The sequence below is a fragment of the Corvus moneduloides genome, chromosome 2 (genome assembly GCF_009650955.1).
Source record: "Corvus moneduloides isolate bCorMon1 chromosome 2, bCorMon1.pri, whole genome shotgun sequence".
Taxonomy (NCBI): domain Eukaryota; kingdom Metazoa; phylum Chordata; class Aves; order Passeriformes; family Corvidae; genus Corvus; species Corvus moneduloides.
This window is the reverse complement of record NC_045477.1, coordinates 41,456,028-41,600,206: the sequence shown is the minus strand read 5'-3', so window position 1 is coordinate 41,600,206 and position 144,179 is coordinate 41,456,028. Positions and strand designations below refer to the sequence as shown.

Sequence of the window (144,179 nt, the reverse complement as noted above, 5' to 3'; positions counted from 1 at the left end):
TCACAGGTACAAAATCTGGCTAATATCAGTTGTGAAACCCCACAATCTTCACTGGGAAAACATCCAGGCCAAATAAGGGTGTCACTGAAAAATGAGACCCTGCAGATACAAAAAGCTCTCACCCCTCAAGTACAAGTAATATAAATATATAAATACATAAATATATAAATATATGTATGAATATACAAATATAAAAATATAAAAAAATATATATAAAAATGATACATTGTGAAGCTAAGAATGTATATCATTAGAAAAATCCAGCTCATAACCAGACATGAAGGAGCATGTAACATCAAAGTTTCCTATAAATCTATTTTTTAAGATTAATTTTCTTTACAAATCTTTGGCAAAGTAAACTGCAGGCCTCTCTCAATACCACCATTGGGAATGTCTTGCTTCTGAACTATTGCTGCTGCTGCTGCTGCTGCAAATCCCACATAGCCCAGATATGCCCTTGACTCATGATGACACAAGACAGACATTCTCACTTGGGTGCTCAGGCAGGTATGATGCTTCATTTGGATGTTTTCCCTCTGTGTCAAATCTGGTAGTTACAATTGCTTTGATTTTTGCTGAATGGAACAGAATTGTTTTGCTTGATATCTTAATTGCAATGACTTTCTGAAATCAATATGATTCTGTAGAAAAGATCAGGAGTGAAGGTTCTTTTTGGGCTGTTACTCATCTTCATTTTAAAGTGGTATGCTGTCTTCAACTTATGTGACTGACACCGTTCATCAGTCATTGCCATTGGGTGCTAATGAAACTAAAAACCTGTTAGAGTTTAAAGAGCATTTAAGTGAAGTGTGGGGGAGATGGGGAGCCTGGGATCCCCCAGGTTGGAAGGGTGGGGCCTGGCACCAGACCTGGGCCTTTCTTAATCACTGCACAGCCATTAATTTCCTTCTCACAAGCAAAAGAGGTTACTTGAAGATTTCCTAAATAAGTTCATAGATTTCAAGTATTCCGGCCTAAGTGCTTGTGGTATTTCATTTTACACATAATGGGAAATTTGTGTTCCTGAGATCAGATGTTGAGAATTTGACCTTCATCTGCAGACAGAGTTTAGTTTCCATCTTCATTTTTTTTATATTTGTCCTTCTGTTGGTCACAGTCAATAAACAAAGCCTCAGCCTAAACCAAACAAAGTTGACAGTAATGTGGAAGATGATGACAAAATATAGAAATACATCTTTCATTTTATTGTTTTATGGATTCTTTTGTTTAATCTTAATGTGTAATTAATTCTTTAAGTATGCTTAATCAAGGTTATTGAAAATTGATTCCTAGTAATTTAAATTGACTACTATTAAATTTTATTGGAATTAATAAAGTAATTTCAATCCAGTATTTCACTTGAAGAAAAACTCAAAAGTCGATTTTCACAAAATATTTCTTATATTTTCTACTGGATGTACTTTAATTTTTATTTCAGAATTTAGCTCAAAAGAGTCATAAGGGTTCACAGAAGTACTGTAAGAACCTTCTAAAGTTTCTCTGATGCTCCCAATGAGGACTGGTACCAAATGGATTCAAAAGTCTTGAATCACTTGCTTAATCGCACAGAATTGATGGGTCAGTAAAATCCAGATATTGGTAAAATAATTACATTTTTATTCTGGACTAATGGATTTTTTAAATGTAACAAATTACATCTCTGTCAAACATGGGCTCAGTTAAAACAACTTAGTGATTTAGTAAAACATAAACTAAAATTAAATAGTAATGATTAATACAAGCTATAATTTCTTTTATTGTCCTTACACACTTTTGGAGTTGGTACTGACAGTTTATGGACATGTCTTTCCCCAGTTTCCATAACTCCTGGCTATCAGATGAAATGCACACATATAGACTGTGTCAGTGAAGTTCTTATTGCACATGATAGCATGCAGCCCTAGCAAGCCCCTTGCCCTCATTTTTCAGGAAGTCCCAGGACTGAAATATCTAAAAACCCAAGTGCAATTTCACAAGCTCCTCATAGCATGACATAGTTTGCTGCCAGCAGAACTGGTTCAAAAATTAGTAATTTTCCACTCTTTTTAGAGTAAATATTGAAGCATTTAAGCAAATTAGGCTATGGCTGTGGTCTATTAATATTTGATAGCCCTGGCCATGTGGGTAAACTTTAATGTGTCTGCTGAGAATGGCAGCTTGACTTGAACACACCTTCCTGTTCATCCTCCCTGCCCTGGCACTGCTTCTTTTCCAGCAGTGAGGGACCAATTCTCACCTCTTTGAGATGAGAACAGAAGGATATTTGATTATTTGAAGGCAGAGGTTTAGACTTTGAAAGATTTGTCCTCTGGGAAGTATAGGAAGATTTAATTACTGTTGCATGGAGACAATTTTATGGTAGTGAGTAGAAAGCGTGTCTTGGTGCATGTTTTTAGATGAAGTAATGAGGAAATAACTATGTTTTAAGCTGCTGCCCAGTGCATCTGCATCAGGGCACATAGGGTCTACTTAAAAAAACATTAAAAGTTTTTTTCTGCTAAATCCTGCTGCATGCCTTGAGTTGGTTTACTTTCTTCAGCAAGTTGTACAGCCAAGTCTGGGCCACTGTCAGGGAAATAATGCACTGCTCAGAGATGCTGGAGTTGCAGTATCTCCCCTAAATACTTTTCTTGTGTTCAATTTGGGAAACAAATACAAAAATCCACTCTCTCTTGGAGCCTCTAGGCACTGTTAGTGCCAGAATTGGAAATGTCAAATGTGGCTCTCTCCACAGTCACTGTTATGTATCTCCAAGGCTTTCAGACAACTGGCTAAATAAGAAGATGAATCACTGTCATCCATTTAAAAGGTAGAGAACAAAGAGCATGTCAAGGATGGTGTGAGAACCTCCCTAGCAGTTACCTTTGAGCTGAAACTATTATAGGCTCTATAACAAATTGCTTGCCTACAGGCAAGGTCACTCCTATTAATTTTTATGGATTGCCTTCACAGTTCCTTGAATCCATGAAATATGCAACCAAAGGCAAGCAATAAGCTTCACTAAATCAGTGTTTCAACCTTCAATAATATCCACAGCGTTTTGGAATCGGCTCAGTTTTAATTAAAGCTTATTGAAATTGATTCAGAACAAAACCTGGTGAGTATGTGTCAATAAATAACATCTTTAAAGGGCAAACTTACAGGAAGACTAAAGAGACAATGGATCACTGAATCTATTTCTGGTCATTCTTTGTGCCAGGAAAGACAGTTTATCATTTTTGGATTGCATCAGTGAGAACTCCACAGTCTCAGCCCCTCTAATTGTGGAATTTCAGGAAATTCAGTGGTTTCCTAAACTACTGTAATTTCTCTTCTGGTTATTTTGATCCTCTTTTCCTGTGTTTCTGTCACTCTCTTTGTGACTGCTCCTTCTGCAGACATGTCTGACCTAACCTTAAATTTTCTAGCATAATCTCAGCAAAGTATAGCTCACTGTAGACTGCAACACCTGGCCAGAGGTATCTGAGATGGCCTTCTACTTGACCTGCAGAAACCATGGGTGAGGAGTCTGTGGTCTGAAAGGCCTTGTGTAATACCAGCCTGCTCTGTAATGTTGTCTCAGAAAATTGTAGTGTCTCAAACAGCACAGAACTTGTGTTTAGGTAACTGAGCAGAGCTCAGACCATCAAGGTATCTGCTGTTGAGGAAAAACCTAGAAACTCAACTTTTTTCTGCTAACTGATCTGCCCATGGAAGCTTCTTTGCCCAAATGGAACTTTCAGTAAAATCCAAAGAATGGGTGACACAGGTATTAGGAAAAACTGCTATTTATGATTAAATAGGGCTCTATCACCTGTGATGACAGCAATCATTAGGGGTTAAAATCTGGTCATTTAATAGTTAGCTAATTTTTGTTTGAGCTCAGTTGTCACCTTCCTCACACTTAATAAAATAAAAGATTTTGAGTTACAATTTTTGCAAGGTAGCAGATGAAGTAATACACTAGCTCTTGCAGCATTTTGTCTTGGCTTAAAATGAATGTCATATAGATATAATATTCAGCCATGTTTGAAATTTTCCTTCTAAACTTCTTTTAAGGTATAGAACTCTGCTAGAAATAAATTTTATGGTTTATTTTGTATTTTCTAGTTTTTTTTTTTCATTGCGAAAAATCGTCTTTCAATCTCTGCATAATCTTTTACTCAATCTCAAAACATGAAGCCACCTCACAATCTTGTATTTTTTTCTTAAAAAGAATAAAGATACTTCTCATCAGTTATCTTCTTATTTGACATAACTGAGACCTACAGTTACCATGTTATCCTGCATTGGTGTATGAAATTGTAATAGCTCCCAAAGCCTGTTTGTCAAGAACTTTCTCGTTGAAAAGTAGTTTTCTAAGAAAGCAGCTACAATTAAATATTGTAAGTTACTGAGGTCATTTAGCAACTACTAAAACAATTGGATTAAACTATTAACTATTCAACAGTAAAAAAAGCTAGCGTATTTTCCATAGGAAATAATCACTTTTTCCTCACGATTTTCTGCTGTGCTATACCGATATAACTTTCATGAGAGAGAACACCATAACTTTATAAAACTTCCTGAGAAAAGTCCAAAATCCAAATCTTTATTTCATGTGAACTTTCAGAAGATTCTTACTGGTGTTTGAAGATGTCTGATAGAATTATATGGGAATGCAATACACATTTCATGATCTCAAGGGCTTTACAAAAAATGTACTACTTGGGGAGAACCTTGATTGTTAAGAAATGTCTTTTGAGTGCTGGTACACAATAAATCAGCGAGTGGCTGGAACCTAACAGGCATCAGAAGTTTTGTTTCTCACTTCCCAGCTTCCCCCTTCTCCTACATTCCCTCTGCCATGTGCCATCTTGCACCTGTGCTTGGTAACAACAGCAACATAAAGCTGTGCAATTTCCAGCAGAGAAGGCTGTGAGCTGGGAGGCTCAGCGACTTGCACCCTGAGCACAGCTGTAGACAGTCACACAAAGGTGCAGATGCAACCTCCTTGAGAGCCTGACTGCCAAAATTCCTAACTTTACACTAGCCCGTGAGGATATGCTGCCCAGCCTTGTAGTAAAAATGGCTCTTACTTTTCTTAAGGGTTTTCTTAAGGTTGGATTATATTTCTACATCACAGTCTTATCATTGCAGAACTGTAAAACTTTTTGCCTTACGAAATCAGGACTGGAGAAAGCACTCGGACAGCAAGCCTCCCATATAGTTATTGCCAGGCCCCTGGAAGTATAAAAGGTGGATTTTGGATTCTTCCCTTCATTTAGACATTTGTTTAATTTGCCTTAATATTTGTCAGCCATTACTAACGTTGAAGGATTTTTAATAAGGGATGTAACTGTGATTAATGGGTGATAAAACTATCTTTAAAATAAAAATTAATCAGTTAATGTCAGCTATTGACTTAATTTCCTAGTTATGTAGTGATGTTAATGCTTTAAGTGACAGAAAATTATTTTCTGGCTCTAGTAATTGCTCATCTTCATATGACAGAGATTTTCTGTACTTATACAAAGTTAGTGGATGCTCTGTTGAGATATTTACTTTCTGGCAAAGATAGCAGAAAAGCTAAGCCATATAACATAATATTGTAACTTGTCCCAGTATGATCAAGCTATATAAAGAAAAACCGGCTTCCCACTGACTTTAGTGGGAAACCCAAACAGCTCTTAAGCACCAAATTTGGTGGAATGATTGCATGATGTTTTGATACTAGGACCGTCTTCAGGATTGAAAACTGAGAGTTACTGTATTTGGAGTAGAGCTTGTCTTTACATTTTAAGTAGGTGCTGACATTATGGTTGAGAGTAAAGCTGGTCTAGAGATGATGAACGAACAAAACCTAGATTACACCTCTTCTGATGCAGCCTTACCTTGAGTAAGCAATTTTAGCTCAAGAAGAGAATTTACAGCCTGGATCTGCCAAAAGAGGCAGTCCTACTACTTTCCCCTTTCTTGGCCCTACTTCCCTTGCTTGGCACTGACACTCGACAGGTTCTGTGACGAGCTGATTCAGCTCCTTAAACTGGCAAAAATGATGCATTTGTTTCTGATGGGTTTGTTCTTTGCTGGTTTAGTGAGCAGAATTGGTTCACCCTGATGGCAACCAGAGTGGTTTCAAGGGAGGGGCTGGGATGTGAAATCAGGAAAGCTGAACTGGAAAGGGGGGAGGAGAAAGAAAAGGACGGGGAGGCAGGGTTTACATTTTGGTAATACATGTTAGAGCTGCTCAACACATTTGTAAATCTTTAAATCCAGTATAATGTCTCAGACCATTACCTTTCCATAATATATGAAGAGTAAGACATCCATTTGTCATCCCTTCTAATTGAGCTCCTGTTTGCCCGAAGTTTAGGCAGTAAGAAGGCAAAACATGTTATACAGGGCAAAATATGACTTTGAATAACGGGGCTAAAATATAAAAAAGATGTACAGGAAAGAAATTCCAAGGAAGAAGTAATTTGGAGAGTGACACAGGAGCAGCCCAGAAGGTAGCATGAACAAGGGAGTTAAAGTTAAGAGCACTTACAGATAGCTATGGGGACAGGCTCAAAAGACAAACCTGAGGCTGATGTTGAATTATTTTGTGTACAGGATGAAAGCCAAGCTCTAGCAAGTGCATATGTGAGCAGATGCAAGGCATGTAAGCCTAAGGCATGTGTCTGTTCAGTGGGAGACAGAACTGGGGCAGAGCATGTTTTGACTTTTTTTATTTTCTCACCAGTACATTGCACTTGACTTTAAACTCTGTCTCCATCTGCAGCTAACGAACTTAATTCCATTTAATTTTAAAGCATTTGAGGGAGGGGTTATAGAGTACTGTAAATTTAATTTTTTTAATCTTGTGGATGCAGTTGAATTTCTAGTATGTGTTGTTGAGGATTTTTAGGATCAGGTCTAGTAGCTGTATAGTATCAATTCTGCTATATCAGTTTGTTGAGAGCATTTGGGCTCTTCCCTATTTATTTTGTAAATTCATTATTTATATCTGAAGCAAAAGAAGATACTATAGAATATATAGAGGCCAGAGTGACAGTTCTGTAATCCCCCTGAGCTTACTGAAAGAAAATAGTCCTTTTGGTATCCTGCAGGTCTCACTGAGTAACAGCTCTAACGTATTCTGCAAAACTTTCTGTGGGCAAACAATATCTCTATCCCTTCTCAGACAATAACAGATATGGCGGCCATACTTGCAATCAAATATCTCACTTTCGTATACGGTTTGGCAACACAAGAGTGTCTGAGAAAAAGAAAAGAGAATGTCCTACACATCTGGGATATAAATGGAAGGATTTTTAACCAAGTAAGTCACTTAACAGCCAAAAGCTGTAATGTACTTGTAATGGGAAAATTAGTTAGGTGGGACTGTTTGCTCAATTCCTGCTTAGATTTGGCCTAATACCCAGCTCATGCTGAAGCTTGATGCGTGCTGGGAGCAGTGCCATTAGGTCAAAGCAAGGACAACACGTAGGCAGGACACCATGGCCAGAGTGGGCTAAAGGTCATCACGTAGCCACTGCCACCTGCAGCTTGCTGTCTCCTGCGAGACCAAATTCCAAGCTCAAAGTCAAGCATATGTCACCTTACCCAAAACGTTCTGGAAGCACATCCAACAGCAGCTGGACTGTTGAGCCTTTTGTGCTTGGTGTGATAAAGGGCATGACTGTGGTGTGGCAGAGGACAGAGAAAACTCTCTTCACTGTTGGCCAGTAAGTTGTGCGTAGGTGCACAAGGTACAAGTTGTAAGTTATGAATTAGAGAACTTGTGAGTTAGAAACCTCATGAACTAAGCAATGAATCAGTGAGTCACTTGTGAGACTAGTCTGTACAAAGGGGATCGAGCCCTTGTTTGTCATTTTTGTTTCTTTTTTTTCTTTTCCACTAATCTTATAAAAATGAATTAAATTTACAGTGGACACTGTCCTGTAAATTTGAGATCCAAACACACTGTGAAAGTCAGGCTCCAGGAGGGCTGTTTTTAAATACCACCACAAAAATCTAATTCCACCCCCTCAGTGTTCAGAGTGCACTGCAGTGATGCTGCTTATCATTACTTCAGCCTGGGCTTTGATCATAAGTAATATACAAAAACAGTGATGGATTTACTTCTTGGAACTTTGAGCTTCATAAATTAATAGATCTAGACCTTCTAAGATTTTTTCATGTTTATTAAAAAAAAAAAGAACAAAAAACCCCCCCCCCAAAACAAAACAAACCCCAAAACCCACAGAACAGAAAGAAAAACAAAGAAAGGAAAAAAAAAAGAAAAAAAGAATAGAGTGATCAGTCAAATTTCTGACTGAATCAAGCATGCGAACTTGGGTGGTAGAAACTCCTCAGCAGCCAGAGAGTTTTAAAACTTTAAAATGGTCTTGAAGCCATTGGGCAATATTGGTGAAACAGCTGCAAACATGTGGGTATGTGTTAGCTAAAACTTCTCTACCTCTGAAAAATGCAGCTTTGCTTTTGGCATGTCACTCCAATGACTATCATGTTTATTTTTTGGTGAAAGAGAGTGAAGGACTTCTAAGTGGTGCTTCTAATTCGGGAGGCTGTGTCCAGTTCCTGACACTTGGCTGGCAGATACAGCAGCTTACACATAAATTGTAGTTATGTTAGTAACTCTGCTAGACAGATGATCCTTGAAATGCCAGGTTTCATGTCAAGTGCCTGAATTTTGTATGCTTACATGCAGAGTGTGATTCCCCAAAAGACAAAACTAGATAGAGGGATACAGGAGAGGAATTCTGTAATCCATGCAGGCCTCAATACTGCTCTCTTTTGGAGCTAAAATTAAAAAAAAAAAAAAAAAAAAAAAAAAGAAATTTACCATTGGATTAGGATATAGAAAGACACATGCTAAGAAATTACATTTTTAGGAGATGGAAACTGAGTGTTAGCCTCTGCTCAACAATTTGATGTAATAAACACTCATTTTAGAGCATCTTCTTTCTCTATAAACATGTTTAAAATCAGTTCTTAGCTAAAGTGCTGCTTCTCACCTGATTCCAATTTAGCAGAGCTGATGGACATTCCCAGTCCCTGGGACAAGAGGCTGAATGAGCCCAGTTGTGCGCATAACAGCACACACAGCTGCAGAGGAAACGTCAGTGACTCAGGTGTGTGTTTTTAAAGGAGTTTTTAACAGCTGCTCATGGTGCTATAAAGAAATTCCTGAAATCTCAAGTAATGTGCAATTTCTGTTCTTCAGTAATAGAGCTAAGTTTAGCACCAGGCAAAAAGGAATACAGAAAATGCTGCCATAATGGCAGTGAAATTTATTTCGCATTGACAGAAAAATCATAAACTATTTCTAGAAATGCTACTTGCTGATTAAACTCCAAGCAAACACTTGAAAAACGAAGCTTTTAATCAGTGAAAAGTAAACTATCATAACTAATAATGAACAGTAAATAAACATAATCATAAAATGTCTAATTTGAAACTAATTTGCATGAAAGGTAAACAAATAAAGAATCAGTTGTATCTTATAGGATTTGATTTCAGATTTCAGAACATCTGAAATTCCTCGGTGTTTTCTCATAGAATATAAATTACATTTCAGGAGAAGGAGTAGTGTCAGAAAATTAGATTCTCAAGCTGGACTCCAGCTTTCTTGTGCTTCTCAGCTAGAAGTAGGCATCAACACAGTAAGCTGCAGTGTGGAAACACACAAGGAGAAGTTTCCCCTAGATAAATCTGCTAGCGCATAAAAGCAAAAATTTACAAAATCAATATATCTTTGAAGTGTTCAAGGTTGGATGGGGCTTCCAGCAGCCTTGTCTAGTGAAAGGTGTCCCTGCCCATGGCAGGGGAATTGAACTGGATGATCTTCAAGTATCTGTTTAAATGGACTAGGATAGAGGCTGTATTTGATGAGAGTAAATCACAGTAACGTCCTTAGTACATCTATTGCCTAAGCTACTATTTAATGTATGAGCTGTTAATCTTTTGCTTCTGGTGACTCTTCTCTGTGCCAGCTGCTGCAATTCAAAATGCACTTGCTGGTGAAGTGGTGAAAAAAGATGAGAGAACGCCCATGTGCAAGTTGTTCAGGGCTGTGAGGCTGTTTTCCAAGACAATTTCAGACTAGATAGTGCTTTCAGACAACTCTGAGACAAGGATGAAATGGAGGAGCCATAGGAGGGATTAAACCATATAAATAAAAGCTGAAGGGGTCCAATATTATGGTGCTTTTGTATGGATGAGAGAATTTATCCATCTTTCTTTACTGTGCGCCCAGTAACAGTAAAGGCTAGGAAACCACAGTGCTGAAAGCAGTATCGGATTTTTTTCCTGAACTTTTGTTACCAGAAGTAATTGGGTGAGAATTAATCATCTACCACTGCAGTATGAAAAAATCAGCTCCTACTTGACATCTTTGCAAAGAAATTGGCCTTAATTGCAGTGACTAGTATTTCTAGCACAGTGGTGCTCTGTCCATGCTTTTTGAAGAGGTGCTTCAAGGACTCCAGTGTTAACAACCAAATCTCCTTTGGGACACCATACAGGCATCCATGCTGGATATTGCTATGAAGGGTAGTCTTAATATTCCTAAAGCTTTATTTATGCCCCTAGTTTGTGTCTCAGAATATTTCTTGACATAGTTTGGAATAAAAAATCGGAAAACCTGGCTATCACACAGTAACATATTTAATAAAAAAATCACTGCTGGCTGAACAACCAATAAGTATGTTTGAAGCTAGAGAGTTTCCCAGGAGGACTGTTGTTCAATCTGACTTGAAGAGTATGTTTGAAGATAAATCTGTTTAATCACAAAAGCCACGGTTCATTATACCCTGTACAATGCTTCTGTCAGCACCTGACTAGAAGCAAAAAGGGACAAGTTTAGATATAAAGGAGTCAGTGCTAACATGCTTATTTGTGCCTCCCAGCAAAAGGGGAAATAGGAAAACTAAACTAACATTTTCATACTGAATGAGCTAGTTTTCTTCACTTATAAAGCCTAAAAATTGGCTTAAAAATAGGTTTTATTAGAGGGAAGAAAAGAAGTCTGAAGAGGTGGACAAATGAAGTAATTCTGATCTCACAGCTGATCTTGTAATACCAGTTGTGTGTTGGCTGTTGCTGGTGTATGGACCAAGAGAAAGCACACAAACTATAAAAGAAAAAGTCAGTAGAGAAAAGGAACATTTGATACTTAGAGATTTTTTTACACAGGAGCTCTAAGATTTGTGGGGAAATCAGTAGAAAATCATTTCATGTTTGTCGATGTGTTGTGTGAGTATGAAAGGAAAAATTCTCTCTTACATAGGAAACCTCCAGGAAAATGTGTCCTCCAAGGCACATGCTGCAAGGTGAGGGGGTAAGGTGAAAAGATATATGAAACCAGACAAGAATAAGGTGGTAATAACTAAATTTTGGCTAAAAATCCAAAGGCCTTTCTTAAACATGGCCACAAGAGTCATTCTGGAGCGGTGAGGTGAGGAATGAAATATGAACTTACTTTTAGGTGAAATTCAATAATAAATTTATGATGGGGATTATATGACATAGCACATTCTGTAGCCTAAATGATTCAGGAGGTCTTCTTCGAGTCTACTTCAAATGATTTGAAGTAAAAGTATTCCCTGAAAATTGTTTATAGACCAACTCCATAGTGTGTCATACATAATTTTCATTGACAGTGAGCAGTATGTAATTTGTGAAGCATCTCTATCATCATTTATACAGCAATAAATTAAAAATTGTCACAGAAAATGTGCCGTTCCAAATTAGCCATAAATACTTCAGTTTTGAAGAGATGCTATACCTTTTTCTTCTTAGATTGTTTTGAGGGGAAAAAAGAAGAGGAATTAAAAACAGCCCTTGTCCTTGAATTAATAAAAGTGCTTAGTGCTGAATATTTCAAAGAATGGAGCAAAGAACTGCTCATGCATGTGCTCTGAAGTCATCAACTATACACAGGAACATGGAAACGTTGTGAAGTGGGTTTGTATATGTGTGTATTTAAGTGTATATATGGCTCACCTCAGGGCGGAAAGGCATGCTTCAAATGCTGCCGTTATGGACCGAAATCAAACTTGAATGCTGAATAGGACTGTAGTAATTTTTTTCCCCATATTTGACTAAATTATTCTTTGAATGGTCCATAAAGCATGTGCAACAGATGCAAAGCAGTGCCTCCTGCAGATGTCTGAAGCACTAAGATGCTGCTCTCACACAGGAAACAGTAATTTTTCTTAAGAGCTGACTTCTAAAAAGCCCCAGAGAAGAACTAAAAGTCTTTTAATCTTTCAAATGGATACCGACCCTAAGGAAGCTGTTACCATGTCATATATGTCAGCTGGAAATGAAATCCATGTATGGACAAGAAAAACCTGAATTCCTGCAGTAAAGGAGAAAGGAAAAAATGTTGGGCTAAGGGTTGGGTAATGGGTGTTCATCACAGCCTCATTTATTGCTAAGAAACTATTAGAAAACAGCACAGCTGTGCCTAGAACATGATCTTCACAACATATATTTTTTAAAAAATACTCACTGATTTTTCTGGTTTGCTCTGGATTAATGTCTATAAAAATGTAAAATTTTCTGTAAATAACAGAGGAAGAAGGAAAAGAACAGAATTTGATGATGGTGAATTGCTTTTCTAACACTAATGTAGTTATCTTAGACCAGCATCATCTGCCCTAGACCAATTAAAGTACCCAAAGGCATTCTAAATATGATTTTTAATCCCTGTCACTATATTGTGTAATAAATATGAGAAACATATTTTAATGAGACTTCACTGTGGATTATCTCATGGTGAATTATCACCTCCTGTACTCCCTGCACAAACTGGCAACATGATGCCTCACCATGCAGGGGCTTCTTTCAAAGAGAGGGCTGCACCCCAGAGCTTGCATTCTAAATGGGGGACAAAAGGGAGTGGCACTTCCTCTACCATACCCTTGTCAGGGGATCAAAATCAGGAGTTTGGTGTATAGGCAGGGGAGAGTGGCAAGCACCTTTGCAGAAGCTAATCAGAAGACAGAATTAAATGGATAAATAGGTTAAAATCTTCTATTAACTGATATGTAGCCACTGGTAGGTGAGGTTCATCTCTTAAAATTGTATCAGCTTGAAAAAAATGTAATCAGGATGATACTTGTGCTTTACTTCACAAGGTAGGCAACCCTCCCACAATAAAATTTCTAAGCAATTCTGTCTGTACTTTGTGGAATCAACAGCACAAAATTTTTTTGCAACAAAATATCTTGAGATATGTACAGGATAAATTATTTTAGATGGAAATGAATCATGCTCCTGCAGTGAAATGCCTCTCTGAAATTGCTCAGTAAGAAGTAACATGGAGTCAGTTTTGCAGTGATGAAAACATCACCCTGAGAGAGAGACTGGTGAGGACAAAAGCTCTGCTTGCTTTGACACTCATGCAATGTGGAGATTTACTCACACATCACTGATTCTGCAACTGGTGGGTTGCAGCACAAAAGCACGAAGTCTGAGGGCAGCTATGCTTCTGGTGGTGGATTTTATGATTATTTTTTAACAGCACTCAGTGATCAGGACAGCTACACTGGTAAAATAATTAGATTTGTTTTGGATGCCAACAGAAGAGGCAGATGTGCAGACTTACACTAGGAAATAGAATTAACCCTTCAGAGTCATTAGGTTTTGCCAAGAAAATTAAGACACCCTCACGTCTCCATTCAGGCTGAAGGTGATTAGGAATGGAGAGGGCTCTGACACAGCAGCCATGACAGAGAGGCAACATGAAATAGAAGAAAAGTGATCCAAAGTGAAAAATGGCTCAGAGCCAGCATGTATTTGCCATATTTAGCTCAAGAACTAGCTTAGTGTTTTTTGGGTAGGGCGATGAGATTGGACAGGAGAGAAGGTAATATTAGCAATGAGTTATATTATTTGTCTGGGCTTTACAAATGACAGCAGTGTGCACAGCATGGACTGGAGGATTGAGGCAGTGATCCTAATTCAAAAGAATTAGGGCTGGACACAAAAGGTGACACTGCATCAAAAAATAAATTAGCAGCCCAAAAGCACACACAATATTTGCAAACTTTGGCTTGGATAAAGAAAGGTAAAGAGGCAAAACCTGTGCCAGAAACAATGATATTAGTACAACAAAGAAGTGAAACAGCTAAAAGCTGGGCTGTGTAGCACTGGTCTTACAATAGAGGGTGTGATTATACAATAGAGGATGTGATTATCCAGGTACATACCAGCTGGGAAAGAATCTGTTCTGTAACAATGCTGAGGAAAAAGGTGGGTAAGATGAAGGTAGAGTTCTCAGTTTTATTTACAGGAGAGCCACTGGAAAGGCAATAAACTGTCTGAGGACAGCCCAGTAGTCAGAATACAGACCTGTGCAGACTAAAGCTGAAAAGTTCAATAACCCAAGGTCAAAACTCAAGAAATGCTACCACGGCCCTAGAACAATCCAAGCCATGGAAGATGGGATTCAGGATGCAAATAAAATATCTCAATTTATAAATGTGTAAATGTTTGCTTATGCAGAAGTTTGTCCAAGCTTCTGAGCCCACAGAGATTCAAAATTGAAGTTGGTTGCTGATATGTAAGTATTTAGCCCTCCCCAGTTTCATGTTTCACAGGAATGTCTCCACTACCCAGAGGAGACACAGATTGGGCAGCATCTGTTTGCCAAATTGTGCATGTTTAATGCCGTTGTAGGTCAATGGCTGGTTTTGCTGAACTTCCTTTGGCTGTACCAGTGAAGTGTGGATTTCTAGTGGGCGCTGCATCAATTTGCCAGTCCATTGTGGAACTTATTTGATATCACTAGAGCACCTCAGAGGGTATTAGGTATCCATGATGAGGAAAATTAATTCTGCCGCTAGCATTAGATCACGGTGTTGGGGAAAGGACTTGGGGCAAAATGTGAGCTCTCGTTTCCCTAGCTACCTCATAGAAAAATTCTGGTACCTAGTATTGATGCCTTTTCCTGGTCTTAAGAGTCAGACACGGTAAGAAGGCAAAAAGGGATTTTACCTTGGTGTTTGTTTTAAGGATCCTTAGGTGCACCATGCCCAAGTTGAATGCCCCTCAATGCCCACTGCAATGCACACCACACCAAAGACCTGGTATCACATTATAGGTCTTACTAATTAGCATATCTATCAAAAATTCCCCAATGAGAGGCTCAAATGAGCCTCCCTCCCCAAGGAACCTTCCCCTGGATGGCTCTATCTAAGTTTACAGAATGTGTTCTGGAGAGGACCTTGGTGTCATCTTGGGGGCATTTTGATGCCTACCTACGAAGCTTCTAACATGTTTAGTCTCCTAGCTGAACAAACAAGTCCAAGAATGTAGGCAAAAAGCACTAAGAATACGGAAGTTGTAAAAAAGAATAAAAGGGTATAAAAGAAAAGGCAAAAAATCATCATGTCATCAGTATGACCTAATAAAATATTTGATCTTGGTATGTCAGCCAATACTGGTATTCTCTTTAAGAGCTACAGGACAGAGACATTTAATACTTTTCTCTAATATCTTGAAAAGAATATGTAAATGTCATGTGCACATTTTAAAAATTCTGGGAAGAAAGTCCATGTTTTAGTCTTGCCTTAGATAAAGAACTGTGTTATGGAACTGGTCAAGAGTCTTTAATATCTCAGAAGCTGGATGACTGGCGCAAAACAGGCTGGGAAGAAATTTGTAAGAATGGTAGCCCTCTCCCAAAAATAAAATTAAAAAATTAATCTAGATTCATGCTTCCTGGTGCAGCCATACCATAAAACATGCCAGCTGGACAGAGCCCTGTCTGTGAAGGAACATGCAAGACATGTTACGTACCTCTGTTCACCTCATGCTGCCTCTGCATTTCTCTTTGCCCCAAGCCCTAACAAAGCACCTGGTCTCTGTTGGAGTGAGGCAGAAGGGAGTCAGTGCAGAGGAGGAAAGCGGTGCCTGCAGAGGTGTCCCCAGTGAGAGGTTTGTCCTGGCTTCCCCTGAGGCCCAGCTGGACACTGGCTGGCATGGAGGGAACGACTGTCCCTCACTGATGTTACAGCTCTGTCCTCCTCAGCAGAGGGAATGGGCTGACACTGCAGCTCATTGTACAAAATCCCATTAATGCCAGCTGAAGGATTTCTCCTGCATCATGAACGGGCTCTTGCTGAAGTCACAGCAGAACTTAAATGCCACTCTGCTGATGACTGCAGTTTCATCAGGATGATTAAGTAATGAGGCAAGTGAAGCTTAACATATTAAAAACATAATTTCATGTGTGGTAAAAATGTTTTGCATTGCTTGGGTAGCAATACCTGTAGATATTTCAGGAAAAATCCAAGTGTTAACAAATTATCAGCTTAGAGAATTTGGCACAGTGAAAGAATGACATTCATTCTTAATTAAACTAATCTTTCTACTAAAGAGCTAATATTCGTTTGTCAGACAATGGATTCAATTTCAATTATAAATGATAAACTACTAGGCATTGTTTTAATGTAGCAAGTATGAAACAATATGAAACAATATCAATAAAAGTCCTGGAAAAGAGAAAGTCTGGGAAAAATACTAAATTAAAAAAGTACTGTCATGACCCAGAAAATATTTTTGAACCCAGACATACACCTTGCTGATGCAGGTGACTACACAGGAGTCAAGGCACCGGGAGTAGAGATGATGTAACAGAATCTCATGGACCTCGATTCCCTGAGTATTAAATACTATAAATATTTCCAATCCAGGAAGTCCCATTTTCAGCTGAGCTACCTGGGCCTCTTGGCAGTCTTGCCTGTGTTTATTTAAAAAAGATTCTCTTAATCTCAAAAGCAAGACCCAGTGACGTGAGTCCACAACTACGCAAAAACTAAGCAAAACATCTGTGCTTTCATTTTAAGTCATGAAAATTACTCAGATCTTCATGTAAGAAGATTGAACTTATGGAAAAATTAAATTCAAGCAATTTAATGGGGGAAGAATAATTTTTACAATTTTTTTAAACATATTTTTCTTTATGGTTCTGTCTCGTTATGAAAACTGCAGCTCAGATCTAAATCTTTTTCTTTTGTTCTCAAAATGCCAATTAGACTTTTGCCAATAGTGTCTGGCATAGTGGCAATAATTCTCCTGTTGTGAAATCTGTATATTGCTCTCTGGTACATCAGAATTTATTGTAAGCTACACTGCTGCTACTCTTACAGCTAAAGCACTCTTCCATACCATGACACGATTTTTTGCATTTAATGGGGCCACTCATGAATCTGTCATGTCACTTCACTATACTTTGAGTTTTTGATAGCAAATCTGTGTGTTTCCAATGCTCTTCTTTTCAGACAGCTGAAATGAACAGCTTTTGGCTAATTCCTGTAATTCAGTCTGTAAACTAGTCTTAGTTAAAATTTGCTATAAGTAATGACCAAGATGGGAATGAACTGAATTTGTCAGTTATAGTGAATTTAGGTAGTTATGAAATACAGTTATCCAAATATGTACTTTACAAGTCTAAAAAGAGCTGTCATAAAAGGTTTTTATAATAGAACAGCAACTGGTAAGATTATCACATACTTATTTACAATTGCAAATATATTAAAAAGCAGATTTCTCCAGGTATTAGTGCCATCTGATTATAAATAGTTTAAATATTTTTATTTTCTTCAAAATTGACAATATATTTCATGGAAGTGTGTAAAGAGGTACTGCTCCATATCGTAAATCAGTTATTCCAACCCAATTTCCCAGGCAGTGTAGAGATCTAGAGCCATATTATTAGCAGTTTTCCTACTATCTAACACAAATCTTTCCAGCCTAGCAGGAAATGTTCTAGCCTGTTACTACTGGAATCATAGGCATGAACATGGAAAGCAATTTTTTTCATTCCTTTTATATAAACCATTTATCAATTTCTTCTCTGAACTATCCCTAGCATTCAGTGGTTTTCCTTGGAGCGCAGTTTCCAAAGCTGAGTGCAGTATTAGGGCAAAATATTTACCAGTGTGGTGCAGAGAGTAAGGACTGCTTCTTGTGTCTTGCAGGCCATATTCTATATAAACACACACATTTTTAACAATTAAGATGTTCGTAACTGATTTTGAGCTTGTGATGTCCCTAGAGTTTCTAGGAAAATATTTCTAATGAATTGTTTCCCTAGACACTTGTAAACTTCAATATCCTGAAATAAATACCTTCTACTTATTCCTGTTGAATTTTGTCCTTTTTTTCCAGAACCCTCCACAGGAGCTCATTTTGTATTGCAGTTCTGTTTCCAAGGCAGTCTTTTCTCAGCCTCTTGTTACCTGCAAATTTAATAGCATATACTTTCTGTTCAGTTTTTCAGGTGCTACAGGAGGTTATTGAATAGTACTGAATCCAGTGCATGTCATAGAATCCCAGAATGGTTTGGGGTGGAGTAGACCTTAAAGGTCATCCAGCTCCAACCCTCCTGCCATGGGCAGGGAAACCCTCCATGAAATCAGGTTGCTCAAAGCTCCATCTTAACTTGGCCTTGAACACTTTCAGGGATAGGGCATCCACAGCTTCTCTGGGCAACATGTGCCAGTGCCTCACCACCGTCACAGTAGAGAATTTCTTCCTATTATCTAAACCTACTCTCTCCTTGTTTACAGCCATTACCCCTTGTCCTACCACTACATCCCTACTGAATAGTACAACCTTCCATTTTGATGTTCAACAAAAAATAACTACTATCTGAATGAGATTTTCTAACTAATACTATATCCAGCCTACAGTAGTTGTATCATGTTTTAGAAAAGTGAAACCTAATCCATTGTTTTGCCTGTGAAATTCTATGCCATACTTGACAAGCACACCAATGGCTTCTGCCAAAACAAGGGCTTCTGCCTGTCATGCAGTGATGGAAAAAGCTATTCTGGTTTGACAGCATTTGTTCATAACAAGTTTGTGTTAGTATATCTTCATTTAAGATCTTAGCTAATTATTTTTAGGAGAATTTCTATGGTAAAATAATTGGATCAGTTTGTAAATGCTTGATTCCCTTTTTGAAGGAAAGGCGCTGTGTTTGCTTCTTTTCTCTATTCTCCACAACTTCTCAAACAGGGCAGGCACTCCTCTGATGCTGCTTTAGCCAGTTCTAAGTATCTTAAGCTGACATTTATCAGGCATGCACCCCCTCTACTCAATCCATTTTAAGCTGTAGTTTTAGAATGAAAAACGAATGTGTGAAAACATTACTTGCATTTCACTACACCTAGTCTGTCTGTAGGTTTTGTCAGGACATGGAGCATGTACAGCTACAGTGATAGCCAGTGGTATAGAAACAAATGGGTTCTGCTTTAAGTTACTTTTTCGCCGTGTTCTGTGGGTTGAAACATGCACTGCGATGTACTGCTCTAGGATCTAACACTTCCTTCCAAAGGTTATTATTCTTAAAAAAAAAAAAAAAAAAGAGAAGAAAAAAGAAGGCTAAAGGAAACCAGGAGAATGCTGCACTTTGCACTGCAAGAACAGTATTGCTTTTCAAGTGCCAGCTGGATTCTTTTCTGAATTGGGAAGTCTTTACTGTAATTGCCTGAAACACCCTAATCTAACTGTGAATTCCTTACTGAGATTGTAAGAAGGTAATTAGAAAGTAGTTTGATTTTATTTATTTAATGTGGTAAATTCACTATTCCCTGTTCCAATAAGATTATGTCCAATTAAAATGCAATTACTTCTAGGCTTCCTCAAACAAGTAACTACACAAGGGAGACGTTTTCAGGCTTGGGGAATCCTTTCTTGTCCCCATTCACACTCTTCTACCAGAGTGTGGTAAAATTTTGTTGATTTTTGTGGGTTTTTTTTGATGGTTTGGGGTTTTTTTGTTTTGTTTTGTTGGTTTTTTTGGGGTTTTTTTTGTTTTTTTTTGGTGGAGGGATGGGTTGTTTTTTGGGGGGTTTTTTGGGGTAGGTGGTTTTCTTTTTTTGTTTTTAATTGGGGTTTTGTCTGATTGGGCATCTACAGTGAAAACATATCAGTGAGTAATATCAGCTGGTAGAAGTAGATGTGAGCATTACCAAAGAAGTCTTTAAACATTCCAAGGATTTTCTGCAGTGAGAGGTAGATGCCCCTTTCCCTCTCAGCACCTCTGTCCTCAGCCTCCCTTCTGTTCACCTTCTCGATTTCAGCATCCTTTCACCGCCTTCTAGGCTTTCTTTTTGTAAAGTTTCTACCACAGTAAACTTTAATTCTGGTTGCTGTAAGGTATGAGCACAAAGCCGAGGTCACTGATAATAAGTGAAAAACTGTGGCAACTCAGATTGAATCAGTAAGAGCCAACACCAGTGCATGAAGATCTGTGAACTTTGTGGAAAGAATTGTAGTGCTTTTTCTCTCCCCAGACTGTGCATCTCTTCTTCTGGAAGTCCTTCAGTTAAAGCACTAGAGGTTTATGGTAGCTCTGTAATATTCGTGGTGGCCAAATTTCATTGTTAATTTGGGCCGTTAGGTTAATATTGCAAACAATAGTTTCACAGGCTTTTTTTACTGTAATCAATATTTTCCATTTTCAACATTCTCAAAATTATAAAGTGATCCTTACGGTGAGGAATGTGTTCTCCAGAACTAGAGTCATATATAGATTTGGGCTATCTCTGGAAAAAAAATAGGGAAAAATCTGGAGAGGAATTACTTATACATTGGAAGAAAGAATGTAATTTTCACAGGCTAACTGTAGCCAGGTGACCTTTAGCAGGATGGTGCTCTAGTAGGTTTGAAAACAAGGAGGGAGTGTAGCAGCTGATCCAAAGCAAACATTCAAATATATGAAACAATATGTTCACTGAATATGGGCACTGTCTTTTCCTTCCACACCACTGGCCTTATGTACAGCAAGCATGAGGGTCTCTGGCAATGAAAAATATTTCTGACCTTGGAAGATGTGTCATCAAAGGCCTAAAATAGCCAAACCAGGCTGGTCTTCCTCTGGAAGACACCTAAATAAGGCTGATTTGGAATGCCAAACATCAGAGTATATCTAAGTGTAAAACAGTCTATACTGTGGATTTTTTAAAAAAATCTCCTTCCAAGAAATGCTATTAGAAACATAACCACATAAATTCATCATGTTTTGTATTTTGTATGTGAAAAGACTTGACAAAGGGAAACACAGATATCCTGATGAGACCAGTCTTCATATAGGTGTGCAAATGAACAGTCGGTTCGTGTTGGATGAGTGTGTGTAGTGCACATTACTGGCATTTGTAAAATTAAGTTTTGGGAAAGCTTAGGAGATTTGTATTCTCTTTCACATGCTCTTGCAAAACTCTGTGTGAAGATTTCAGTGTATCTATAACCAGCTCATGAAGCACCATGTATACATCAGTTAATCCTGGCTTATCTCCATCTGTTAAAAGACACATCAAAGCAGAATTCATGAGCTTTAAGTGCTTTCACTTCCTAATGGCATGGGGAGTGCCACTGAGAAGTTGTAGTTTCATTTAAGTACAGCCAAAAATGTTTTATTTCTTCACTTTTAGAGGAAAGTTTTCTTTTGAGGAAAGTAAAATTTCTTGTTGCATGGGAATGAAATGGAGTTCTTGGAAAGTTGTGGACCTAAAGGAGCAGTTTAACAGCTCCTTAAATGTCAAGTTGAAGAAACATGTTCTTCTCTTGGGCTCCATTCTCTCCCTTTCCATTATTGATCGATGAACCTAAACAGGTACAAATCCCAAGGAGCACTTCAGGGGCCCAAACATCTGTGACAAGTGCAATATGAAAAGATGTTTTATTTAGCTTCCCATTGCCACTTGTAGGTCAGGCATGGTTGATTATCAAGTACATCTTCCTCATACAGATGTCTCAGATACATCAGCTTATTGCCCACAGTGACTCAATTATCAGTATTTCTGTTTCTCTGAGGAAACACTTTGACTGCTACAGTCTAGAACTGTATTTTTGCTGTCATGGTTATAAAGACCAGTGACTCACTTTCCACCCTTATTTGATTTAGACAATCAGATCTCTCTCCTGGTTGTCAAGTTTCATCTCAGTTCCGCTGCTGCAGTAAAGACCACATTTATTAATAGTTCTATTCATGATTTGGATGCTATAGAGCAATACTTGTTCCAAGATAACCATTTCCTTATAGTGAAATATTATTGCTGTATGATTTTAATAATTTCCACACATAAAAAGTAATAAGTGCTTTTATAGTAAGGAAGGAAGAAATATCAAGAAGTATATTCAACAGTTCCTATGTTTTTGGTATATTTTCATGGATATCATCTGAGCCTACATCCTTTGAAAAGGACATCAATATAAACATGAATCCTTGCAACCACTGTATTTTTTTTTTCCTTCTCTTGCAATTTTTGTGATGGAGATGATTACCGTAACATCCCACAGGAAATTTAATAACTGAGCTTTCTATACAACTATAACAACTATTAGGCTGTGTTAGGTTAATAGTCTTGAAGTAAGTTAATAAAAAATCTCCAGTGAAAAGAACTTCTATAGAAAAGTGAAGAGAGAAGTAGGCAGTAGCCTTGTCCAATAAATAGAACCAAGAAATGCATTTGCTCAAAACATGTAATTCAGATCCATAGATGATGCATAAAGTTCATGTGAAAGTTTAGAATATGTTTTCATTTATGCATGCTTGAGGTCTGAGACTAAATTATCCAGAAAAGATGTCTCACATGTTATCCAGCCCAGTTAATAGTCCAATAAGAGAATTACTTCATCTGATAACATTTAAAAACTTTTAGATGATATCTAACTTTTAAAAGATAAAATGGCTGCCTCTCTTGTTGTTAGCTTGCAGCCCAAAAGAACAGTTCATAACCCAAAAGATTATAGTAATAACCACTTTCAAGTACTGTAAGTTAATGAATAACTCAAACATAAATGCGCTATGATGAAAACAATTGAGGTTGCTAAGAGACAAAAATACCATGAAAAGTAAATCACTACTTTTAACATCAGTTTATTCAAGCAATGAAGTCGTATGTATTCTTGTATCACTATCTCACATATGCATACCCAAGTCTGAGATTACACCCTGAGAATTTACAATTCAAGTGCATATATTCATAATAACAGTGTTCTTTCATAAAAGCATTTCACAGCTCAAAAAAAGGCCAGGGTTTCAGTAATAGAAATTCATGTTCTCCATAGATCCCCAGTATATTTCTGACTATGCATCAAATGTTGGACACTTAACTCCAATGAAAAAGTTAATAGGTCTCTGTGCCTTATGCCTGAGAAGTAATTGTCAGTTACACGACACCATTTTTTCCCAAACAGGGAAGCATTTGCTTTCAGTCTGTAACACTGCCATGACACAGAATCATATTTGGAAGGCTGTAAATGAAACTAAGACCTAGAAAAAAACAATTGATGAATTTTAAAAAATCAGTCATAAGTTTTTGGGTAACATGTACATGTATTAAAAAATATTAAACATCTAGGAGAAGAAAACTGCCATGGTATTCTGTAATGTGAATTCCTGTGTGCTAAGCATTGACACAGAAAATCACTGCTACAGTAACTTCAGGCAGAGACCAGTTCAGATGCTCCTAAATCAAGGGGGCTGCAACTGAGCATACCTTGGTGCTCTTCTACAGCCCTCATTTCATTATGGTTTCTGAGCATCTCACAGTGTTTAATGCTCTGTCTCTCTCACAGTGGTGTTCCCCCTCACGAGATGGGGAAATAGTAGGACATTCAATTTTTTCTGGTGCTGGTACAATCAGATGTTTGGGGGCTTCACTGCTGCACTGAAATGCCCCATCCCTGCCTATATGCTTGATGTCTCCATGAAGTGCCTGGGAAGGAAAAGTGATGCCCCAAAGCAGGGAGTGCCCAAAGATGAGAGCAGCTAAAGCAGAGCACTGGCTGGGAAGCCATCTAAGGTCAGCCTGTGGAGAAACACTGAAAATAGGCTATATAATAAATGCCATTTCTGTCCAGGGATGAGATGCCTCATGCAGGGTGGCAGATAAGTGCTTCTCTCCACTTGAGACTACCACCACTGAGTTCTACAGCAGGGATGGCACCTCTTCTTTCTTTCTAAAGCAGAAGCAGGAACAGTTGCTGTTAAAACTGAATTTTTAGTCGTATGCTGCTGGTTTTGTGCAGTATCTTAGCACTTGCTCAGAATGTGGCATCCTCACATTCAATTCCCTCTTGCACCCAAGTGAATTTAGGCCTCTTTTTTCCCTGGAAACATCCTAGCTTTAAGTTATTCTTGGGTTATGATATTCTCCACCTCTCTGGGTTTTGTACTTGCTGAGCAGCAATTCCCAATGGGAGATGGAGTAAGTTTCAGTTTCTGCCCTGCTCAATGGGGTGTGAGGAGTGGAGTTGCAACTACTCCATGGCTCAGAGCCTACAGGATTAAATGGCAGAAAGAGCAGGCCCTATAATTCTACAAACTGCAATTCACCTACACAATTCTTCAGCTTTGGTATATCGTTAATTACAATCCTCCACAAACTGAATTATATGTCATTATAGGTCATTATATTTTACCAAGGCAGCAGAATTTTCCGTGAGTGACTGTTTTGAACACCTTTGTGTGGGGTGGTTCTGATCACAGTGTCCCAAGCAGCCTGGCCATGTGAAATGCAGGAAAATTGGCTATAACAGAGCCAGGAGATAATTTTAGACCTTTGGCTTGGATGCTTGTGCTGGGCCCTAAGAACCCCTTTGCAGTAACGGCAGCCTTTAGAGAGCGACTGAGAACAGCTGTGCTGGGAGCCTCCTCCACTCCCACAGGGGCTCCCACCTTAGGCACAAAGTTAAATGCCTCAAGAAAGGAGGGTGAATATTGCCGTTTTCATTAAGCTTATTAGAAATGACAAAAAGGCCAAATCGTCATGTGCTGATGCCCTAGCAATCTTTTAATGTAGTGCCCTTGCTGTAACAGCAGAGAATGTCATCCCATAAGATTCCTCCCACTGTTTGATGAGAGAAAGGTTAGGAATAGATGAGAACAAATATCCTGAGATAACAAAATCTTTAGGATTTTGCGATGGATTACTCCTCAAATAGTGAAAAGCTACATGGAAATCCTGAAGTTAAATATCTTGAATCTCCATTTTGATGGTAGAAATTAACCCCTTCATGAAAAGCACAACCCAGGATTCACTTCAGCTCCTCAATGTGTGTGTCAGCCACAGGGCTCATCACCCCAGCAGCAACTTAGCTGCTTTTTGAGACACAAGGTGTCTTTACAAAGTATTGAGTGGCTGCTGATGCCACTCATAGTCCCAGGGCTATTAACTTCTCTCAGTAACTCACTCAAGAGCTGGAGTGTTTCAACCACCTTCACTTGCAATGGCTGTGGACAAAGGAGCACACGAACCACTTTTTAATTCTATAGTTTTGTGTTAATACAACTGAATGCAAAAATACATGGACATTTACTGGGGCTTTAGAATGGGGCTTTTGAAACTTTGTGTACAGTGGTGCCACAAGGGAACTTGAGCTAACATCAAATGTGTTAGTGGGAAACTGGAAGCTATGTGTCCATCCTGTCAGGGTCTCTTTGGACCCAGAAAGAATTCAGCTTGGCTCAACTGATGAGTAGGTGATTTTCCTATGGAAAGTCCAAGTGGGATTTGAGATCCTCATTCACATTGGTGTCCTAAATGATCTTGTAATTTATGGGATATTTTTGCTATGCAGTTTCTGTTAAAGGTACTATAGATTATGTTCTATCATCAAGATGCATTTTCTGGTTGTTCTTCAGCCAGGTTTTTGAAATAGAGCTGTGGAAATGCAGAGGTTTGTTCAGAATATCTTATCTGAGAAGCTGTAACACTTCTTTAGTTTATAGCAGCAATTTTGGTAAATATTCTTGTTTTGAGGAGAGCAAGGCTACAGCAAATATGCAACCAGTATAGGAAAAGCATGCATAGGTAAGAATCAAAAAGAAACACTTCACATCTATTGTTAAAAAAGTATGTAATACCTTTCCTCACATGGAATTAAGACATTAAATTAATGAGTGCATAAGGAAGAACAAGTACCATTGTAATATATTCACAATTGCTTTGGCTAAACATTTGCATGACTTCCAGTTTCATATGACTTTAAAATATTACAGTTGTCTCATGCTCACAATTGGATTTATCCCTTTGGTTGTTTGCATTGGAACAAGAAAATCCAGACATGTTTCAAAACTGCTGTAAACGTTCAATGGTGTCCAGTGACCTGGCAGATCCTGCAAAGCAGACTTCTGGCTCAGCTCTGAAGAATGGCAGAAATTACAATTGTTTAATTTGATTTTGCTAAAAATCAAGAAAGCATTAATTATTAAATTCTGAATAGTCACCAATTCCTGTCATCATATTATCCTGTTTCAGGCCTGAAGTATTTTTTTTTCTGTGCAACTATTTCCTTAGGCCTTTGCCAGAATGTTTTAATGAAATATTCCTGCCAGAGGCACAAGGTGGGTATTCCCAGCTCCCTCAGCTCAGCTCGCCCTCTCTGGTAGAGTGGGACTTGCCATACTCTCTGTAGAACATAAATGGAATATAAATCACATGTTCTTGGAAGAATGAAACATTTGTGTTTAATCTGAAATTAAGTTTCCCATAGTTTTTAAATAGTGCTTAAATATTCCCACTTCATTCCAACTTTCTTTTAGCTGTTGTTTTTTTTTGCTTTGTTTTTCTTCTCTTCATTTGGACATGAACTAAAGAGGCATTTTTCATACAGCTGTACATTTTAAGTGACTTGTACATTTTACAGTACACATACCAATGCAGAGGATAGAGACTTCTGTCTCTAATCCTTTCTAAGCATTATATAATACTCTGTTTATAAAATCCAAGTCAAGGAAAATAATCCAGAATTGGGGTATTACATTGCCAGGATAAATTATTACAAATACCTCTGGATATGAAGGTGGAATTCCTGAAATCCTTGGAAATTAAGACGCCCACTCTGGGCCACACAAATAGCCCAAGTGGGATTCTGAATTATTTTTCTGGGGTTAGGCATAGCACAGAGTCATTTGTGTTTCCTTTGCTGTAGGAAGCATAATTACAGAAATTTATGCAGATAAAACTTCAAGTGCACTTCATCAAATTTGTTTTGCTGAGGTATGGCTCTAGGAAATCAACCAAAACAAACAGCAAATAGCAATTGATTTACACCAAATTTTTACTAATGCCCTCCTTATTTTTTATATTATAAATCTTCCTTTTTCCATGGTACTCTGCAATGTCATAGTTTGGATAGGAGCACATGCCTGGTTAGTTTGGCTCATAAAATGCACAAAGCAACAGCCTTTCATCTTACTCTACAAAAAGATTGTTTATTATCTAGGTTTTCAAGCAAACAGAGGCTTCCATAGAAGCAGCCTCATACATTTCTCTATTCTTGTTAGTTTTATCTTTCACTGTAGAATTTCCATGATCAACAGTTTGATTTATATCTGTCTCTTGCCATTCTTTTCCTTTACAGGCAAAAACTATGTTTAAAGGCTCTGTTCACTTCATGTGTATTATGGCCTGCACAGTGGACATCTGTGGGATGTGTTTTAAATTGTCAGATGAAAAAACATTTCATAAAGTATTGGAAAAACAAATTCAAACATAACGAAGCCTCTGTCAGCTTGTGAAGCTTCTCATTTGGGTAAGGTTTGTATAAAAAGAGAATATCGCGTTCTGATTTTCAAAATTGCCACATGATTAATTGAAATGTAAGCGTAGCCTCTTACTCTTCCAAGGCACCATGCAACCAGAAGGATGAGGGATAGGTCTGCCAGAGACATTCCCACTTAATCATGGGTAAGTCACAGCACTTTGCTCTTTCTCCATTCTTGGTTATAGACTGTAGATAATCTGGACTTCATAAATACTTGACGTACTTGGTAATATTTCCTTGTAATCCTCTCTTCAAAGTGGATATTGAGTAGAGCACAGATCAAGTCAGATAATTTTTTCAAATTAATTTTCCTTTCTTAAAAAAAAATAATGCTCTTTCGAATTTTTTTTCATAGGAATAACTGCAATGTTGTACATATAAGTTTTATGACGACTCTACCAGAAATCTTTTCTCCCCCCAAATTCCAAAGACAAGCCAAAATCAGATTTGTATGGATTGCATATTTTGCATCTCAGAATTTATATCATGATCTGCAAGACTCACCTAACCTTGAAGGATGGTTTGCTTGTGTAAAACAACATTAAAGTTAGTAACAAATAATGAAGAGTAAATTTATGATTATTTTTCCCTCAATAAAAGATTTTCAGAACATCAAAAATGCTCACCCACGTTGCAGAACTATAAACATTCGAAATGTAGCAGGTCTGCAAAAATGCACAGAGCATGAAAGAGTTTCAAGAAATCTGCTGAAAAGTGTTCTGAGGCACTGAATGCTTCATCATTTGGGAGAAAGAGGAACGATAACGAATAGTTAGTTAAATCAGACTTTTGTATAATCTTCTCATCAGAAAGCTGAATTGTTGCATAAAATCAGTGGCAACAAATGTGTTCTTATCACTCAGTGCTTGAATTGATGGAGTTGTGTTGCTGCATCATGCACAAGTCTGTGTGCTGAAAAACTGGGGCTGAGCTGCTGCATCAGCCAAGTAAGGGAGTTCTCTGCTTCTGCTCCTGTAAAGACCCTGTGCAGCCCTTCTTGCCAGAGGCTGGTGTGGGGGAGATGGTAAGGAAGCATTAAGGTATATACCATTGAAGACAAATGTGTCCGTCTCTAATTTCCCTTTTAAAAAGTAATTTTACACCCAATAGTGGATATCCAGCCAGGGAAAAATTGCTATTATCTGTCTTTTGTCAGGGTTCACTTCATCCAGCTTCAACTATCTGATTTGTGCAAGTTGCCTAGTGTCAAGAACAGAATCAAAACAGGAGAGGAAAAGAGCTAGGAAAAAGCACTGGAAGAGAGCAGTTATAACCACTGTGTGCCTGATGGATGGTCCTAGGACTTCCAAAGGAGAAAGCAGAAATACTTTAATGAAATTTTAATATGCACTATTGAAAGGTTCTTTCTTAGCAAGATGAACATATAAAATTCCTTAATAAAACATAAACAAATATACAGTGTCCTATTAAGCACCAAGGAGCTGGTAGTGGGTAGCTAAGTCTGCGAATGTCCATGTGCTTGTATGCATGGACACTCATATAAACACACAGACAAAGCTCAGAGTTCCCTTCAATCTCTTCACACTCAGAATGGAGAAATCTCTGAAGTACCCTGTGTTTGAAGACCTGTTTTCAGTGCTGCTAAGCCTAGAGAGCACCCACTGCGCTGCATTCAAATTGCCTTCTGCCTGACACAAGGACATTGCTGTACAGGAGAACTTTCTCAACATGCTTGTTGCTTAAAAAAAGGCAATGATCTAGAAGTACTTTAGAGATGGCAATGTTGTATGTGTACTTGGAATAGGAGAGTCCTTCTCAAGAAAACCATCACATCTAGTGAGCAAAGGCATTATGGACTTGAGAAACTGTAATGACATCAGGTCTCTGCTCTTGAGTTTGAATTTATTTTAATGTTATTGCCATTTTGAAGACTACCAAAGGATAAAAAATGTGTCATTCAGACTAAGGTGGTCACCTCTCATGAATGGGGTATTGCTGTAGATTTTACTGAAAAACCCCTTACACTAAGATTTTGGACAGACATTTACTTTACAAGTCCTACTGCACATGGTTTTCTGCAAAGTGCTCATCGCTTTATCTGTTCTAGAAGAGACTCCTACACTCTTCTGAAAAAATCAGGATGAGGGAGAAGGATTTGTGCAGACCTTGCATCATTACTTCAAGAATACAGGACATTCGCAATCTGCAGCTTCCTAGTTTACTGACTAAAAGTCAATTGTCACACATATTTGCTTTTCTTTCAGGAGATGATATAACACTTCTTGAGAAAATGCTTTGCTCCTATTATGACTGTTATTCTGACCTATATGTTATCAATTTTCATATTGGTCTGATATTATTTAATCTTTATATTTGGTTTCATATTTTTCAAATCCTGTTCATATACACTCACACCTTTTGACTGCATAGATAAGATGGGTTGACATTTTGATAGATCACTATATTTTTATTATTTCTTTTCTATCCTTTATCTTCAGAAATCAGTTTATTTCGTCTGCAGAATCTGTGAGATTCTGATAATGTGCTGGTGTGTGGTGGGCTCACTCTGGCCACAGCTAAACCCCACTCAGCCACTCACTGTCTCTTCACCTTTAACTGGAGAAGAGAGAGAATAGGAAGAGCAAAAGCAAGAAAACTCATGGGTCAAGATAATGACCGTTTAATAAGCGATGGAGATGCAAAAAACACAAACAACACCTGAGTGATGCAGGCATCAAGATGGCCAGTAGCAGAGCAATGACCAGTACACATAACTGTTTTATTTTTGAAATAAAACATCTAGAACATACACTGTGAGGTATTTCACCACCATCACCAACATATGTGAGTGAAACAAAAAGTAGTAGTGCCTGTACTGTTACACCTCAAAAAAAATTACTTTGTATCCAAAAGATTGAAGTTAACCGCTGGTTTATTCTTTCAGCAGCTAGACATTAGCTAATTTATTTATTTTAAAGATGGATGTTGGGAATCAGGATTGTTCAGTTGATGTGAGAATATAGTCCACATTGAAATTGCTTACTCTCCGGCTTGGGATGGACTGAAGAGAAAATCAAATTTCTAGACTGGAGATTTGAATGGATTTCAAGTCAACCTCTGTACAGGCATCTGAAACAGGGCACATAAATTTCAGTGACATCTGTGTTATGAACAACAAATCTCTTAGACATGCTCAGCAGCACATCTGCACATGTAGACCTCTAAAATCTATTACCTTCTATTACTTGTAAGAGACTGATCTAGGACTTTTAAAACCACTTCAGCTCCCTCAAAATTCCATCCAATGGTGCTGACTGCTGCTCATTGTTCTGCATTTGAACATAATTCAGCTTCAGAAAAACCAGCTGAATCCCAGGCTGCAGCCAAAGTAGCGTGGGTGAGGAAGGGGATTCTGCCCCTCTGCTCTGCTCTGGTGAGACCCCACCTGCAGTGCTGCATCCAGCTCTGGGGCCCCAGCACAGAAAGGACATGGAGAGAGTCCAGATGAGGGCCACAAAAATGATCAGAGGGGTGGAATCCCTCTGTTATGATGAAAGGCTGAGAGAGTTGGGGTTGTTCATCTTGGAGAGAACGTTCTGTGGAGGTCTTAAACTGTTCTATGATTTTTGTTCCTCTCAGGGTGAAGAGTTAGCAGTAGCAACACTTCATAATCAAAAAGATAAATCTGAGAGTCCATGTACAACAGCCTTTAGAAAGATAAGATTTTAGAATTCTAATTACACAGTATTATTGTGAATTGCTATGGGATTTTATAAACCTTACAATTTCAAACAGCCCAACAGGAAAAGTTATCTTTTCTCTAAATCAGATGTTTGGTTGGTGCAAATCACACACAGAGTATCAGATGAGCCATGTTTCTGTTTTACAAAAGCTGTCTACTGAATACACTGATGCCTATTTGAGAGAAAATTTTGAGAGTATTAGTCTGTCTCATGTGTTTCTGCTATTTATTCCTAGGTGGGAAACCAGAAGAGGAACAAATGAAACATACAATTGTGTTGAGATAAATTTTCCAAAGGTTTTTCCTCCATCTCTGGGTTGAGATGGAGGGAAAGTAGTAGCTCTGCTTTTCTGAGCTTTTTTACAGTGATTCTGTGAGAGGAGCAAGAATGAGGAATTGTTTCTAGGCTCTCTGTAGATTAAAAACTTCAAAATACCCAGAGCCCTGGATTTGTGGTGCACCTGGATGTCCCCACAAGTGTATGTAGAGGTCAAAATGAAGCAAAGAGCAAAATGTCGGCTTGTTATTCCTTCTTTCTTTTAGATCTTCTACATACAGGGGGTGCCTGCTGCACAATGATCTGAACGTGGAATGAAGCAGAATAGGAACCGCAGAATCAGATTCAATATTTCATAATTTTACTTGGATCAATTCTGACAAATACGGGTCTAATATGCTTGGAGTGTCATTTCCCAAAGCTAAATTTGTGCTATTCTTCAACACTAAGAAGATGAAAGAGATGCTGATGAGTTAATTGGTAAATGAGTTAATTTTGAATGGTTTTGGCCTGATTATTTAGTTTTGTTTTAAGAGCATTTTCTTTAGTTGGAAAACACACAGAAATGAATTGCTAACCATAGTAGGTCTCCTGAATTTAGCTGTGCTAATTTTAAGCAAGTAGTTTGATTCAGATACTTTAATTTCTTGCCTAAAGAAGGACTTAAATATACACATATGGACCGGACTGCACTGCATGTGCAGTGTGTGTAACAGCCCAAATGGCTTTGAAGGGGTAATTCAGTACCATTTTCAAGGAGCGTCACAACCTCCTTTGGTCATCTACCTGCCCCGGCATGGGCTCCTCCACAGGCTGCAGTTCTGTTCTTCATTCTACTTCTCATCTGTATTGAAATACAGCAATTCAAAAATCTTCTGTGTCTTCATTTACCCATAATTCACTCTTGTCTCCCAAAGTTGCTTCAAAAATTCATTAATTAATTGAGGTTCATGTAAAATTCAAAGTCCTTAGCTGAAGTAATGTATAAGTGCTGACATGATAGAAAAAAAAAAACATATTGAACCCTACAGAAACTGTGAAGGGAGTTCAGTGGTAGTGCATTTTATCAGATATCAAACTAACAAGTGTAGGACTGTGGCTAGTTTTATTATTTATATTGTCTGAGAATGAGACTGTAAAGTATAAAAACATGGATATAAAATCAAGTGAGCAATTGTGTATGATAAAAGTTAAACATAGCAGCACACTAGATTTGATTTTTTTTTACAAGAAATCCCTGAAATGCTAATTCCCCCAAATTAATTATTTAACACAGATGGTTGAATTATTCAGGTTTAAAAATACAAAGTCATGCACAATAAAACTTATTGTAAGTTACGCAGGAGGTACTAAATCCTCTGGAACAAGCTCTAAGATCTTTGATCAGCCTCTGTTCAGCCCAGACTCTCATAGGAAATTTCCAGTGGAAATTTGTTGAGTGAGGGTCACACTGGAGCAGTCTGTGAGGATTTTGCAGTAGATGAAGATGGTTCAGGTGAAAATCAACATCTTCTGTTTAGGGCTTGATGATTAAGAGAGGAGAAAAAAGTTTTAAAACTCCTCATATCTAAAGATTTGGATGGGAAACGAAAGTTTGGCCAGGCCGTTCTTCTAATAGCCTAATGGTAATTAAGAATTAAGGGTTTAACATGACAGCTTTAATGTGCATATATAAACTATGATGCAGCACTCAGTGTGAAAAAAACACTGGAACAGACTCATAAAGAAGGAATGCATAATAACTGCATAATACTGTGTGATACCTTCAGAAACAGATTGCATAGTAGTGACTTACTGCTAATGGATAATTACTCAAGGACTTAGATTGCCTTATTTAAATTCAATGTATCATGGACTGTTGAATGGGTTCTGTCTCTACTGTACACCAGCGGTAACATTTAATAGCCTAGTAAAAACATATTACATCTAAAACTGCAGCATGAAATGTAAGCAAAGAGCAGCAGGAGATGAGGAAAAGAACAGTGACTGCAATGGCAGTAGGATCATGTTTAAAATACAGAAAAAACAAATCAGGGAAAGGTGGCTTCATGAAACCCCTTGCTGAAGTATATATGTACTGCAGTGGAGTAATGGGATCACAGCAACTCCACTAGGTTTAGAATCACAGAATGGTTAAGTTTGGAAAAGACCTTTGAGATCAAGTCAAACCGTCAACTCAGCACCACCGCTGTGTTCACCATTAAACCAGGTCCTCTCGTGGCCTAGGCTGGTAGGCTGGTGTAGGCTGTGCAGCCTCCCAGCTGTGGCACGAGACCTTTGATGACACCAGCAAGTGTTAATCTAAGAGACTGCTGCACCCTCTGCTCTCCCAGAAAGTAGTTCTGGACTAAGTTATTACAGTTCTGTTTCAATCAGAATGAAAGTCAATAATGCAGGAAAAAAAAATATACTAGTTTTGTTAAAAGTAGATTTTGGAACCTATGAATTGAACACTACCCAGTTGTCAGAGATATGTATTACATTGTGTAGTATTATATTTCCTTCTTGCATCCTGTGCAATGTAGCAATATCTCTGTGTTTGGAAATTTATACTTCTCTCCTTGAGCAGCTGGTACCATCACCAGGACAGTATTGGATGTTGCTTAAAATACAATTTTAAACAAAACTGTATAATTGTGTTTATTACAGATAAACTATATAGATATTCTAAATCTATTATGACTGATTATCAAAAGGCCACATTTAAGACTTCTCAATTCCACAACTGGTGATTCAGTTCTTGTGATTTTGATGCCTTTTCCTGGTCTTAAAATCAAGAATCAAACATGGTTAGAAGGGAAAAAGGGATTATACCTTGGTGTTTATTTTAGGGATCCTTAGGTGCACACGTCCAGGTGGAATGCACCAAAATGCACACCGCAATGCACACTGTGGAAACCCAGCGTGCCAAGAATATTTCTCTGCCTGCTTTTAAGGGTTCTTACCCCCCTGAACAACACTGTTTTAACCGCCAACCTTGGAAAAAATTACCAACGATCAGACAGGAACTAGAAAATACAGTGGTGTGAATTAGGTGATAGACTAATATGTAAGATTGTCACAGGGTGAAAAATTTCGAGGTTTTGGGCTTTTCTTTGTACTAAATAGATAAGAGTAAAAAATATCAAAATGGAGGATTGTTGTTGTTCTCTAAACCTTCTTCTCCTTCTTCTACTACTCCATATTCTGCAGTAAAAGTAGTTTGGAATGACTGGATAGAGAATTCTGCAGTTCCTGCCCGTGTTACTGAATAATTGGTAGGAAAGTGAAAATAATGTACATTTTTAGTAACTATTGGTTAAATTATTTTTAAAAGGCTGTGTAAATCTTGATAATTAGACTTCACTCCTGCTTTCTGTGCTCTATGCTGTACCTGGGTCATGCTAGTGACTCTGTTCCTCTGATTAGACTTAATAAACAACTGTCCGGCAGCATTGAAACTCCAGGAAAAGTCTCGGTTTATCTTTGAAACTCCTTGCAAGGACTTTCAGAAAATTCTCTCCCATCAGGAGGGATTTGACTCATGGCACGGTTCAATGTCACACACACACAATAGATCTGGTATAACATTATAGGTCTTACTAATTAGCATATCAAAGATTCTCCAATGAGAGGCTCAAATGACCCCCCTCTACAAGGAACCTTCTACTGGATGGTTCTATCTTAGTTTACAGAATGTGTTCTGGAGAGGACCTTGGGGTCTGGGGCACACTGATCTCTAACTGCGAGGTTTCTAAGATGTTTAGTCTCCTATCTTAACAAAATAAGTCTAAGAATGTAGGCTAAAAAACACTAAGAATACAAAAAGCTATAAAAAGGTATATAAAAGGGGTATAAAAGAAAAGGTAAAAAAATCATCATGGCATCAATTTAAATTTGACAAAAGAGCATCTCAACTCTTCTCAGTTGCAAGGTATGATTTTGAATTAGTATTCTCACTTTGAACACAACACTTCATAACTGAGTGGAATTTAGAGTTAAGTTTAACCTACCTGAAAAAAAGAGCTTCTTCTAGAGTCCTGTTGAAAGGGCTTGGAAAGGCCTTTTCATTGCTGCTTCAGTGGGTAAGAAGAGGATATTGGCACAGGGAGCTTCCCAGAACTACTGTGTCTAAACTGGGAGTCTACTGCATTTTTTCCCCCTTATAATTGGAACCAATTCCTATTCTTCTTGAAGTCAAAATTAATTTTAACATTAAAGCCTGAGAATTATTTTAAACATTATTCCCAAGAGGCATGTGAAGTGGATTCTTATTTTCACTTCTGTCTTTGCAACTCAGAGTACTAAAAGCTTTTTTCACTGAGAATCCTCATGCAAGTAACATGGTCCAAGAGCTGATAAGTGAAGAAGTCGAGCAGATTCTTTGACTCAAGATTCCAAAGAGCTATTTACAATATGCAAAACTTTACTTAGAGATGAATAACAGCAGTCTTGTAGTTCAGAAATAGTTCCATGGGAATCCAAGAATTTATTAAATAAATTTGTTAAGTCACAGCAATTTATTTTCTCCAATGAAAAGGAACTTCTGAAGTAAGCTGTTGCCTGAAAAATCCTCTTTAGGATGCTACTGTGGCCTTGGAAGTCTTAGCACTTAGAAATATTAGTGTTTCAGAAAAAAACACAACAAAGAGGACAGAAACCGAGGATTCATTTTTGCAGAGATTTCTTATCTCCAGCCTCACAGCTCACATGTTCCTTTCCAGTGGAACAACATACACTCTTAGAAAAAGTATTGTAGCCAAAGTAACTTACCAATATTTATCCACTGTAGGTACCTTAGCACAGAAAATGGATACTAACCATGATTATGGGATTTGAAGAACAATTCCAAAAAACTTTAGTCCTGCAAAGATTATGTATGAAGCTTCAAAAATGTACATGGTGAGTGAACAAGGATGCCCATTGTCCTGGTTACAGCCAGGACAGGGTTAATTTTGGCAGCAGCCAGGAAGGTCATGGCCAGGACCCAGAGGTCATTTTCCAGGATGAGGTAAGGGCTCCCTTATGGGTCAGTGTAGGGTGGCAGAGGGAGCGGTCAGGTATTGTCTGGGGGTTTTCATATGAATTTTTTGCCTCCCTCTTGTACCCTCTGTCACTAGTACTGTTGCTGTTACTGTTGGTTTTCTTATCTCATTGCTGTTTCCAGTAAATTGTTCTTGTCTCAGCCCGTGATCTTTGCCTTTTGTGCCTTCAGTTCTCCTCTCTAGCCCACCATAGGTAAGGAGTGGGGTGGGGGGGAGTGAATAAGCAGTGCATGGCTTGGAGTGTTTTCAGTGGGAGCACTAAGTTGGAGAATACCATTCCTAAACCGCAACAGACTTAAAAACACCTGCAGAATTTCAGGATTTACTAGGTATAAAATGCCATGATATAGCAACCCATTACGTCTTCTGAATTCGGTGACTGGATCTATAACTGATGATTCTTCAAGCATTCGTCAAACATTCATGACTCTATAAAATATAACATTGCAAGCACAGATAACGTAATTCATGTAATGATAATTTTTAAAGTAATTTTCAACAATTCCCAGTAAGCAAGACCAAAACAATAAAATGGAATTCCACTGGGCTGGCTCATGGTTCTGGGAGAATTTTTGGTATTATTACTAAGTATTAATGTTACAAAGATGCTCATCTAGCTCATCCATACAGGTGGGATTTGCTTAAAGCTCGTACCAATCCTGCTAATATGCAGAAAAACTTGTTTTTGTTGTAGTCCATTGATGACATGATTTCCATGGATTCCAGTGGGATCAGAATTTTATCTCAATAGTTAGTTTTCTGGTGGACTATCTACTGTGGAGGCTGACAGCAATAATTTTATCTTTGTCAGTAATTCAAACAGTTTATACTAATTGTCACTGTTTGGAAAGATGAAAATGTTCCAATGCTTAACCAATGGGGAAAAAAAATCAAGTTTACTTGGCTTCCTGAATCATTTAACTCTGAGGGTGTTTAAAGCATTTCATTCTCATTTTAAGTTTTCAAATGTAATTACTAAAATCAAAATAAAGTAATCATGAAAAAAAAAGGAGATACATTTTGAAGTGACAAAGAGTGACTGTTTTTCATTTGAGGATTTAATTTCTTTCCAGGACAAAAAAACCCTGTCAAGTAATAACCGACAATTTTGTGGACACTGGACCTTCTGAATATTTCAGAGAAAAGTTTTGTGAGAAAAATTTCATCTAATCAGAATATAATTAACATTATGCAGATTAGCTCGTGCATCTTGGATAAGACTCAGCATTTATGTATTTTTAAATTCTTCAATACCCTTTCTTCTTTCTACCTCAATGATCCTGTAGAGACCAGCAAAATATTTTGTTAGTCATATTCTCAAAGATGCCATGTAGAGTTAAAAGTACAGCGGCTCATCTTTTTATATAAATGAGGAGGGTTTCTCTATGAGGAGATTCACCCATGATGTAGTTTGGAGGACTCAGACATGATTAAAAATACATCATACAAGTCTGGATTCATATAGGTGGCATGGACTACAACAGAATGAGTGCAGGACACTTGCATAGTTTTTACTGCAGACATGCTCCCCTTGGAGTAAAATCTCAGTAACACCTAATTCAGTGAAAAACCATCTCAGAATCAAGGTGAACTGCACAGAACAAACTGTGCTCCACAAAACTGATGCGTGTAGTAGATCACTGCTGTAGTTTGCATATAGTTGGGGTACTTTTTGCAGTCTGTTTTCTTCAGCTCTGAGGAATTAGCAGACTGGTGAGAATCTGGGAACTGTGAAGTCTGGGACAATGATGCTTTGCAACTGCAAGTTGTTTAGCAACTTCACCTTGGTGAAGAAAACAGTGACCTGCTGACTAAACAATCAAAAATCTGTTAAACTTTACCTGGAAGTGTTGAGTGAATAGCTCATACCTGGTGAATATTCACTCTAGTTAGTGAAATTCACTCTAGCTAGTGAATAACTGTCAGCAGGATTGCTTTATTCAAAACTATTTCATATACTTCAAAAATATATTCAAAATACCTATTTTTTCACCTGACAAATTTTCTCTGGGAGAGTTTCTTCAATGTATTGATCATCAGTAATCTTTAAACATTGACTATGTCCATAAGACTTAACTTTCAATCCAGTCTTGCTTTTTACATACATCTTTATTCATTCCTCATTAATCCTACTTCTCAGGAATGAACTGAATACCCAGATTCCTATTGTGGTATTTGTGCATACTGATACTGTGCTGAATCTCATTACATGTGGTACATCTGGTCTCAGGGGATAAAAGAAGAACATGCATATTTACTGAAAAGGATATGAGCATAAAGATTCAATGCTTTCATCTTCACATTATATTTCTTTGGTAGCATTATTTACAAATACACCAGCCAGGCAGATACTTTACAAAGCCTGAACAAAAGTAAGAACCAGACTTTAATTTATTGTTACTAAATTTAAGAGATCATAAGAGTATTTTGGAAAGATTTCCTACTATATATCAGTCATCATAAGATTATGGGAAAAAACCCCAACCAAATCTTTCTAAAGATGTAGATTTTCTCCAATTTTTGATGAATATTTTTTAATCAGAAGAGTAAAATCATGTTCCTTAGAGCTGTTCTGTCTGTTTGCCTGCCCTAACTTCATCTCCGTCTGTCCCCATGCCCCAACCTCATCCCACTTCTTTAGTGGACTAATTTTATGTCAAAAGGTCTCTGTTAAATTCTAGAATTGTCTTTTTCTTATCTTTTGAGGGTTAAGTGGTCATGGCATGAATTTTTGCTAGAACTGTAATATGTTTGTCACTCTTTATGATACTTGTTTACCCTTTATACATTTGCAGGTCTAAATATCAAATCCCCAAGATAAGCACCACATGATTCTGCAAAGTATGTTCATGGAAGGCTTCAGTGCATCACATTCTTTGCTGCAGTGACAAATTTAGGTGACAAGTGGAGATGCTTTGAACCATTCAGGCAGGACACAGAAGTTAATATAGTGCCTTGCATGAACATGGAACAGACATTGAAAACCTCTTAGGTTAGTCATTAAAATGACAGATTGAAAATATTTTATTTCTTTCTGTAATGAAAGAAGGTAGAAAGGGGAAGAAACTTAATCTTGATCTCACTTATGCTGTAAATCTATTGATTTCTGTCAAATAAGTCTTGCTTTTCATGACACACATGATCTCTGGTCCAATATCTCTTTCTGTATACACCCTGACTGGAAGGTTAAAAAACTTTTCCACTTCCTTGGAAACTAGCAAGACATCTTCTAGTTAATTCTATCTAGTTTTGACTTCAAATGTCCTCCTACTCACTTAAAATAGAGAAGGAGTATCTTATTATCTGTAATGGGAATAGGGGCTTGATGACTAGTAGTGTTCTTCATCTTTGAGCAATATGCCTCAGACTACTGGGTTGGAAACACAGTATTTATTCAAAACCCACAAAACTATGTGCAATGAAACTGCAATGGATTTAATGACAATATTTCAATTGGACTGACTTTCACAGTGTAGATATAGTACAAGTGGGTGTTAGTGCGTTTCAAAATTTTTAAATTATTTGACAATAATTAATTATACCACGTAAACCAAGGCAAATGTAGCTTGACAGATCTTGTGTGAAGGTGCATTGAGAAGAACTGTATGTTTCTGTAAAGGATAAAGGCTAAGTGGGATCTTGTAAGGGAGGGGCAGTGTGTGTATACACGTTTAAGTGATGGGGGTAGGATCATCCCTAGCAGTCCAGCAATAATGATGCCCCCAGAAATCTCTGTGTCCCCACAAACTAGAGTCCTGAGTATAAATGTCCCGGTAGAAACACATCCTTAAATTAATTCTGTCTCATTGTAGACCCTACTTCTCTCCCTACTCTCTTACAGTGCAAAACTCCTTCAGTATCTCTTGCCCATGAACACCCAAGACTGTTCTTAGCCAAGACACTTTGAACAGCTTTTGAATATGGTTCTCCTTTTCCTGTGATCCAGTCCTACTCCTCTCATCTGTCTCACTAGCCATCTAAGCCCAACTCCTCATCAAGCTCTTCTTTGCAGAAAAAAAGGTTCATCTGTAATTTCTGACTAAGTGATTAAAACTTGCACTTCAGTTTCATAAATACATCCAGGCAGCGTTCTGTGCAAACAAAAGGGATGCAGCTATGAGAGCCAAGTCATAGAATCGTAGAATGGTTTGGGTTGGAAGGGACCTTAAAGATCATCTTGTTCCAACCCCCCTGCCATGGGCAGGGATACCTTCCACTAGACCAGGTTGCTCAAGGTCCAATCCTATCTGCCTTGAACACTTCCAGGCATAGGGTACTCACAACTTCTCTAGACATTCCAGTGCCTCACCATCTTTGTAGTGAAGAATTTCTTTCTAATATCTAATCTGAATGTGGAACAGCAGGTGGGATTGTGGCTGGAAGAGACTGTACAAAGGAAGAATTTTAGAAATAGGGAAAGGTTTCTGGTTGGCACAACATGATTCTGCCCTCATTCACATTTAAACAAAGGCAGAAAGCAGCTGTGATCAGAATTAGTAGTTGACAATGGTTATTCTATTTTTCTTATGCAGAGGACTAACAAAACTACTAAGTAGTAATGGTTCCATTTTCAGGCTTTCTAAAAGCAAGTCCCGAGTTCTGTACTTTGGAGCAGGAAAGAATTCCATCAGGCAGGTTACACATCCTTCACACCTCCAAGCATTCTTCTTTTCTTTCCAAGTGATACTCACACCCAAGTGACGCTGCTTAGCCATTGCACAGTTAAACTGACTTGCACCTTTCCTGGTTTATTCAACTGTGGTTTTGAAAGTATTCCCAATGCAGAACAGAAAGCCAGGAAACACTACTATGGCATGCGCAGGAATACCCTTGTTAGTGCATTCTAACTAGCTTACACAACAAGACTTTGGTTAAACGTGAGCAATTAAACATCATTGCATGAATCCTTGAAAACTTCCTTGGAAGCACAGATTGATGTTGCCACTTTCTCTTGTTCTTGAACAAGTTTAGATTAGTCTACAAGTGAGCAATACAATTGCACCTATATATGTGTTCTACTAGATAGAGATAACCTTTATGTGAGTTATGCAGTGAGGCTGAGTCATGGTACTTTGCTGTTCTGCATGGCATCTTTTGCAGCTTTCATTGCCATGGCACCCAAGTGACTTCTAGTAGTGCATTAAGCAATGTGCCTGTCACTCATCAGGCAAGCTCACTCCATCTCTCATCCTGTCCCTTGCACAGAGTATAGGAGTTTTCAGCTTTTGTTTTTCATCTTTCTGAGTGAAATATCTCAGTCACTAGACTTGATTGAGTGAATGATGATGGAAGTTTGTAACTTGCTGTCTGTAATAAAACCAATTAAACCAACTCTAAACTACACTTACATTTCACATTAATGCATCAGTTCTTTTTATCTGAGAAGACAGATGTATTTTCTGATATGTACTAAAAAAGGTGCACGACGGAGATATTAAGTATGTAAACGTTGCAATTTTTGTCAAGGTTATGTATTTTTTACTTCTAAAGAATGAAAGGTTAATATGTGTACAAGTCAGATAAAGACTCAGTGGTGGTTTAACCCTGTCTGGATGCCAGGTGCCCATCAAAGCTGTTCTATCACTCCCCTCCTCAACTGGACACAGAAGGGGCAATACATGGAAAGGCTCATAAGTCAAGACAAGGACAGGGAGAGATCACTCACAAATTACCATCACAGGCAAACCAGTCTCAACGTGGGGAAAAATCAATTTAAATTTTTACCAATCAAATCCAAGTAGTATAATGAGGAATAAAATCTGAATCTTAAAACATCTTTCCCCCAGTGGCACAGGGGGACAGGTAATGGAAGTAGCAGTCAGTCCATCACATTGTGCTGCTCCTTCCTCCTCAAGGGGAAGACTCCTCACACTCCCTTGCTGCAATGTGGGTCACTTCCACAGGGTGCAGTCCGTCAGGAACAGGCTGCTCCAGCATAAGTCCCCAGATGGTTGTAAGTCCTGCCAGCAAAGCTGCTCCAGTATGGGCTCCTGTCTCCAGGGGTCCACAGATCCTGTCAGCCTGCTCCAGCACAGGCTTCCCATGGGATCAATGCTCCTTTGGGCATTCACCTGCTCCAACACAGTTTGGAGCCCACCTCCGTGGGCTGCAGGTGGATCTCTGCTCCATGAGGACCTCCATGGGCTGCAGGGGCACAGCTGCCTCACCATGGGCTGCACCAGGGGCTGCAGGGGAATCTCGGCTCTGGTGCCTGGAGCAGCTCCTCCCTCTCCCTCTGCACTGACCTTGGGGTCTGCACAGCTGTTCCTCTCACATACTCTCACTCCCTTCTCTGGCTGCAGCTCTTCTTGTGCAGAAATTTTCCCTCATTCTTGAATCTGTTACCACAGAGGTGCTCCCACCATCGCTGATGGGCTCAGCATTGGACAGAAGTGGGTCTGTCTTGGTGCTGGCTGGCACTGACTTCTGACATGGGGGAAGCTTTGGGCACTCACCCCTGTAGGCCTCCCACTACCAAAAACCTGCCACACAAACTCAATAAAGACTCAGGAAAAACAGCCTGTTTTTCTAGTTCACTATTCACTCTGATTTTATATATAGATAGATCTAGATATGGATATATACACATATTTATGGGAAATGCTAGAGTGAAGATCTGATAACGTTTTCCAGAACAGCAATTCCATTGTAATTCAATTTGCAATTTAAATGTCTAATAAATGTCTGCATAAATATCAATAATGGATAATTCATTAAAAAATAGCATATATTCATCTTTGCAACAGAAATACCAAGTCACGAGGAAAGTCAGAATAATACATAAATTTCATTTTGGTGTTGGAAAGCCTTGCATGAAGGGTAATGAATAGTTAAAGTTATACTCTCTGCTAGGAATCTCTTTTCTTGTCTCTCACAGAAGGAAAGGATCACACCTTGCTTCTTCATTCCAGCATCTTGGCATCCAAAGTAATTCTCTTTAACCTCGCCGGCTTTCAGATAGTTACAGAATGGATCATCATCCCTAGCCTAAAAAAGGAAAAAAATGCAAGTTCACTCCCGTATCCTGAACCATTCCAACATAAATGCATCAAAAAGGACTATAAGTACAAGAGGACACACCACCTTTAGCCAGGGTTCCCATCATCTTGTGACTCTTGGAAAACCCCCAGATTCCAGAAAATCTGTGCTTCTCTGACCTCTAGGAGAAGTATGGCCCACTCCCACAGTGCTGCATGTTTTCACCCTGCAACCAGGCAATGGAGACTAGACAGTTGCTATAGCATGTTGAAAGATGTGTTTTTAAAATATAAATCAGGTGGAAAAGATTCATAATTTCAGCTCAGCATCTTTTTTTTTCCTTTCAAGGGCACTGAAAATTATTTGTTCCTATTACTTATCTACCCAATGTTTCTGAAAAATCACACAGCTGTGTCATCACTGTGACCTGTGAGTGTGGCTTTCAGGATGGAAAGTTTTGGTATTGATGAGAAAGTAGAAGTGCATGGGGGAATATCAGAATTTATGAGGCAGAAATAAGAATGAAGACCAAGGGAAGTTTGGCATCTAGGAAGGGTAGCAACTGAGTTAATGAGAAATATCACCTGGAAGCTGATAGATCTTCATGAGGAAGATGGGAAATAATCTAGGGAGCACTCAAACAGTAAGCACAAGATTGAAGGAAGCAGCAGAATAAAATAGAGAAAGTGGCTGTGCAGTCTCTGAAATCAAAGGATCTGATAACCCATCAATGAAGTAGGATGGTATTCACTTTAAGAAATAAGAAAATATGCCAGAGGGGGAGAAAAATAAGAACAGAGGGAAAGGGAAGGGGAAGGGGAAGGGGAAGGGGAAGGGGAAGGGGAAGGGGAAAGGGGAAGGGGAAGGGGAAAGGGAAGGGGGAGGGGAAGGGGAAGGGGTGGGGTAGGGGGAGGGAAGGGAAGGGGAAGGGGGAGGGTAGGGGAAGGGGATGGGGAGGGAAGGGGAGGGAACAAAAAGGTACCTGGAAGAAAAGATTTGAAACATCAGTCTAATATCAAATAGACTACTTGAAATAAAAAATAACTGCAAACATTTTGGGAATATACAAAAAACACTAAGTGGAGAAGCACTGTCTCTTCATAACAGAGTAGAACAAATGGAATTAAATGGTTATGCACAAGAGCAGTGGAACACATCAAAATTCCTCCCATCACAAAGTATTCTAGAAAACAATTTTCTTTCAATAAAAATGTGAGATAATATTGACAACATATTTCTCAAATGCAAAGCCTGCACATAACTTCATATTGTCTGTTTTTGTAGTAATATGAAAGAAGAATCAGCATGAGAACTATAAAATACACATGGTATCATTGGTACTAAACTTCCTATTCAAAATGAAATATTCTTTAACAGCAAAAAAATTGGTTTGCAAAGAAGGGAAGATTTCTAAAACTCATTAGAATGTAATTTTGAGAGCTATAGTTAGGACAGAAGAAATTTCAGAAATTTGACTGCAGGTATTTCTGCACCTCCTCTAAAGACCATGTAAATGAGCTGCAGATCTCTTTACACATCTCTTCCTCTGGCAGTTTCAGTAGGTGAAACGAATCCCAGTGGTTCAGGAAGTCATTGAAACCATGGCCTGGCAGGGGCTGCTGGAGAGCACAGGCAGTGTCAGTCTGCTTTGCAAATGAGTGTACTGGGGCTTGCCCAGTTATTTTCTCAGTGTATCAATAAATCAGGGGAAGGTGTGCATGCCTAAAGAGTACAGGGCTGTGTGCTATTCCAACACAAACACTGGCAAGAATTCAGTATGTGAACATGGCCAGGGGTGAGGGAGTGATTTTATTTGGATGCACTAACTTTTTAACAATACACTTACAACATTTAATTCTAAATATTTCCTTATGAAATAGTAAGTACTATGTTTAATGTGAAAGATGCCTAAAGGTCAGATGTGAATTCTTCAGTGCCATGATTTTTTTCCTAGAAAAGTTATTATTTATTTGCAAAATATCATCAAACAAAGTACTACCAGAGAAATACAAGTGGACTGAGTATTGCTTAAGTGTTATTACTGCAAAACTATTGTGCTGTTTTGTTTTGGGGCTTTTTTACTATGATATTTGATGTTTTGTCCCTGCTCTTATGTGAAATTATTAGAGGTGATTAAAAAACTGGCTCTTCTCCGAAACAGGTGAACAGCGCTTGTAAGAGGATGCTTCAGAGATAAAAGAAAGACGTAAAGAGCCTGAAAAGGAAGTGGAATTTCCAAGGAAATTTTCCACTTTCTGGGGAAGACTTAAAATTGCAGATTTTCTGGGTTTACTGGATTAGCATTCATTTTCACTGATGCTCTTCCTCGGCCACTTACACGAGGGCACAAGCACAGCGCAGGCTGTACTACCAAGCCACAATAAAGCCAAGCAAGAGCTCCTGTTCCCCAGCCGCGGGGAGCCACCGCCAGCCGCACCGCCGGTCCTGCCGAATTCCCACGGGAGCGTTCGGCGGGATTCATTTCAGACCACCACGGGCATGCCCTGGGAGAAGCGGCGGGAGGTCGGCACCGTCCCGGCCAGGCGGTCAGCGGGACACGGCCCCTGCCGGGGGCAGCGCTGCGGGGTCCGGCCGCCCAGGGCCGCTCGGGGCGCGGAGCCCCGGCAGCGCAGGTGGGACGGAGCTGCGGGCCACAGCTCCGCGGGGCCGGGGCGCTGCGGGCAGCGGCGGCCGGAGGGGGAGGCGCGCAGGGGGCACCGAACCCCCAGGGGAGGCGAGCGGAGCCCGCCGCCCTCCCACCTCCCGCCCCTTCCCTCCGGCCGGGGACAGCCGCGCCAGCTGACGCGCCGCAAACTTTCCTGCCCCCGCTCCGATCTGCGCCTCGCCTGCGGCGCGGCGGGCGGCGGCTCCGGCTGCCGGGAATCCCTTCCTGCCGGGGCGCGGAGCGAGCGGGGCCGCGGCGCTGCCGGGGGAGAGCCCAGAGCGGTCCCGAGCGCCGGCAGCTCCGCGCCGCTCCCGCCGCGCCCCGAGGGAGCCGCCGCGCCGCCCCGCACCTGAGCCGCGGGACAGCATGAGCCAGGCGCAGCCCTACGCCCCGCGCAAGGGCAGCTCCCCGGCGCCCGGGGCCAGGCGGAACGACAGCCAGGACTACCTGCTGCTGGACGCGGAGGTGTGCGAGGAGAGCGCCCTGCCGCCCTACGCCTTCTACCCCGTGTGAGTCCCCTCGGACGGACCGGGGGTCTCTCCGTCCCTGCGCGGGCGCGGGTGGAGGCGATGGCGGGACAGGCGCAGGAGGGCGGGGGTCACAGCGCGGGGCTGGGGACCGCTCGCGGGCAGCCGCGGGGGGAGACCTGTCATCTTCCCTCGGCCTCTCCGGGGGAGGAGCGGGGCAGCTGTGTTTGTAAGGCGGAGGAGCGCCGTGCCCGCCGTGCCCGGCTGGCAGGTCTCCTCTGAGCTGACCGTGGTGCCTTCCCACTGAAAGGGATGCGAAGGGTGGCTTGGGCTCAGCTCTGGAGAGCAGGACAAGAGACGTCGGTTGTACATAGAACTTACGGTATCTAATGGGTTTAATGCAATTACAGAAATTTTAACTCCTGCGATCGGTTGCTCCCACTGACAGAGCACACGTTGCAGGTGTGTGCATAAAACCATCCTCCTTTCATTATTGCATTTTGTCAAAGCCACATAGCGTCGTGTAATTTCATGATGTGAGTTTTAGCAGGTAGTTATCATTTAAAGCAGAGTGCAAGAACATAAGCAATAAAAGCTAAATTACATAAACATAAATTACAAAGGTTCCAGGAACCACAACTTAGCATCCACGTCGACTGGCTTTCAGTGTTGACAGTGTCCCTCTGGTTGTGTGCTGTCAGCATGACTACTATAATTACCACTTGTTAATGCTTCTGAGGAGAAGCTATCCAACAGAGGGGGAAAATGGGTATTAAGCAATGCAAGATGAGTCCTAAAATCTCAGATGATTACCAGAAGATGTGTACTTTCTTTTGTACAAATTATATTTTATTGCTTAACTGGTAAATTCTAGTTATCAGTCTCTCCTAATATTTGCTGTTCTGTTTGTGAGCCACCTACCAGCCACTTGACAACTACCTGGATATAGGAAAGGAATAACAACAATGAGACTGGGAACACTCACAGTGTTTGAATATTTATAAACTCAGCTAAGAACAAGCAGAGTTTTCAGAATTTACTGCTGTATTGCTATTCTTAAGTGTCTGTGGATCACTGATTCACTGTGCTCATGTAGCTGTAACAGCATACATTATTGCACATTGGACTTAAACCCCATCTCAAAATATATGAATGCATCTGTCTAATGAATCCTTTCAGAAGAAAAAGCCTTGTGATGTTTAGTTCAGATTGGTTCTCACTAGTGGACTAAAGCTTTGAACTAATATGGCAATTCCGAAGTTCTTTTGCCATGTAATCATTCAGAATGGCTGTGCAGCTGTGAGAGGATAGATCTTGCATAAGTGTTTCAAATCATCTCTTCAGACAAAATCTGCAAGTCTGTGGGGTGCTGATATTTTCCCTTCAAGAGTGAAGTGAGAAAAGTGCCTGTGCTAGCAGCTCTTGGTCCAGCACAAGTCCCAACGTGGAGATTGCCTCTCATCATCTCACAGTGGCCATAAGGAAAGCCTGCATCCTAATCAAGTTGCTCTGGAGAACGAGGATAGCACTAACCACAGGAAGTTATCAAGGGCTGGTTTTAGACATGCATGTTAGGCATGGAGAAGCTGTCCTTTGGGGTTTCTCTGGATGTGGAAAAGAATCACTTCACAGAGGTCTGTAGCCAATGCCTACATGCAGCCACTGCCAGGACTTCCTTGGCTGGCAGGAATGAATGCAGTGAGTGAATAAGCTCCTCCAGGGTATGGTGATTACCAAACACAGTTTTTTGAATTCTTCTATCTAAATTCCACCTACATCACATTTCAGGTACATTTTGCAGATGTGCTTTCTCAGCCAGAAGTCATTAGTTTTGCTATGGCTAAAAATTTAATAAATAATGAGGTGGGCCGTGTTTAGGATATAATCTTTATACTCTTTATGATCTACACAAAACAAGAATACTTTTCTATAATTTTTTTTTTTTTTTTTTAATCTTCAAATTACTGGTAGTTCCTGATGTTATTGTGGTGATCAATGGAGAACAGTAATGCAGAGTACAGCTGATGTCCAAACAAAGCTGAATTGTACCTCCTTTTAAACATTATTGAGAGGGTAACACACGTACTGGTGTAACAGGGCATGTAACTGTTGCTTGAAAAGTAGCTTGATACTAAGGAATAGTTTTTCTCAGGTGGTGATTTAGTGCTAATGCTGATGTTACTGCATATGTTGTTTGTAGAACATGCTTTTCATGTGTTGTTTTGTGACTGCTGTTAAGTGCTGCAGTTTCTGGATGATAGTAAAAGTCCAAACGGTTTACAGAGATCTATTTCCTGTCTTTTAGCTCCTCTTTCTGGACAACAGCTTTATTGTATCCAAGGTAGCTGCTACCTTTATTATAAAAAAGATTTCAAGAAGGTAGCTTGAGCTCATCAACTGTGCCAAGTAGGGTCACACAGTCTTTTGGCAGTGGATAGAAGGCTTTTACCTTTTTATGTGGTATGATGCAAAACAAAATTCTAATGGAATTTTGTGCTGAAAAATCTTGCTTTTCTTTTCCATTCAGAACCTTAGGTAGGAAAACCACAGTTTGGGCAATCCATAGAATTTGTAAATAAGTTGACTTCCAAAAGATGAGGCTACCTTTTAAGGCTTTAATAGGTATGTGTCAGAAATTATATGCAAGTAAACACTTTCTTTCTAGTAGTGCTCTTCCATCTAGTCATCAAGTCCTGCCCCTTGTGTATCAAGAAATACATTGCAACATACATATCAGAAGATTGATTCCTGGAATGAAAAAATGTGCATATGTTGGGGTTTTTTTCCTGTGCAAGTATTTCATTGGCAGAGTCCAATTTTGAAGTTTAAAACAGGATGGAAATCTGAGTGCTGATGTGCAGTAGGATTTGGAAGTGATAGCACTTGTATGTAAACTTCCCTGCTGAAAAAATGTTAGTGAAGGACAGATTGTCAGTGTACTAAGCTAATGAGAAGACACTAATCCAGTCAGACATCTGGTTATACTGCTTACTTATACCTTCAAATATTTTTCATTGTGAAAAAGAAACTTTTTCTTATACACGTGAGAAGGGATAATTGTGTATTAAAATGTCAGTTGTAAAGTAAATGAGGCACACAAATTATCAGATGAAAACAGGGGGAAAAAGGGTTCTGATGTGCATAACTGCCTTGAGGCATAGACTATTCCTCAACTTTTGTGGTTTTCCAATTAAGTGTTTCTCGGAATTACCAAACCTAATACATACTTAAAACCCTATTGTTTGTTGAATAATATGTTTAATGATTTCTTTCCTGCCTGCAATATAGCAGTTTCTGCCATTGAAATAACGTAATTTTTATATCTAGTCTCAACTGTCTTGCTTGAAATGACCTGTAAAATTATTTTCCAGACTCTTCATTAGACATAATCTCTTTAGGGAGTACTGTACAAAGTGGCAGCTGTGTTTCAGATTGTTAGCCTCTTTGATGAGATGCTTTGTCTTCTGAAAATATGTTGCTATAGCTTTGTTGAGATCAAAAAGGTAGACGAGTTGGTATGGAGGGGGGGTCGTTTCCTTTTATAGCCTGGAGTATGGAACAAATACACAAATCATGGGATTTAGGTTTGATGGATCTACTTCATACTGGGCACTGGAAAAAAAAATCATGTCTGAATCTCTCATATTCTGGGTGACTAAATGTAGTCCCTGAGGTTTGGAGTAAAAGGACAACACCATTGTTATCAAGCCCCAGAAAATCCAGCTTTTAGTTCACTCTGCATATCTTGCAAGTATGTAGAAGAGAATGCTTCACTTTCAACATTACACATGTTTTTTTATTTTATATTACATAGGCTTTTTCCCTCCACATGTGTTCACTTTCCATGAAGTCTTGTGAGATTTCTTGGGTTTAGTTGTTAGGCACTTTTGTGTTCACTGTGTACACTCACCAATTTAACAGTGAACTTCTTTGGTCAGCTACAATACCCAGTTTCCTATACTAATACTTCATAATCATTTTGCTTGAGCCATTGCAATATATCTGCAACTTTATTTATACCCTAACTCTCATGTAGTTACCAAATAAATGAAAGTTGCATCCCTGGGGGACCTAATTTTATAAAACTGGAAGATTTCCATGAAAATATAAGCAATTTGTTAAATTTGCATGAGGAAGGTGGAGTAGTGATTCAGAAATGAGTGGGATGTATGTGGCATACTTTTCAATATAAATGTTAATAACCAGCATGCTGTTTGTCAAACACTCTCCCAGCAGCATTTTCCACCACAGAAGCCAAAGGTTATAATAACTGGCTACTTGAAGAATTCCTGCTGATATTGGTATCCCCAAATAAAGGCGGTTTGGCATGGTGGGTCTGCGTCATCAGGCTGTGTTAGACTTTCCAGCCCTGCAAACATGAGCAAAAGAAAATTTTGGCAGTAAAACTATATTCATCAAATTCTTTGTAACTTGGTTTCATACCTCAGGCTGTTATGCAGTGCAAGGCAATGCCTTAGAAGGAGGCCTTAAACTTGAAGTGCATACAATGAGTCTTATATACAAGTTTGTGAACTTGCTTGTGAGTGTAGCCACTTGCACACAGAGTCTGCTCAACAGGAGGCTTAAAGGATTTGCGTTGATAAGCAGTATTTAAATGTAGGTTTTGAGAATTAAATGTGGACAAAAAGCTTAATGGCAATTAAATGACAGGCAGTGTTATCTGGGATGGATTAACATTTTTGTCATGCAGTAGAATGGTTATTATTTGTTTAGCACTGACATACACAATCAAGTATACTATTTTTAGTGAAATAAAATGCATGGAATATAATGTGAAGATGACTGACTAAAGTCTGGGCTTATTTTCTATATCCATTTCTGTACTGCTACCCTTTTTCATACCAATAGTGCAACTGTTAGCACAGCTCTATTGTAACCCCCAGTCTAATACATTTAAATGAATTTTTGTCATTTTTTGAAAAAAAAAAGGCAAGCTTTGGCATTAGGAATAAAATGTGAGATTTACTACGAGAACCCTAAGTGAAATAATGGCATATCAAGTATTGTTGGTTTTAGGTGCGTTCTCAAAGCTATGTGGGAAGTGTGGATAGCTTCTTTTCTGGAAGAGTTGAATGTACTTCCCTTTTGTTTAAAAAAAATTACTCGTATGAATAAAATATCAGTGTTGTGGATGTGCATTTGCTGAGTGAAAGCTTTGTTGTGAATGGGTCATTTTTTAAATCTGGAATTGCAGTGGTGAAATAAAAGATGACAAATAATAATAGTAAAAGTGAATCATGAAGAAGTAGATGTGATGCCCACCTCTTCACTCAAACATTCCTTCAGTAGTGCCCTTAGTCATACCACTGCTCGTCTTTATGAATAATTAAATAAAAAACAAACCCAGCCTTGCCCACTGCCAGCTCAGACGAGCATGACTGGAGTTCTTTCTTGGTCTTGGAACTTGATTAAACACTGTGTTTGATGTCAGTATTTACCTTAGTGAAGAGAACAAAGAAGTGAGGATATTTAAAAAAAATATTTAGCATCTAGGAGGCCTTTCATGCAGATAGAAAAAAGGACCATAAACCAAAAGATCATGGCTGATCTGTAGAAAACAGAATACAGACCACAAGGTCTGGTGCTGCTGCAGCACTAACAATTTTGCAGAGTATTGAAACGGGAGAATTTTCATAAAGCTTTGTGCTTTGTTACAAAATCATAGAAGGGTTTGGGTTGGGGGAGATCTTAAAGATCATTTAATCCCAATGCCCCTGCTATGGGCAGGGATGCAACCCATGAGATCAGGTTAATCAGAGCCCCATTGAACCTGGCCCTGGATACTTCCAGGGATGGAGCATCCACAACTTCTCCGGACAACCTGTTCCAGTTGTCTCAGTACCCTCTGAGTAAAGAATTTCTTCCTAACAGCTCATCTAAATCTCTCCTGTTTTAGTTTAAAGCCATTCCCTCTTGTCCTATCACTATCTGCATGTGTCACATCAGCTTAGGTAGCAAATAGGTAAGTGCCCAGCAGGCTGAAGAGGTGGATTCAGGGCTGGTCTGTTGCCTCCTTTTGTCTTCTGTCAGCACTGGTGTTAGTTAGAGGAACACTTGGTTGTGCTGATTTTTCTCCTGGCCCAGCCTGGGTTTCTCCTATTGTGCACACTTGACTGACTTTAGGACTGATGTCTGACTGCTTAGCAGGTTTTCAAAGGGGAAGATTCCCTTTGAGAGGTGATTTATGTTTTCCTTCTGTAAGATGTTCGTCTGCCACCAGCATGTTTCAGCTTTTCTATGATTTTCCCCGCCTTATTTGGAACAGGTAGCCAGGCCAGACTGATAAATTTTGTCAGTCCTACTCTGTGTACATGTCCTAGACCTGCCAAGTAGTAATAGCTCAATACTTGGAGCTTTTTGTAAGGCTCTTGCAGTGCACTGCAAACAGGCCCATTGCATAGAGTCCAGCTGTCAGCCTTACAGCTGCGGGGTGCTTGGCTGCAGAGAGAGAAGTTCTTACAGCAGCAATGCTTTAAATCATGGGTTACATCAGGCAAACACCTCTACAGCACCTGGCAGGTCACAGGAAAATGTAACAGTGGTATCACCAGTGTGAATCTAGGAAATAGTTTTAACTGAGGTACAGCTTGTGGGAGGATGCTTTGGAAAACTGTCCTCATGAAGCTCAGAAGGCCTGTGCCAGCGAGACCTGTGCTGTCAATGTCACAATTACCACTTCTGTGCTAATTGTGGTGTGGGAAAGTGCCTTCCCCATGTGCCTATGCACACACCAAGTCACGTATAGCAGAAGCCCCCACTTCTAGTGGGGGTTTGTGGTGGGGACAGTGTCTGGTATGTGTGATCACTCAGCAGTGGCCTCCTGCATCCATCCCACACAAACAGCTCAGTTCGAGAGAGAAATATGACTTGCAAGTCCCACCACACAGACAGCTTAGTGCCATGGAGAATCCAGATATTAGTTAAAATAGTGGATTTTAGGTTTTTCCTAAGCTTTTGCAGTATGTGCCAATGTTTAGGGTTACAAGTTTCTAACCATGTTTAGTGATTTATCTGGGATCTGAACCATTGCAGTGCTGATTTTTTTCTTGGTAATTCTTTCAGAAAACACAGTAAACTTCTATGAGACTTGTTCCTAAGCAACTGTTTTTCATGATAGATGATTATAAACCCATTTCCCTTTTCTGTTTTTCAGTGCAGTAATTGATTTTCTGTACTAGTTTAATTCCACTCTGCTAATCTTTAGTTATGTGCTTTTTTTTCCTTAAGATAACTTAAAATTACTTTTGATTTTCAAGTGTTATAAAAAAATTTCTTAATGAAAGAAACATGTACTAGGAATTTCTAGTGTATTATCTTCACTTGCTGAGGTTGTTGTATTGTACATGAGTTGAAGTTATGTTTCTTTGGGTTTTTTTCCATCTGGATTTATTAATTTATAGGTAATTCCAGTGAAACTACAATGATCCAAGTAAATTACCTATAAAAAGATTTTGAAATGGTAATTGAAAGGTTATAAAACTTTATTTGGGGATATGTGGGAGAGGAGTTCTTAAAGTTACATGTGTGCTATACTGGTGGTGCTTATTCAAAGAGAAACCCTGTGCTCTGAGAATTCTCCAGCTTCTCTTAGCCCTGAAGGATAAATCTGAACGCTCAAGGATCTGCCTGCACCACGTCCACTGCTTGTCTTTTGCTTTCCTCTGTCCTGTAGGAGCGCATAGAATAGGATGGTTCCTCAGAGGGTCCAGGCTCTGCAGAGGACCACCTTGTTCCACTGGTGAGTGGATTACCTAATTATCTTGACAAATCAGATGCAAAAGGCAGGCTGTGGGAAGGCAGCAATGGCTCTTTCTCTCTGTAGATTTCCTGTTCCTCTCCCTTTAAGAACAAGTCTCCTGTTAATTACTCAGGACAGTTTTGGAAGACTGCTGCTCTTGAGCATTTTAGAGTGAGTCTTGTGGGTCTCAAGTGAGTCTTAGAATAATACTTCTCCCCATACAGTACACAATTTTGTTTTCTCTCTTTTAAGTGTAGAAATCTGAGCTAAAATATGCAACAACCATTGACAAAAATGCAATCAAAATGCAGTAGCACTTACACAACTTAGGTAATATGACTTCATTTTCAAGTAGTAGGCATGGAGTGAAACTTTTCAAGGATACTGGGTATTTTGTATGGCCTCTCATTGTGAGATGTTCTCACTTCAGGATCTTAAAAACTAAACCACATAATATCAAAAGCTCTGGAAATCTTGGGCTGTAATCTGTGTTACTGTTCAAGTCCCTTGAATGTTGGTGAGGCCAGGGAAGACTAAGGAGTGACAACAACATGGCAGATACAGTGGAGCAAAAATAGCAGTATCTTGAACTGAGATCTAAGCAACGAATAAAAAACCAAAAATTAAGAGGGAACAGGGAATTAAGTTTCTGAAGATACAGTCTATATTATTTGAAACACTTTGTGGAACATTTTTAACAAAAAAGTCAGCAATAGCAGTATCTGCAGGTCTGCAGAATGAATGCTGAATATGGTACAAAGCTGAAGAAGTTAATGTTCCCTACTTGTCTTCAGAAAAGAATTTAGAGGTTTAATTCAGAAAGGTATTTAATCATTTATCAACATCTGATGTAAGCACATTTTTGGGTAAACAGCAAATGATGTGACAGAGAAATTTCAGAACTTCTTTGTATGTTAAAATAATAATGATCTTACCTAACAAGTTGATATATAAAATATACACTGGGATTTCTTACCCCACAGCCATTTCTGTCCTAGAATCAACAGCACCGTTTAATGCATAACAGGAAGAGAAACTTAAAAAAATAATCTAGGCAGGGATTTACAGAGACAGCAAGGCTAATGTCTCTCATCTTACAAAGCTGTCTGAGGATCTTTGATGACCTGAGGTTTCTATGTTACTGATTTTACGTCAAATCTAAAAACTAGCAGAAATTTCCCTAGTTATTGGTGAGAGCATTGATAATGCCTTAGAGGGAAAGAATATCCTTTGTGGTTTCACTAGCTTTTTGCAGGATTTGTGACATGACTCCATGGATCAATGAAGACAGTGCTGGTAGCAGGACTGCTGGGTATCTGTGTGCCTTTTTCAACCTCTGTCTATGACAAGACTTCTTACTCCATGCATACAGGTCTTGATATCTCCAGAGGGCCGGAAAAGGCATGGAAGTACACACTGAGGAAGGGGGGAAATAGACTCACTGCAGGGGTATATGGTCCAGTTTCTGTATGTATTTAGAGACATAAGAACAGTTTGGGGAATCAGAATTACATGACAGATGCAGCTGCAAAGTATCTTTTTTGAGTGAGATGTAATTTCTGAATAATTTCTATGTCTGGAATAATTCTTTTGAATCTATCAATATTATATCAGCAGAGGGGGAATGTTGCCCCATATACAAATTTCCAGCCAGACAGCCCCTGGGCAGTGGCACAGTACAGCTGACTGCTCTTTATTGTAAGAAGTATGGAACAAGATCTGTGGTGCTGAATGTCACCTGAAAATGGAAATGTGTCCATATGTGCTAGCTCACATCCAGACTCAGGAGCAGGCTGCTGATTGTAAGGAGCATGAGCTGGCTCTTTTGGTGTTTGATACAGGGTTGGGATCCTGCCTCTGTGCCTGCTGGGGTTGTACTGCTCTGCTATACCTGAGAGAGCAAGCAGTTAAGATCATTCTAGCTGTGTCATCACATTATACTGCCTGCTTGTTCAGGTAAGCACAGCTTTTTGTTATGCTCACTGGGCCTGTTCTCATGTTGCTCTACTCATAACATTTGTCCTGAACATAGGCAATGGGTCATTAGTGGAATATGTTCCAGTGTACTAACAGGTGTCATTGTCTTGGCTGAAGAGTCAGTGATCAATAGGATCACCTTACCTCTTGCTCTGCTTCATAACCGCTGAGCCCAAGACTGAGACACAAGGTAGAAAAAACCATGGAAGTATCTACTACTGTTCTGTATTCTTGAAAATATCAGTTCTGAGAATATGAGAGGCAGTAAATATGAAATTATGACTGCTAAATACCTTACAAAAAAGGCAAGGTGCTAAAAATGATGTAAGTGGAAGGGATGTTTAAAAGGAATTTAAAAAGTTATGGATGTACAAAATAAGAATGCCTTTTTTTCCCACCTGTCTCCACTCATCAATTAACAGCTTCCTAAAAATTCAGTGTAATTTCCAGAAAGCAGCAAAGACAGATGAAGCTGCTGTATATTCTCATGCACAGGAATGGGACATTGCAGAGTGGTGGAGAGGGATGATGAAACTATTTTCATGACACTTTTCATGTGCCGCATCTAGAGAAATGATATGAGGACTAGATTAACTTTATATCCCAGACATTATTGCTGCATGGCTTTCTGTTCCTCACTTTTGTACTTACTGCTGCTCCAGAGAGTACATAGAATAACACTTACAGGAGGATCATGAGGAAAAAAAATCCAATTTCTAAGTAAACAAGAATTTTAAGTAAAACTCTGAAAGTGCATGTTTTGTCTTTTGGGTTTTTTTCCTTTCCCCGTCCCTTCTTCTGGGATGTCACCTCGTATGCTTGGCAAAACAGAACAATTTCATTTTTCCAATAGAGAATATAGATGAAGGCTGTGTTCACATTTTCCCAAGTCCTATGTAAAAATGAAAGCTGAGTAAGTCTGAAACTTCTGTTCATGTGGAATGTTACTGGTTTTGTATCTGTTTTCATGGTTTAAGAAATTACTTTCATTCTTATTTTCCAAATAAGTCTTGACAGCGCTGTTCTCAGAAGTATTCTCCATTGGCTTTTTGATCAAAAGTGTTTCAATGTGTCTGAAATAAGAATGATGAAGCTGCCATGAATCATACATGGGTTGATTCAATAATAATTGCTTTTGGATTCCCCCCTCAGATGGCTGTAGAGAGGGCAGTTCCAGCTCTCTGCTGAACTCTTTCCTGCACTGCATACGTGACTTGACTCCCTTGGCAGTTGGCAGTACTCAGAGCGTATCTGCTTGCTGGTGTTCAACTCATGGTCTTCTCTCAAGAGACCAGCCCAGCCAAAGCAATTGTGACCAAAACTACAGCTGTGTCTCCCTTCGGTAGGAAAATGTAGCTAATTGTGCTGTGGAACTGATGCAAAGTTGTACATTTCAGATGAGTTACAAAGCAGCCATACAAATGCTTTCTTCTCCTCTACAGTATGAAAGTTTGGGTTCAGGTAACCTCCCCTTCTCCCCTTCACTTTAATGTATTTGGTTAAAATGTATTTGGTAAGCGAAGTTAGGCAGTTAGACAAGCAAGAAGAATTCCTGATAAAAGTTTTTGATTTTCAGAACCTGTATACACCACCAAATTAATGGAAAGGCCACTTTGATTCTTATTTCTCCTGGTGTAGTTTATTTCTTCATCAGAAGAGTTTCCTTCCATCCCAACAAGCTGCTATTGTATGGGTCTTAACTCTGCAATTAGTGTCCATGCAATTTCATGCTAAAAAATGCTGTACATTGTTATTCTGCTTTGTTTCACTGGATTCTCTGGATGTTAGAATCATCATTCTTTATCACTTAAAACTATTTAACTAGAAAAAGTTTTCATTAAATTACAGTTCTTCTCCAGAGAATGTTACAAATCCAGTATAATTTGACAATAAGTAGAACCATGTGAGAACTGGTTTTGATTGGTATTTACCATTGCACCCAAAAGTCAGTGCTCCAAAATCTTTTAGTTGGAATAAATGTATCAGTTTGAATAAATACCCCTTAGGAAAATTTCCCATCTCTATATTTCACCATAGTGAATTAATTAGCAGTAAGGTAGGTGCTTGGGATATCAAAGACCCAGGTGCAAGACCCAGTTCAACTCGGGAAGAACAGAATTCCCAATCCACAACAGCTACCTGCCAGAAAAATATTAGCAAGGAGGAACTGTTCTTCTGTCTGTTCCTTATGCTTTTTCTTGAAGATTAAGGTCTCAAGGTTTTTTCAGTATGTGTTGAAACTTTATTTCTCCCCTGTGAAAGCAAACCTCTTGATTTCATTTTAGCTGTAATAACAGTCTTTGTCAAGTGATTGTAAAAGCTCCCTATGCTATTCTATTATTATTACCTAACTGGAGAGCGGCAACAGCTAATGACATTGTCATATAACTAACTAGTTCATGGATTTCTTCTATTCTGTGGGATCAAAGGCAACATGGTGGTCAATGGAGGCCAGGGCCTTTTCATCTCTTCTGAGTGACAACTTTTGCAAATGTCACATATTCTGCAAAATATTCTGCGATTATGAAGTAACAGTAGCTGTTAAAGGTCTCATTCTATGCCTTTGATCTATCAAATCTGATCACAGCTCTCTTTTATATTGTTATATATAATGTTCACCATTACATCTCAGGTCTGAGAAAGGCAAATGATCTTTTCCTGCTGGAATTGAATGCGTGGCTTGTCACCAATTGTGTTTTCACTAAAAGTGTCACTGAGGTCATGATACCAAGTACTTTTTTTGTGTGTAGCAGGGAACAATAAACATCATCATTGTTTCTTTATTCTTATGAGGTAATTAATTTTTAATAACAGTAATTACAGATATTAGAAGTAACCCAATTCCTTTTTTTATATTGTTTTCCCTTTTATGTAAGCACACATTGAAATGCTAAGCTCTTCTGCAGGAACTCTTCTTTATCCTGAAGTTATACTGCTGCAATTTTTATTGTATGTGTGTTAAGGCAAATTTAATGATATTGCATGGATTCTTTAATTAGAAGTACATCACATTTGCATAATGAAAATGGCTTATTTCTAACATAGATGCAGGAGGAGTATCAGTATTCACACTCCATTATTTTCCCACAAACAGAGTTGTTAAAAAAAATGGTCTCCTGGACATGAACACTGTATATTGTGCAAATCTTTGTTTTATCTAAGAAGGAAAAGTTTGTTTAGATCTAGTTTTCTCTCTGAAGTTAAAGTTAGTGTCAGCCTTTCATTGTTGGTTGAGTTACTAATGCAGTTTTTCAGTGAAATGTTAATTTTGTAGAAATACGAGGTCAGACCAAGATTCATGTTAGGTGATGGACACATTTCATTGTGCTACAGAGTATAATGAATGAACAAATGGATAAGCACATTAAGTTCCTGAATCAGTGAAATGTGGCTGCTAGAATAATCTTACCCATTACTGTTTTCTCAATTGTATTTGCTATATTATTGCATATCTGTGTTATTTGATACACAATTATCTCTAGATTCATTACTGTCTTTAGTATAGTTATATTGTCTTCTGCTTTTTTTGCAAAGAACAGACAGCTTACTGTTTGTCCTTCCTCAGGTGCTGAGCAGAAAATATACATGCTGCTTCTGCAGAAGGGAATTCTCTGTCACTAAACCCTAATCACTCATCCAATTCCAATAGATTTTCCTATTGCTCTTTTCTTTTCAGACATTTACAAGATCTTTAGTACTTTTTCCTGTACTCTGAGTAGTCCTGAGGTTGTTGGTTGTAATTCTTCTTATCAGTTGTTTACGTGGCTTTCATTTCATATCCAGTCCACTTTATCCACAATTTCAAGCACTCATAAATTACCATATTATTCTAGTTCTCCTGCAATCATAGGACATATATTCAGCATGCAGGATCCATGATGTTAAAATCTATATTTTTCTCCCATCCTTATTTTATTGGCAGTTTTCCTCGGTTCAGAGCCGTCACCCATGACAGATCAAGATCAGTGAGAGATACACAAAAGAGAATATATTGAAAGATAGTACAATTATAAAAAGGAATAGCATCTGAAGTAAAAAAGAATATGCTCTGAATAAAATTTCAGCATGAAAAATTCTGAGTGTGGAGACTCTTCCTAGGAATTTGATGAGATCTCAGGGTTGTTCTATTTAATATCTGCAGCTCTCCTCAGATTTCAACTACATTTGATGTAAGTAGTCAGATTTTCAAGAAATAAATACAGACTGAATAGGTCTTCTGAGAGTAAAAGAAATAGTCAATTTTTGATGACAGCCCAGAAGCTGACAAATCTGATTAAAGCATAATTTATTCCTGTGTTGGTTTGCTAGTTCAGTGCTGACTGGAGGGCACGTTGATCTGCCATAGCCCTGTTGCAGACTCACTATTTTGTGTCATACACTGTAGGCTTTATGGGTAAACCCTGTAGGTGTATTTCCCCTTTTTTAATTAAAAACTTTTTCATTTTGTTCCACTCTCTTCTGTCTTTACTTGCATTGCACGTGGAAATATTGGAGTAATCTTAGTTGCCACGTTGTTTCCTGTCTAGGATTCACACTTTGCAACTTGATGGAGTTTTGTTGTAAGCTCTGTGCTATAGAGGATAAGAACAATTCTACTGAGGCTCTTGTGCACATTTTTCTGCACAGTAGTCTTGGTTTAGAAGCAATAAAAAAATGTGACTATCTAAAATTAATAAATGTTTATAAAAATAGAAAGTGAAAGTAACGTATTTACGCTTGTTACCTTTGACAGCATTTCTCTGACCAAGTAGCAGAGGAAGCAGCTACCTAAAGAGATGTCTTTTTAAGGTGTTTGACATGACTTATCATTCTTTTCCTAATAATCTCAAGCTCTCCTATTCAAGATGATTTTTGTATTTCTCTGACCTTTTTTGCTGATACAGTACCCTATTGCCTGGAACTACAACTGTAAAATAAACTGTGCTAAAGGTAATGGTGAAAATTGTGTCTGACTCATGCCAGAAGTAATTCATACCTCTAGAAGAACAGAGAAGAAGAAGAAGATGAGACCTTGTGAACATGAGAGTTTGGTCTGAATTCTGTTCAGCATTTCACCTTGTGCTTGAATTCCCCCATGCAATTTCTGGATTGCTGTATTGCAGTGATTTAGATACATTCAGTGTCTAGGATGAGATCTATTATCTGTACTGTTTGATAAATGTTTGTTTTCCTTCCTTTTATAGACATATGTATAGAACATATGCATATGCTCATACATGTCCCCCTTTTTCCCTTTTTGAAAATAGATGGCGTTAAATGGAATTAAGGGAAATTACCTTCTGTCATTAATTGATCAAGGCAGAGAGAGCTCAGCAGAGCTCTTGACAATTCCAGCACAAGCTGGTGTTGTTATCCTGTCACTATTGTCGTGTTCCTCATCTGCTGAAAGTTCTGTGAATAGGTGCTCTCTGGACCTTACGTGATATAAATTGTGTAAAGGCAGTCAGGAGTTCCTTCTCCCTCCATGTCACATGGCACCCCTAAGGGTCCTTGCAGCTTCTGAGCTAAGGAAATGTATGGCACTTCTGGCTGAATATCCTTCAGCAGGGTTACCCAAAGATGCATAGAGGGACAGGGAGAAGATAGGATCATGTCTCTGTCCCACAGGTACATAAAAGAGGTGGCTGAGGTAGCCAGCCTTGTGGGGTGCACCTTGTACATACAGAACTGTTTTATCTGGTTGGGTTTTTGCAGTGTCATGTTAGCCACCACGTGCTCATTTGTATCTTTTAAATGCCAGGTGACATTGTTTAGAGGCTTGGACAGCTTGAGCATGAGTTTAGCAGGAACCAGCACATGTAGCATCATGCCTTTTAAATACAAGGCTACAGAATAACTGAAGTGGAGTCTTCCCGGTGCTGAAGCACCCTTTGTTATTTGCAATAATGTGAAGTACTGTGCTCTAACATTTAGCAAGTGATTGCAAACATAAGCAAACCAGTTGAGTAAGAGTGTGGCATTTTCAAACGAGGCCCTGCAGAGCTAGAGACACAAATATCTACTGCTGGAGTTTAAATTTGTTGTTGTCTGGAAAGAAGACAAGATTCTCGGGTTTTTCTATTGGCCAGCCATATAAAGTTGGGAAGGAAAAGCAGGTGTTATCAAGCACTGTCATAGGTAGGTCTTGTTTGCAAGCCTGAAGTCAGTTTTAATTCCTGTCTTTCAGTGTATGCTGGCTGATCACTTCATAGTTTTTTGCAGTTCCCAAAACCAAGTTGTTATCTGTACAGCTCCCCAAGATGTGGAAAGAAAAAGAAAGTGCTCTGTAAAGCTCACCTGCTGCTGGTAGATCATGACATTAATAAAGAAAGCAATTAAATATTGTTTAAATACTGGAAAAATAAGCGTATGTTGAAGAGGCTGGAACTGAAGCATAAGACATGAACCTTTTCAAAGAAGTGAATTAAACATATGACTGCAGCACTGAGGATGCAGCAGTTCAGCAGAATGTCATAGAACCTCGTTTGACAAAAGCAACAGTAGCTTTATAATGTCAATGTTAAGATGGAGAGTGCCACAGTTGTCCTTTTGGTTTGCCCAGTTTCTTCATTCTGCTTAATCACAGCTGCCAACCAGAGTGATTTTTGTGTCTGGGGAGGCAAAATTCCGGACTTAGGAAGCAGACAAACAGTGTTTCAGAAGCTGCTGCCTCTTGTGATGCTGTCTCTGAGTACAGGGGCTCCATTCAAGCAGAATAGTTATTAATTTATGACCAGGAATGCATGAAAGAATCATTGTTAACAGCTTAAAATGAGAGGACTACAAGGCATTTGATAGCTATTAGTTTGTTTTGACAAATGGGATTCTTTGCACTTAAATTGCAGTTCTGTAAGCTTTTTAATTCATCTGTACACAAAAGGTATGGAGGGAGCAGTGGAAGTAATATGAAAATGTAAATTATCCAAGCCTACCCCTAAATGTGTATTCAACCTTAAGACCCCCTCCAATTCAGAAAGCACTTGACCCTGTGATTAATCTTAATGGTTTTAAGGCAAAGTGAAAATCAACAAACTTCTTTAATAAACTTAGACTTTAGTTGCATAAAAGGAAGTGGAAAGAACCCATTCTGATATTTTACTATTCTTTTGCTTTTACAAAAATATTTTTTCTAGTTTCACATGTGTAGTGCAATCATTGTACTGACCTTAAAAAAATAGTTTTAAATATACTAAACCAATTATTTTAATTTTCCTGGTGTGCATATTGTACCACACTCCTGAACATGATTCTGTCATTCTGTGCTTCTGCAGAGTTTTAATCATTTTTATGTTTTATTACCTTTGGAAGCAATAAAATAAATTTTCTGTAGTATTTAATTGAATATTAATGAGTCACTTAATAGAGTTGATAATAATATGAGTGAGAAATTTTGAAAGACAAAAATTTATTTCTGGCATTTAACATTAGTTAACAGCATTCATACAATTTGATAGAAGGATGGGTAGGCATGGAAGTATTATCCTTTTATTGAGCTAATCTGTTTCTGTATGTGGATTTTATAAAGTGTGTTATAAGGCTTTAATGCACTTGTCAGTTTTGCAGACTTAAAGGGGTTAAAAACATGAGTTGATTTGCATAAATAAAGATTGACAGATGATTTGGCATAATGAGCAGTAGGACTTTTATCTCCTAAGAGGTTTTATTGACTGTAAAGTATTAGAATGAGAATTAATTTAACACTGATGCTTTCTTTTTGCTACCTGAGATGATTTAAACATGTCAGTAGTGGTGTTAACTCACAGTAGAGTCAGTGCAGAGAATTACAATGTTTCATGCCTGGTTGAAGAAGAAGAAATCGAGAATAAGGGCTGACTAAAGGGAAAAAAATTGGCCACTAAATTAATTTCAAAGAGCAATTTGTAGTACTTACACACTAAAACCTAGATATATCTGAGAAAGTCTTTAAAAACATAGAGTGTATATTGGCTTTAGACAAATTGTTGAAGTATCTACTGCCAGAACTTCAGATATTCTTACAGATGACAGTCAAGATGGGAAAACCAGTGCTGTAGTTTTAGAGTTCTCTTGAAGTAGCATTGAAAATTGTATTTGAGAGAGAGGTAATTTTCAGCTTAGTTTATCCATCTCACATCTCTGCAGTTTGTTTATTGCAGGTGAGCTGTATTTGACTGGCTGTGGCTGGACTTATGTAACACTTTCATTTCTAGTTATAAAAACTATACTCTGTTTCCCACATTTCTCCAGATATTTACTGGTTGACTTTTTCTTGTGCAGGCTGAAAGGTTGTGTGGATTCTCAATTAATTGGATGGCTTACATTCTTACTGATAAAACTGTCTTTTGTGTGTGTCTTATGAGGGGTGTTGTGTTTTGATTTGAGAACCTTAATAATTTGCATTTTTATTAGTTAAGTGGATGACTGGATGGTTTCTAATTTGCAAAACTACAAAAAATAACTTTACTGTCATCCACTTTCTTTAATGACAGTTCAGGCCTCTTTATGTTTATCTTTGGAGTTCCTATCAATTTACAAAAACAGTTCTTTGGGATCATGGTACAGATGATGTCATAAATGCAATTAAGTGAGACATAGATAAATATTATGGGGATAATGGGGCATTTATGCATGTCATCATAACTGGGAGAAGATCAGTGGTTTTGTAACAGCTTACACCATCTGGAGATCATCCTTATTTATGGCATTGACTGTGGGAAGGGAGCAGTGTTTGTGCAAAGTTTATATAGATGGACAACACTGAGAAGACCAACTTATTATGAACTTAAAAAAGCTATTTTTTCATACATGCAAAGCCCTCCAAATAGTAAATTTATTTTGAGATTATGAAGATTCATTTTTCTGATTATGGATGTTAATTTTGTAACACCACTCATAGAATGAGGAACTTACTTCATGGGCAGCTATAAATACTGTGAGAATAAATGTCTTTGATTATTTGTATCTGACACTAGATTTAAAAGATCTGTGATTTTGTGACTTTCAAGTGGATTTCCTAATGTGAGCTCTTCAAGGTCTGATGACGTTGCCTGTGAATGATTGTGGAAGAATGTTTTTATGTGCATTCTGCCAAAATTTATCCTGAATCTGAAAAAGTACTAGTCTGCCAGCAACTCATTTAGCTATATTTTTCCAGTTACGAGTGTAATAACTTCAAGGAAAGTTAGTGGTGACCTTCAAGCCCGAAAAACACTGAAACATTCTCAATTTTGAAGTTACATCTCAAGATATATAGTCCACTTTCAAGCTGGGAGCTTTCGTTAGGGATTTCTATATTCTGAGTTGATGTATTTTTGATTTTGGGGGTTTCTGAACCAGATAGAGATCATGATTTGTTTTTCTGCAATAGGTGAAGGTTTTCAGCTCAGGGCAAATGGATACTCTTTGACATCTTTATCCTAGGGTGAGTTTAGTGAAGCAGATTATTATCTATGCTTCCTTTACTCTAAAATGTCCATTTCAATGACCAAAATTCCTGTTTAGAGCCTGAAGGCATCATTGCACTTGACACAATAATTCACAATAGAAAGGCTCTGTAACATATTCTCATGTGGGTATTGAAATGTCAAAGGGTCATGTAGATCACCAGCTAGAGTCCATTAAAATTAGAAACTCTTTCACCTTGGAACAAGCTTGAGCATCCTAAATGTGTTCAATAACTAGAAATTTATGAAATATGATCAGTATAAAATAAGCTACATTTCAGTTAGATAGATGCTCAGAGGAAGAATTAGAAGTCTGTCTCTTAAAATGAAATTTCATATTTGTAGAGTTGATTCAAACTGCATTATAAAATTCATATGGAAAATATTAAAATAATTTTTTCAAAGGCTAACAGAAGCTTTCAGTTCTAAAGGCAAATAATCTTTTCTTTGCCATTTCAGTTTTTAATAGCACTATCAGATAGGGGTAATATTTGACTAATGAGTGGTACATGTACCAACTCCATTTTAAGAACAGAATACAAAGTTTTAGACAGAAATTTGAAGAAAAGGATAATAAGACAAAATTAAATGTAGTGCATTGCCAGGTACTGCAAGATTAATTGTATATTAATAAGAAGGACAATAGAGTTAATGTACCAGAACTCAAGAATGCATTTGATATAATGTCATATAGGAATTTATTTGTTAAGTTAGGAAATATTGTTGTCATTGAAGAAATTGGTTTGGTGGAAGGTAATAAGTTGTTTCATTCTTGTTTCCAAATATTTAACTTTTACAGTTTTTCATGATGTAACTCCTGGCCTAGTTCAAGGAAATAGTTTTTACTTTTGCCTTTGAAGCATTATGGAAATTTTTTGTATAGTGGAGATCTTCCCAGATTAAGAATAAATAATCCAGTTCCTCAATATTTTCTCAGGAGCTATTTTCTTGACTTTTAATAATTTATTACCATACACTTGCTGGTGATTTGGTCCATATTCAATCACTTACAAAAGAAGTTGCCTCTCAGAAACAGTTTCTGTTTCTTATGTTTCTCTGCTTCCAAAATATAGTTATTTATTTATTTTCTGTGTGGAAAAGGAGGCTACATTTATAGTGGTGGATACTGGAATGCAGTTTTCCATGGTATTAAACTGATCAGAGTCACCAAATCATAGAACAGTGTGGGCTGAAATGAACCTGTTCAGGTCATTTTGACCAAACCCCTGCTCAGAGAAGGTCCAGCTAGTTCATATTGTACATGGTATTGTTCAGCTGAGTGAACAATTTCAGTCTGCAGCAGTGGAGATGCCACAAATTATTTTGTCAGCCTGTGTCACAGGGGAGCATTTTTTCTTTAAACCAAATCTGAATTTCCTGTTTTGCAACTTCTGCTTATTGCATCTTGTCCTTTCACTGACTGAGATGAGTCTGGCTCAGTTATCTTCATTTCCTTCCATCATGTCTTTATAGAAAGCAATAAGATCTTTACCTCAGCTTTCTTTCATTCAAGATGGCTAAGAACAGTTTCCTCAATCTCTCCTTTCATTTCTTAAGCTCCAGCATCCTTGAGCACTTGCTGGACTTGGTATGTCCATATCTTACTTTCGTCCTGTGAGTCCAGAACTGGACACAGTACTCCAAATGTGCCCAAGAGAGTCTCAACAGTGCCTAGTAAAGGGTAAGGAAAACTTCCCTTGATCTGCTGGTAGCACTACTACTGATACAGCATTGTACATGTTGATTATCCTTGCCAAAAGGGGACATTGCTGAGTTTTCTTTACCTCGAGGACCTTCTGATACTTTGTGGAACACTGCATATTCTCTAGCTGTCCTCTAGCTTGTTACATTGGTTTAATCCATCTTGGACATAAGACTTTACAATTGCCTTTGCTGAAGCTTATGATGTCACTTTTGGCCCACTTCTGGGGTCTACCCTTTGAACAGCAGCCCTACCTTCCAGTGCATCGATGCTCCCACCATCTTCCTAAAGGTGTGCTCTTCCTTGTCATCCATGTTGCACATTGAACGCTATTGACACTAGTTTTGTTCCAGGAGGGATGCAGTGGTAACCAGCTGTAGCTGGACTTCTCAGTGCTTATCGCTACCCTTTGAGCTCAAATACCCTGGCACTTTTGTGCTTATGTTATCATGCCCCTCTCCAAACCATACTAATTTGTCTGTCCCGCTGAGGGGTCATATTGAAGGCCTTGGTAAAATCGAGGTGAGTGATGCCATTGCTCTAACTTGGTGCAGGGAGCCCAACATCTTGTCACGGAAGGAAATCCAATTGTCAGGTGTGATTTGCTGTTTAGTAAATCGATGTTGCCTGTTCCACCTTGTTATCCTTTGTGTGTGGGAAATGTTTGCCAGGAGAATTTACCACAGACTTCCTGAGATACTGAGGTTGAGCTGATGCACCTACAGCTGTGCACAGGTTACCTCTGGGGAAGCCCTTTACTGAAAATGGATGCAACATTTGCCTTTTTCTGGCTATCAAGAATCAGGAACCATTCTCCATTGCCAAAACCTTTGAAAGATAGTAGATGACAATCTTGCAATGGTATTGGCAAGGTCCCTCAGCAACTTTTCATGTGTCTGATGTGATCAATTGTACTTGTGTATACCCAATTGGCCCAATTTAATCTTCTAACAATGTAGATAATGCTTTACTCCCCAGAATTCTGATAGTTGGCTCACAGACTTGACAAACTTTGCCTGTCAAGGCAAAGAAAACACCAAGCACCTCACGCTTAGTCATTCAATTAGGTTCAGTGCCACATTGAGTAATGGATATATGTTCTTTTCAGCCTTCCTTTTTCACCATTTGGTATCTTTAAAAACATTTAGAGTTACTTTTCATTTCCTTTGCTAATTTTAACTTTACCCAGACTTTGGTTTACCTAGCTCCATCCCTATGTGGTTGGACAGTATCTTTGTATTGAATCAAGTAGCTTCCTTCTTCTTCCACCAGCCCTGTGCTTCCTTTTTACACCTATGCTCAGTCAGGACACTGTTGTTCATCCATGCTGGCCTCCTACAGTGATTTTTTGGGGTATCACAAAGGGCTCTTTTCATACTTCTGAGGAGGGTGTCCTGAAAGCCAACAAGTCCTCTTTGACTTTTTGCCTTCCTACAGGATGCTGCCAAGCAGGTTTCTGAACAACGTCATGTTTGCTCTTCTGAAGTCCTAGACTCTTAATTCTGTTGTTTGTCTTGCTGCCTTCTTTCAGGGTTTTGAACTGCACAGCCTCAGAGTTTCTGATGACAAGGCTGTTGATGACCTTTGTATCTTATACCAATTCTTGGTTTGTGAGTACCGAGTTGGAAAGTTCCCCGTCCTGCTGAAAGTTCCCTAATCCATATACAGTGTCACAAACAATTCCCTTCACAGTTTAAGAATTGAGAGTGTTTCTGGACCTGTTTCCAGTTGTTCATTTTCATGCAGCCACCCTGTTCTCAACAGTGAGAGAGTTTACTGGAACTGAGCACAGTGGCTGTAGTGAAACATTCCTTTTAACCAGCATAGAGGTCGCTGAGGATTAGCCTCACAGGCCTGCCGTGAAAACAGTTGACTAAAATTGTGAAGAACGCTGTACCAGCTAGTGCCAGTTAAAAGAACACATTTCTTTGTTCTGTAAAAGAAGACTTTCATTAGCTCTAAAAAGAGGAAAGATACAGAAGAAATTATAGAGAAATTTAAGTGTGTATCTGTATGTGTTCCCCCAAGCCAGTCCCCCCCCAAGCCAGTCCTGACCTGGGAAAGTTTTAAGTAGAGGGTTCACTGATAGTAAAAGACAAGGGGTCTGTCTTACTCCCACCACACCTCTGTTGCTATATTGGTTTTCCTTGCTCTAAAAATTTGATTCATGCTGATTCTAGAAGGAAAGCCTGAAGGAGTAACTGATGCTCTTTTACTCTGTCTAAACTGGTCCATGCACACTTCCAAAGCCGTGCACCTGACGCATACTCTGGAAGCTTCCAGGATCACAGTGTCCCTTTCCATTTCTGTCTTCCCCACCCCACTCCTGTTTCCATTTGGCTTTATACAAAAGAACCTCTTATATACAGGTTGGGAGGGAGCCATATAACTCTGCAGTTTCCTCAAAGCAGAGTTTGGACTTAGTCTTAATAAATACATCTACTATGACTGTTTAATTTAGCTGCATATTATAGCCACAATGTAACCATTGAAAAGAATCTTCTCTGACAATACACTGGAAGGCAGTGTATTTATAGTTATACAATAGAGGTGTAAATGTGGTCTCAAATCTAATAAAATAAAAATGTGTCATAGTAACAAAAGAGAGAAATTGTCTAGAGCAATGCTTACAAATTTATTGTATAATATTATTTAATTGAAAAGTTACAGTGTAGGAGGTTTTTTTATGATTTTGTGGGTTTTTTACTGTTTGTAATGCTTCTAGTGGATGTTTTACTTGCATTAACTCCTCTATGTGGTACTTCTTACCTGTAAATTTATTGAAACTAATTATGAAGGTTTTGCATTTGTGGTGGAATTTAAGTCTGTGTACTGATGTAGTTCCGCAATGATGGGCGTCTCCTTATGGATGGAGATGTTGTGGTTTGTACTGAACTGGAGCTCTTCAGCCAGGATGGGTCAAAGCTGGCTCCTGCAGAGTCCCCATCTCATCATCAATCAACACTGCTGGGGACATGTAGTAGCTGGGTACTGTGGGTTGTATGTCTTTGCTGGCCCATGTTTACTCCAGTGCTGCAGTCAGTTGTTTCTCATTATCTCAGTGCTGGGACACTGCAGGAGTCCTATGGACTCAAACACTTCAGTTTTTTTCCCAGCGTGTTAGCTCTGGGCTGCTTTGTGCAGTGCGAATTCACAGAATCACAGAATATGCTGGTTTGGAAGGAACCCACGAGAATTATTGTGTCCAGCTCTGGGCCCTGCACATAACATCCCCAAGAATCACACCATGTGCCTGAGATTATTGTTCAAACACTTCCTGAGCTCTGTCAGGCTGATGCAGTGACCACTCCCCTGGGGAGCCTGTTCTGGTGTCCAGCCACCCTCTAAGTGAAGAACGTTTTTCTAATAACCAATCTAAACTTCTCCTGACTCAACTTCAGGCCATTCCCTCGGGTTCTGTCACCACAGAGAAGAGATCAGTGCCTGCCCCTCCTCTTCCCCTCACCAGGAAGCTGTAACTGCAAGGAGGTCTCCCCTCAGTGTCTTCTCCAGGCTGAACACACCAAGTGACCTCATCCTCATGCGTCTTCCACTCCAGGCCCTTCACCATCTTTGCTGCCCTCCTTTGGACACTCTCTAATAGTTCTCTCTCTGCAGCACACTCTCGCTGTGTATTGTCACAGGTTCTTCATTACCTTTGTAATCCCAGAGTGTTGATAACACTGCTAATGAGAGTTTGGGTGCATTAATTATGTAGGACACTGGTTTGCAGAAAATAAAAATGCTTATGTGCAAATAATCATGGAATGAGATTTCCTGACTATTTCAGTAGCAGCCATTTCATGACTGAAAGAGGTATGCATATAAGGTTGATAAATGTTTCTTTCTGCTATGCAAAAGTTTCTTACAGGAATTTTTGTTGTTAAACACAGATTATTTTCTTACTGGTGTGTGTGATATGTGCTTTCTCCATACTAAAAACAGGTGGAGAAAGGACAAAAGTCTGCAAGTAGTTACAGCAAAAAGACTCATCAGCCTAAAATGTAATTGATCCTGAAGAATGGAAGACCTTGCTAGATGAGTAATGGTTTCTTTAAAAGCTCCTCACATTTTATCAATATTGTCTCTGACATGAGAAGCCACATAAATTCTGCTTTTAAACTATGTAGAAGAGATTTTCAAATATTTTATGAAATACTTTGATTCAGGTTTTTAAAGGTTTCTTTAGTTTCAAAACACAGATTTCAAGACCAGTATTTTTAGTTTACAATTTTCATAGGTATTTGAGGTTGACTATCTCAGTACTCTGGTTTCAGCAGATAAGTACAGAAAATTCCCATCAGAAAGCTGAGATTCCTTTTTTCATACGAATAACTTCTATTTCATGAGTCTAGTTTTGAATAAATATATCCGATGTTTCTTGGTAACATAAGAACAAGCAACATTCCAATAAAGTATGAGAATGAGGCAATGAGAAAATTAGGACTCTTTTCTTCCTCCAGTAAATTCACACCTGAAAAGTGGAGACAGGTTTCTTGAGCTTTCCTTGAAGCCATTCCCTGAGGATTGCATAGCAGCAATCAGGTTCTGTGTTGACAGGATACAAGGATTTTTACTTCTGTATAACAAATTCACATCCACTTTGTGCTGTTATAACTAGAGGAAAGATCCTTACCTAACTAATAATGTCACACTTAATTGAACTTCAAGAATCTAACTTCATAATTATTAGTAGCCTCTTGCTCTGCATTCGTAAGAAATTACGTGGCATTCTCATTTTAATTCCACGTATACTATCAGCATACATGCACCTAATGTTTCTGTCTGGCTACAGAATCAGGTATTTCATATGCATTGTATAAATAGTGTATTGCTGTTCCCACAGGGAGCCTCTACATGGATATGTATGCACAGTCCTGCACAGCTGGGTGCCGGCTTGGCCTGAACTTGCTCTTAGCTCGGAAGTGCCATTGGCATGGTGTGGCATTTGGGTTATGCACTCAGCTGGAAGGCAGATGGCTCAGGCTGAACTTGTGGTTTAGCTGTGATTACTCAGCTTTGCACTTGGTGGAGGTTCACATCAGGCCAGCTTAGAAAATCAGCAGAAGGAGCCCTTGCCTGTAGGCAGAGATTATACAGATGTCAGAGTGTAATTTTTATGTCCATTGTTTGCCCAGGAACTTCAATGTGGCTTTTCTACTACATGAGGGAAAAGGAAAATGTTACAGTGATTACAAGTGTATGATCTATTCCACTTCTACCATTACCTTAATTGTAATTAAGATACTGCACTGTTGCTTATCAATAACATATTGATTACAATCTTTTTCTTCCACTAAAATATTTTGTTCCTTGCCATCTTATTTTGGTTTCATATTTCAGAACACTTGGAAGGTCTTTGTTTCTTCCTACTGCTCTATTTTTCCACTCATCTCAGCTCTTACCTTGACAAACAGGTGAAAGATTGCAAATTACCTACATAGAAGGATTCAGAAGACCCAGAGGATCCTGATATGGCCATGAATGATGATGAAATTCCTATGCTGCCCATTTTGAGTGACTTTTCCTCACTTTCTTTCAGTTTCTAGAAAATACCTCAGCGTAGCATATAACAATTGTAGTCCTAGAGATATCATACATTGAAGTTTCGGTTTTTTTCAATTGTTTTACTTTTCCATTCTTCAAACTCCCTCCTGTTTCAGATTCACATAAGCATTAGTGTAGATCCATCCCAAATATCTTCTAATTGTACAATAATATTTACATTTTCACTTTGCAAACAGCATGTCCAGAGAAAACAGATGGCTCATTTTTTTCTAATAGATGTAAATCTGAATTGATTTAAAAAAAGGAATTAAGGAAAACTGGGAAGAAAAGCTGCTGCTTCTTGTACAAAGGACTTTTTTGATTTTAGGAGTGCCATACATTTGCAATGGCTGCAAGACCTCAAGTTTTTTTGTCTCCCTTTCCTCTAAAATCCACCAATAACTACACAATATTCTTTCCTTCTCTTTGTTTTGTTACATTGCCTGTCCTTGGAAATATATGGGGGAAGGGAAATCTTGTCATTCAGCTAGCCATGTTTCCTGGGATATGCAAGGTTTATTATTTGTTTTGGAAACACAGGAGCTTTATTAGGGTTATTCTTGGGCATCTGCTCTCTACACATTTTTCTTTCAGGACCCAGTGTGCCTTTTCCAGCTTTTTGAGAGTACCCAGCAATTTGACAAAACACCTGTAAATGGAATCAGTAACTACTAGGAATTAAATTAAAAATTATAATTTTGTCTCTCGTAAACCTCTTGGTCACAAAAGTACTCTTTTCTTATATGTCTGGACAGCATCTCACGCAACAGGTTTCTGCTCAATTTCTAGTCCTTAGGCTGTCTCTGTACTAATAAATGAATAAGTGCCAGGGAATGTTCCTCGGGATCAGAACTCGCTCTGTATGGCTAAATTATTAGCATGGTCCCTGGTATGTTTTTGGGATAAGCCAACTAGCATTCCCAGATATTCCCACGCACCACTCAGGAGTTAATCCAGGCCATGGAAAATTTCCATTAGCTAGTCTGAATGCTGCCACCCTGTTTTTGTAAATAACAGAGTTTGATAAAGAGTCAAGGGCTGTTCAGCACCAGTTCACTTTTTAGTGCAGATACACCCGTTCCCATACGTGTGTCCCACACATACTCTCACTCATAATTTTCTTCAGCTTTTTGTCCCATGTCCTGGGGCTTCTGAAGAAAGAAAATTAATCTACTGGCTGGAAGGCAATCATAGCATGCTCCAGACAGGTCCTCAGTATGGACAGGGACAGGACCAGGACAATGGAGCTGGCAGCAGAAGGCACCTGCCATTCTCTCTCTTTATACCTTACGTGATGTGTCCTGTTCTGAGCATAAAGCAATTATTTCAACTCTTGTTTCCTGCTTTGAAAGGGAGGAGTCTGTATCTTCTTGGGAAATTACTTGTATTTTAGGAACTTGAAAGCTTCAGGGAGCCGGTGTGCCAGAGGCAGCTTGCTAGCCTTCACTGTGATCCAACAACACACTGCACTTGGAATTTGAGGTCAAGAAGAGTGAATGAACAAAACAGAGCGGGGAGCTGAAAGCCAGGGAAATGAATGAGCTTCATCCTCTCTATCTGGGATTCCATATGTGAACATTTATGTCTTCATTATAGAGTTAAACTCAAGTACACACAGAAAATATGATATGCAAAATTTGTCCGTATTTACATAGGTTGACTAATATTCTACATAGTGCAGCAAAGCAGCATAGATTTCCTAAGAATTGTCATTTTGATATACAGTGACATACAGCTAAGTCATACAGTAAAATCCCAGCCTCACTAAAGTGAGCAACAGAACTTATATTTTCTTTGATTGAGTAAGAGTTTTATCCCTGTAGTTTTCATGGGTGTTTGTTCACTTGTTTTGTTTGTTTTTCAAACATTGATGTTCTCATACATTGTGCTAACTAAAGTAAGATGGTGGCATATTTTAATAATGATTCATCTCTTCCAAACAGATAACATTATTTCATTTCATCTCATTACAGAGATTACAGATTACATTTTCAGACCCTTTTTGACTATTAAAAGTCCAGACCAGTTCCCACACAAGTTAATAACATTTGGGTCAGATTCAAAAAGATGTTTGGCTTTATCTAGCTTATGCTGCCATGGTGAAAATCCAGCTGCCTGGGGAATTTTCACAGCATTATTTGACCTTTTGCAAGAGCTTAGACTTGAGTATCAGAAAAGTATGCTTTCAAGAGGGCATTGGTTCTCACATAAATCTCTCAGATCCATGCTTTAAATCTAATATCTGATATAACTTCTAGCTAAATTCCCTGCATTCTGCTTGACAGAGTGGCACAGTTTGAAAAAATGGCTTCAATTTACAGACACAATGTAATAGTCAGAATGATTTAAGGATGTTGGCAAGTTAAGGTTTGAGGACAAAAGTGATACCTTTCTTGAACCAGTTAGTGTAGAGCTGAGTCAGAGCATGAAAAAGTCTTAATCTTCTTGGATACCTTTGGTGATATATATGTAGATACCTACAGCTCAACTAGGCATGCTTAGCTCTTTATGAGAAGTGGAGATGAATAGGCACTTCGAATGTGCAATGCAATTTAGACATTTACTTGGGGCAGTGAATCATGCTGTGGAAGGGCTTATTTCTGTCCATCAGCAGGGTGGAGGGTTCGGGGTGCTGAGTTCAGTTGCAGATGTCTGCACTGTATGCATCTATATTTAGTCAAATCAATCGTGTCTGATTGTGTCACACATAATGGATGTGATTAGATATTATTTCATTTTCCGAGTCAGTTCTGGTGTCAACATGAGTGTACCCCATTAAAAGCATCAGATTATTTTCTACTGTGCTGAGTGACTCATGTTTAAATTTTTTTTAACGAAAAAGAGACGATTCTGACATACATTGTGTTTCTTACTAGTGGGTTTCTTGTGTGGCTAAAGTCAGAAAGATCTAGTGCGGAGAGGTAGACTTTGCATAGCAGGAGAGAGACTGCTTGACAGAAGAGCTCCTCGAGATCTCATTAGCAGTAGAAATGTGAATGAGTCAGCATTCTGAATCCTTTTTAGGGAATACTTGCAAATACCTGGGGTGTTCTGCTCAGGTGTGTTGAAATCCTCTGCGTAACAGTATGAGAATCAGAGTGTAATTTGGTCCTTCTAGGCAGAGTTGCTGGCATTCGAACAGTCCTTCAAAAAATTCTGCAGCCATTCAAAGGAAAGTGATTAGTTTACTAACTCTATCAACAAGCATTTAGGAATTAAAGTCAAAAGAAGAGGTGGTAAGGGACTTCTTGTTCTCTGAGTTGTAATTAAAACAAAATAAAACATTGAAACTTTGATTTAGAAATTAAACTTATAGACTTAAGCATACCAAACTCTGCTAAATCTATGACTTGAATTTGATTACATATTTTGGTATTTCTTACAAGTTATTGCCCAGTGTCTGGACTCCAGCATTGGAAACAATTACAGTACTTGTTCCTTAAACACCAGTTTTCACATCCTGATTCCTGCAAACCCTGTTATGCAAAATGCATACACAAATGCATACACATCCCTTCCTTGCTCATTTTACGTAAGTGTCCCTTTCTGAGTTAAGCCACAAATTGAGCTTGTTACTTTGGAAATTGAGATGATAAAACATTATTATCAGAGAATGTTCTCTGAAACCTCTCCAAATGAAACCTACAGAGGGGCAAGGTCGTTAATTGACCATATGAACCCGTATTTTCATACATACTTAGCCTTGCCATAAAATTGATTGAGGTGACAGGGCATGTATAGGGAACCCAGAGACAGCTGTGATAGTTAATTACTGAGTTTGATTGTCAATTTGTCCTCTTTGAAAAAATGTAGTTATGACAGATGGTGCTCATAAAGGTGTAGATCAAGATTCCTCTAAGTTCTTCTGAGACTTCCTGGGTGTCTGTGGAGCAGCCAGAAAAATAAGGATTAGAAGAATTAGGAGCTACATCAGTAAACAATAATAAGGGCAAAACCTTTCTCATAAGATGAGTGCTATTTATTTAGTTTTGCATAATATTTTCAAATAACTCCTGTCACACCACTGAATTTAGGACACATGAAATGGATGAGAGTTTTTGTTCTGGCATAGACTCAAAGACAGTTTTTATGTACACGGTCATAACCAGATATGGGGAGCTCATGCAAAGAGCTGTGGCTCCCTGTCACAAAAGCAATTTCAGAAGCTCAGAAAATAGAACACAAAAAGTGACATGTCACAAAGCACAGGACATTTATTAGTACTTTACCAAGAGCAGCATTTAGGACATACTTCTTTAGTCCTAGCAAAAGAGGTGATTTGGGAGCATTATTTATCTTCTGACTGTGTTAAACAAAAAGACACCCTAGACATAACAATGGCTACTGTAAAGGTGGCATTTTATTCCAGATCTATTTTATGGTATTTATTATTCAGCTTTTAGTAGTTTTGCTTTTGCAAAAAGCCTGAGGAAAAGCACACTGTTGCTCAGGGATCTGGTGACACAATTATATTGTTTCCAGAAGCAAAAGCAGACAAAAATTGATGGTTACATCTCAGGGCCGCTGACACCAAGTATAAGACACAAGACTCGTTCTTCCTTTTAAGGCACAAAAATGGCAATTTAGCAACTAGCTTGTGACCTTGAAGATCAAGATTAAAACGTGTCCTTTTGACACTGAGCAAAGCACTTGAGACCGTATTTAAACTTTGCACTGATTGCCCTGCAGAGAATCCCAGGTTAATATTTGGGGTTTGCTCCATGCCTGAAGTCACTAAAACCTTTTATTTCCTCATTAATGAATTTCAAAACAACCGAAAAAAGAAATTTCCCTAGAAAATAAGCTGCTTCATCCTTTGGTCTTATTCCAAATGAATTAACATCTGGGGTAATGTTTTCCTTTGTTGTCTGCAGGTTTTGGATCTGAGTTCTTGCTGCATTGAGGGAAGTGGACTCAGCTTGAATTGTTACCTTTTTTAGGGAAACAGAATCAGCCAGCAGATACAAAGCCAAGTAGGTTATGGATGTTCAGTGTTCCACATAGTGACATCTGCAAGTTTCTTGGAATTTACTTCCTTTTTACTGCTCCCGGAAGACTAACTCGTCTGGGAGGTCTACTTGCTGGTTTTCAGTATTTCTGTGGAATTTAGAATAAGTGTAAGAAGCCTTTCCTGCATTCTAGGTAACGTGAATTTTGGCAGTCTAAGAAAGCAACATGTTCAGACTGTTTCCTTAATACATTTTTGCTGCTGCCCATGATTTCATGTGAAAATAGTAACCAAAATGCTTCACTACCTGCTATTTCACTGGTTTTGGGTTTGGTTTTTGTGGGTTTTTTTTTGTTGTTTTTGTTGTTTTGGTTTGGTTTTGGTTTTGGTTTTTCTGCTTCACTCACAGGCCCTGACTAGTAGCAGCACAGCTATGAGTAGAACTGGTGTAATCCTGTTATGCCAGACCAAAGCTTCAACCAGGATCTGCTGATTTCGTGATGCAAAAGGAGAGGTGAATATGCAGCCCGAAAGGGTCAGACAGTGCATTTTTCTGTAGTGTGTGTGATCCAAATTCAGGCTGCCTCTGACACCCATGGATTTTAGTATTGCAAAGAAATGTCCAAGATGCTGTACTGTTTCAGGAAACAGAGTTTGTATTCTTGAGTAATTTCCTGACCTGAATTCCTGGTTGTTAACTTTTACTTTAATTTTCTCATGCTGCTCCGTACTTAAAGAGCATTTTCCCTATTTGGATCAACTGACTGCTATCTTGTCATTTTTTAAAATGCCTTAAATAACCCAGATGCCAACAAGAGAAGTATGTTTATGAGCCAAGTTTCTTGCATTGTATTCTTTCTTGTCAGCAGGGTTTCCTGATAGAGCTGTGTTATGAAAATACAACTCTTTTAGGTCATTCAACCAATTTTTTATGAGCCAGTTCAGCCAGTCCTATTCAGATAATTCTCAGACTTCATTCAGGTTTTCTTTTCTCTGAGAAAAAATCTAAAATTGAGATTCATATTGTTGATGATGTTTCAGTGCTATTGTTCAATATTTGATATTTATTTTGATTGATTATTTTTGATTTTAACTAATTTAAAAGTATTTTAATGTTTGCTTATCTTCTTTTATGAATGGAAATGAGTCAAAAACTTGTGAAATTATGCCCCAGAGAGAGCAAAAGCTAAAGGAAATATGTAGTCTCTGTCAGAGGATTGTTTTTCTTCTTCAATCAATTTGCAACAAATTTAGCATCCTTTCAACAAGTTCATTATAGCTCTATATGCTCAGTTCAGTATTTTAAAGCTGTCGTGATTGCTCAAGCAATTGCTTTATCCATGAAAAGTTATGCAAAGGAACACTGAAGAGCTCGACCATAATAAATAGACTGTAATGTTTGATGACGCAGACAAAGGGAACATAATGTATGAAATTTATTTTCTCCCTGCCACAGCAATGAAAACACATTGATTTTTTTGGAAAGGATGAGACTGACATAGCAAATAAGCATACTTTTGCTATTACTGACCTGTCTAGAGAGGGGAATAAACTAAAAAGAAAAAAAAAAGTTCTAATAAAGTCTCTAGCCCAATTTTCAGAAGGTTTCTGAGACTCATAGGTAGAGACCAATGTAGAAACTGGGCAAGAGGGAACAGGAAGAAATAGTACAACAACTCCTATATGAAGACCTGAGAACAAGGTCCTTAGGTTTTGTATTTGTGTGTTATTCTGGGGTTCTGTCATCTATACAAAACACAGTAATCAGGATAAAGGTAAGATTGAGTGGTTTTTATAAGGAACATTCAATAGTCAGCTCTTTACATCTTTTGTTTCCACTGTTTCTACTTTATTTCATCTTTTATTCAGTGTCGAAGCTATTTTTAATTTACTCTGAATTCTTTAACTGTTTGTGTAAATTTTCTTGTAATGGGTAAGAGAAGTCTGTTCTCCTCTACATAACTCTTCTCAGATTCCCATAATGCCTGTCCCTTTCCCCCAGTAGTATTTTTCATGAATAAGAAATAGAAAACACAATATCCAAAATGCAGATCTCAAAAAGAAAGACTGAGATAATCCAACATATTTTTCATAGAATTTTTAACATCTGCTAGTGCCGGGCATTTAAGGAGACACAAAAGGTGCTTCAGTAAGAAATTAGTCCGTTCTGAAACTAGAGGTAGCATTAAATTAATCTGTTCACTATTTTGGATAGCTGACCTAATTTTTCTAAAGTGAACTTGGCCCAGATGCTTCGTATCATTATTACTTATTTATAGGTAAAATGCAAAGTATTTTTAGAAAAAAAGTAAAAGTTCATTCTTTACTTACAATAATTTTTTATTTAGGTCACGTAGAAAGAATAGTGGTGAATTTTATACAATATAAATGAAATGTGAATAAGGGAATCTAGTTTTGTCTAGTGCTTCAAAGCAAAGATACCGCTCTAGAATCAAGCAGCAATGAGATTTGTGGCCGAGAAAGGAAAGGGTAACAGTTGCACCAGACACAAACTTCTTTCACCTCAATTCAGCACAGCTTTAGGTGATCAGAATTGCTTCTTCTGCTTCTGCAAATGAGATAATTTGATGATTATTTTCCCTTTAGTACTAGGCACTGGAATGCTCTCACTGTGCTTTTCAGAGTAGAGAGCACTTCCTGTTGTTAGTCTTGTATACAGAGATATCAAGTGTCCTTACAGAAGAGTTTTCTTTGGGCAATGTGCAGGTAGTCTGTGAGGAGATTTTGGTTACTGGTGTGATAAACTGAAGACTAGACTTTGGGATGTATCACTTTGTCTGCTTACTGGTACAAAAAGCAATTCAGGGTGACCCTGGACTATGTACTAGCTTGACTAATGTTGAATAAGCAGTTGAATAGGTTGGTTGGAAAGCTTCTAAAACAGCCTGGTACATTTGCTTAATATTCTTTATTAGTGTGGAATTAAAACATTGCAAAAACTCCTCTCCTTACCAGGTTATTAAATATTTGAAACCCTGTTTGATGATAGCTTGTGTGAACACAATTACCTTACTTCATCCCAGTCTGGTACATTTTTTCTGAAGCTGTGGATTTATTTTCAACAAAACTGGCCACAGCATAAGTTCACTGTTTTTATTTATTCCTGGAAGATCAAGATTTACATAGATTTTAGGTAGATTTATTGTTTGCTTTGAGAGACAGACTTTTAGTGCAAGATAAATCTCCTCGTAAGTGGATCAGAGCAGGAGATAGATAGCAGTTGTTCTCAAGTACAGCTGAAGCTTGTACAGCCTGAAGTACTTCAACATGCCTTTTCTTTGCAGAGGCAATTTCAATCTGATTCCTTTCAGTTTCTGTATATCTGCTTCGTCTCTGTATCAATAACAGCTGCATGTTCGTGAAGTATATTCAAGATGATGGTAGCTAAAATCAGGAATTGGCATCAGGAAGATCCAGCTAGGGACCTGTCATGTTCTGATTCCTCTGCATCACCAGTGATCTCTGAAGGCTCAGCCAAAAAAAAGACCAAGAAAATTGTATGCTTTAAAAGGAATAAGGAATGGATGTATTAAGTTTAATTAAGCAATATTCAAAACTAATTAGTTGAGGTGGTTAGTAAATCTAATGAAGAATAATGATTCCCCTTTTCTGCTGAAAAAGTAATGACTGTCTGGGCTCTGTATAATGCCCAAGCTATCCCTTAAAACAGTGGTCATTAGGGGTAGAAGATGACCTACTCTTTGTACAGATTTAGCACTGTTTGCTATAAAATGTGTGAATGGAAATTTGGCATTCTTGCAAGTGGAAAGTGAATCCAAGCTGTGTATGGCAAGACATATAGCTGTGTTCCTCCTGTTTTATTTCCAATCCTTGTACTTCAGTGACCATCTTTCTTTCTATTGCTGGGTTGTTCTAAAATGGTTTGTGGAAAAGCAGCTATCTACACTATGCATAACTGTAATATTTTAATTTGATTGTTTGTTATATGAACCCTCTGACATTTCTATGGCTTGAGGAGCTGGAGAATCCCTGAAAATAAATTATTTATCCGTCAATAGCAGGAAAGTTTGAAAACAAGGGAGCGTGCTTTGTTAATTTTACAAAGTCCTTTCTAAGCACCGTAAAAATGCTTCATGAGATAAGTGATATGCCCTAAGTTTTCTAAAATCACTTGACAAGATTCCTTGCTGGAGATTATGAGCTGTGGTAAAATAGTGTTGAGTGAAAGATGAAATAGGATATTGGCCAATTTCCAGGAACCAAGAAACAGCCATAGATGGATCTTTTCTTAATGGAAGGGAGCTAAGGTTGGAGTAATCCAGCAGCCTGTTTCTGTCAGAAGGGAGATTTTATTATACTGCTGGGCTTCTTCATGTCTCAGGGGTGAAAGACAGTTGAAGAGTGGTAACAGCACAGACAGGAGAGACAAATGCTGTCCTACATCCTGAAAAAATTGTACCATGTTTTCTGGGAAAATAAACATATCCTCTGTATTTTAAAGAATCAGAAGTAGAAATGGTAGGTGAGTTGTTGTTTGAGGTTTTTTTCTGAAAATGTAATCTCTTTTGGATTGTTGTATTTTAGGGGTAAAACCTCTACACTTGTTCTTACAGTTACAAGGCAAGGGATTTTGGGCCCTGATTACCTGAGTAGATATTTATGTCTGCTGGAATCTGGTGTATCTCCATGCAATGTTTGTGCAGCTTTTTTACTGTTTGTATTCCCTGAAGAATTTCTAGGTAGGGTACCTTTTCTGCCTGATCCGGTTCAGTTGATGATATTAACAGCTATTTTCTAGGCTCAAACCATGTGAAGTGCAACCCATCACTGCTTTAAACACCTTTAATTTTACATGCAAAACTAGAACCCAAAGTATTGGGAAGAATATTGTGGTGGTTTTCAGGTTTTTTTCTAGTATATTTTATTTTATTATATATTATTATTTAGAAGCAATGTATTAATTTCTTTTGGCAGATTTTGAATATGGATAAAGTAGGTGACAATATTGTCCCTAATAAGCATTGGTTTAAAAATAAATGAAGGAGTTAAGAAAGTGCTTGGGGAGAAACATTTCACAAATGAGGTTAATTAACACATATGTCAGTAAGCAGCATTCAGGTTATGAAAAAAACCCAGCAGAATGAAAAGGGCTGTGGTAAAAGGGCACAGTTAAAATAAACTGAAGAGTAGCAATGCTAGCAAGTGTGTGGAGTTTCTCTGCTTTTAAAATGTCTTCCTGAATGTGGCAGCATTACAAGCTCAAGTGAAATTAATTTTTAAGCAGCTTCTGGTAGCAATTCCACTGCTATCAGAAGGCTAATGCTTCAGGACTGTAATAGGACATCGCTTCATATCTGGGACATGACTTAAATATATCCTTCCCCAGCATTGTTTGCATTTTCTTTCTGTTTTGCATTTTTTTGGTCAACAAAATTCAACCAGAATCTTTCCTGTACCTCTGTGTAGTCTCTACAGATCTGCCCATTCTAGCAAGTGGAACAGAATCCTGCATTCAGTGCTGTTCCTAAAGGCTGCTAGGTTAGGTTTAGCCATTGTTTCACAGATTTAGGCAGTCTTTCACGTGCTGCTCCTACCCACAGTGTTCATCTGTGGCCATCTGGAGGCACAGCCCCTGCGGTTCCTCATCTGGGATTTTGCTGGAGCTCATAAATGCGTAGCTATACTCAAGGGTCCTACCTCTCCTGCCATTACTCTTTTCTTTGGGAATATGAGCTAGTGACTGTGGATAGTGTGACTTCCCTGACTGCAGACAGCCTGCAGTTAGCCTAAATTAGGTGTCTGAGGTTTCCTGCCTTTATTTCGAAATTGCCTGGTCCCAGCAGCATTAAGCTTTGCAAATAGTAAAGCACTATTAAATGGGATTAAATCCCATTAAACTGAAACCCCATGTACTTGCATCTAGTGTTTTTTCCCCTCTAAAGGTCAAGATATGCTATGCAAAGTATGTTTCATACATTATGGTGTGAACTATTCAGAAGAGGGTAGCTGTTAGAAAAAGGTTCTGACTGTGCTGTCAGGTTCTTTAAAGAACTCGAAGTTCAAACTAGGTTTTGGAGAACATGGGAAATTTTCCTCAGCTGTTTTTTACAGCTAATTACTCATGTAGGAAGAAGTTGATCATCAGAATCATGAGGCTTACATCAGTGTTGTTCTTTGGCTGTGAGCCACAGTTGTATAAGATTTTGCAATGGCAGGAGGAGTGAGATTTAGAGGATGATAGATGAATGCAGTAGTACACCAATGTTGCTGGAGAGTTTACAGGCTGTTGCTGCAGCATTGAGAGCTCGTGCCATTGAACTTTGACATTTCAGCCCTGGAATGGCTGATGAAGAATGGGCTGTTACAGAGCTAATCAAGTAATGGTTGAAACCCCTGTCTTTCTGATACATTGTACTCAGATGTTACTGTCTTTTAAAGCTGTTGTTTAATTTCAGACATTGATATTTATTATAGAGGAACTTAAATCAAGATCAGCTGTCTGAACATTTGAGTTCTTCAAATTCTCAGGAGACATTGCAGCTCAGGACAGTTTCTAATCCTTACATTTATTTGCACTAACCTCTTGAGTCTATTTTTTCTCTTAGGCGTGAAGTGATTTTTATAAACATGAATCCATTAACTCTAAATTACCACTGTACTAAATCAGATTCCATGTCTCTCTGATAAATTGTGGCTTTACTCAGAGGAGCAACACAAATCTAATTTTGTCTCTAGTACATAAATGTACCTTCCTGTTACCTAATTTAATAATCTTTATCCATACTCAAGTTTGCATAACAAAATGTCCATAAAAAAAAAAATTTTTGTTCGGCTAGATTTTTACAACATGGACAAATCTATGCGATACAATATTAAAATTACTGGGACCGGAATAAGTTATAACAGAAGATGTTGGAATGTGCTTTAGGCTGTGCAAACAGCTACAGACATGGGAATGGTTCAAGAAGGCCTTTTCAGTCAGAGAACTATATACAATTAAGTATATTATTTGGTATACACATGATTCTGTGCATAAATATATATATATATATATATATATATAAGTATATATATAAGATGTAATTTAGTCCCAGCAGTGGATTTTTGTTGGCTGAATTTTTCTAGTTGCTCCTTGAGCCTATTTCTAGCTTTTAGCACCTGTAGCATTTTGTGGCATGTTGCACATACTAACTGCACAGTATGAGGGAGCACCTCCTTTGCCTTGTTTTGGATCAGTAATCTGCAAATTTACTTCTTGCTCTCTTTTCTTCAGTTTCTTTTGTATGGAGAAGTTACAGGCTCTGCTTGTGCTTGTTCCTGGGAAAAAAAATAAATAAGAAAGGAGAACAGGCAGTATAAGTCATCAGCTCTCCCTCCAAGTGCTACTTAGAACATGCCTATGTGTGGTCAAAATCGAAGAAGACATGGCAGAAGGAAAATGCACACTATAGAAGTGTGATGTTGTGTTGCCAGATAGTTTTAAATACATTGTTCTGTCAGGGTGTTGGCATATGTTCTCTAGACAGAGGGGGTGTGGGGGGTGTGTGTGTGTGTACAAATGCATCTTTGATCTTTATCAGCTCTCAACCAATCTCTGGGATCCTCCATAGCTGTTCAGTAGTGGCCTTAGGATGACTCAGAAGTGTGAGCAAGAGAGATGTGCATGAGCAGTCCTTGGGGCAGGGGATCAGAGCAGGGTACCAACTGCAAGCATCCCATTTGTGAACTTTAGACAGTGAACAGACCGTAGAGCATTAAACGGTGAGAAAATAACCTGGCCCCTCTGGACCCATAGGTTTCAACCTGTTTTCTGTTTAGGATTCACTAAAACTAGAGATGTAGTTGCTTTCAGGGTTGCATTTTCCAGTTTTGTCAGCTGAAGGACCACTATTACTGATTTAAATATGAATAATATGCCTATGTTCTTTCATATTATGTAGTTGTGAAATGGGCAGGCACAACCCAGAGCTCGATAGAGAAAATCCACGTGAAATTGCATTGTCTATTCTGTTTTTACCCTGTCTTCTAGATCATGTATCATCCTCAAAGACAGATCACTTGATGAGTGACACAAAATGCTAGTTTAAAAAAATCCCCTTTATTTTGCATCATAGCCTATTGTTTTGAGTAAGAGCTCACAGTATGGTGGTTCAACAAAGGGAGAGCACAAGGAAAATACAAATTTGTGTCTAAGCAACTCCTGTAGACAGCAGTCTTTGTGAAACAGACTGGTATTAGAGTCAAATATCCTTCTCTCCTCACTCTCTTCCACTGATTTCTGTCCTCGCATTGCCTCCTACCAGGGGCCAGCACAAGGGTTTACATCTCTATGATAACCTGGGTTAAAGAGCTGGACTTAGAATAAGCATTTTTCTGGGAGTGTGGGGGAAGAGGAATTTGCTTATTTCAGAAATGTTAATTTTCATTTAGATAGCTCCTTGCTTGGGGTCAACCTGGAGATATCCCAGCATGTATGTCAGGATACTGAATGACATGGTACAAAAGAGGCAATGAGCAACCGAAGCAGAGCAGAGGGCTGGGATTGTTTCTGCAAGAATGCACATGAAACAGCATCCTGACCTAATTTATGAAGCAGTAGCAAAACTCTTGCACTGTATAAATTATGAAAGTGCAGTAATTAATCTGTTTAGTTGAATAGAAATTAAGCTTTATCCTTTGGAAAATAATAAAAAAAGAAATTTAATTTGTACCTCTATCTCTATGGAATCAACATTCTGTGTAACAAGATTTGCAGAAATAAAACATTGAACCTTGTCTTTAGTTTATTGTTTAAAAGCCAGTTTCTTTTAAAGAATCTCAGTTTCCGACAGGGGAGGACCAACATCAAGTTGCTTGTATCTAATAGAGATTTGCTTTGTTTGTATCCAGTTTTAGCATTGGTACAAGTATCCACGTGCTATTTAAAGTGCTTTTATTTATTACCAGAGGGACACAGCACTAAAGCACGTGCTACACGGTAGCATAACATTCCATGAGCTATAAGAGAAGTGGGTTTCACTTTTGTTTGACTTTCTTGTCACTTTGAACTCTGAGAAAGTAACAAGGGCTGTGGTGTGAAGTCTTCTACTTCACTGCTAATGTAATAATGTTCTGTTTACAGAGGCATGTTTGTCATAGACAGGCAGCTGTGTTTGTGTTACAGCCACTGTATCAATTGTGATCCTTCTAGCTGAACAAAGTTTCAGCTTCATTTTACAAAACATGACCTGTTAGCTTTGGTGATTTAGTCGACAAATCATCAAGAGTAGTCTTATGGTAGTAATAATGATAAGAGAGTTATGGAAATTTCAGCAGTGAATCTAATATGAACTGGATGTACTTTTTCAGGGGGCACCTATCTAGGTAAACAAATGGTTCTCTAACTGCCATCTCAGATAAAGTCAGGTCTGGAAGTTTTAAATTGCTAACTGCAGTGGCTTATTAAGACAGAAATGCCAGTGATACTTACTAGAGAGGAGAAGCTTGCTTCAGGCAAGCAGGCACCTAGCAGTTGTTGTCTACAGTAGTCTTCCTGATAGTCATCTCACAGCCAGGTGAGCAATGAAAGCCATAACTCACCCGAGGTGGTGGGCACAGCAGACTGCTGGCAGGCAGCTGCACTGTACAGTATGAGTAGCTCTGCAAAAGGCAGGGCTTGAAATGGACAGAAAGGACTTGACCAGAAAACTGAGTTTCTGAAAGGGGAAGTAGTTCCAGGGCTAACAGAAGGAACCTCCTCAAGGACCATCAGCTGCGGTGACAAAGTAAGGCATTGCCAGGTAACTGGGGAGTGAACAAGGCACACGACATTAAATTTTACAGAACATGCAAGCTTAGATAGACCTATATAAATTGTTTCAGCCCCAACAACAATGACATATAGAAACCTTCGGAACTGAAGAAGTATTTACTTCATCTCAAAATGACTATGCCTAAGACTGTAGGAATATGGAATTTAACATATCCCTTCACATATGCAAGTGGAATACCTCTATAAACACCTGACAGAGGAGACTGTGATGTATTTTAGGTATTCATATAAAACCCACAAATTAGCAAAGTAGCCAGCTGATAAAACTATGCTAAAGTCATATGTTGTATTTCATGTCTTCTAGTTTTCCTTTTTCTCCCCAGTCTAGGAGATAAAATACTAGCTTTAATTTGAATTGTTGAGATTCTTTGATCTGTATTTTACTGTTCTTGAACAAGTGAACTTTGGATGGTCTGTCTCCAGAGGGGCAGAGGATGCAACTAGGTTGTACAGTAGGCTGGAAGTCATGTAAGGAATGTGGAACCATATAATTTTTTTTATTAGATGCTGAGTATAGAGGAGAAAAGTGGTGTTATCAAGTGCCAGGCTTAGTAAGGTGTTCCCTCTGGTGGGCACACACCACTATTCTTCTCTGCCTTCTGCAAGAAGCAGTCCAGAAAAAAAAAGTCTCCTATATTTAAACAGTGTTGGAGTAGCACAATGATCAAATAAGCTGTGAAAATAGGCAGTTAAACTTGAATTAAAGTGTGTTTTAAAGGGTGAATTCACTCAGCATTATTTTACAGTTGAGAAAAATGTTTGAGCTGGTATTACAAAGAAAGGAACTAGTTTTGCAGACATAGCTAGACACCATTCTGAGCAAGATCAACTACTGGAAAATAGGAATTCAGTTTTTCAGTAATGACACTAAAATTAGGCTTCAAAGATTACATTTAAAGTTTATCGTCAAATGTTTTCAACAGCCAACATGAAATTATGCATGTGCTCAGGTACAACCCAATCTTCAGAACTACAAAATCCACATCCATAGTAGTCTTTTAAAGCTCAAAATGATAGTAATACTCAAAGAAAAGGATGATCTCTTTTGACACTGCATACTGAGCAGTCCCAATCCATTTCTTCATGTCATCTGCCTTGCTTTACTATCCTATGCTGACCTTGAGATTGGCTCAGTTGGTCAGAGCATGGCATAGTAACACCAAAGTTGTGGGTTTGTTCCCCATATGGGCCGTTCACTTCAGAGCTGGACTCAGTGATCCTTGTGGATTCCAACTCAGAATATTCTGTGAGTCTGTTTGCTTTGTTTTGCAATTGTGATGTATAAAAGCCTCTGGGCTGGTAAAGCACTATTTTCTCTCTTTTTCACTCTTAGGAAAGAATTTAAATCTCATGCCCCTCTTTAAAAGCTTCAAGCAATCTGAGCGCTATAACCTTTTATGTGTTGTTCCTGATAAATCTGCAAGCAGACTTGGTTACAGTTTTTCAGGTTACTTTTTCTCCTAGGCCTTTTTTATTCAGACACTGTTTTCCTAATCATTTCCCTAAATACTTCTATTTACTTGTCATTCCCATTTCAGTGGTTGGAAGCCACTTCATCAGTAATAAGACACTGGTTTTATTACTCAACTAAGTGTAAAATTTAGGGTGAATGAATGACGAATAAAATAAGGAGCCTGGGAACTGGTTGTTTGCCTTATGTCAGGTGCTTTCTCTCCATCATCCATTAGATAGTCACTAAACTACTTTTCAGGAGAGAGAGAAAAATTTTTTGTTATTTCCTGAAGAAAATGTTTGTCAGACCATTACCCTTCCAGGTTCACAAACTGTGATTGATGAAATACTCTCTAAAACATAATTAGTTTTAACTGCTTCTGTACAAAAGCATTTGCACAACATAATCAATCAGCTTGGAGAAAACATTTCTCAGCAGTCTGTAAACAAAAAGGCTTTGACAGTCCAGGTCTCAGAAGGACCTTCAGGTCAGTTAGAAAAGGCAAACCAGTTTTCACCAAAATTTCAAATAAAAGTCTTAAAGATGATATATTTCATACTTTGTGTTAGATGTACATCTTCTGATAAAAACCCCATGAGTAAAAATACTCTTACCTTTCATCTGCTACAAAGTTAAACACTTGAGGGGTTTTCTTCTAAGACAGGCAGTCACTGATTATTTGTAAGTTTTATTGTACATGTCCGCAAATGGTCTTGGCGTATTTACAGTGTGCTTCAGCCCCAGCCCACTTAAAGTTCACCACCAGCTTCTAAAGGTTATGGAAGAACCATGGATCCTCATGCCAGAGGATGGAAAACCCAAGTTTCTTCAGATACTTGTTTCAAGATGTCCACTGTCTTTACATTTAGAATTGCAATATAGTCTTCTGTTCTACAGCCTGTCACTTTCTGTCCCTTAGCGTGGAATCAGAGATTCAAATCACATATCTGTCTAAGCTCCCATCCTATCTCTAGTTAGATTGAGTACGTATAATTTAATTTTATATATGCTGCTATTATTTTATATATATATCTCGATATATAATTTTATAAAACAGATGTTTTGCAGATTATATATCATGTTATATGCTACATGTATATATTTTTATATAGAAGTGTAATAAAGAACAGTGGAAGAACGGAACATCCAAATCCAAATAATTAGTTTCAAGCTAATTTATTTTTGAGTGTTTGGTGCTGATAATCTTGTTTGGTATTACTTCCTATCTGATCTCCTAGCTAATTGCTAATTATTGACAGTTTACCAATAGCGTATGAGAAAATTTGAAAATGATTAATTTAGTTTAGCTTTTTTATTCTGTTTGTAAAAACAGGGTCATGGCCTTTCAAGTTGTCTGGAAGCTTCCCCCCAGAGTTGGTTCAGAAGTGATTACTCATGGTTTCAACATTGTTTCAGCTGTGTCCCTGACTTTGAGCAAGCAGTGGATGCTATTGTCGCACTTAGGGATCGGACAATTTTCAAAATTCTTGAACTTCAAAAGATTGAGGAGTTTGTGATTAAACCAGTGAGGCAACATAACTTTCTCCCTTTAGTTTGCTCTGAGAGCATTTATCTCTATGATTTTTTTATTTAGGATGCTGCCTTCTTTTTTCCTTGCTGTGTTTCCAGCCTGTAAATTTGCATTGCTGGCAGCACACATGAGTACACATTTATTTTCTTTTCATGAGAAAAACAGGCTTTATATCTGGTTCTGAATAAATATAAGCAAATGAGGAACTTCAGTATAGTCTCTTACTAAAGCATGGTCCTGAAGATAGAAGCAAAGTTGGAATTTTTGAGTTTATATGTTCTAATTTCTTGAGATGTTATATAGTCTTCTTCTAAAGGTTAAAAACTTTTGAAGGAAAGCCAAACCTCAAGTTTAAATGCATTAACAGGTTACTCTTATATGGTAAGTTTAAAGTATAATAAGCTCTTTTAAGTGAGTAAAAGAAGATGAGGAGTCCTGTCACTATATAAGCTTGTTCAACTTCTAGCAGATACTGTAGACTCTCCTACAAAACTTTTTACTTTGGATTATAATGCTGTGGATACTCACAGTTGTTTCCCATGCCCAAACTTTCCCAGCTCCACGACTCTTTGTAATGACAGTTCGTATGCTTAAAGGGAGTTGAGGCTCAAAATCAGATCTTTCAGCACAGTTTTTTCAGTTCATAAATCTGAGACTCATTGTCTGATGCCTGATTAAGGAAAGTCAGCAAAGACAGAATTCTGGCTCACAGGAGAATCTGTAGTGCCTAAACGATTTCTTGGATGTAAATGCACCAGAGAGATAGGCAGAGATGTATTGCACTAGGAAAGGTGTCTTGGAAAGGTGGGTGTTTGCTGCAAACACTGACAAAAGGGATTACTGTAATTTAAGTTTAGGACACTGTACTCAAGCAGGGTTTTGTTCTGTGGCAGATTTAACTGCATGGATGTAGCAGGAAATGAGAGGGGCTTAATTTCACTCAGCAGGATGAAGGTTGAGGGGGGATAAGATTGCCATGTGTTTGTGTGTTGCAGGTAGCCACTGTTGGGGAAAGTGCTACTTAGTTTTAGTTAAATAGATCTAAATTGGTGATTTTTAAATTTAGGCTGAAAATTATATTAATGTTTCTGACTACTAGAACAGTCAAATTCAAGATTAGTCTTTCAGTGTGATTAGTGACAGGAAATAAAATTTCAGCAAGACAGCAATTTCCTTCAAGTCTGATATTTTAATGGGAGTTGTTTGAGGTGATATCTCTACTTGTAAGAGACTTTACTCCATCATCCTTCTGTGGTATATATTCCTGTTAAATTCTATGCATTAAAGGAGGCCTCTCACCTAATCTGCTGGGATTCTCTTTGAAACAATGTAAAAAGATAGGTTCTTGATTTATAAAGTAGGTAGGAGAAATGTCTCTCCTTTATCTACATTGAAAACAAAAATGACTAATTTATACTAGAATTCTACTGATCCTAGGGTGGAAGTGAGATGAGTGGAGTACCATCCTATATAATTGACAAAATCAATCTTACTATGTTTAAAGTGGAAATTACAGTGGAGACTGTGTGACCTCCGCTCCTCTCTTGCATTTAAGTCTAATTTTGTAGAACTCCCTCCTGTAATATGATATCCAGATTGATGACAATTTTCCAGGCTTGGTCATACTGGCTCTTCAGTACTAAGTAGTAATGAGTATAGTCCTTTAGAATGCACTTGCCCAAAGTGCATTGTTAGTGTCTTGCAACCAACAGTTACAGTCCGAGAAGGATGAGGTTTCGAGTGGCTTTAAGTTTTATGCAGACTGGAAGGACCTTGGTGAATGTGAAATAAATGTAAGAACATCAGAACATAACAGGATTGAACATACTCTTCTGGATCATCAAAATCCTCTCCCTGTGCTTGGAGGCAAACGTCTTACACTTTTCTAAACAAACTCCTGAAGTAATGTTTACTGTCTCTATCTAATTAAACAGAAATAATAAAACAGAAAATTCAGCTTTCTTTGTTGCAGTTAAACATATTTATAGCCTTGTGCTGCAAGAACCAGTTTTAATTACAGATCCTTAAATTTAATTAACTGTAGATGCAAAATGGACAAACCAGGAGGTTCATTTCATACATATGAAATACATTGGTGCTGGGAAAATGGGTTACGCTGAGATTCTAGAGGTCTGCATCAGACATGTGCTACAGTCCAGCAAACAATGAAAAAGATCTTCTATTTCATTCTGTAATAGGTTCTAATTCAGATAATGAGCTGCTGTGTAAGGAATGTATGTATTTAATATCCCATTTAAGCAATGATTTTCTTCTAAATGCAGGCAAGGAAAGAGGAAGTGGGGCCAGACAAAGAAGCTAATTCTAAGTATTCTTCACTAGCAATGATTACCCTTTGCTTTGATAAACCATAATGAATGTATTGCTAGAAATAAACATAATCTCTTCCCATTATTTGAAAAATGAGCTGCAGTTTTTGGCTGTGTGCTGGGTCAGTTCATCACCACAGACTGATTATGCTGGTGGACCCAGTGACAAAGGACCCAGGGAAGGCTGAAGTACTCAGTGCTTCCTTTGCCTCAGTTTTAAGCAGTAAGGTCTGTGCCCATAAGCATTACATTGGGTCAGTTAATCACCCCAGACTGCTGAACTGAAGTTGATGCATCTCAGGAAATAATGACAAAGATTCTGTTGGAGGGTTTGTCTCCTTGTTCAAGGATCAAACACTAGCAAAATAATTTTATACTGGGTTTGTTTTGCAGGGCACATAAAGATTCGTATTTTATACCAATGATGTTGTTATTGTCAATTAGTTTAACTGAGATTTGAAACTACATGGAACACGCCTTTATTATTTGGAAGAAGTTTAAAAAATATGTTACGATTTTTTATGAGTTGAATTTATTATCTGTTTATCATCTGTTCAGAGGAGGTTCAAGTTGCACATCAGGAAGAGTTTCTTCATGGAAGGGGTTGTTAAGCATCAGAAAGGACTGCCAGGGAGGTGGTGCAGTCACTTGGTACTTGGTACTTAGTGCTGTGGTCTAGTTGACAAGGCAGTGATCAGTCAAAGGTTGGACTTGATGATCTAGGAGGTCTATTCCAACTTAAATGAGTCTGTCATTCTGTGAAATAACTTCAGTATAAATTACTTAAATTATGTTTAGCAGTAATTGGTCACTGCACAGAAGAAAGAACCAGTTCAAGAGAGGGAATTTGCAGCATGCTGCTCAATAGGATGGATTCTGCATTTAAGATTATTTTGCTACTGCAATTAATAATTAGTTTATTCAAAACTGAGAAGCCGATGTGGAGCTAACAAAGATGGAAAACCTGGTGCACTTAAGAGGTGGTAGAGAACAACCTTGCCATGACTTCTCCCTCTGCACCCTTGCATGACAGGTCTCAGGACTGTGTGTCTGGTTGGTTAAATTGAAGCCCAGGTCAGTCTACCTTAAATGTAGGTAACGCCTCACTCTGCTAAGGACCTTCTCTGATACAAAAGAACAAATTAATGAAAAAATTATATGAAAAATTTGCACTGTTTTTCAGACTTTCAACAAATGTGATGTCACAGGAATACACTGAACTGTGAAAATACAGCAAGCTTACAAAATTCAACACATATACAAGAAACTAGGATAAATATAAAATAAAGCTCATACAGCTTTTTTTTCAGAGCTACAAATCACAGTTCCTATGATTTGTATTTATCACTAGTAAAAAAATTTGCTTTTGAAATGAATTTAAACATAAAACTAAATATTTCTTTGCTTGATTTAAATGTTTTGTGAAATGAGAGGAAATGTTCCCCTAATGATTCTGAAAAATTATTTATTACAAAATGTCAAATAATGGAACTGATAATTATATATGTTACTATTGTCATTTGGGATATATTCCACATTCCATACCTTTCATTATCTTGCAGGAAAATTATCCTTTTATATTTAAGATTTTGGCAATTTGAAGTAGGTGACTTGAGAAGTCAAGAAGCAGAAAGGAGATTTATACTAAAGTTAAATCTAAACAATCTAGAATAAATAATATCTTCCAGTGTTAATTTTTGTGAAAAAATTTTGAATCACAAAGGACTAAATTTTTTTTACTTACATTTAAATTCATATTCATTAGTATTTAATGAATAAAATATTGCTCGTGGCTATTTTTTTGTATTGAATGTATTGGAGTATATTTGAGCATATGTATGTAAAGAATAATTAAGCTACTATTCAATAAAGAAAAAAGATGAAGTTGTGGGGAATATTAAGTAGTTTAGCAGAGTAATTCTAGAATAGAAAATTATTTGCAATTGAATTTCTATTGAAGATTGTATTTTAAGATTGGGATATTAATTGGCTGAAATAAGATTGAGATAGTGAATTAGATTTTCTTCTTTTTAAAGAGAATGTAGCATATTTTGTAAAATTTCTCAGCAAACTTCAGTTTGATCTGTTCTTTTTTTGTTTTAATCATTAAGTAATTATTAATGAGGTATTTAATAATTAGGGTTGCAAATGGCTGAGGGTTTCAGTAGTAGCAGACTGGACAACATTTTAGAGCTATCATGAATGAACAATTAGCAGGATTTGTTGGCAAGGCCCTGGGTGAAGAAATAAATAGCATATCAAGGTTATGAACTGTAGTAATGAAAAGAATGGTGGAGATGGGGAGTAAGAGATTTCATACAGTGTATTTGATGTGCTTTTATCTTGTCCAGATTCAGTTAATGCCTCAGCATTCAATTATAGTTGTCAGAAAAACATCAGCAGGGTGAAGAGGAGAAACCAGAGCCAAAATGTAAGTTAGATGGTTGCTGAAGTAGAGTAAGAGCAAGTGGGGTCAGCCTCTCTGCTTTTCTGAAGCAGAAGGGAGTTTAGAGAATTTCCATCTTTTTGTGCCATGCTATCCTGAGCAATCCCTCATTTCTCATCCCATGACTGCCGATTCCTTTTACACTGTGGCTTGTTCTCACTCTGAGCTGTGAGGGCAAAATAAGGAAAAAAGTATAGTTTTAAATGATGATTGATGACAGCTTTTACTTCTTGTTGAAATAAAATGTAGCTGGCTACTGACTCCCAAGTTGTGTAGAAACAGTGGTTGCAAAATGCGTTGAAGTCAGGGTTTCTGATCTCCCTGCTGCATTCAAAATATGCAGCAGATAAAGGATTGGAGTATTTTTGTTAGTTATTATTCAAAATGGCTATGCCCTTGCCTAAAGAAGAACTAATAATTTCTCTGTGTGCACACAGCCGAGGCAACGAGAACAGGCTGGCCCTGCGGCGACAGACCATTCTCCGGGAGAAGGGCAGGAGGCAGGCCAGCCGGGGGCCAGCCTACATGTTCAATGACCACTCCACAAGCCTTTCTCTGGAGGAGGAGCGCTTTCTGGATGCAGCAGAATATGGAAATATTCCAGTGGTCCGCAAAATGCTGGAAGAATGTCCCTCACTCAATGTGAACTGTGTGGACTACATGGGCCAGAACGCCTTGCAGCTGGCAGTGGCCAATGAGCACCTGGAGATTACCGAGCTTCTGCTGAAGAAGGAGAACCTGGCCCGGGTGGGGGATGCCTTGCTTTTGGCCATTAGCAAAGGCTACGTTCGGATAGTGGAAGCCATCCTGAGCCACCCCGCGTTTGCCGAAGGCAAGAGGCTCGCTCTGAGTCCCAGCCAGTCGGAGCTCCAGCACGATGACTTCTACGCGTACGATGAGGACGGCACGCGCTTCTCCCATGATGTCACGCCAATCATTCTGGCTGCTCACTGCCACGAGTACGAGATCGTGCACACCCTGCTGCGGAAAGGAGCTCGGATCGATAGGCCACATGACTATTTCTGCAAGTGCAGTGAGTGCAATCAGAAACAAAAGCATGACTCTTTCAGCCACTCTAGATCCAGGATCAATGCCTACAAAGGTCTGGCCAGCCCTGCTTATCTGTCTTTGTCCAGTGAAGACCCTGTCATGACTGCCTTAGAGCTCAGCAATGAGCTGGCTGTGCTTGCCAACATTGAAAAAGAGTTCAAGGTGAGTAGAGGGACACTGATTCTGACAAACACAGAATTGCAGACTTTATCCTTCATAAATCTGAAAGATAGCGTGGGAAAATATACAGTTGTTTACTGAATGGAAATCTTTGTGAATGTCTTATTGCTGTGTGCTGATTGTAATCCATGCTGGTTTTGTAGAATGTGCTAGTGAACTAATTTTCTACTTCCTATCAGGCAGGAGAGTAAAGGAGGCCCTTCAAACTCATGGCTGAAGCTGGCTTAGGGCAGGGGAAAGAGGAGACTGAAGTGGTACATTTTAGTCACAACAGACAAGTTGCATGATTCTATTAAAGCCTCATGCATTCTCATTAGTTTCTTGTATTTGGACTTGAAGCTTTCATACTTCTTATAATGTTTTGCACTTATTCACAAGGAGGATTCTAAATAAATGTCCTCCTTTTTTAATGTGCTATTCTGGTATTTCTATTCACTTCTTTCTCTTTCTTGCTTACTTGTACTTAGTTATATGTGAACCCTCTAGAGTTAAAAGACTTTTTCAGTGTTACATAGAAATTTTAATATTTCATAAATGCATGTTTTTAAAAAATATTAATAGTTGAGACCCAAGCTCCATAGATTCTTGAAGCATGAGTTAAGGCAGTAAGAATGTAAGGTTTTACCTGTCAGTAATTGGGAAGTCAGGCCTTGTGCAAATATTGCCAGTGTTAGCTAAAATCACTTAGCCTGGGTTTGCCTCGTGGGACCCTGTTGAAAGCAGATGCTACTGTGACAGAGCAATATACGTAGACTTCATTAGCAGGAGATGACTAGAAGTCCCTGGCAGAAACCTTTAGGACCTCAGTGGACTGAGATTTCATCCACTGATTTCATGTACAGTTCAGAGAAGAGTATTGAAACCACATACTTGTTTCTTTCTCTTTAGCAGCTGCTGTTGGGAACAAAAGGACTTGATTAACTTAAAGCAGAGTAAATTTAGAACAGAACTGAAAACCATTTTTCATAAACCGTAAGTGCAGCCTGTTAATTTCACAGCTATGTTGAGATAAATAGCATGTCTGATTTGTAGGGACTGTATAGATCCCTTTAACACAGTTGGAGTGACACAAGCTAAGATTATTATAAAGATAAATAAAATCATCATCTGGAACAGTCAGCAAGAGGTGTCCTTCAAATGTATGCTGCAGTACACAATCAGTGAGATGAATGGGAGCACTGTACCTGGCTGTGGCATCACCAGGAAGGGCATGGAGCGCACAGGTGAGAACCCAAGTAGGCTGGGTCACAGAACAAGCTTCTGCAGTCAGCTCTGAAGTGCCATGAGGAAGTTCCTTCTTTGGTGACTTCTGTTTTTCCAGTTCCTCTTTTGTCTCGGTTGCTTTCTCTAAAATGAGAGCTTCACTTCTACTGTAATCTTGTACAAAGAATTTTGACAGATCTTGGATACTGTCCCTCAGGAGAAACTGAAGACTAGATGAGGGAAAAAGCAGCTCTGTACTGCTGGGCATTAATCATCCAGGCTCTGTTGGGAACGTACATACTCTTTGTTTAGAGTGGAGGGGAATAGGAGCAGTGAGGAGCATGAGCACAAGGCAGCATGGAAATTTAACTCTCCATTAATTTAAGGTTTCACCAGGAGCAGGCAGCTGGCAATATAAGGTCTTTTGGGAACGTTTTTATAGATACTAAAATCATGTGGTGATTCTGGATAAATAATAAAGACTATGGAGTACATTTATAACTGAATTGATGAGAGTTGACATTTACACTATTGATAAGCTGTAGAATTTACAATATCTAGACAGGCCAGGGACTTGTCTGCAAAATACCTGCCTTACGTTCAGTGGAGGCAATACTAGTGTTTAAAAGTTATGAGAAATGGACGCTGTCAGCTTTACTGAGTCTGGGCTTGTTTCCCTTCTTGCAAGCCCATATACCTGCTTGCAGCAATTAATCTAAAAAATTATTGCCCTTGTTTTATTTCAGGCATTTGCTACAATTATTTGGATAATGTAGTCACTGCAAAAAAAGTGTGGATTTGGTAAAAATGTGTTATCTGTGTCAGTGTAATCAAAACAAGTATATTTTTAGTGCATAGGTTAGCTGGACATGGCAAATCTTTAGCTCCACCTAGGGTCAGCCTGAGCCATTTAAGGTATTTCAAGCCTTGGCCTAAATGAAAACTGAACTTTCTGGTAATACGCCATTTTAAGTCAGCTATTTTTGAGTGCTGATGGGGTATTGTTGCAGGGGAACTTTCAAGTGGTTGCTTTTAGCATCCAGTGACACAGATAATTTCCTGGTCTTCCTCAGAGGCAATAGGAAGGATCAGTGCTATATTGTGATGCTGGTTGTTTTATGACTGTCCTATAAATTGCTTTTGTCTCCTAATATTAGAGAGAACAATGACTGTGGAACGGTTATTCATACAAAGTAGGAAATGCCACAGCAGGGGAAACCATTATTCTCTGGAATAAACCCCTTTTTTTGTACAAACCTATGCAGTAGTGTCATCTAGCATGACATGCCTTTTGCATTTTGTTGCAGGTATTAAAAGTGTTGCAGTATTTAAGAAGGTTTTGGAAGAACATTCTTAGGAGTAAAACCAGAAATAGTAGAAGACTACTTCTGAAGGAAGAGTAACTGGACAGACATGTAAAGCAAAGTGTAGAAATATTTCTGTACCAAACAAATAGCTAATTCAGGCTTCCTGAGTGATTCTCAGATTTTCAGGATTTTCTGAAGACCATTTAATTTAGTTTTGTGTCATAGAATGATAAAATGGTTTAGGTTGTAAGTGACCTTAAAGATCATCTAGTTCCAACCCCCTGCCAGGGCAGGGAACCTCCCACTAGACCATGTTATTCAGAGCCTTGAACATCTCCAGACACGGAAACTCCTCTCAGGAAAACCTGTTCCAGTGCCTTACCACTCTTATAGTAAGAAATTTTTTCATAAAATCTAGTCTAAAACTATACTCCTTCAGCTTAAGGACATTGGCTCTGGTCCTGTCCCTCCAGGCCCTTATCCAAAGTCCCTCTCCAGCTCTCTTGGAGCCCCTTTAGGTACTGGAAGGTTCTGTAAGGTCTCCCCAGAGCCTTCTCTTCTCCAGACTGAACAGCCCCAGCCCTCAGCCTGTCTGCATGGGAGAGGTGCTCCAGCCCTCTGATTGTCTTTGTGGCCTCCTCTGGACTTGCTCCAACAAGTGAACCTCTTTCTTATGTCAGGGGCTCCAGATCTGGATGCAGCACTGCAGGTGGGGTCTCACCAGAGCAGAGCAGAGGGGCAGAATCCCTTCCCTCACCCTGCTGCCCACGCTGCTTTGGATGCAGCCCGGTTGACTCTCTGGACTGCAGTCCCACATTGCTGGCTCATGTTGAGTTTTTCATCCACAAAAACTTCCAGTCCTACTCCTCAGTGTTATTATTGATCCATTCTCTGTCCAGCCTGTATTTGTGCTTGGAATTGCCTCAATGCACATGCAGGACATGGCTTAGTGTGAAACTTTACAGAGTTTGATATTATATAGAATATTTTTATTTTTGGAGATGGTGCTCATGTTTTCTGTCATCTCAATTATTTACCCACCTAAAAGCTAGTATGTGACAAATGTTGTTGTGCAGAGATGTGGCCTGAAGTTTTGAGAGGGACAGCTGTGGCCCAGTGCTGTTCAAAATGGATGAGATCAGCATTTATTATAAAGTCCACTGCAACTATAATGGCAACTGACTAGTTTATTGTTTAAAGGGATGGAATGGAAAATGTATTTTTAAGTTAAATGTAGATATGTTGCATTTTTGCTGTAAATTAATCCTCCTAATAAGGTCGTCCAAGTTTGCTTTTCTGATGAGAAGCAAAATTCAATTTATCATCTCAAAGTCTGATTTTTCGGGTTTTTTTTTCATTTATACAACCCCCATTACAGAAATGGGATCCCAGTCTGCATTACCACTATTGTCAACTTTCCGAAAGAAAAACTAACATCACCTGTTAGAGAAGAAGGAGTGAAGCACTGGAGGAATAAGGGCTGTCTTTGAAAGGGAAATAATGTGTTTAGCTACCTACTGTGACACCTAAATCCAACATTACATCACACTTTGAAGTCCTCAGTTTTCTCAATTCTAGTATAGCAGTATCCGTATTTCTGATCTTGGCCTCTACAGTTCACTAAGCAGAGCCAGGATGTGGTCAGGAGCACTGCTCTGTCTCATCCATGGGGTTCAGTGTCAGCCTGCATCCTGAGAGCATTCTCATCACAGACACAGTCTGGGGGACAGCAGGAGCCTGTGACTGGTCACGGGGTACTGCGTGAAAAGATACCCTTTCTTCTGGGAGATACAGCTGTAGTGATGCTCTACTGCTCTTCTGGCTGTGGTCTCCTGCTACGCTGTCAGAGGTAAAGTAAGGCACGGTCAGCTGAGGTTCTCAGAGTGACTGTAGCCTGCTTGCTCCCTTACTTGGCACGCCGAGAGAGTCTGCAGTTGCCATGAACACTAAGAGCAGGTGACCCCTCTCAGCAGTGCTACTCTTATTCTCAGCCCTCTGCTACCAGCATTGTTCCCCATGTTCCTCATCCCCCACACTGCTCACCCCAAATCATCACCTTCCTTCTGCAGGGTGGGAGCAGCTAGTACTGCCCCCTCATCCTTGGTGTGGTGAAATTTGGCACAATTTGTTTTTCCTAAACTGCTGAGGAACCCTGAACCAGTGTTGTCACATGCAGAGAGTAAAGCACACATGCTTTACTGCAGAATTAAGGGCTGATTCTTTTTAGAGCCTCCAACTGTAACTTAATTTCTAACTACCATCTGAAGTTTCCCAGGAATGGATTTCTTTTTAATCACGAAGTTTACCATGTGCAGTAAAGGACAACTCATGGAATTATCCATGCCTTTGTCCATTTTTGAAAATAAGCCAAACAAATTGCTACATTCCCCTGGCTCACATAAGTGGCAGGAGACACGTGAGACTCAGGGAGGGGGAGCTTTATGTGTGTGTGTGACAGAGAGACATTGAAGAGTGTATCAATCACTTTTGCTGTAATTTAGTTTTTGTTCTGCCTTCAGCTGATGCTGCCTGTGCCATGGCTGAGGTGGAGACAGTGATGAGCGACGCTCAATTCCCAAAGCTTGTTTGCCATAACCTGACTGCCAACAACTTTTCAACTTGGCTACCACCAAGCCACTGATCATAGTGGCAGTATTTCATGGGAGGGGGAACTGTTTTATTGCATTTGCAAATGAGAAAATAAACTGAAGGAATTTATGGGTGAATTTACTGGCTGCTAATATGTACTGTGGTACTGTGTACAAACTTAAATTCAGAAGGAATAATTCCCATATAGAGTAATGATCTCCTCACATACTGTTTTTAAACTCCATGTCAGGTGTCAGTTACCTGAGCTGGAAAATACTGATGAAGAGTGCGTGTGAGTGTGGATGTATGTACCTATCTTCTACCAGAAAATATGCACATATTAATATATTGCAATAATTTTAATAGTTATTATGAAGTCCAAATGATATTGTTCCTATATTTTTCGAAAATTATTCCTTTTTAGATTTGATATTCAAGGGTCAAATATCAGTTTGGAAGAGTTGGTGTATAAGGTGTGTAGTTGCCTTTGTTTCTCCTTTGTCTGTGAATTTAAAATAGCTAATTTTCCTTTCATTTGGAAGAGAAAATTTATGTATTAAAAATATTGAATACTGAATCTTAGCTTCTGCCACAAGAATGAAAGCCAAACAGAAGGCAATATATTATTCTCGAAAAAAGTCTTTCCGTAGTGCCAGAAGTCAGGATTTTAGTTAACCTCTCCTGTTATTCATCTGAATAGAAGAAAAACAAATAATGCAATAATAGATTATCCAGAATGACAGGAAATTATTAGTTTTAGTATTTAGCTTCTGTTTTCTTTGTAGATAAATGGCATTGAAGTGCCTTTCTCCTTTACGACAGATCTGAGTTACCTTGTTTATGTTATATTATTAAAAAAATAAATCACTAGCAGTTATATGTAGATGTAAAATAGTGTCTGTAAATATTTCTCTGTGAATGTTTGCATTCATCTAAGCAAAGTGAAGTATAAAACTTGGATGCAATCCTGTAATAGATCCAAGTAATAAACTGTTCTTGTAGTGTTGTGGGCAATAAAGCACAAAGATGCATGAATTACACCCTCAGCAAATAAATTAGGGTATCTTGTCTGCTCAACATAATGGTTTCTCTTCCAGGATGAGGTATTGGATGCATTAGATGGCAGTTAGTATGAAGGATAAAGAGAAGGGGCTGACTAGAGACTTAAGAGTGGAAGAAGGGGAAATACCCTGAAGAACAGACTGGAAGAAGGGGAAATGTGTCAGTGTAATAAAAGCATTTGTAGAAAATTACTTTGAGCATACCATAGAGACTATGTGAGCAGTCCTGTATGGCGTGGAGTGGTTGGAGGTTTATTCCATTCTTTTGTTTAGGAAAAATTATACAGTAATTTCATCTTTTTAAGACATTAAAATGAGCAGAAATCACAAAAACAGCAGAAGTTGTTGGCCCATGCATGAGTAAATCTCTTGTGAGATTTTTTTAGCTTTAGATATACATCTATACCTAACTCCCTGTCTGCCTAGCTATATCCATCTCTTATGACCCAAACACAGCTGCATGTAAGGAGTGGTTAATGAGCTGTGGATTGAAATGATCAAAATACCTTTTTCTGTTTTGACTTATGTCCTTTGGAAAACAGTACCCAAGGAGAACACTTGGTAGTTAAAGCAATAAGCAACTGAACCTGCAGTTGCAGAGCAACATTTTGGCTGACGTGGTGAAGTCTCTTGTGAGATCCTTGAGCTGGAGCAGATCTGCAGTCAGAGATGTGGTATCACCACAGTAGCTGTACCACTGCTGGCAGTGTTGCTGGAGAACAGCAATCAAACCTTGTGTTTGCAAGCTGGAGGAGATGCTGGAAAATGAGAAAGCCAAAGTTTAAAGCATAATTCTAGGGTTAAGGAAATTCAGTATATTTATGCAATTCTGAAGAAGGTTGGGAGTTTCTTTAGATGTGTTCTGTGTAGGATGCTCATCTTGCCCAGTTGAAATCTCTACAGTGCAATTTTCTACATCTGAGTTAGTTGTCTAGGCTTCTGTGACAGGGAATGGAAAAATTTCCTCTGTGCCATTCATCTCAACTTGAACTGGTCATTAAAATTTGTTATTATGATATTTCTGAAAGTGTTTTGCTTTTTTTTTTTTCTCTTTAATTGCCTCTAAAGCAAGTCTAGAGGAGTGACTCAGGTGTGAAAATTGATGATGTAGATGTGCAAGACAACCAAGGTGAGACGAATCCCATTTCTTGAACATTTAGGGGGAAAAAAGCATAGCAAGGTGCTAAGAAGCTGTTCATGTTCACGCAGGTGTAGATGGGCTGTAGAGCTATTTCTCTCATGTTGGATCTAAACAGCAAGTTTCTTTCTTTCTGCTCTGTTTTCTAGAATGATTACAAGAAACTGTCTATGCAATGCAAAGATTTTGTAGTTGGACTGCTTGATTTGTGCAGAAATACAGAAGAAGTGGAAGCTATTTTGAATGGTGACGTAGAGATGAGTCATAATAATGGAGAGCATGGTCGCCCCAGCCTCAGCCGCTTAAAACTCGCCATCAAGTATGAAGTTAAAAAAGTAAGCAATTACGTTGATCAAACAGGCATGTCATGATGCTGGTATAAAATTGTCCTATTATTAAAATTTTTTTTTTGATAGTCTACAACACTGAAATGAATATTTGGGCCCTCTTGCACAGTGTATTTTACAATCAAAAGAATCCTCGCTTGCAATAAAAACAAGAAGCAGATGTTTGGGGTGAACACTGGTCCCAATGAGTATGAGAGCAAATGGCTCTAAAACAATGCGTAGCTATATGAAAAACTTTTAGATATATATTTTTATTTGAAATCTGTTTTTTAAAGAAAAGAAAAGATGGAAAAAAATTTGCACTACTTCTGAAGCCTGGAAAAATGTAAGATTTTATGAAAGCTAGAGAATAGCGCATCAGTGCAGTGCACTACGTAACGAAAATTGATACATGTTTTTGTCAAGCTGTTGTGTCTTGCTCAGAAAGTTGAGAAAACCTAGTGAAATTGCCTGTCTCACAGAAACTGTGTTTGTGTCTGTACAAAGGGACCAGAGACATAACCTGGGAATATTCGTACTGTGCTTCTTAGTTCTGGAGAAAGCAGGCTTTAGGCGGTGCCAGCTACGGGAATTATTGTCCCTTCTTTGGCTTGCTTTCATTTCTACAGTCAGTTTAGTACTCTGCTCTCCATCTGTATAGTGCTCAGTGAAACCAGCTGAGTTTGTAGCTGCATAAACATTGGAATTTCCCAGGAAACTTGACTTGGATAATACAGGTTGTAAAATTCTAGGTGACTTGTGTCGACCAGGGAGAAATTATATGTGTGGTGAAGTTTGTACAAACAAAGATCCAGAATGCACAGATAAATAGTATACTTCAAAAGCATCTTACCCTAAATTTTTACAAAAATTGAGTTCACATCCCTGGGGGACACACAAAAACTTTATATGTGAGTTCTATTTATGTGTTCATGAAGGGAAGAAAAGAAGAAAACCATTTTGGCTGAACCAGTATACAAACATGAACCTGCAAAACACTTGCCAAGCTACAGTCACTGAAGAGAGCTGAAAGAACTGTTGAAGAGAACAGATCCCATTGAGCTTGGGTCCTTCATAATGTTTGAGTCTCAGTGCTTCTGCAAATGTGAGCTTTCTTGCAACACTTCCTCTTGTCTCAGTATGTACATTTCTTACACCTTCAGGCAGTCATCTTTTAAGTACAGAGAAAGATTCTAGAAAGAAATAGTACGTTCAATTAAATTTTTAATTTTATTTACCTATCTCAATTTTAAAATATGCCGTGCACAAGAATCTACTATTTTTTGTATCTACCTTTGTAAGGTGCTTCTTATATTATCCAGAGGACACAAAGAGCCTTATAGGACAGACTTCTCAGTTTTGCAGTTTGTCCAGATGGTTCCAGACCCAAGTTACAGATAATCATTATCTGATTTCCTGCAAATGTGCAAAAAGCTGTTTCTTCATGTCAGCTGAGAAAAATGGTATTTTCTGTGTTAACATGTGTAAATTGACATATTGTTTCTTTCCTAAGTGAAGATTATGTAGCCTTTTTTGCAGAACAAAAGACTTAAAGTGTTGGAATTTCTGAAGCAGTAAAAGTTACCGTTTTTTAAATAAAATTAAAATTATAAATGTCAGAAACATATCGAGTTTGTCCAGATAAATTAGCCTTAGATGAAATTAATAGTTTGTGATGGAACATAGTGTTAATGAATAAGATTTTTATGTTAAAGTATTTATTGTTGCTGATGGCAACATGCCTGTTGGGGAGATTTGGCTTATCAAAATAGTTTTTCTTATACCCCTGTCAATGCTCCTTTGAATATAAGCTGTGTTTTAGCTATTCCATCGTTCTCAGTGCACTTCCTATAGCTGTAATTTAACAGAAGTTATTCTGATAGCCATATTATGTTTGTGCTTATTTCCTTTATCACAGTTTGTAGCACATCCAAACTGCCAGCAGCAACTCCTCTCGATCTGGTACGAGAATTTGTCGGGTTTGCGGCAGCAGACGATGGCAGTGAAGTTTCTGGTTGTCCTCGCGGTTGCGGTCGGACTTCCCTTCCTTTCCATGGCCTACTGGATTGCTCCTTGCAGCAAGGTCAGCCTGGGAAGCCTTGTCAGGGCCTTCTATTAACTCCTCTGCACCTAGATTCCTGTATGACAAAGACACACTTAAATAACACTTCAGGAACATGTTGTTTTAAAGCCAAGTTAGAATGGAATGGCTGCAAGGCTGCATGTCCGGACAATTGTAATTTAGACAGGTAAATGTGTTGTGTTAATTGCAACATGTAGTAAACAAAAAAGTAAAAAGTAGTAAAAAAAGTAAGTGATGATGGTTGACCAAGAGTTGCCTTGTAGAAATCCTGCTTTATAAACAAGGAGTCAAACAGTTTTTCATTTAGTTCTTGCCTTAGCAGGCAGATGCCGAGGATACTCACTTGCCATTGATTCAGAGCTAAACTAAGTTCAAGCTGTGGGTTGATTCCAACTACCTCAAAGGCAATTTTCTTTTTCATTATTAAAAATATATAGATAAAAGTCAAGACAGTGCTAATAGTCATATTTCGTGAGGTCTTCAAAGCAGTTACACAACCTGCCCTGCATTCTCTTGCGATGCACTGTCTGGGATTAAGTGCTACCAATATATCTGGTTTGGTTTATATGTAGTATGGAAAACCTTTCCAATAAAGATGGGTTGCAATTTCTGACCTCATTGAGCTTTGTGTTGAACCTCTGTTTCAGTTGTCCAGTATCCATTTTCAGTGGACACTAATGGAAAATTTCCCTTGACAGTATGTTAGAGGGAGCAGATAGCCTCCTATGAGGATTGTTCAAGATGTTGCAGTATGAGATCCGCAATTCTAGCAGTTGAATCCTGTGCATGTACAATGATTTCAGGGGAAGAGGAAGGTTGAAAGAGAGGACTGGGCTCTTTTTTTTTTTTTATTGTTCTCTGAGATGAGAAAGGCATCTTTTAAGTTTTGCCATAGTTTTAAATTTCTTTCAGTCTAGACAATAAAATCAGTTACATTATTTTCATTTTTTGGTATTGTGACTGGGGGTTTTATGAGTACTTTTCTCTTAAAACATGCTTTGAGACACATTTCACACATTTCAGTAATTGATTTTCTGCTATAGCAGTGACTTACCTACTTGTTATTTTCCTTTTTCAATGATTTATTGGTAATATACAAATACAGTCCGTCTGAAATTAAAAAGTACTTTTCTGCAGCTGCCAGATAAGTGGACAAGCTAAGACTCTTAATATCAATACAAGCACTTTCAAAAATAAAGTAAAGAATTGCTAAAAGTTCAACCTTCTGTGAATGTGCAAGGAACCTTTAGGTTTTTAAAGTGTTGCACTAAACCATTTTTTAAGTTTTTCATAGTCATTACAAAGCTGAGAACTTTTCCATTATATTAGTCAGGAGGAAATTAAGACTCTACATAACCACAAATATAACCTTTTGAGGTGTCACGACTTTTTTAAAAAAAGAAAATAAGTTGGGAAAACTGCACAATAACTGCTAAATTGAGTATCACATCAGTCAGGAAATGGAATTCTTTTCTTCATAATTCACTCATGGTGATAATCCTTTTAGTACGTGTGGCAAAATCTTATTTTCTGTCTTGTCTCACAGTGAAGCTGGCTAGCATTAAGAAATTCAACAACAGTAATAAATTTTTCTCTTGATTATCTATAGTAGACATAGATGCCACAAAATAATTACAGTATTATTTCAAATCGCTGAGTTAAATTATATATTTTATGCTTTTTTGTTTCAGTTTTGCTGTTATTCTATCACTGATATCCTAACTGAAACTGGTAGATTATTCCTCTGAAAATAGCAAATCAGTAGAAACTTCTAAGGATGACTGTGAGCAGGGCATCCTAGTATACAAACATTTTCAAATATTTGTTCCTTTGTATTACTGAAACATATGATTATCTGTGTTACTGCTCTTTTTATATAAATTTTATTTGGAGTCAGTCAGTGCAATATCCTTGTGTTTCTTACTCTCTGTTGCAGCTGGGGAGGATAATGCGTGGACCATTTATGAAGTTTGTAGCCCATGCAGCCTCTTTCACCATTTTTCTCGGTCTGCTTGTCATGAATGCAGCTGACAGGTTTGACGGCACCAAACTCCGACCTAATGAAACAACAGACAATGTAAAACAGCTTTTTAGGATGAAAACATCCTGTTTTTCATGGATGGAGATGCTCATTATTTCTTGGGTAATAGGTAAAAATCGTTGCTTAAATTTGTCTAGCTATGATTTCAAGTGAAGCTGAACCCAATTGTAACATTTCCTATTAATGTTTTGTGTAAAAATTTCAGCAAAGGGAGTTTATTCAGCTGTCTGCATTCCCACATGGGCCTTGTGTTTTTTATTGGATGTCAGCAGGATTCATATGTGTCTAGTTGATCACAAACATTCAGACTAAGTATTTAGGTGAAATTTATATTATCTGAATATGACGAATTCAGTTATATGAATATCAAAGCAAAGTGTCCACCAGTTGTCTTTTTTTTTGGGGGGGGGGGGGGGGGGGTGTCCAGTCACAGTGTGAGCTTCCAAGGGGAAAGATTTTTACATGAGAAGCCAAGATTTTTTGTGTCCAGTGTTCTCTTTCTGCTAGAATTCTCTTATTTTGCAAGCATGCTTGCAGAACTAATAGTGTTTTGCTGAATATATTAGTGACAAAAGAGAAGAATATAGATCCCTGAAGATTCAGTGGTAGATTTTTCCATCTCAACACGGGAATGAAATGAGTGCTATGAGTAGTACTTTGAGCTGACCCATTCAACTTAGTGATATAGGACTACTCAGAATTAGAACCTGAGCACAAACCTTCCAAAATATTTTAGCTGTCAGATTCTTATTTACTACTCCCTTTTATTCCAGTAGGATTTAGATGCTCATGTATTTTAAGGGTCTGGGGTCTGGTTGCTAGTTAAGCCAGTAATATGTGAGAGTTTAATTCAAGCTATCCATTCAATAGCTTCTATATTTAAAATACTTTGCTTTTGTGATCCCAGTGTGAGATCATAAATGTATGTATTTAATTGTAAAGCTGTTTATAAATTGCTATAATTGTGTTTTTTAGGAATAATATGGCACTTAGATTTCCAAAGTCTATAAATATCAATATTTTCATCTGGTAATAAAGAAGTAAATAATAATTTCTCAGTTTGAAGTTCTAGTTTGCTAATTTAATCTATTTTTATATCCGTGTCATGCATAAGACAGTTTATGAAAAATTGATTCATGCATACAGATGTGACACTGAATTTAGCTACTGTAATTGACATTATTATTGTCCTTATCTGAAAATGATGAAAAGTGCCTTCAACTTGACAAGTGTAAAAATTAGTGACGTTGTTCTGTTCAGTTATTAACTGTCTTTAGAATCCTAGAAATGTACTTCATAGTCATATAATTTTTATCTCAGAAAAAAAGAATTTTCACAATACAAAAAGTTGTCATAAGCTGATACTGTACTATTATTTTATTACAAAGGGACAATAGTTAGGACTCAAACAGATACCTTTGTCCTATTGAAGAAGCATTAGGTCTGAGTCTTACTTTCATGCTCATTTGTCAAATATATTTTCAATTTCAGTAAGAGGGACTGTACCCAGGGTAATGCAAACAAGAAATTGTGAGCTCTGCTTTAGTGGTAAAACTAAATATGATCATGCCAGAGCATTTCTGCTCTTCTCATCTCTTTCTGTGTCTGTAATAGATAGTAATACTCAAATCCCATTCCTCTCTTGGAAAGCTTTTGTAGTTTTACAGCAAAAAGCAGTCTGAAAGATCGTTATTGTTACTCAGATGAGAAAGTAGTCTTGGAATTTATATGAATTTACAGGTCCAAGGATTTAGTTTTGTGTTTGAAGTCCCACTGATCAAAATTCTTTTGATTTTGACTGCAACCACGAGCATGTCCTGTATATAATAAAAATATAAAACAAGCGTGAAGAATAAAGAACGCACTGTTTTCTCTGTTCTATTGTATACAGGCATGATATGGTCTGAGTGTAAAGAAATTTGGTCTCAAGGTCCAAAGGAATACCTCTTTGAGTTATGGAATATGCTTGATTTTGGTATGTTAGCAATTTTTGCAGCATCATTCATAGCAAGGTTTATGGCATTTTGGCATGCATCCAGAGCCCAGAACATCGTTGATGCAAATATGAAAGATCTGACAAGTCCAACACTGGAGCCCAACATAAAATACTACACTTTGGGTGAGTTGATTGCACATGACTAAGATGTACTTCTTGGGCCAACACAAACTGATTTTCTTTTAATAGGTCCTAATACCGTAGTTTCACAATGTAGTACTGAAGAAATTCCCAGTCCTCCTCTTTCTTATCCCTATGACAAGTTGAACATGAGTCAGCAGTGCCCTGGCAGCCAGGAGGACCAAGTGTGTCCTGGGGTGCATCAGGGCACAGCATCACCAGCTGGGCACAGGCTCCCCAGGGAAGTGGTCACAGCACCAGCCTGTCTGAGATCAAGAAGTGTTTGGACAGTGCTCTCGGGCACATGGTGTGACTCTTGGGGATGGTGCTGTGCAGGGCCAGAGGTTGGACTTGATGATCCTCATGGGTCCCTTTCAACTCAGCATACTGTGTCATTCTGTGACTCTACTATTTGATCATAGATCCCCTGGCTGTGCTTATACATCTTTTTGTAGACTGTTCTAGACAGCAGGCACTGAAATTATCTAATATCACAATAACTCACTGTCACCCACCCCTTTTCTAGATCATTTTAATCTGTTCAATTACACAATACTGTCCTGCAAACCAGTCTGTGGTGGTGCAACTGTGAATGGAATGTACTGTAACATAGGGACAGAACTAAAAAATAAGATGCAAGAAGTTCTTAAACCTGCTTTGCCAGCAAAGCCAATATATCTTTTATATATTATTTGCTCAGAGACTCTATTTCTTTAATATTTCTCAATCCACTCTCTTTACTAGTAAGAGATAAAAATGTTAAACTTGCTTGGCATATTTGGGAAACTCTAGAAGCTATTTTGCCCACATGAGAAAAAATGAAGCACTGTTGGCTTGTGTTCACTCTGAACACCACCACATCTTTCTTACCATTATTAATTATTTTCTCTAGATACTGAATTACATCAGTTTCTATCTCTATTCTGTGCTTCAGACACTTATTTCTGAGATGTTTGCATTTTTGCATTATCCAGACTACAGAAAAGCAGAATAATTAAAATGTCTATATTCTGAAACACATTAAATTGTAGTCTTATAAATTTTACTGGAAAGTTACAAATTTCACATAAGTCCTAAAAGCAATTAGTTAAGGCATTTTTTTATGTATGCATGTACACTGAAGTCTGCTTAGAGAGCGTCTGTGTATGGATAATATTAATAGTGAATATTTAATGCCAGTTTTTTTCATAGGGTAGCAAACATAACTTGATGGATACCAGGTTGAACATGAGCCAGCAATGGGCATGTGCAGCAAAGAACTAATGTATCCTGGGCTACATTAGAGCAGAGGCAGCAGGTGGTCCAAAAAGACCTCCCATAGATGATTACATGTTCTGCTGAAATACTGACAGGAATTCTCATCTTTTGTTTTCAGCCAGAATAAACTGGGATCCGTCTGATCCTCAGATCATTTCTGAAGGGCTATATGCAATTGCAGTGGTGTTAAGTTTCTCACGGATAGCCTACATCTTACCAGCTAATGAAAGCTTTGGACCACTGCAGATATCACTTGGGAGAACTGTGAAAGACATCTTCAAGTTTATGGTGATATTTATCATGGTGTTTGTGGCTTTCATGATAGGCATGTTTAATCTCTATTCCTACTATCTGGGGGCAAAACAAAATGAAGCATTCACAACGTAAGTACAACTGATTAAACTGTAACTTTTGTTTCTTAACAATAACTCAATAAAATCCTAAATGTTCTTTGCAATGCTACTGTATTTTTTGGATGTGGGAAACTGAGATCTCTTTATCAAAGTGAGGGAAAATATGTCTTCCAACAGATAGAGATAGATATGAAAAAGTACCTCAGAGGTTTGGACTTACGTTTATGTATATTTATAAACTGGTTTAGAGAAATACATATATTTAAATGAACTAACCTGAAAAAAAATATATCACTATTCCCACACTATGGCTTTACCCTGGAACTGTGGAATAGTAAATACTCAACTGGAAGACTGTGGTCCATAAGACTCATTTTTTTGAAAATTGATGATTTGCTATCAGATATTTTGTCTACTTCATAGCTTCAGAATATTTATTACATCAGTGGTGAAATAATTCATAGTAAGTGAACTAGTGGTGCAATTTAAATACAGCATTTACAGGTTAATTTTTTTTTTTTACTTCCACATTAACAGCAAGCTTGTAGCATGTAGACGAAAGTAGTTAACAAGCGATTTTTTGTAATATTCTTTTGACGATGGATATATGATTCCTAAAACCATCTAATATGAATCAGATGGTTTTATTGTCAGTCCTAAGCATTAGGAATCTTGTGTTATGAAACAGCCTGTACTCATGAAATTAGACAGTCTGCTTTTATGCACTGAGGTGGAGTTCAACATTATGATAATGGAAAAATTTGTGCACTGTATAAAAATGATAACTGGCAATTGCTACAATAAGAGTATACAGCTTTCTTCAATAACATATGCTTTTGTCCAATTTCTCCTTTTAGTGTTGAAGAAAGTTTCAAAACATTGTTCTGGGCTATATTTGGACTCTCAGAAGTTAAATCAGTTGTGATCAATTATAAACACAAATTTATTGAAAATATTGGTTATGTTCTTTATGGAGTCTATAATGTTACCATGGTCATCGTCTTACTGAACATGCTTATCGCAATGATCAACAGTTCATTCCAGGAAATTGAGGTAAAAAGTCCATTTATAATGAAATATCACCCTATTTACTGTTACAACTAATTGTCTAAAGCTCCTGGAAAATTTTCTTGTTGACATCTGATTTAAGACAAGTACCACAAAGGCTTTTGGAATATATTAGAAGAAAATACGAATTCCACTGTTCATTTTTATTATAAAATACCTGGCAGTTACTTAGCTGCATGTGCTTGCAGTAGTAATAACCAGACTGGAATAAGAAACTACTGCTGAACTGTGTTATGTGTCCTGAAGAGTATGGGCTACATGGTGTGAATCCTTCATTTGCCTCATTTGTAATTACTTGAGAAGTGTCCTTCTTGCTGCGAGGATGTTCTCTTTCCTATGCCTCGACCTTGCAAGCAAGTCTCCAACATGCTGTATTCTTTCATTGAAACAAGTGTTGCTCTAGACCTCTGCAGTGAACAAAACTTCACTTAGCAAAGTAATCAGCAGGGCTACTGAAAATCATAATGAACTTCTGCATTCCATGTAAAACAGAGGGCTAAATCATTACCACTGTTTAGAGAAAAAGTAAGCAAATCTCCAGGAGCTAGGCCATCCCAGACTTCCCCAGGGGATGCCCTTGCCAAAGCAGCAGACTCAGGTTTGACTCCACTCTGGTACCCGGTTTTGGGCTCTGGTTGGGGGCTGTAGTGTTGTCCCGCTTGAGCAGGAGCAACACATTGTCTAGGGAGGTTCACACTCTTCTGACTCAGGAGGCCACAGAGCAAACCTCTCAGGTTTGGAGCATTAAGAATACAGTGATTGGACAAAAGAGCTTCTAAAAACAGGTACAGCAGTATTGAGTCACAACCTTGAACTGATGTCAGTCCTTTCTGCAGAAAATCCTCTTAAACTTTACAGGGAGGAATAGAGTGGTTTGGTGATCATAAATGGTAAACATAAACCATGGGGATGATAGAATATCTGGTTTAATCATATACTCCAGCAAGTGGAAGGAATTAGGTAAGAATCACCTAACTTTTTAAACTTCATGTTAACAAAGTCTATAGACTATTCATGGAGTCTGTCATTATGATCCTGTATTGCAGACTATTAGCACTCTCTCTGGAATAAACAATGTTTAAATTAAATCCATTCTGTCCTTCTGCAATTGCATTATTTTAAATGGATTAATAAGAACTGTTCCATTAATTTAAATTTTGATTTTCATAGATCTTGATCTGTTTGAGAGTAACTTCAGCCAGTTACACTCGAAACACACGTTTAGCTAGAGCATCTTCAACAGTCGAAGTGGTATTAACAGTGTATTAACAGCTGTGTTTCTGTTTTACAGGATGATGCTGATGTAGAATGGAAATTTGCAAGGGCTAAACTTTGGTTTTCCTACTTTGAAGAAGGGAGAACTCTTCCAGTACCCTTCAACCTAGTGCCAAGCCCAAAATCTTTGCTGTATCTTCTAATCAGAATCAAAAAATGTATTTCTAAACCATTTTTGTGCCAAAAGAAAAGCTTTCAGGAAGACGCAGAGATGAACGAGGTAATTTTATCTTGTGTATACTGACTGCTAATTTTAGAAGATAAAGCCAATTTTAACTTCAATTTTATTGTTGCCCTGCTTTACCCATTAATTTCCAACATATTTCATTCGTACTGAGTCAGTCACTAATGTGGGAGAATAGAATAGAATAGAATAGAACAGAATTGAGTGTAAATATCCCTGCTAAAGTTCAGGTCCAAAGACATCTCCTGCTCTTCTCTAATCTGCAAGTCATTTCATTTCAGAATGCCGTCTAGATGGCCGGACAGATTTTACTTTTCGGAAACGCACACATGCTTTTTCCAGACACCATCTGTTCTTGCATGTGCTCCAAGAGGTTTCATTTTTCATTCCATTATTTTGCCAGTTACTGAAGGGAGGTTGAGTGGCCCAGTGTTGCTCAGATCATAGTTTTGACCTTTTTTGAAGATGGGTCTGACGCCTTTCTCCAGCCTTTGGGGACCTCTCCCAATATCCATGGTCTTTCAGAGATGATAGCATATTTGCAAGGTGTTGGTCTGCTCTCTCAGATGTAGCTACCTGTGGATGTAGCACTCTGGACTTGCCTGGGCCAAGTTCTTCCTTGTCTCCTTGAATTCATTCGCTATGCACAGAGGCCTGAGAGACTGTGATGAAGCCTGAGGCAAAAAAGACATCAAGTCCCTCATTCTTACCTTCATCCACTGTCATTTAAATACCTTTCCCCACTGAGCAGTAGGCCTTCATTTTCCTTGTCTGCCTTGCTGTTGTAGCAGTAGAAGTTCTTACTGCCCTTGCAAATGTCAGCTTAAGGAGAGCTTTGTCCTTCCTAATGCCACCCTCCTATGCCTGGGCAGTTTCTAAGTTCCCCCTTGGTAGCCTGTCTCTGCTTCCACTGAAAATCCACCTTGCTTTTATTGTGAAATATTTTGTTACCTGTTTTACTTGCACAGCTGCAGTAAAAAGCACTTGAGTTGATTCACTGGACGTGCTTAAAGGGCTTGTAGTCAGTGTATTTTTTCCTGCACTGTCTTGGTATAAATCAAATCAGCTGCTTTAGAAGAACATGGACTGTTAGGTGGTATTGTAAATGTAAAGACTGGCACTATTCTAGCCCTATTGTGACATGTTAGGGAAGAAGAGTCATGCAAGGCACCTGATCAGATGCAGTGGGTAGAAAGGTGAGCATATGCTAACATACACACACCAAAAAAAAGAAAGTTAGGATTTGTCATGGTGGCAGAAAAAAATTTTCTTCTGTGAAAATTTAAATGTGGTAGGATCTTTGTTAAAATGGGCTGTGGTCAGAGCAGAGGGCTGTTCAAGTTTAGGAGTTCTTGAGTCTGTAGTCAAGAGCCATTAGTCATTAGACTGGGGACCAGTAAAGAATTTACAACGGTCTGTCAGTTCTCTGTCATGAATGTTACCAGCACACTTTTCACACTTATCAGCTGAAGAGTACAAAAGGAAAAAATGCTCGCAATTCTAGAAGGAAGAAATGGAGTTTTGGGGGAAAACCCTGTGCCTCTGGTTAAGTTTATAGCAATTTATGAAAACAAACATAGGCATTACAAACACTGTCACCAAAGTCAAAATCGTTATTAAGTTCAAATGTCTCATCTCTATTACCAGAAATTTTTCTGGTGTTTCACAGATCTCACTTCATTTTATTCGGGAAATTTAATCCTAATGTATTTAAGACCTGACAGAAATGATACTGCATTTTCTCAGGCTTTTAATTACTGACATTTGCAAAACTTTTCATCAAGCTTCTTGATGCAACTTGATTTTAAAACCTTTGTGAGTGATAAAGTCATCACTGAAATATTGCGCATTCAAGGAGATGCGTATGAACTTAAAATTGAGTGATGGTGGAAAACAACCAATGGTTCTTTCTCTAATTCACCTAATTTGTGGATTTGCAAAGCATGTAAGTAGGTTACAAGCCTGTTTTAAAGACTTTTTAGCATGAAATTTATGTTCCCACAAAACAGGTACTCTTAAAAGTCCCATTTATACAGCCTAAGGAAAGAAGATATATTTTTATAATTCCATTCAAACTTAGAAATTCATGTTTCTAGAAAGGTGCAAAGTGTAATAATTACCAGTTCTTTATAAAACAGTAACAGGTTTGTCAGCTTTTACAGCAGTCCCTCTGGAAGAGAGCTGTAAGGATGCAAACACTGTTTATCAGATTTTTTCCTAACCCTGAATTAATTTTAAGTCTTCAAATATTAATGCTTTACACTCACTGCAGATTGTAGTGTAACTAATGCTAAATGAAATGTGCTTACTCCCCAGTCAAAGCAGCTATAAAACTGCAAATCAAATTAAAAAAGAAAAAGCTTTTATGTTGAAAAACATAAAGCGTCTGAGTCGCATTTTGCAGCAGATATTGGCATATGATTACATTTTTACTTACCTTTTGGACTGCCACATGCTGTGGAGCTGACTTTATCTGAATCTATGAGATACTGCTGCCCTGTGCACTTCCAAAAAGTAGCTAAAGTGGTTTTGTGTTACTTTTTGATCCACTGTTGATGATTCATTATTGTTGAGGCTGTCATGGCATCTTCTCAAAGGCACTCTCAGGCTTTTGGGATTTTGACTTTTGATTCATTTAGTGCTGAGCAGGTTGGTGCTGGTGTGACTGCTGAACAAGAAGCTACCTGTGCAGGGAGCTACTATCAATAAAATGAGCTGTGCAAAATAAGGAAAGATTTGGCAAGACCAGACCCAAGGCTTGATGGCTGTGTTTGTGCTAGTAAAATGTGGGTAGCTTATCTGGGTATTGAGGCCAATTCAGGAAGGGCTTGCCACTATTGAAGTAGCTTGTGTTGCAGTTAGGGCTGCTGCAAGGTCTTGTCCCCAGACCATTCCAGTTGCCACACTGTACCTAGGAAGATAGAAGGTGGTTCTGATGCAAGTCCTACCTGGGAGGACAGTAAAAGTTTACTGATGGAAGACGTTGCATTGCAGTGCCCAACAATGTTAATGCACGCTTGAGGTTACTGATTCACACCTAGCCTGTGGGTTGTTCTGCTGCACAGCCTGCATTTTCTCAGTGCAAAAGCAGCAGCAGCTTCAGAGTGAGTGTAAAGACAAGAGCTAGGCTGGGAATGAGGGAAATTCTGCTCCTAGATCCAGCTCTGCCCTGATTATTGTTGGCAGAAAACAAAGCCAGATGTTGTCAGTGCTAAACAGCAAGTAATTTACATAGCTGTGTTCAAAGTGTAGTACACCAGAAATTAAATTCCTGAGAAATATCTAAATACAATACTAAAGACTGTGAAGATGTTTTCTTCCAGGCTGTTGAATAAAATCCATAGATTTCCTGTTGCAAGCTAGAATGGCATTTTAAACATTGAGTGAGAAACTCAAACCAATAAAAGAGAGAAATAAGAAGAAGGAGAGTTTAAAAAAACCCTACTTTGACTTTTATTCTATATTTAAAAATTGCCTTGGCATTGATAAAGTTTATTGTTCAGGTGTCACAGAACTTGCTCATCTTCCTGAGCTAAAAATCAGCAGTGACAGATGATATATTTAAATTTTGTCCTTAAAACATGGCCTTTCAGAAAAGAAGTAAGGGACAACTATCTATTGAAGTAGCTTTAAGTCCCCACTCAAACAAAAAAAATATGTTAGTTTTAACTCTCATAGTTTAAAACAGTGTTTCTGAAATTTGCACAAATGATGTCTGGTTATAGGAGCACAAACTGAGTCATTTTCTGGGAACCCTCCCTTCTGATCCAAGAACGTACAGTTTTTTGGAATTGCAAGTTGACAGCAGCTTCTGATTTAAGACATTAATAAAGTGCTAAACAAAACAGCTACAATAATTACATTACTATTCTGATTGCATTGAGTTTTAAGCAATACTAGAGAATGACTATATGAGAGTGAAGTTTAAAGATGAAAGTGTTTTCAAAGAGCAGTGATCCACATATCCTGCATTTCATATTTCACACAACACTCTAGGAGAATAATTTTTTTTGTTGGGATTTATATCATTGTTTTATTTAATTTATATAATTTCCCCTCTGGTTTCTCATGTTCAATAAATGTTAACTTAAAAATACGAATTCTAGGTCAGTCATCAATGTGACAGGCTGAGTGTACTCTAGTACTAATTTTGGAAAAAGAAAAAAGACGTAGGCAGGAATTTGAAAGAGAGTTTAAAGAGAGCTTAAAGAGAGTTTTAAAATGTTATTAGATGTTATAATGAAATCTTGGCAATCTCTGCCACCTAGTGGTCATTCGGCAATTTACAATAGAGCTTGTGTCCTGCTGCTGGTACACGTAAGAAGATTTAATGAAGTTACAGACTCCTGGTTTACCAGCCAACTTTCAAGATGCGCTCTGTAGCTAATTAAAAGTACATTATTCTCTTTTAAAATGTGCTGAAGGGTGAAGGTTAAGATAAAGGCGTTACGCTGAGCCTGGTTTTACAAGTTTGCCGTGTCTTAACTCATCTCACTACATACTACCAATTTTGTTTTTTCAAGTGAAAATCAAATTGTAATTAAGCAATGGATTAACTTTTGAGGTGAACCAATGTAGAATAAATTTGAAACTGGTAACCAGCATGAAAAATTGCTTTTAAAATATATAATAAAATACATAGTAAATACTAAAAAATACCTAAGGAAAATAAATGAATTTGTAGATTGTGTATAAACTGGTAAGTAACAGGATCATGGATGGCATCACAGCTGCAGAGTCAGAGATCCAGAAGTGCTGGGATACCAGCCACACAGCTGGAGCCCAAATTCACAGCCTAGAGCAGCTTTACCCAAGGCAACTTCCCTCTGTTGCTGCAGAGGAAGCATGACCTTCCTCTTATTCTACTGTATTTTTTCCAAAAATGGTGCATGAGAAATCCAGGAGCTGAAATAGCAGGAAGATTGTTTTCCTCTTTTAACCCAGTGTTAAAGGTGAGGCCCAAGAAAGTATTATTAGTTCTAAAATCCTGAAAAACATAGTGATTACATAGTGATTGTGTGAATTCACTAGCCATTATTTTTTATTATAAATCAGATACCTAGTTTAAGTTAAAACATTTTGATATGATTGTTTTCTACTATATATTCAGAATATTTAAGGTTGCTTTATTCAAGCATGAAGAAATAGGAATTTGCCCTTTTGATACATCGTTAATTTCCATCCATGTGTAGATTAATATGTAAGAGAGAAATATTATTTTATATTTATATGCCATTTATCTTTTATCACTACTTTTGCTTAGTCAAGTAAACATAGAATACATAAGGTTTTTTTAAAGTATGTGCAAATAGATCTTTGAATCTTTCTAAAGAACTAAAAAAATTCCCAAATTCAGTGAACACTTTATATTAATTGCTAATGAATATATTTTACCAATAGATGTAATCAATTTTTGTATCAAAATACAAGCCTGATCTAATGGAAGGTGTCCCTGCCAATGGCGGAGGCATTGGGATGCATGTTTTTAAATGTCCCTTCCAACACAAATCATTCTGTGATTCTATGGAATGCTAAACAAAATCTAAAAGTATTTAAATTATTCCCAGTGTACAGGTGCATAAGCATAGAATATAAGCATCTGCCTATTTGCATCCCCAACAAATTATATCCCAGAATATCCCACAGAGTACTTAACAGGCTTCAAAGGGCCCCAGTCTTCTTATCAGTAGATGCTTGATATATTAGGACACAACATAGAGAAGTTCACTGGAAGTACAACACGATCCCACAGGATTTGAGACACTGCACTGATAGTCCCATCCTTTGAAACTGTAAAAATTTTGTTAAACCGTGTATAATTTCAGGGAGCTTGTTAGTGACAGTCCCACTTATTCCTCATCCAGATCTATCATGATTTATATTTCTTGCACTGCTAGTTGAACTGGCCCCACTCTATATCTGAAGTAATACTATTTGTGTTTACAGTTGCTGTTCACTCTTATTGCAGCCCAGTCATTCAACTTGAGTCCCAGTTCACCATTTTGTGATGGCTTAGGTTTTCTCAAAGACGTAAATCAGTAATGAAGCCTGCAAATTGCATCCTCAGCGTTTCACCAGGGATGTCCTTTCAGCATGTGTAATGAAGAAGATGCAAATCAGAAATGGCACCTGATAATCTCGTGGTCCCTGGAACAAGCTGCTTAACTTATTGCATTCAACCATTAGTACAAGTGAGGGGAGAAGCAAACTTCTTGTGTATTTTGTGGTAGTAGAGGTCACATGAGTTACAGGCAAGTGCCATGAAAGGAAGGAAAGGGATAATGCTGCCACCCTTCTTTCACTGGTTCTCTCACACCCTGCCCTGACTTTCCTACAAAGCTGCACCACTGCTGCGTTTCTCCTGACATGGATTCCCCCTCCTGTGCACCAGGGGAGCCCACAGGGATGTGGCTGTTCTGCTCTGGTCCCTTGGGAATGTTAGGAGCTGTGAGAGGCAGAGTAAAGGAAGGAACCCTCCTGGTTCTCGCCTTCTGACATCACAGTCTGAAACGGTTTTTTCAACTCATGTGATGAAATTATGTAGAGGTATGAGGACTTTACCACAATAATTTAACATTTCCCAAAATTCTCTTAACAGTTAATGTTCTGTCATAGGATATATACATGAGATATACTTATTGATCTTTTATTTATTTTGTACTATAAATATTTTTTCCATTTCAGCTTGGTCAAAGGAAGCAATCAAGTATAAGAAGCTCAGATGAAATCCACTTAAACAGTTTAAACAATCCTCCAAGACAATACCAGGTAAAAACCAGTGTATTTTTAAATAAAATCAAGAAGCATTAGAATCGGCAGACTGATGGCATGAGGACAGTTTTGAATTGATACTGAACAACATGAGTCAAGAATAAATCCACAGACCTTGTATATATCAGAAGTAAATGAAGTGGTTTGAGTATTTGCAGTACAATCTGAGAGTGTTTTTCTCTCCTCGTAGTTTCTTAAATGGTACCTTTATAGTGCAATATTTTAATGTGCTTTAGAAAAGTGTTTTTAATTTTAGAGACAGGCTGTCTTCAACTGCACAATGTGAATTGAGAAAACCAAAAATAAACCCAAAATCTTCCCATTCCATCTGCTGAAGCAGATCAGCTTATTGTGGCACACCTCTAGATACAAATGCCTCAAGCACTGCAAGTATCTGTCAGCCTTTATCCTATCAATGCAGTCTCTTTTTCCTTTGCCTCCTAAACAACTGCAATGAGCCTTTGTTGAGCAGTTAAGTATAGAGAGACTCAACACAGTCCACATAAATCTCAGTTATTCTGGTCCAGAGACTGCTGCTTTCCTTCTTGCAATATTACAGAGTAGGTGGAAAGGAAGAAGCAAGAGCTGTCTGGGCAGTATAAAAAGACAATCTGAATGAAAAAGGGTAGAGAAAACAAGTATACTTTATTGACCACAAGACAGAAAAAAGATTTTCCCTTGCTCAGGCTAGCTTTGCTCCTTTCTTAAGTTATGCAGTGTCTACGCAAGTCAGTTCCAAAAACTCCTTGACTTTTTCACAACCACTTTCATTATGATGCAGGGATAGATATTAGCATTAAAAATCTACCCCACAAATATGTGTGGCTTTATATTTGAAACATTTTTGAATTAGTATAATAAACAGTACAGCTGCTGACCTTGCAAGCATGACTGTAGTGATGACCTGGGACCACTAATCTGGGATGACTCGCCTCACAGCTAGCTCTGGTCAGCTCTATTATTGTGGAGACAAGGCAGGCACATAAATCTATGTATGTTTTATATCATAAAATGGAAAAGAAAAAGTATCATGTTGTCATGAACTACATCCTAGGAAAATATTAAACCCAAAGGCAGAAATATGTATCCTAAAATGTACTTGGGTACCTTGTTCTTTTTGAAGTAATTTGAACTAGTGGGAGAATCAGGGGCAGAATTTTTTTTTCTGGAAAGGTAAAATATACAATAAATTTGCTGGCATAGGTTCCCCTTATTATTAGCAAGCGGTTGGTCATTCTAATGGTATGATCTATTTGATCAATTTTAGTTGTTTCAGATGAACTGTGCTCTCAGGTTTGCTCTTTTTATCCACAGAATGAAGTAAACGTGACAGATATGTATATTTACATTAAAAAGTATCTGTCTTTGGTTAGATGAATCCCAGCTGAGATATTTAAATGACTCTTAGAATTTTGGGTCCTATTTTCTCTAAGCCCAACTCTGGGAAAACATAACTTAGCAAATATATCAAAATAGGTTCAAATAAAATGACAACAAAAGGGTTTAGCAATCAGCAGGATCATTATCATCTTCAGGTAGTAATAGAGGCCAGATGGCTTCATCTTCTTGGAGATCAAAGCTGCAACTGTATTAAGCATTCTTACATACTCCAGTAGTAGGTTAAACCTTGTTAATTAGAACATTCATAAGATTGTCCTTAGTTTTGTAACTTTCAAGTATATATATATGTGTGTGTGTGTGTGTGTGTGTGTGAGAATAATCATAAAGGTTAAATACCTACGCTAAATGAAAGCAGAGATTTATATAATCAGTTACTTGAACCTGTCAATTCCTGTCAAGTCCTACACTGAAATACCTGAATGCAACAGAAGGTAACAGATGTGTCATAATTTAATCCCAGCTGTCAACTAAGTGCCACACATTTGCTTACTCACTCTCCCCACACTGCCCCTTCCAGCTGTATGGGATGAGGAGGAGAATCATAAAAGGTAAAACCTGTGAGTTAAGAATACTTCACTAATTTAAATAAAGCAAAATATAATAGTAGTAGTAGTAGTAGTAGTAGTAGTAGTAGTAGTAGTAGTAGTAGTAGTAATGAAAAGGAGAGATAGAGGAGCAGTGATCAGCCTTCAAGGCCAAGCCTCCCCAGTCTGAATCTTGAACAGGATGGTCTGTGGTATGAAATATTCCTCTAGCCCAGCTTCCTGTGCACCTGCTCAGTAGCAGAGCCTGAGGCATTGAAAAGTCCTTGACTTTGGGTAATCGCTGCACGGCAACAATTGAAACACCAGTGTGTTTTCGACATTGTTCTCATACAAAACACAAAACTCACACTGTACCAGCTACTAAGAGGAAAATGAACTCTGTCCCAGCAGAAACCAGGACAAGAGCTCTTACTTTGAAATACCATAGCAATACTAGTCCAACTAAGAAAACTCTTTTTCTTTCTTTCTTTCTTTCTTCTCTGCAGAAAATAATGAAGCGTCTTATTAAGAGATATGTGTTGAAAGCTCAGATAGATAAGGAAAGTGATGAAGTCAATGAAGGTATGTTGATGAATTTCATCACAGAATCAAAACAAGCTAAAGTGGTTACATATGCCACTTGAAAAAAATGTTTGCAAAATACTTAATCCACTTGACGTGTTTACAAGTGCAAGATGTAAAAATTAACATGAGATTGAAGAGGGAATGGGATTTCTGTCTCTTCTCTCCCTACTATCACTGATCTGACAAGCTTTAAAATGTGCTTCTATGTCTAGTAATAATAGAATCACAGGATAGTTTGGTTTGGAAGGGCCCTTAAATATCACCTAGTTCCTTAAGGATCTGGTGGCCTGGGTGGTGCTGGATTGATGATTGGATTCGGGGATCTTAGAGGTCTTTTCCAGCCTAAATGATTCTGTGACTCTATGATTCTGTGATCTCTCTTTCAGCAGAACAGCAGCTTCCATTAAATAGATCATGTGAATTTTGTGAATTCATGTGGTCTCTCACACTTTTGCCTTCAGATTTGTTTGATTTTTCATGAACTGCATCTTCATATTCCTATTCCCAAGCCACCATTCCACGGAGGTTAGCTCAGCTGGTCAGAGCATGGTGCTAATAACATCAAGATTGTGGATTTAACCCCTGTGTGGGCCATTCACTTAAGAGTTGGACTCAGTGATCATTGTGGGTCCCTTCCAACACAGATTCACCCTATGATTCACCAACAGGTAGCAGAATATATACTTTTCAACAAAGAAATACAGAAAAAACCCATGATAATTGTAAGATTTTTGGATATGGTGTTTTTTTCTTTTGTTTCTTAATATTGTGATCTTTTAAAATCTGTTGCAGGTGAACTGAAGGAAATTAAACAGGACATCTCGAGTCTCCGGTATGAACTCCTTGAGGAAAAATCTCAGAATTCTGAAGATCTGGCAGAACTTATAAGGAAACTTGGGGAAAAACTGTCAATTGACTCTAAGGAAGAAGAAAGCAAGAGATAACCAAAATGTTTAAGAGATGCAACAGAATGTTAACGATTCACTTAAAGCCATATTTCTGTTTTCAAGTCTAGCTCACATTTGTACAAAGATTCAGAAATTAAATCATTCCAATTCTTTATTGAAAAAACACAGTGGCAAATCCTCTAGGTCTACAGCAGGGAGGAGATACCACTTCAGTAAAAATATTTATTCTTTACCTGCTGAAGAATAGTAGATCTGAGATAATTTAAATATTTAGTTTACCTCTTTTAGAGCTCCAGTGGAATCTTGATAAGCCCAGTCATGAAAGAGTAAAAACATAGATCTAAACTTCTCCTCTGTTAACTGTTTATTTTTTGCAAATTTTGTTTTTTAAGCATTCTTACATATATTTTATTGAAGCAAAAGAGAAAAATTCCAGGCATATATATATATCTCAAAAGCTATTGAATTTTTCCAGTATCCCCAACTAGCAAAAAAGCTCAAAGAAGCTAACTGCCTTTCTTAAAAATGTCTAAGATATTAAAATAATTTATGAACATTTCCATGTAGAGGTAGATATCAGGACACTCAGAGTACTGTGTTGTACTTTTCCCTACTGATCCCTGTCACCACTGGACTATCCTGAGATACCTAGGTTCCAATGAGAGTTAATGCATTAAGAAAGAAATATTTTTCACCAAGTTCATCGAAAAGCTATTGCTGAGGCTGGAAGAAAACCTTCTTTAATCCAAAATAGTTAACCATTGATGTTCCAATCTGTTTCAGAATTCCCAAGTTCTCCAGCTTTTACGTTCAGCTTGAACTGAACCTCCCAAACTGCAGGGTGGGGCTTTGAATGTAACATTTTTATTTGAGGTGCAAGATACTAAAATGTTAGGTGCAAACCTCTTTTAGAATTCTGGGAATGTCATGCATGGAGGACCATGTTTCCCATTTAAACAGTTGAACCTGTTTAAATCATTAAATTTTCGTCAGACCTATCGATAGCAAACAAAAGCATCTTGTTCCAAAAAATCATGAAATCTCATCTTTTACGGATATGCATCCCATGTCCTTTTTTCCACTGGTGAAAGCTCAGCTCTTGTGCTGTATTCTTTAGGACTCTTTTAATGAAGAATCTTCACTCCCTGTGAGAAGGAAAGCTCCAACACTTCCACCCTGCCCACTGCAATAGTTAAAAGTTTCTTTCTGTTAAACTGGAGATGAGGTATCCCATGCTGTGTCTGGCTGTTTGTTGTGTGACAATGTCCGTGCAGGAAAATCAGCTGGTTTCTGTCTTTCCAGATAGGAACAGCATAAATTCCATGTCATTTTTCCCTTGGTTAATATAGTAATTTGTGTTTCTCTCTTTTGACAGTCACTAATTCTGGAAGTGTTATGAACATGCATTACATTGGGCATGTCTGCTTCTCTTTAAGCTTTTCTGAGATTAGTGAAAGGGCTGTGAAAAATTATAACATGGTATCAAGGTGTATAACACACCTGTAAAAGAATTGTATTAAGACTTAAAAAGGCTTGTCAGTAACTGCTTTAAAATTAGCTTTGTGACACTTATTTACTGTGGAATGTATTAGAATGTTTCTGCCTCTCCCTTTTAGGCTGGAGATTATTTTTAATGGGTTTAGATTCGTTTCCAGCTGGATTTATTGGTAGTTCTTTTTAAAAAATTGTTGATGGAATCACTGTGTATTTTCAGGGAAAAAAACCCATGTATTAGAATGGGTTTTGAAATCACTTTGAGACAGGTGGAGGTGAGGGACTGAGGTCAGCCTGCCCCATGAGTGTTTGTCATGCTGTGGGGGAAGTGCTTGGCACGGAAGTGTAGCAACAAATAGAGTGTGGGGGACAATGTGTGTCCTGTGGGCCTCAGGTGTAATGAACTCAGGTTTAGAAACTTTTAAGGCTTCTCCCTCTGAGGGAAAAGAAGGAATGTGAGGATTCAAAGGTAGTAGAGCACAGGCAACTGGTGTGACCTCAGGCTGGAAGGCAGTGTGACAGTAACTTCACTGCCTTTTGGCTCCTGGATAGTTCCTGGCCATCTCCCTTGGCCAGGACTGGCCTCTGAGTTGGAGTTCCACCTGAGAATTTTGGTTTTCTGAAACAGTGGGCAGTTAGTTCAGGTCCACTGAATGTCTGTGGTAGAGACCATGCTGCACGAAGCACATCTTCCATCTGTGAGAAGCTCTTCGGAAAATCTGTTGGTCAGAATCTGAGGTAACAGGGACAGTCAATGTTCACTTTCAGTAATCAGAAGTCTTAATTTTTGGTCATTGTGATACACAGTGTGGATCTGCTGTAGTGCTCATTGATGGTAAACCTTCACTCTCCATAAACCCAGTGAAAGGAAATACATATACACGGTTTGAGATCCAGGCACTTTTAAAGGGAAGATTTTTATTACAGAGGTAAAATGTACACTGTGAATTTGTTTAAGCCCAAAATTTGATGTACCTTAAAACTATAAGATCGTAATGTATATATTGTATTTCATGAAGAAAATACATATGGATTTTTTTAACCATTGAAGATATTTTATATGTAGTTATGACTCATGGAACAATTTGTTAAATATATTTGAAGAGGTCTATTGCCAAATGTAGTGTGACAAGCAATGTAGTATTTAAAATGAGCACAATACCAAATATATTATTCTGATTTAAAAAAATTAAATGTACCAGACTAAAAATGCCTTTGTGATCCATTGTCTGAATATTTTGGTATTTCACTGCGAACGTTCAGCTGCTTTTGCTTGGAAGACTGATATGGTAAAAAATTTTCATTTGCTAACAACACTAATACAAAAAAACATTTCAAAGAGGGAACAAGGGTCCTTTCATACTTAACTGGACTCAAGGCCAAGTATTTTGTCTCCTGTGACTGTGTTTGATGCTAGATATTTCAGAACATTTTCAGGAAGTAACAGATAATTTTCATCTTACTTAGTTCTGCTTTTGGTTTCTAATAACACAATAACATAATTTGGTGAGGAAGTATTTCCAGATGTTTTTGTTCTTTATTAGGATAACAAGATAGTCTTGCTACCTACTTGTTTCTTTAAATCTTGTTGATTACTTGAGCTCAGCAATTCACAGTTTCTGTATCAGCAGCTTCCACATCTAAACCAGACCTGCTATGAAGCATTGCCTTCATATATTATTTTTCCCCTAATTCTTAAACTTGAAGTATGAAATACGGTGAGTAGATTTTATCATCCCTTAGAGAATCTCCTTTCTGTTCACCCAAAAGTATTTCACAAAGAGATATAGAAGGGCTTATGAACTTCTGAAGAGAAGAAAAATAAGTAAGAAAATCCCCATATCGATAGTTTGTCCAAAGTTTTCTCACACTGTTCTGGATTAAACAGAATTATGTCTAAGTATTGGGGAAAGCTTTTTACATCATGGAGGAATACAAATTTTATTAGAGGCCGATTGTGCAATACAAGCTTAAGGTACTCAAGATTTACAGGGACAGATCTTGAGTAAGAGCTCAAGAATTCAAATGAAAATTCTGACATTCCAGATAAAAATCTGCTGCATTACACCATATTTTAGAGCATGGACAGGCCAAGCCACTGAATGCTAGTGGGTTTAGAAGTGGGATCTCCAGATTCATCTGCTTTTAGATGACAGCCATGAAGACTTATGCAACTGAGCTTGTCTGGTCTTTGTATTCAGTGGATAGAAATGGTCAAAGGCATGATTTTGTGTCATCTTAAGGTAGACAAGTATCCCAGATGTCTCATATAGTAGAAGTGACCATTTTTCTCCTGTTACTCTGAAGAAGCCACTGTAGCTGTTACCAACATTTTTAGTGAAGTGTGAGAAGTCCCAGCTTGACAGAAGTGAGCACTGAAGCTCATGAACACTGCAGGGCCATGAACCATCACCAGTGATCATCTCCTTGGAAGTGCTTGAACTGATGAGGACAGTCACTGCAAGGGGCAGGTTCTAACTTGCCTTCAGAAGAATCCAGCCCACCCCCAGGGATGATTGATGATTAGGGTTCTTCTTTACTCTGCACCAATATTTCATTTTTTCCTTCTTCGTTAGTGTTACTGTGGGTAGGCATAAACAAAACCTCCCATTAACCAAATCTATCACAAACGTGAGAAAAACTTTGTTACTGGGCACAAGGCAACTAAATTCTTGACAAACCAGGACCTTTTTGATACAGAAAAGTTTATATCCCATGTTTTAGTACATTGGAGTGAGCATATATTTTCAATAATGTGTCTTCAAAGCTTAAAATATACAGCTTGATCTTGGCAGTACTTCAGCTATAGCAGCTGTATCATGTAATTTACTAAGAACATGTTCTCATGACTGCTGTGTCCCAAAATGCAGTTTAATACAAAAAAATCTTGCATTTTCTTCATAGAGATTTCCCTCAGGCTTGAAATTTGTATCTGAACATTATAATTAATACATTACAAACCACATAATCTGAAACGATACTCATTTGCAAAACAGAAGAAATTGTCCTTATAGTGTAAATTGCTAATTTGTCACATAAATATTTAATGCTTTTTAAAATTTGTTAGAAACTGCCTGGTGTGAATAATCTTTCTAAGCACTTATGTTCCTGCTTAAATTTTAATTTGGCTTGTGGAAAATAGAATTCACAAAGTTTGTGCTTGGAAAACTACTTGTGCTTGAGAAGCTCATATCAAAAGAGAAGTTAATCAAGGCTGAGGTGTGTACCTTCAACTCCATGCTCTTACAAGTCCAGAGAATCCCATAGACTGTTCTTCCCTGGTGTATATTACCATGAGTACCTCAAAATGTTTCATTTGTTCTCTTGTTTTTGTTGTTGCAAAAAGCCAAGTCTCCTGTTCCTCTTTCTGTTCTTGCCACCATCCTTAATATGACAGTGCAGTGGGGATCAAAAAGTACAGTGCTTTTCTCTGTACAAGAAACTGTATTTTAGTAGCATTTGGTTTTAAGCTTTTGAATATTCTGTGATTCAGCTCCTTGACATTTACACTTTGCTCCTTTATTCAATGGACTTCCGATCAAAGTAATTGAAGAAATTCAGTTCATATTGTATGCCAAGTAAAATGCAGCAGATAAATCATTATCAATGTTAATAGCAATATTTTTATGCCCTTTTATATATGAACACTTTTATACCATTTTGATACTTAACTGTGCTTTATAAACAGCAAGTATATTCTAGTAGGTTTGCACAGGGCAAAGGGCATAAATAAACTGACAACCAGTCCAAAAACTTTTTGTTTGTATGCAAAACCTACTCACTCTCAAATACAAACAAATCTACTTTCCTATGACCCTTGTGAAACTAGTTCAAGTCTCTGTTCTTCAGCTTCTTCATTTATGCCAGGAGAGAATTATACTAATTGATGTCAGCACGCTTAAATAAGTAGTTTGAGGAATTTATGAAGAGAAAACTTCAGTTCTTTCTCAAAGGGAGTATTTTCTTGTTTCCACAGGAGATTTTGTGTAACTTTACCTGAACTCCAGTAGTGTAATCAACTTCAATAGGGAAGACCCATGGGATTTCATGAGTAAATGTCTTGGCAGCAAAAGACACTACTATGGGTTTGTTCTTTTAGAACTGCAGTTCTAAAAGTTCCAATTGAAACACTCACTGAGTCTGTCCTGTCTTCAGCCCAATTTATTCAGTCCCCCCATCTCCTAATGGTAAACTGAGGCTCTGCAGCTGGATCACAACATCCTGATTTTGAATGGAGAAATATCACTGACACAGTAATTTTTTTTAAAAAAACATACAACATGAGCAAGTCTTTCTGGTGAACAAAAGATAAGGTACAATATCAGGTTTCCATCAAATCACGTTGGTAGTAAAAGATTCAAGACTGCTTTATGTGGCTGTGCTAGAGCACATATGGTCTCTCCTGACTGTTTCTGGTGATTCTCTTTGTCAAAAGAAAATGTTTCTTCTAGAAATGACCTTGTACTTGAATCTGTCAGCATCATTTAAGAATTCTCTGAGTTTCTTCCCTGTGAAGTGGACATCACACTTTATTTGAGGAAATGAAACTGCATGATAGAGCAGTATCAGTGGCTGCAGCCCCCTGGCAGAGGCTCCTCTTTTATCCTACAGGAGGCCACTGACCATCAAGAGTGCTCAAAACAAGCCCTGGCTGTACCAAGAAATATTTCTCAGTATCAGACTGGAAAGAAACAAAAACAAAATCATTCCCAAAGCACCTGTGGTTCTTCTAATTTTGCAAGTTAGCCTGTATTCACTCATGAATGTCCCTTCTGATTAAATATCCACAGCACACATTGCAGTAAGCCACCTAGGCTCCCATTCTACTCTCTGGAAGCTCTGAATGTTGTTTTGGAGGTACATATTTGCTTTGAGTGGAGGCACAACCTTGGCCCAAGCTATTGTAGTTCAAGGTCTTGAGAATGTGTAAACCCCTTACTGGGTCAGCCATGAGGTCTGCATGAAGTATTGAGCTAACAAGAATTGCTGGCAGTTGCACATAAAAATATGCCAAGTGCTCTTCTCTGCAGATGTTTTCACAGCTTCAAATGGAGTACTTTTGTAAGACTCAGATTTTAACTAATTTGTGAATATTACAAATTAATCCCCATAACGCTTGTCTTTAAAATCCAGCAGTTCCAGTAGATTTAACAGCTTAACAGAATTATTATTCACTAAACTTCAAATTCAATTGTTGCAGTAGGAAAACACCAAGATATTTATATTTCATGCAGATGAATTTTCTAATCACCAGCCAAAATTTAATACAAAGGAGATTGTGTTGGGGACAGGACATGTGTTGATGATTCCAGTGAGGTGTCCTCACTTCCCTGCTCCAGTGTCATCTCCCAGGGTAGTGGAATGCCATGGTTCTTAGGGGTTATCTTAAGAGCTTGATAAGACAATAAAGTTACACATAATTGAAAAGAATGAGAATGCTTTTTAAGAGATGCTCTTGTTGTCAGGCTTGCTTGAAATTAATTCAAATGCCTGTGTTTCTTTTTGTTGATTTTATACAGAGAGGAGTCCCTATGCTGCAGAACTGCAGTCAGTGTACTGCCGTAGCTCTGGTGCAAATAATTCCAGTTCTTCTGGAAAAAAAACTTGACAAATTTGGAAGCGGTCTTAGGCACTGCAAAGTTGACATATACATGCCTTCCAGTAAACTGTTTACTTATCCCTTCCTTTCATCTAACACTTCTTTTGAAAAGTAAATTATTAAGGTTACCCGTTTGTTTTTAGGTATATTGGTTTACATACTTGGTTTAGGCAGGAATCCAACTAAAATAAATTTATTTCAAATCATCATTTTCAATGTGCATAAATTTTATGGTGGTGTTCTAGCATAGCCAAAAGCTCCTAGCCAAGAGTTTGTCATCCTGGGATTCTTCCATGCATGATGAATACCATCAGTTGATGCAGCAATAGGTAAAGCTCTCTGTGTACCTGCAGACCATAGGATGCAGGTCAGATGATGACAGATGCTGTTAGGTATCCGTCTTTTTTAATAGACTGTAGCAAAGAGAGCCTGGAATTTCTGGCAGGTAAATTGTGTTTCGATTCACAGAATACATTTTAGAAGAGCTGTTACCCTAGACTTTGCAGACTGTCACATTAATCCATTCCAGTGACTTAGGGTGAATTTTCCTTCCTGTATACCTAGACAATTTTAATTAACTTTATAATGGGACTGAAAAGTATCTGTATGCACGCTATCCTGTGTGGTACAGACCTGTAGCTCTTTGTCTAAAGTAAATTCTCTCTAATAGCAAATGTGAAAACAACCTGGAGAAGTTAGTCTTCAAATGAAACCTGAAGTATTTCTTAGTTAGGTGACTTGATGGGTAAGGGGGAACCAGAGTGAACTGTTACAATGGGGGTTGAATTACAGTGAAGTCCCTGCAGGACTGTGGGTAGGTTTCCTGAGCCCAGCAAGAACCAGCCTGGAATCTCTAATGACAAAGTTCAGTGACTATTGTAAGTTTCTAGTCCCAAAAATTGTAAAACAGAACCTAAAAATAGTTCCAGTAATAACTGAAGTAGTAATGACTGTCTGAAAGACAGCTTCTAGCAACTTCTGAGGTTTATGGTCCATCAGACATCTCAGGAGAGTTAAACACATAATTCCTCCTTTGACAAAAATGTGTGGTTGGGGGTGTCCCTCTATGAACAACAGGAAAACTTTGGCAACTTATCATCAACTTAGCCAAGTTGCAACAACATTTAGGGTTTTTAGTCCTATACAAAATAAATACAACTGCTGTCTGAATCCATGAGAAGATTTGCTGTAGTCCAGAAGTATTTCAATCACATTTTCTCCAGTTTATGAGAATTACATTCTCTCTTGCTGCACACTCACTGTCTGCAGTAGTCCCATTAAACTCTGCCTTCTGCTAAGTCCATCCCTGTAAATGTCTTCACTGAGTATGTAAATGCAAGGAGTATCACCCTCTTTCCAATAAAGCAAATATTTTAACAATATTTTATTTTCCAATTGTATTTTGACATTCCTTCTACCTTTTTTCTTAATAACTCTTCCAAGTGAGCTTGAAAACAATACTATCCCACAGCAGTGCCTTGGCCAACATAAACTCTATACTGTGGCCAGACATTTGAATTAATAGTTAGGAAATCAATTAATTGATTCAGTAATGATTATGATATAAACTACCTATTTTTGTGCAGCACGTTTATCAAGGTATGAGTAATAGAATGTACTGCATCAGGTTTTCAGAAATCTTTCTACAAAACCAGGGCGAAACACAAAAGAAACACACCTGTCTGAGCAAACCAAATTCTGCAAGTCAGAACCACTGTCCTCATTCTTATTTCTTGTTTACATTATAAAAGGATTTGAGTATTACAAACAGGACCTTAAAAGCCCAGTTTCTGCTGGGAGAAGTTATCTTTAGCACTACAAATGGCTGTAAGCAACTGCAATATATCTAAATCTCTTTCAGCAGGTTGCGGCCCTATGGAATTCAAGCCCTGTATGCCTGTTCATATTTTACCCGCACCCTCAGGCTGTAGTAGCAGGTGAATGCAATGGATGTCCTGGCTGGGCATCACTGTAAATAAAACCCAAGAGCCCCTGATGGTCTGGTGGCTCTCTTTGCCACTGCAGTCATGAGCTCGTTTTCCTGGCACTGTGCCTGTAACCTGCCTGGCAAGCATGAACACCATCCCTTAATGCCAGCTGAAACCTGCCTCACATTGAGATAGTTTGGGTGAAGATATTAAGAAAAAGCCAGGCATGGAGACTGAGCCCACATACACCTTCAAGGTAGATTCAAGATTATTCCTAGATAAAGTGTGTATGGACCTGACACAGGAATATGATGTTCCCCTGGCCTGAGATCACTGTGGTAATGGCCACGTTACTGTCATTGGACTTCATATGGCTCACTCAGGATAAATAGAGTGGTCTGAAAGCCTATAAATCAGATAGAGTAAAGCCTTATCAGCTATTCAGGTGAGAGAATTGCATCCATCTAAAGGCAGCAATGATGCCCAGAGCCTCTCAGTGCACATGCTTTGGGTTATACGGGCCTGTGGGAAAATGCAGTGTGACTGGAGCTAATGCCTCCATGAGGTCTGTCCAGGCATGAGAAGGCTGGTTGACCAAACCACAGGAAATCATAAGGACAGGCACCACTTCCAACAAATGTTCTAAACAATCTGTGTTGAAGTGATTATATTAATTTACAGTATATTTTTTTGTGTATGGTTTCTTGAACAAAGAGCACAGCATGTCTCTTTCAGAGCTGCCTAGTCTAAAAGCACACCTATCATTTGAGGTTCAGGCAAACTAAAGTGAAAATTAAATCAAAACTCTGTGAATTTGTACTGATGAGATAAGGCTTCAAGGACCAAAGTGAGAAAAAATTCACTGAATTCTAAACCTGTAATTTTCAAGGCACTTGCAAGAGCATGATCAACCACGCTGGGGCAGTAATGCCCTGGGTTTGCTTAAAAAGCAGGTGCTGGACTGGCTGTGCACAGTCCTGCCCAACCTTCCCTCTCATCTCGCTGATCAGTGCTGGCAAAAGGCTCACAGTGGCACAAAAACACAGGCTTTGCTTTATACTTAGACATGTGTACATACAAATGTACACACATTACATACATGTGTATGCTTGTATGTACTGCACATCTGTTTGTACAGTACATACACACATATGTGTATAACATATGTGTTATAAGACATGCAGACACCAGACTTATCTGATTTTTACAGTGCATTGGGCATTCCCGTAAAATCTTTCCTGTAAAACAGATGGTCAAATGAAACTATGAGGGCAGCAAAACCACTCCAGGGCTGTGGAAATCATTTCAGATTCAAAGTTACACATCTCAACCACACGACGAGAATAAGGGGCCATTGACACAAGGTACAAGACAGTAAAGCTGGGTCAGATACTAGGAAAAGTATTTTCCTACTGGACATGTTCAAACACAGGCTGCTCACAGACACTATGTAGTCTTGATCTTTTCAGATTTTAAAAAACTGAGTGGACAAAGTTTTGAGCTACCTTAAAAGGGTTCAGATCTACTTTGACCAGGAGGCTGGTCCAGGTGATCTACTGCACTTCCCTCAAAACTGTAATTCCATAATTCTTTGATTATTGTGGATAACTTTAAATGCACTTACAAGCCTCCATAATTGGAAGTGTTACCTACATTTAATCAAAGCAACTATTTGGGATCCTGGGCTGATCATGTTTGCAAAGCCTCCAGTTTGTGTTCCGGAATGGATGAAAGAAATCTTCTAAGATTTCACCATTTCACTTTTCCCTTGGTGAATTAGTGAAATTTATTATTTTTTATGCATGTCTTCTATTTCTATGATTAATCACTTCTCTCTCATCTAAACACAGCAGACTTACAGTATTTGTTTATTTTGTTTTCCCAGCCAGGGAAAAAAACAGGGCCTATCCCTATTTAGGAAGTCTAGAGACTTGCAGAATATAACACTTATACGTAGCAGAAAAACATTATTATTCTAATCTGATGCAGGAATGTTAGAAAGCTGCCTTGAAAATTGCCTTTACAATTCTTTAGGAAGATATTATATCATCAAAATGAAGCTCTGAAAGAAGTCACACCTCAGGTATACTTAATATGAATGTTTTAAATCCCTGAGGATGGGAGCTTTAAAGTCTTAAAATAAATCTGCTGTCACTTCTCAGGATAAGATTTCAAGCATGAAAACTACTTCACCTACTTTCACATTATCCTCTTTCTAGAAAAACAACTCCAAATTATTTTCTCTTGCTTCCTACCTTGCACCTTTTTTTCCCATTAAACCCTTGGTCATTGATGCTTGATGTTAATTTTGGAACAGCTGTGAGATGAGAGTTTGACAGAGCTTGTTTGGCACTGGAGAGCTGAGAGAGAGAAGCAGAGAACCTGCTCTGGATTTACAGCAGAAGGTCAAATGAGTTGGATTTTTTTTTATCTTAAATGTCATGGGTCAACTTTATTAGGTTGTAGGTAAATATGAAATATATTTTGATTCCTTCTTTTTTTTGTTTCTGAAGTTGTATTAGATTTTTTTTTTTCTTTAAAAAGAATTTGCTTTACTATATTGCCTGTTTTAATTAATTATTTCTTCATTAATGAAAATATTTCCCAAACCCGACAGCCAGCCAGTGGGGTAGCTTTTTACAGGGCTTGTGCTGTACTTTCCTCACTCACACAGGATGGAGCCAGAAGTTTCTGAGAGAAGCCTCTGAGTAAATGGCCTCTTTGGGCATGTGTAATATTTGAAAATAGAACATGGAATTTGACCCAGCAGCCCTGGAGTTCAAACACAGCTCAGGGACCAGACAAGGCCATGGCCTCTGACCCCTGCAGGCTGTAAATCTGTGCTGGCCCAGTGGGAGAAGGCGTGAGGACCAGGACCAGTGTACCTTTCAGCTCTGCACATGCCCCTGGCTCGTGCTCCTCACCCCAGTTCTCATCTGCTCTGGCTTTACAGAGAATATTTATTGAGAATATAATCCTCAGCTCCATGTTTTTGGCTCTCCCGTGCTAGACTTGTTTACTGGCTCAAAGATGCCTCTTATTTCAGAATAGCCTAGAGGCTGTCTTCATTTTACTTACAGAAAATAAAACATTCCAGCCACCCGTCCCACTATCTTGAGGCATCGCAGAAATCCACAGTGGTGGTACAACTTGAACATGTTGCATGGTTTTGGACTGCATGTATTTCCTGGGATCTTGCTGCAAGAGTGAGCACTGAAAACTGCAGTTCTGTCAGGCTGTGTTTTCGTATTTCTCATCCTCACCATCCTACACCTGCTAATTGACTGGCTGTTGCCTCATTCATACATATGAAATCTCATTTTAATGGTCGCTGTCCTTGTGACTTATGTTTATTTGTCTTATAACTAGTTTCTTCTTTTGGGGCTGGCACATCTCAGTCCTGGCAAGGTCATGAGGGTTGAATTACTTCAGTGACTGGATTTTGTTCTTCAGAAAAGTGATGATTACGTGAGACGGCCTTGTGTCAATTCATTTTCTTCCCTTGCTCTTAAGCCTTGGCAGGCAGAGTAGTGATGTGAGTAAATTGACCATAGGTTTTCTATGCCTGCTGGAAGATAAGCAGATTTTTTTCCAGGTAACAGATTTTGCTGTTACCTGGAAAAAAACCAACCATTTATTGCTGTATAGTGTTTTAACACTTTTGTTTTTATTAGTAATTTTTACTAAAGCCAGTGCTGCAATCTGCATGCTGTGGCTCAGAAAGCAACAAGCAGGCAGGTGACCTTTGAGCAAACTTTGTGACTTATCTTTCCCCAGGAGTTTTGTACCTAACTGCAGCTAAAAAGGTTTGTGAAATTATATGGGATATAAGGAGGACTCAGAAGAACAGAGTAAATGCATTTCACTATTTATGGCTAGGAAATGTTCTTGTTTTTAATAGGTTTTTGGGGAGGACACATAGGCAATAAGGTCTGCACAGCTGCTTTCCAAGTCCTGAGTGATGGAAGTTGTATGGAACAAGTATATGATTTGGACATGTCCTCCCACTGGAAAACAATGTCCAAATCATTTTGCCTGATGGAATTTTGGAAAAAAAAAAAATCCTTTCAGGGAAATCAAGGCATGAATGTCTTATTGCTGTATTTTCTGCTTGACACCAGTGCTCAATAAGGAAACACTAAATCACTCCCCACAGCTATAAACAGCAAGACTCTTCTCCAAGAGATAGACCTGACTTGTGTGTGTCTGGTGCTAATGTTTTGTGATGAGCAAAATAAAGGGCATTAGAGGGCTTTCATTGCTGGGGAAGACAAGATATCTTTTCACTTTTAAAGGAAACAGTAAGCTCTATCTACTTGAAGTGTAGCCCAAGGTATGGGGCTGCCACCCACTTCTGCTGTCATTACAGCTTTCATGGCTGTCGGATTTCTGTCATTAAAGGGGGCATATGGGATTAGGAGTGCATTGGGAAGGGATATGTGTGTCCTTACTGCCCAACAGGACTGCCAGCAGAGCAGTCTATACCTGTGGGAATCCACGCAGGACTGTCCACCCCAAAGCTGCCATTGCCCCTCCATGGGCTGCTCCCAAGCCGTCTAAATGGCTACACCAAACTTCCATGTTCTGGATCTATTTCCTGGATGTGAGGACCAAAAAAAGAAAGCATATTTTCATGAAAAAAGTAGTGCTACTATCATTCACATTATTACTCACTGCACTTTTACATAAAGTTCCTAGAGTCTGACCTCAGAAAGCACCAAAATGGCAAAGGATGGTCTGGAGTGACAACCTGCCAAAGCTCTAGAAGCACTGAGCATGTTTTTTCCCTGAAAATGGATAGTATAGGCAGAAATGGGAGAGTGAAGGTTTGTTATGTCTCTTTGTATCAATAGGAAACTTTTTTTTTCTCCTCTTGGCTAGCACTATTTCCTATTGCTTCTGTATAGAAAGGGTCAGAAACTTTATATTAGATCAAATTCCTTGTTGTGAAAAGTTTACTTTTTTCCAAACCTCCTTTTTAACCTCCTCCTCTTTTTACATTGTTTGTATATTTAGGAATTTGAACTTGCAATAAATATACAATATATTGTAAATATGTAGCATATCTTATACATTCTCTGTATGCATGTATCTATATAATGTCATTTGTTTAAGTGTATCAGCATCTATATTTGTATAAGGACAATTTTGCATTCAATTGTATGTAAATATACATACTTGCACACATGCATGTGGAAATACACCCTTTAAGTATAATCAAATGTCTACTGCTCTCAAAATACTAGGGCATGATACTCTGATTAAAAATCACTGGACTTACCTCAATGGTTGTCAATGCCAAAATAGCAGAATTTTGACTTTGTAGTTAACCCAGACCAGGAAAATCAGGCATTTGCTCTTCATAGTGTGAACTAAATGAACTATGAATTCAGTCTTCTGTGAGGAAAAGGTTTGGGAAAATATATCTATCTTCTAGACCTGAAATGGAGATGTGCTTTTAATATAGGTTAAATCTCCCAAACAGAATGCTAGCTTTTTTTTTCTTCCAATCCATCACCATAAATCAGAAATGAAGGGCCAGATTCCAAGAGCAAGATAAATCTACAGTTAAAATAAATCCTCTTTTGACTTTATTTGTTTGTTTGTTTGTATTTTTGTTGTGGGAGTTTTGTGGTTTTTTGTTTCGTTTTGGCTTTTTTGTGGTTGGAGATATTAAAACTGACTGAGACCCACAGGATATAAAATGATTGATGTTTTCAGAAAAAATGTCATTAACTCTTCAAAAACAGACACAGAGTCTATATTTTGGGTACTGAATAGGTTACACTTTGAGCTCACTCTAAAAGAACCGCTAGATATATTGCAACTGAAAATTCAAGTGGGAGCATCTTTCTTCTTGTCTGGAGCTCAAATCCTATAATTTCTTAAAATGTCTTTTAAAAGTTTTCCCCATTGACATCCATAGCATCACTTTGCCATGCTCAGAGAAATTCTGTAAGTGACCCTCAAAGTTATCAAATATATTTAGGGAATAAATATGCAGGGAGTTAACTTTTCCCAGCACACAGTAAAAGCCGTATTTATAAATTAAACTACCTGTGATGGCTTTTATGGAAATGGTTTCAAAACTTTGTTTTCAAATTCCCCCTCGTGCTATGGGCCATGATCAGGAGCTTCCTCCACTAGACCAGGCTGCTTAAAGCTCCATCCAACCTGGCCAAGAATGTTTCCAGGGATGGGCATCCACAATTCCTCTGGGCAACCTGCTCCAGTTTCTCATCACCGTCACAGTAAAGGTCTTGTAGCCCCCTTTAAGTGCTGGAAGGTTCTGTAAGGCCTCAGTGGAACCTTCTCTTTCCAGGCTGAGCAACCCCAACTCTCTCAGCCTGGCTTCATTGGAGAGGCGCTCCAGCTCTCTGGTCATCTTCATGGTCTTCCTTTGGACTTACTCCAACAGGTCCATGTCTTTCTTATGTTCAGGACTCCAGAGCTGGATGTAGCACTGCAGGTGAGATCTCACCAGAGCAAAGTGGCAGAATCTTCTCCCTTGCCCTGCTGGCCATGCTTCTTTTGATGCAGCCCAGGATGTGGTTGGCTTTATGGGGTGCAAGCACACACTGATAGGTCACATTGACCAACACCCCCAAAAGAGAGGGGGAAAACTATTGTTCATGCCCCTGCAGGTGTCAATACTGATGTATCTCACACCAGCTACAAATACTTTGATGCCATGACCAGCTCAACATGAAATTGCCACTGTGGGCCTGCCCCCTGTGTGCACAGGAGTTTGTTGTCTTGCTGGAAACCACTATCAGGGTTTCACATAGAAAATTGCAGAGACCTAATGTTTCTGTGCCTGTTTCTTGTTGGTATGAGACAAACAATACCTTGTTTTCCCACCTTGTCTCCTATAAAATATCTAGTGATGGTTTTATTTCATGCTTTCTTATGTCTTTCACAAGTGGAAGTTTAAAGGGATAGGAAAATATCACAAGAAGCAACCATGAAACAGGAATGAATCCGTAATGAAGTGCAACACTGTTAAAAGTTAACCAAAAAGACTCTTCAATGTTTTTTCTGTTCCTGTTGTTTTGATGCTCCAAGCTATTTGCTGGGGCTAGGATGAGGGAATCACTGGGAGCTGCACCAGCAATCCCTCTCAAGACCTGGTCAGAGAAGTCATAAGCCAGAAGGAGGGAGAGTTATTTTCTCTGTCTGTAATTTGTTTTCTGTTCATATCTTTCCTTTGGGCTTTATGGGCAGAGATGTGAATGCAAGAATTTAGAGTAAAATGTTGATTTCCAATTTCCAGGTCTCCTCCAGAATCCTTACCAGTTCTTGCTTCTCTCTGGGTGAATATAGGCATTATCTTTTCCTGTGTAATATATAAGGACACCCACAATTTTCTGAGGAGTTCAGTGGGAATACAACTGGTAAAAATCTTTAATATCTACTAAATTCTGCTCCAGTGGGATCAGGCTCCCATACATTTGTTATGTACTGTGCTGCTCATCAGCTTTGCCTTAAAACAGTGTAATACAAAAGAAAAAGGCTTACAAGTATTTTAAAATATTGTCTGCATTTATGGGTCAACAAAAGCATCCAGGGCTCAGCCTCGTCTTTAAAAACCCATAGACTGGAAGTCCACCCCTCATCCTGGCATGGGATGAGTTTTGGAAATATCTTGTCTCAGTCTGCTTTTAAAACCTCAGCTGCTGGTGACTCCACGGCAACCATAACCCATCCACAGGCTCAGCTGTCTGTAAAGCTCTCTGAAATTTTCTTGCTTCATTGTCAGGCCATACTGTCCCAGCACTGAGTCAGAGCAGATTGTTCTCTTCCTCTTTGCCACAGTCTCCTATGTGTTTGAGGAAAACTGTCATTTTAGTCGATTCTTTCAAGCTAAACAACAATTCTTTTCCTCAAAAGTCATGCTTCTTAGACACCTCTCGTTTAAGATAATTTCTTCTGAATTTTTTTATGCCCCATAGTAGTGGCTGTCCAGCTGAGGCCCTGCCAACACAAAACAGAGCTGCAATATGATTTTGTCTTACAAGCTCACCTTCGGATTACACTGGTGTTTTTCTTGTGAGCGTGTCACAGGTGACATTCATTTAATTCCTGATCTACCACAACCCTTGGATATGATTTTTTGGCAAAATTCCTATCTATTCAGTTGCTTCCAAAAGGATTCTGCAAACAAATGTAGATTTCTGCTCACACTGTAATTGAATTATATACTCTTTGGAGTTTTCCCCAGACCATTTCTCTAATTTGTACATACAATTCTGTATTTAGTCTGCCTTCCAGCGGCTCTGCAGTCCCTGCCAACTCTGGGAAAGGACCATCCTGAAATGAATACTCTGCTCTTTTTCAGAATTGATGCCTGAGGACCTTCTTGAATCCAGGGAAAGCTATTCCCTGGTGTAACACCATTAACTTCAGCTGGGGCCTGCTCTTCTTCACGTTGTCAGGCTCAGAACTTGCAGCACATAAATCAAGTTTCGTGAGAGGTCTGGTGATGCTGCTGTCCAGCTCGCCCAAGGAACTCCTCTATTCCCTTACAAGGCTGGAGTGAGCTAACACTGCTCTGGCTGCCTGAAGAAGGGTCTGCTGATGACCATGCTCCTGTTGCAGCATCTGAGATGTGCAAAGTTTTGTGCAAAGTTAAAGGGACAGCAAATGCTTGAACACATTTACACAGTGGTTTTGAATGGTGTTGAACACAAGTACCTGCTGCTTGAGGCTCTCACAACTTCTGCCTGGCTTTAAAGAGAATGTACTCTTGCCTTCTTTCTGTGTTGGAAATGCACAACAGTTCCTGGGGAACCAAGTGAAGTCTTGGGCAGGGTTGTGAACCTCTTATCTCACTGAGGTGTAGTTATTTACACACAGATTAACTTCACTAAAATCAAAGTGGAGTTTTTTTAGATGCATTGTTGCAGGAATGCATCATGAATTTTGAAATCCTTCAAGGCTTCTCTTTAAAAAGCAGCTTGAGTTCACATTTCCAGCAGCACAGTAGAAATGTAGGGGTAAACTTACAACATTTATGATTACGTACAATTTTTTGTATGTAAATTAAAAAGTACATACAATACTGTATTACAAAAACTCTCCAAATGATCTTTTCTCATTTGTAAAACTGTTCTAGCTCCATCCACCTTCCCAAAAGAATTTGCTGATCTACAAGTCTCTTTCTTAGACAACTCAAACTCTTATCATAAACCTTTGTTAGGCTAATGCCTGAGGTCTCCTGGTGCCTAAAATCGCCAGACTGACTATTTGCTCTTCCGTCAGCAGCTGAGCATACCTGTGAAATTCATGCTTGACAGTAACAGCAGTGAAGAATTTCATGGAGTTTCCAATGCAGTTTCCTGTTTATATTATTTTCTGCCAGGATAAAGAGAAGAAAGACTGTCTTCACAAATTTAGTGGTGTAGTGCAGACAATCTTCTGTGTTTTTCTTCTGCTTTGGATGATGAGGGAGGCGAGGATGCAGAAAGTGTGGGAGCCAAACCAGCTGCCACAGAGCCTCCTTCCAGTCACTCTTGGTGACCATGAGAGGGACTGCTGGAGACTTCCCTACCACTGATGTCACCAGTTAACTTCATTTGTTGTCTTTCTCGATATTCCTGCAGGTACTGGTACAGATTATTTCCTTCAAATACATTTTGTAATCTCCTGCAGTATGGCCTGGCCTCTCCTTGAAGCTATATTTAGAGCCATTATTCCATTGTGTTCTACACTTTTCTCTGTGCCCTCCATTCCGCTTGACTTGAAGGGAACCAGCATAAGACACTTGTCTCTACCAGTACTTCTCAATAGCTTTGCCCTTCTGTGCAAGCTGAATTGAGGCCAGTAGCCCTATTAAGTTATTACTTCTCTAACCTGGTTAGCTTTTTACAAACCTAGATAATTTCCTGGCAGAACAGACTATAGAAATATGGCCACAGAAAATAACCTGTGATTTAAGGCATGAGGTCACACAAGAAAAGCTAAATATAGCACAGTCTTGTATCTGTTGAGAAAAAAATCTTTGCAGCAGATTTGGTGGGTTTTGCCCCCTACAACCCAGCACTGAGGATTCTTAATTTGGCAGCAGGCTGTGGTCTATTGTCTTTTTGTCTTTCTCTGAGCATCATGCACTGGTATCTTGGTGAATTTTTTATAATCTTTATAAGGATTTGAGGAAGTGTTTTTCTCATATTCCCTCATGTTCTGTGGGGGGAAAAAAGAAGC

The 144,179-nt window shown here is 38.4% G+C and overlaps 1 protein-coding gene across 1 annotated transcript; it reads left to right on the top strand.

Annotated features, from left to right (window-relative positions):
• The first annotated feature begins 46,233 nt into the window (after positions 1–46,233).
• On the top strand, positions 46,234–127,955 carry TRPC6 (transient receptor potential cation channel subfamily C member 6). The gene is made up of 12 exons (XM_032099233.1): positions 46,234–46,693; positions 95,973–96,747; positions 104,213–104,398; positions 106,308–106,472; positions 108,409–108,622; positions 110,405–110,632; positions 112,005–112,269; positions 113,097–113,292; positions 114,599–114,802; positions 121,451–121,534; positions 123,969–124,044; positions 124,840–127,955. The coding sequence occupies exons 1-12, from the start codon at positions 46,551–46,553 to the stop codon at positions 124,989–124,991; spliced, it is 2,688 nt and encodes an 895-aa protein (XP_031955124.1). The 5' UTR covers positions 46,234–46,550; the 3' UTR covers positions 124,992–127,955.
• Positions 127,956–144,179: the final 16,224 nt, after the last annotated feature.

What these genes read in the sequence shown, in the direction of transcription:
- TRPC6 (XM_032099233.1), top strand. Translation starts at nt 46,551, where the DNA reads ATGAGCCAGGCGCAGCCCTACGCCCCGCGCAAGGGCAGCTCCCCGGCG. An exon ending in TCAAGTATGAAGTTAAAAAA is followed by an intron (nt 104,399 to 106,307) that starts GTAAGCAATTAC and finishes CCTTTATCACAG; the next exon opens with TTTGTAGCACATCCAAACTG. An exon ending in CATTATTTCTTGGGTAATAG is followed by an intron (nt 108,623 to 110,404) that starts GTAAAAATCGTT and finishes TATTGTATACAG; the next exon opens with GCATGATATGGTCTGAGTGT.